The sequence below is a fragment of the Arachis hypogaea genome, chromosome 7 (assembly GCF_003086295.3).
Source record: "Arachis hypogaea cultivar Tifrunner chromosome 7, arahy.Tifrunner.gnm2.J5K5, whole genome shotgun sequence".
In the NCBI taxonomy this organism is placed as follows: Eukaryota; Viridiplantae; Streptophyta; class Magnoliopsida; order Fabales; family Fabaceae; genus Arachis; species Arachis hypogaea.
Window position 1 is genome coordinate 80,892,253 of NC_092042.1, and position 120,015 is coordinate 81,012,267.

A 120,015-nucleotide genomic window follows, 5' to 3' on the forward strand; every position below is an offset into this window, starting at 1 on the left:
TTAAATTTTGAAAATCATAAATCCTAATTCTATGATTGTATAAAGAAAAGAGAAGGATTAAAATTTAGAATTTTTAAAATTTATATTATAATAATAATAATAATAATAATAATAATAATAATAATAATATTTTAGTTAGTTTTTTATAATAAGAATATTATAGTTATTTTTTATAAAAAAATATTAGTTTAGATCAATTCAAGATATAATTTATTAATTTTTTAGTCAAATTAATTAATTTATCTGATATAATTTTGATAAAAATAATATAATTTAATTAATTATATATATTAAATTTTAATTATTAAAAAATATTTTTTATTTAAAGACGTTTTGAGTGTCTTTATTTGAGTGACTCCCATAATTTATTAGACCAATAAAAATCAATTGAAATAAAAAAAGACTTATAAAAAATAATTTATCCACTTAATATTTCTCATATCTTACAATGATCGAAACAACTAGCCTATATTATAAAAGGTAAATTACTAAATTGATCATTATGTTTGGACGTAATCCTGTTTTAGTCTTTAAGGTTTAAAGTGTCCTATTTGAATCCAAAAAAGTTTCATTTAGCTTCAATCGTGAGGTCAAAGATAAATAATAATTAACGAAATGTCCTACATGATAGTAGTACAAAAATAAGATCAATAATCTGGAGAATAAATACAAGCTCTAAAGGCATAAAATCAACTGTGGATACATCAATACATTTATTTATCATTCTCTTTAGTTCTATGAAAAATATTCCATTTAAATTATAAAAAATTGATAAATAAAATGTATTAATGCGTCCAGGGGCGAAGCTACATACATAGAAAGGGGGGCAATCCCCCCCTAATTTTAATTTTTTACATATAAATTATATGTAAATTTCAGTTTAGTCCTCCCTTAAAATTTTATTTTAGTCTTTTTTTAGTGTGTAAATATTTTTTGCCCCCTCTAATATTTCTTCTAGCTCCGCCCCTAAATGCGTCCATAGTTAATTTTGTGCCATTGAAGCTTGTACTTATTTTTCAAATTATCGACTTTATTCTTATACTGCTATCATGTAAGACATTTCGTTAATTATTTAATTTTGACTTCACAATAAAACTATATTAAAACTAAATAAAACCTTTTTAAATTTAAATAAGACATTTTAAACTTTAAAAACTAAATTAAAATTACATTAAGTGGGCTAATTTAATACTTTACCCTATTATAAAACAACGGCACCAACGTTTCCTGATTCATTAAGAAAGATCAATCATAGGTTGGTGGTTGTTCCATGTGGATTAAGGGGAAAGTCTAAGATTGTTTTAATTTGTACGCTTGATGTCGAAGTGCATTCTCTCTCGCATGTAGCTCACATTTGAATTAGAAATCAAATTTGGTATTTAGAAAACATTCCTAAACCTAAGTTACAGTAAGTATTAAATACAGTGTATTATAAAATTTTGATAAGAGTAATCGCTTTAGAAAAAAAAAAAATCAAATAGTAGAGTATGGCATCTTTTGATGAGAACATATATAGTTAGGGAAAAATCATTAGTTAATTTTCTATGTTCGAATGACTTTAGAAGAATGATGTGGTTGCACCACGTGTGGGGCTATGGTTTGAATCTCATGCCCCCTTCTCCAGAGACATATGCTCCGTTGGAAAGGGACATTTCCTTTAATAATATCATTCTATAATTTAACAATATACATATAAAAGATTTCAAATACATTTATACATGTGTTAGTTTTGAGCAGTTGCATGGTTGTCTATCTAATTCTACATCTTATTATTAAGTTTCAATTAGGTACAAGATATATAGATACTATATGTTCTTTGAGAAGAGTGATAGAGAAGACAAGCATTTAATGATTTTCTTCGTACTAAGAAGACAATGATGAAAAGTAGATATGATAAATAAATTAATTAGTAATTAATTAATATCTTGCTATATATATACTTAATTAAGACTTTGAAATCTGGAAGGTCGTCTTAGAATTGAAGCACATTATTGTATCTGGGGGCAATGGATCTTGCCTTGTGATTTCCAATCATAAATTAAATGAAATAATCAGTGACTTAGTCATCAGTTAAACATGTGATTTAGTGAGAAAGGATGAGGAACCAATAGAATATTTGTACAATATGTACAATGGAGGTTTAGGAAGTATTAGAGATATAACTATTAGTGTTACTTTCTTCCATCAGCTGAAGCGTTTGAGATGAGTAGTATCATAACATGGTATTAAATAGGGGTATTATCGGTTCGGTTTGGTTCGGTTTTGGACTAAAAATTAACCGAATCGATATGTTCAGTTCCTACTGATACATAACCGTTCGGTTTGTTGTTTTTACAACAACCGAACCGAACCAACAGTGGTTTGGTTCGGTCGGTTTTTCAATTTTTAATTTCTAATGGGAAGAATATGAATCACAATAATTAAAGGTTTAAAATAGTCAATAAGTTGAAATAATAAGAGTAAAACATTGAAATGGTTAGGGGTTGGGGATTTTTGTTGTTAGGTTAAAGGTTAAAATGGTTAGAACATTGGAATGCATGCATATATTCGGTTCGGTTCGGTTTCTATCGAGCCAATCGAAAACCGAACCGAACCGATCGGTTTTGTCAGAAAAAAATCGATTTTTTCGGTTTTCAAATCAATTGTTGTAATTTTCGATTCGGTTTTGCGGTAATTTTTGGTCCAGTTCGATAACTTACATCCCTAGTATTAGAGCTCTAGATTCGAAAGGTCAAGAATTTGATTCTTGGTGGATGGTTATTCTAGATAGTATATAGGATGTTCATTTTGTAACTCATATAACCCATTGTATGTACAAATAAGTCATTGTCTTCCTAGCGGGGACTCATGATTTAGTGGTATATATCTTACTACTTATTAGAGTTATGAAGTGTGACAATTTGTAATTGAAATTAAGTGGCTCTAATTCAACTTGAAAAATTAGTTTAAGTGGTTATGTTTTTATGTACACAAACAAATTAATTAATGAATGATGCCAAATTGAAGTGTTCCTATATATAGTATATTTATTTATTTTATTCTAAAGAAGGTACAGTGCTATAATAATAAGGGTAATTAAGCAATGGTCCTCATTAAATGTTAATAAACTTTAATTATTCATTCCTTGCTACCTCGCTGCTTTTGCTTAGACAAATCTTCATCAAATTCGCATGCGTTTACACAAAATTTCACTTTTGGTCCGAGACAAACCTGATTGATGGCTACCTTTTTTGTAGTAATAAGAATGCGACGTTAATTATAAAAGTAAGCATGGAAAAAATTGCCGGTGACAAAAGATATTAAAGTTGACAATACAATTATGTGAAGGTGCTTAATTAAATTAGCTTTATCATCAACCTTACCAAACTTTATTTTATTGAACACAAGGTTTACAAGAGTACTATGAGCATGTTTAAGCATTTTTTCTTTTTTTTGCAAAAAGGTCTTTTGTCAGAAAAAAAATTACTTTAAAAATAGATTATAAACACATGTTATTATTCGTATCAAATTTGCATGGTGCACAAATCAACCCACGATGTGAATAACAGGAGTTATATGATGGAAGAGAATAATAAGTAGTAATGCATAATATTGATAAAAAAATCAAATAAAATAAAAGGCGCACTACCCACTATATGTCTTGACCTACCATGTGGTATCAAATGTTCAAAACAAGAAACCACTTTAATAAAAACATTAAAAATATTTTTTTTAAAAATGTTCACATATGTTATGTTATTATTAGACATTTTTTTTAAATCAATTGATAATTTATTTTTTAATAAATCAGAATAAAATTGATTTGTTATAGCAACAATAATAAACTTAATTGTCTATATTATAATTATTAAATCCGATTTGATCCGATCGAATTATACAATATAAATCGAATATCTTTAAATTTTTTGATAAAAAAATAAATATATTCCTGACTTTTGTTTTGTCAACATTTAAATCTCTAAAAATTTAAAAATACAATTAAATCCTTAAAAAAATTTGAGTTTATTGTTATTATTATAAAAAAAACAGTTCTATTCTAATTTGTTAAGAAATTCAAAAATAACCGGTTTATTAATACGTCCAATAATAATACGACATGTAAATATCTTTACAAAAAAACATTTTACACGTCTTTATAAGAGCATCCCTTAAAACAAATATAATATAAATGAAACTTTAATTTATTTCTTTGGTAATAACAATAATAATGTATTAATACTTCAAATTTTGAAAAGATTTTTAAGTATACCGTCATATTAATATATTAGTAATTTTTAACCGTTAATTTTAATTATAAATATTATATATATTTTTTATAATTAAAATAAATTGTTAAAAATCACTCAAACACCGGTACGACCGTAGATTTGAAAATTTTTCCAAACTTTGATAAACTTTAGTTAGCTACTAGGTTTGGTGGAAGTTAAAGTAGCTAGCTATCTAGTTACGTTTTTGTTACATACAACCATTCAATTTCATAGCGTGTTGGCAACAAACTAAAGCAAAAACCCTAATAAGTCGTAATATTGATGAAAATTGAAGGTTTTGCTAGCTAGGTAGGTAGGTACTATATGTATGTGAAGGAGTGGGAATGTGTAACGTTGTTGGTTTGGATGATATGTTTGGGCAAATTCTATACCTGGCGTACGCGTTTGTAACTTTGATGAGTCCCAATGTGTTCCCTCATAGACCTAGGGATCGTCGACTTTGACTCATCATTTGCTGTGATCTTTCACATTCCACATAGAAATTTGTTTGTTGCCTTTGGGTCCTACCTTCTTACACCATTTCATTATTTTGCTCCCTATATGTATCTCTATCCCATCACATTCGCTTACATTAATATATGCCATGCCATTGTTATATATATACATATGCTAACTAATTAACAATAATAATTAGGTGAAACACAATCTAATCATATATATTCTCAAAACTATGAAGCGTGGATATTTTTCTGATTTTTTTGTGTTTGTGTCAGACACATTTTAAATATGATATTTATCGATATTTATTTAATACGTGTATTTTTTGTGTCTAATTGTGTCTTAACGAAAAAAAATTCTTTTCTAAACATACTTAAACTAACCTAAATACTATCATGTGTCAGCGTATCCAACTTTATTTTTATCATATATTCTTGAAATAAATTTAGAAATTAAATAATATATATTATTAATTATTAGAAAAAAATATTTTAAATATTTTATATAATTAAAAAAATATTAAAAAATTAATTTATATTTTAATATCAATAAAATATCAAAATATCATTATAATTTATCTAAAAATACTTATATATATATATGTTGTGTTTTTGTATCTTATAAAAATTTTAAATTTGTGTGTTGTGTCGTATACTCAGTGTCCGCGTATCATAGTCTGAAACAATATTTAAATAAAATTACTAAAAATTTGCACACTAAACATTCTTTACTAAATATTCGTGTATAATTATTAAAAAATGCTAATATCAAAATGATATTTATTATAAAAGGTATAGGTATATAGGCCGCGAGATTATTTTGAATTTCCATCAATTATATTGTATGTAGTTGAATGAATTTGATTAAAGCATAACCTAATACAAGGGCATGCATTTGATAGAACTAAAGATGGCGGTGCACATATATAATTAGATGGAAACTCAAGTACAGTCGACTTTATGTGAAGTTGATAGTCGAGAGTCATTAGATGAAAAATCATCTAACGGCTCTCAATTATCAACTTCACGTAAAGTCAACTCCATCTAAGTTTTCATCATATAATTAATGAAAGTATTGTTCGAAAAAATGAGAGCAGCTTAGCTTGAATGAAGGGAATCACATGGTGTGCCCCTGAGTCAGCAAATGAAACGGCCAAGATCAAATGTGAGGAAATGAGAAGAGAAGAAATAACGGTAGGATGTTGTCCAATGTATCAAAGTTGGTGTGCGGCGACTTTAAGAGGGAACAAACTATGTCCCTACCCTACACTCATTTGTTCCTCATGTGACCGACCACTTCACCTGTCATAAAAAACAACCTAATTAATTAATACCCTCTTTCTTTCATATATATACTCTCAGTTCACCAAAAAGCCTCAAAAAAGATATGGCCAAAGAAGGTCTTGGACTTGAAATCACAGAGCTAAGATTGGGTCTTCCCGGTGGGGATTCATCAGCATCGAAGAAGAGGGTGTTTTCGGAGATTGATGGTGGGGAAAATGGATCCTCGACGGAGAGGAATAATAAGAACGCGGTGGTGGGGTGGCCACCGGTGTGCTCTTACCGGAAGAAGAAGACGTCGTCGAAAATGTACGTGAAGGTTAGCATGGACGGTGCTCCATTCTTGCGTAAAATTGATCTTGCCATGCACAAGGATTACTCCCACCTAGCCTTTGCCTTGGACAACCTCTTTGCTTCCTATGGAATCGGTCAGTACTCTTTTACGAGCTGAAAATTCATATACAGTTATTTTTGTGTAAATTGATATTTGAGAATCTTAAATGATTTAATAAGTTTAATTAAAATTTTAACTGGAAACTTCATACGAAAACAACTGCACGCAAGTTTTTATTTAGTTACGAGCAACACATACAAGATGTTAATGTTTGGTGAAAAATATAACGGTATGACAGATGCGGAGAATTGTGAACAAGTTCCGATTTACGAGGACAAAGATGGTGACTGGATGCTCGTCGGAGATGTTCCTTGGGAGTAAGTCTTTCTACTAATTTCTTCTTATTTTCAACTTTGTCCACTCTGCTGCATAAAATTATGAATAATATTAGGAAAAGTATAGGGTACCAATATATTATCTGCTAATTTATTGTCAATAATGATTAGTTATTATATTTTAAACACATATATAAAGAGATACATCTAAAAATATATCTGTAAAGACACTTCTATTGAATACAACTATAAAAAAGATATTTTTATTAGACACATCCACAAAAACACTTCCATTAAACATAATTATAAATAAGAGTTGGCAGATGGCTATATATAAAGTTATGTTACGTGTATAATAAAATCAGCTACTAAGATCAGTCACTAATATAAAATGCATGTTAGAATATAAATATACATTAAAAATAAATTAAATTATACATATATTTATATATAAATACATTAATAACTGATTTTAGTAACTAATTTTAATGTACAAATAATATTTTCGATTTATTACTTTTTAATAGGATACACAGTTACACACAACAGCCAGCCAATTAAAAAACATATATATTACTTCTTAGTTTATAATGATATTTATAACTATTTATTTAGCTATTTTATTCACTTAATTTTTTGCGATAGATAATTTTATGATAAACCATCAAATCTTTTATAATCTGTTAAATCACTCAATTTGAAATTTTAGGAAAAAAGGACACTCTGAAAAAGAGTTTAGGCACTACTGATGATCCATTAGTTATGGTAATTGCATTGTCACCCATCATCTGCTATGATAATTCCAGTAATATATATATATATATATCTTTTTCAACCAACAAAATAAAACCGCTTTAGGAATTTATGTGCATACATATTTTCTTTTGGTAGGTGTTGATTCATAATTTAGTGGGAGCATCTATTGATTTTTTTTTTTTTCTGAGAGACAAAAAGTCACTAGCGTGTCATGTAAGACTGGATATAATTGGTAAATTATATATATAGGGAATTTTTCGGTGAAGCATACTGTCCACTTTACCATTAACCCTAGTTTCATGCCTAAATTAAAAGTTATAATATTAATGGTGATTATTTTTTAAATATTCTAAATTTTAAATATTAAATTATAATCTAAACTTTAAACTTTCTAAAAATAAGGGCCAAAAAATATTTTCTTATACTTATTCTTAAATATATTTTACATTACATGATATATGAGAGAATAGAGATACTTGGATAGCTAGTTATCACATATTATTATTTAGAATGATTACTTACATATAAGTGATATATATAACTAAATTTCTTAATATACTTTTATTTAACTCTTATTTTCACCAAAAAAAAAAATTAGGAGTTGCGATTTTTATCTAATTCTATGAAAGTGAGCTCTATGGTGCATTTAATTATTATGGTGCTTAAATTGTCTAACTTCTCTTTTAAAATAAAAAATAAATCATATAAAATTTATTAAATATTATTTATTTATTTTTTTTTAGTAACTTAGGTACAAAGTAATAGATACCGTAGTATTCACCTTCCATGAAATTGAATTGAAGAATAAGTTTGGCAAAATCATTTTGATGTCTGCCAGTACGAAATTATTTGAATAGACGTGTTGATTAAGTTGTCCATAGATCTAATCAATTCCAAAGTTCTACTTTATATATCATTATTATCATGTTAATATCAAACATAAACAAAAGATTCTCATGAACCACACTTACATGGCCGACATGCGTGAATTCTTCATTATAATGTTCGTAACATCAAAATGAGACTGAAAATATAGCATCACTTTTATTGTCTCTTCCTTGAAAAAGGAAAAAGCAATTATTATTGTTAAGAAATATTTTACTATAATTATTAATTAACGTCATAAGAAATATTTTACTATAATTATTTGTTATGTTTTATTTTTGTCAATTAATAATATGTTAGATTTTCACTATATATTATTCATGCAGGATGTTTATTGAATCATGCAAGCGTCTGAGGATTATGAAGAGATCAGATGCAAAGGGCTTTGGTCTGCAACCAAAAGGATCATTAAAGGGATTTATAGAAGGCGTGAAAAATTGAAACAAATTAAATAAGTTAGGGTTTTCTACTTTATATATATTATTATTATGTGGTACACGTTTTAATGATCATAGATCACAATTTTATGTTTCATTTTGTTTATATTTGAGGAAGCAACTTTTTTATATAGTTTGATGCATGAATTGTAAAACCTAAGAATGAATTATATATATAATGTTTTGGTAAATGTTTTGCCGGAACCAATTTTTTTATAGGGTAAAGTATTATTTTGGTCTTTATGTTTAGATTATATTTTAAGGAAAAGTCTAGGGGGCTAGTAATTTTATTGATTTTTGGCCAGCATGTAACCAGCAGAGAAAGGTGAGCCATTAGATGAAATCTCACACCAATCTACACCATTAAATCATCATTGATAGCTATTTGATGGCTATCAATCACAAAAATTGTTGGCCCCCTAACATTACTCATATTTTAATTTTTATTTTATTTTCAAAAAATTTATATAAATTTAATGTTGTTCTACAATTAAATTTGACACGAATAGTTAGCATATTTACAAGTTAATATAACATTCAATTTTAGTATGTAAATAAATTTTACTTATCAATGGTTACGTTATTAATGTAAAAGTTTTTCATTAATTATTCAAGTCATATTTAACTATAGAATAGCATTGAATTCATTTAAAATTTTTTAGAATTAAAATAAGACATTTAAAATATTAAAAATTAAATTAAAATTTGACTTAGACGAACCAAAATAATATTTTACTTTTATTTTAAATTTCCTAATCGTTTTGGTAAAAGTTTTGCCTCATATTTGTTAATAATGTGCTAGTTTTAGTAAAAGTGATTAATAGTCTTGATTTTGTATTTGCACACAATTTTCAGCTTATTCAGTTAATTATTTAAATTTAAATGAGAAGAATAAAAAATATTAGAGTTTTTAAATTTAAAATATTAAACTAATTAAACTAAAAAATAGTTCGTGATATTATTGTGTTAAATATCAGTATATCACTCGTCTGTTTAAGCAAGTGTCAGAAGTTCGAATCTCATTTTGTGCATGTAGTAATTTATCGCCAACGACAGACTCTTAAATAAAGATCAGATTCACGATGAATTAGTTCTTGATCTGTCGGGTTGAGAAATACCGTGAAAAACCAAAAAAATAATTATATTTATATTGTACTGCATGATTTATTCTACAGACGGATGGGTCATTCATCTACAAGAGGGGGGAATGGAAAACAAAAACGGATTAGTTTTAGGAAACTAATCTCCTGCCAAAACTTTTTGTTACAAAATACTTGCTCAATATGATAGGAGTAAGTAAAATTACACCTTCAAATTTTCAACCACCCATCATTTTCATCATATTACTCATAATTAATGTGCCAACCCCCTAAAATGATTATTATTTTGGTATATATAAATTTGGTTAATACAAAATTTTATAAATTAAAAAAGAGGATGATTCTGAGAGTGTAACTGAATTTGCCAATTCAATTGGGTTAATTGATAATTGGTTACTAATGGATTCAATTTAAGGTAAAACTATTTTTAGCAAATCAATAATAATAGTATAGTCTTTTAGTGATTAATTAATTTAAAATAATAAATTATAAAAATTATTTTTTTTAAATTATATCTTTTATATATAAATATTTTTTTATTAAACTTCGATTGAATATTTAAATTATTGAATCTCTAATAATATTAGTTTGATGACTACTTCACCTTTTCAGAACCTTGAAGAGGAATAAGAGATCGTTTGGGAAGTAGCAGAAGCTACTTTTTTTATTTTTGGATTATGAAAAGTCATAATCTGCGTGTTTGGCATTATTTTAGAAAAAGCTTTTAACTTTCTCAAAAGTTAATTTGCAGCTTTTTGAAGAAGTAGAGATATATGACTTATCTACTTTTCGATAAGTCATTCTACTACTTACTTAAAAAAAATTAATTTCAAAACAAAAAAAATCTACTTTACTGATCCTTCACCACCATTTTCACGCAAAGTCTACGCGAAGCACTGGCCTTCCACCATAATTCCACCATCATTCTCATGTAATATTCCAAACCTTACTATTTTTACGTAATGATTTATCTGATGGAAGTATTAATCCTCCACCACAATTTTCAGACAATATTGCATTTGAACAACCTGCTGTATTTATTTTTGCTAAGTATTTTTTTATCATTTTATCACTCTATTTTTTATTATTAAATTTGTATTTAATTGTGGTATGAAATTTCAGTTTTAATTTTATTTTTTTTATATGTGATTTTATAGCAAGTTCTTGACCTCAATAAAGGAGAAGAGAGTTCTAATAAGAGTAAAAAAAAATAAAAAAACAACAATAAAATATACATTGACATATATTTTATATTTATTTTTTATTTACCCAAATTGGACCTAAATAAACAATGCAAAGCTAGATAATTAACTTAATATACAATCAGGAATCCACGTAGGAAAGAATTAAATAAGTTTGTTATATCATTCTAAGTTTCTTAAATAATTTTGCCATCGGTTAATAAAAAAGATTGAATAAAAGTGTAATAGAATCATTATATTTTTTTGTCAAATTATAGTTTTTGATGCGTACATATTTTATACAAATAATAATAATCTTCAAATTAAAGAAATAATACAAGTTGACCTACATGTTTGTTTCTTGCCAGGGGAACACTTGATGATTAAGATTGCAAAAAACGATAGCTCTAAGTTAATCATATAACTATTTGATTCAGATAATTTGTAAGTTCACCCAAAAACAGAAAAAAAAAAGAAAAAAAATTAAGAAAATACATAGACAAATTAAACACAAGTAACTAACTCTAATAGATTGTAGAGTAGCTAGTATAGTACATAAGTTTTAATTAAACATAAACACATGCACGAACAATGGCGATCGTTAAGGTGCACGCATGGCTCTCAATGTCTCCCTCCAACGAATTTAGTTTATCGATAATTAAGAATTAAGAATAACAATACAATGAAAGGAACTGTTTTTTTTTTTTATGTATTATTGTAGCATTATTCATTGCATGAGGTCACTTCCGTAATCGGATTTTAGAACATATGGTTCATTAATTTTTCGGGTAAGTTTTTATAATCGGTCCGCTACGTTACTAACAGATTATCTGCCAACTTCTGCCAACTCTTATTTATAATTGTGTTTTATAGAAGTGTGTTCGTAGATGTGTCTAATAAAAATGTCTTTTTTATAACTGTGTTTAGTAGACGTGTCTTTATAGATATATTTTCTAGATGTGTCTCTTTATATATATATTTAAAATATATTAATTATTAGACACATCTACGAACACACTTCCAAGAAACACAAATATAAATAAGAGTTGGCAAAAGTTGACGAATAATATGTTGGTATCTATACTTTTCCTTTTATAATATGTCTACACACGCATAACAAAGCTACAAAAGGATGCACATAGTCGTTTCAGAATTATCTTGATAAAAGTTATTATTATTATTTTAGTAGAATATTTTTTTAGGATAATTATTCTTAAAAGAATATTTATTATGAGGATGAAATATATTATAAGAATACTTTTAACCAATATATAATTAAGAACTCTATTTTGGTTATGTAACTTTAATATAAGGGATCCACTCACGTAAAGACGCTTAAAACGTCTTTTTTTAAAAACACTTTTTAATAATTAAAATTTAACCTATATAATTGATTAAATTGTATTAATTTTTGTCAAAATTAGACCAAATAAACTGATTTGACCGAAAAATCGATAAACCAAATCTTGAACCAATTTAAATTAATATTTTTTATAAAAATGATTATAATACCCCTATTATAGAAAATGACTTAAAATATTTCTATTATATATTTTAAAAATTTTAAATCCTAATCTTTCTCTTCTCTCTATGCCATCATTAAATTAGAATTTAGAATTTAGAATTTTCAAAATTAATATATATAATAAAAATATTTTAGTCATTTTTTATAATAAAAATATTAAGCCATTTTCTATAAAAAAAGAATATCAATTTAGATCGATTCAAGATTTGATTTATCAAATTTTTTGTCAACTCAGTTTGTTTGGTTTAATTTTAATAAAAATAATATAATTTAATCAATTATATAAGTTAAATTTTAATTATTAAAAAGCGTCTTTAAAAAAAGATATTTTAAGCATCTTTATTTGAGTGACTCCCTTAATATATAAAGAAGAAATGGCATACTTAATTAATTAGTTCATCATTTTTGTTTATACTCGCTACAAACTAATCCATAATATAATGCATATTTAAATGAAGGAATAAGAAAACATGTGCTTTAATATATTTGCCATATAAAAAAATAATCAATTCATTAATACGTCTAATAATAATGCAACACATAAGACTTCTTGGGTAAATGCATGCATATGGTAATTTCGTTGTTTCATACTATATTCTTTTTCATCTCATATTTTCTCCACTTTTTTTTTTTGTATATGATAAATCAATAGAGAGCATATATAAGGCCATAGCTAGCCATGCTTCTTCAACAATAGAAGTAATCAATACAGAACATATCTTACTAATAGTAGAAGAAAGACTAATCACAAAAACTAGTACAATTACACTTTTACTGTTTTGTAATAAGAAAAACTAATCAATGAATTGAGTCTTCTATGCCATCAATTATATCCTTTTTAGGGTTGAACAGGGAATTAGATTTTTGATTTTGTGTTGGCCCTAATTAGAATAGTCCTCTTTTTCTCTCTCTCTTTCTCTCTGCTTGGAATTTTTTCTTTTTAAGAATAGAAAAGAATAATGTGTGATTATATATAGGTATAGTTAGTTTCTCCAAACCCAAAAGAAAAGAAGAGAAGAAAAAAAGTACTTGACTTACTTACACAAAGCGCCAATGGCCATGTTGGACGTTGACTTTAAGCTCAGCCTCTCTCTTCCCGGTACTCAAACCGGAGCCACCAAACGCTGCCGCCGCTTTTCGGAGGAGGACACCGTTGATCTTCTTCATCCCAAGTAAGCTTGTTTTAAGTTAGGATACTGTGATAAGAGCTGCATGCGATGATTATTGTTAGAGATATAATTATTTATGTTATTTTTTTATCAGTTTAAATTAAAAAAAATGATATTATGTCAAAGTATGAACAATTTTTAGTAATTCCTAAAAAAATAATAGGTAAATAAAGAAAAAATAAAATTATGTAAAAAAATAAGTAAATTTAAAAATTTTATTATTTAAATGTGTTAAAAATATAATTATTCATATTGTATGTTATTATTAATTTAAAATTTTAGGAGGATTAGTATCATGACATCACGTGCAGGGCACAGACGGTGGGGTGGCCGCCGGTGATGAGGGCAAACAGAAAGTGTGGCGTGAAGGTGGGTGTGGACGGAGCACCATATCTAAGAAAAGTGGATCTTGAAGTGTATGAAAGTTATGAACAGCTCTTCAAGGCATTGGAGACTATGTTTTGTTGCTCAACCATTATTTGTACGTTTTCATTTAATTTGATTCATTCATGATTATTGGTATTATTGATGAGAGTAATTAAATGGGTGTTTTTGTAAGTGTAGGTAATGAGAATAAGGTGATGGATAATTATATGCCAACTTATGAGGACAAAGACGGTGATTGGATGTTAGTTGGTGATGTACCTTGGGAGTAATTACTAATTACCACCTCTTATATTATATCCATATGTTTCATTATTTTCTTTCCTCATTAAATAACTCATTTCTCACCTGCTTTGATTTCTTGTATTTTCTTTTTAGGATGTTCGTTGAATCATGCAAGAGAATAAGACTCATGATAAAGTAGACCCCTTAGCTTGGCTCACTAAGGTTAATTATTTTTGCCAAACATGATGAGAGCTTGATTATTATTATTATTATTATTATTATTATTATTATTATTATTATTATTATTATATATGCCTCTAATTATATACCTGTGCACATAACATTGCAGGTATACCGTACTGCTCAACTTAGAAGAATATAATCTAGTTTAGTTAGCTAAATTAGCTATATATATAGTTATATGATAGTAAATATATAAGATCCAGAGTGTATATTATAGACAGACTACATACACTTTCCGCTTTGGATTGTTTGTGTATTTGTGTTCTGTTTTTTTTTTTTAAGTATATTTTAAGATTATTATTCTATTGGTATATATGATGTTTGTTAATTAAGGATATGGTTTATGTTATGAACAAATCATAAACTTAGTATTTGTATTCTATTATACATGTTATAGATTACCAACTTTGTTTAAAATTGGGATAAAAAAATTAATAGCCCCCCTTCCAACAAATTAAAGGTATCAGCATGTAGATGGATTGTCCTTCTATTTAAGCAGATTATTTCAGTCACCAAAAAAAAAAGGAATCGACGGATCTGAGCTCCATTTATGGGTGAGTGTCTCGCTGGATAATGGGTTGCTACATGTACAAGATGAGATTTAAACCTCCGACACTTGTTTAAGCAGAGAGTGAGCTGACACTCGACCAACCCTAGTTGATTTATACTTGAAGCCCAATTTAATAAATCGATCACGTTTTGCTGCTATTCTTTTTTTCTTTTTCTTTTTTTTGCATCTTTGTAGAACTTTGATATAGACCTAAAACGGACCATGAAACAGAGCATTTGGAAGTCTATTAATTATTGGTGCATTAAAAACAAACTTGTTTCTGACCCAAAAAACAAATATCTAGTTGGACCAAGGGAAATATATAATTTGCAGTGGGAAACATTTTTCCACTTCCATAAAAAATTGATCTTTTATAATGAATTTCTCACGGCACAAATATCCCTCGGGTTTGAAAGTTACTTCACATGATGAATTCTTGCTGATGAATGGTTTTGAACTTTGAATGAAGGAGTGTAAAAAACATGACAGTTGATAAATGACAACAATAAATATAAGCACGGAACAGTGTATACTTTGGTATCATATATATATGGATATAGTTATGATGGACGGTTATTGTCCAGCTGTACTTATATTAATATAAGTGACATGAATTTGAATGAAAGAATAGTGGATATTGGTTTATTTTGCATTTTGAATTTTGTATGGTTGAATGTTGAGGTTTCTTTTTAGGTAGGAATTAAGGGTTAGAATTGAATTGTACAAGAAAGCAACTACCTGATCATGATTTATCATTCATTAATACACAACTACTTTACATAAAGAACTGAATTTTTTAAATATATGTTACTTAATTGAGAGTGAATGAAGCTTCTAACTAACTAACAACCATAATAAGTGTTTATTATTTAGCTTGTGCAGTTGTGATTATAAATACATGACCAAAATGAATTGCATTATTCATCATCATCATCTTCTTATTCAACTGTGTTTGAGAACATGACAGGGGGATCTGCACCAGCACAGCAACAGATGTCGTATTATGATCATGTTCAGATGCGACACGAGGAGAAAGGAATCTTCTATGCTTGGTGTGTTACTTCATCCTTTGGTTTGTGTTACTTCTCAGTTCTTCAATTCCTTCTTTGACATGTGATTCAATTTTGATTGGTTCAGTTTGTTTACCCTGTGTTGCTGCTTCTGCTGCTATGAGAGTTGTGAATGCTGCTTGGAACGTACCTGTTGTTGCTGTCCCTAGCTACCTATCCTTATTACTTTATCACATAACCTTGTACTTCGGTTTTAGTTTACTAAACTTGGATGTTTCTGTTATCATAGTTTACCATTGTCTTATATATGATTCCAAGTTGCTTATTATATTTAATTAACCAAATAAGAGATAATTATTTTACAATAATTATATACTTACATTTACTCATCCACACTACATCCACAAATATATATATATATATATATATATATATATATATATATATATATATATATATATATATCACAAATGGTTTCTTTTTATGTTATCCATGAAAAAATCATGGTTTTAAAAGTTGAAATAAATAAGCCTTTGTTAGGATGACAAAGAGGAAGTGAATTAAAGGTTCTCTTAATCCTCTAGTCCAACCATGAGTCTAAAAGTTATTAGTCAAAGTCTTCTAAAATAGAGTCTACCACTGGAAAATGTAAATTGTGGGATGCCATTTGATTTAGTTATAATTTGTAATTTATAATACATATATATAATATAATCACCTTAAAAATGGTTTGAATTGAATCCACAGAAAATATTATTATCAAGTTAGGCTCTATACATTATCTTCTTTGAGTGCGATTCTTCTTTAGACCATACGTTAACGCAAAATGCTTGTGCACTGAACTTTTTTTTTTTTGCATTGACTTTTTCTACAAATTTTTAAATTTAATATCAAAATGCATATAACATAGTTACATAGTGCACGAAAAGAAATGCAATTTTCAGGGAAAATCTTATCCAACATAACAAAAACTTGAAAATTTTCAAACAGCTTTTTTTTTCAACCTTTAAAAAAAAAAGAATCATACATAACTAAAAAATGAAATTCTGTATTTAAGAACTCAATTAACCTGGGTATCTACTATCTACTAAACCTGCAAGAATATGCATTTCATCATTTGATTGCCTACACAGAAATGAACTGTAGCCATAAAATCCTCAACTATGACAAAAATTTCAGAGGACCTAATAACTAGGGCTTCAGAATCTCATTGTTACACTATAATAACAAGAACAATCCTTTTTTGGCTACAATACTTCAAAATATTCCCTTTTTTTTGCTACATTACTTCAAAACATTCCCCTTTTTTTTGCTACATTACTTCAAAACATGCCTATGCAACATGCTTGTGATTGTGACCTTGGTGTTCATTCAATGTCAGACAACTTAAGCAAGGATCCCAACAAAAGGTCACCAAATGTATATACAAAAAGATATTAAAGAATATAGACAGGAACACTTGAACTAAACTTGGAGGGAGAATTAGATTAGTCTTGATTGAGAAGGCTTTTGACTAACAAAATAAGGTGTTTTTCCTTCTGATGTGCACATATCTCTGTTACAGTTAAGGCCTTAAGGGTCCTTTGCTTTGATTTGTAAATTATCTATAGCTTCAGAACAGTGTGTCAAGCAATTCAGGTGATGACAAAGCCGCTACACATTTGAACTGCGAGAGAAATTTTCATAATGAAACACCATGCAAGTTACTTACTAGTACATATGATTCATATATATGATGTCCTGAAACAAGGAGATGAAATATAGCCTGTTGTTTCTATTTTCATTTTTAGCATTTTCTGTTTCTATCTATCTATAATGTGAAGGAAAAAAGTATAAATAAGAAATGAAAACGAAAGCCAAGAAGGTTCGGCTAGTTTCAATTCCTAATCTTTCATACCTTCTCTTGCTCATACTTGGTGCGGATGGCGGTTAAAGGGCAGTCATTGCTATTCAGCTGTAGATCCCGTAATGCAAGAACTGTGGTTTTCAAGTCTGATGGTTTATAAGAGGCATAGTGTTGAAGAGTTGGATTCTGAAAAGAAAAATGGTGGTCAGATTTTCTTTATGTGAGTAAATTCATAAGGGAAATGGCAGTGACAAACACATACCCATGGATAGCTTGACCGATCTAAAGTCCATCTAGCAAGAAATACAGCAGATGCCGCAATCATAGAAGGACGGAAATTTAAGAAACCATAGTTCATAAGTGTTAGTTCAGCAAGGTAATTTGCCAGGAACTCCAATTCGAAGCTCGGGCTCTGCAATTTTTTAGGCAGGCGATTAGTAATACACAAATCAAAACAATGTGGCATGTTCTAGACCAAGCAGCCATGTCAAAGTTGAATCTTTCACCTCGTAAGAAGCTTGTGCTGCCCGAAGAAACCTCCTACGAAACCAAGGATGAGTACGGACAATTGAATGAGGTTTCAACATAACATTTTATTTTATTTTAAAAAATATTTTTTAAATGAAAAATATGTTAACAAGTACCTGAGGAAAGTTTTTGTAGTGGGAGTAAATAGTTTATATGATGAGGACTTCAACACTTCAGTCTCCATTTTTCGTACCTGCCATTCAGATTATTTATCAATGCAATAACTCCAGTTATTTTGATAATAAGGCTCCACAACATACATTGAATTCAAGCCACAAAGGATATGGTAGATGGGCTTGATATTCTAAGTTCTCTTGTTGGGATAGGAATGAAATTGCAGTTTACTATTTGAGCGTATATTTTGTATTTTGCCATTAATCACACTAGTTCAAACTTGAAAAAGCAAGGCGTACCTCCTCTTTTGTGTATGTGTTGTCTGTGATGAAGCAGAATTCTTCAATGCGTGGGGCATTAATTTCTTCGTATTTCCTTTAATCATACAAAAACAAAAACATTTCATATGAAAGCCTAATCTTAATGTCAACAAAGTAACAGACACTAAATTTCCTTGAAAGACCAATAACCAACATAGAAACAACAATAATTTATGATACAAGTACACAACGAACATGAATGCATATGTTTGTAGAGGAATGCTAACAGAATCAGAAGGTAAAAGGTCAACTTCGCTGACCCGAATAACTTACGAGGCAATTAGCATGCAGGTTATGCCAAGCAACTGAAGTCGTCGTCTTTCAATGTAAGTTTGAGAGAGAAACCAGTCTATGAGATATACAGTGAGGTAAAGAGTATCCGGGACCAATTTATACTCCTCAGAGACCTGATAACAAAGTTAAATGTGAATTAAAAGCAGCATTCATATTGCATCGACTAGGAAAATTGAACCAAAAGAAAAACATGAAAGAATAAAAACAAAATAAGTTAATATCTACAAGCATGCAAGAAAGGAATCAGCATCAGTGACTTCACAGACTCTGCTAAGTTCCTATTTTCAGTGAACACTTGATAGTTTGAACTTCTTAAAGATATTAGAAAGTTATACAAACCTCTACAAGCCAATCAACCAGTATCCCACGCATGCTTTGTGTTATATCTTGCTGTACTGTTTCCATGTAGTTAGGATAAGGCCTTCTTGATAGCTGAAAAATAAATGTTTGACATATTTTATGAAACAGCTGACAAGAAGAATGTTATGGAAAGTTCAAAACTAACAAATTTTACTTCTCAAAAATGAGTTGGAAACCAAATATTAAAGCAATTCTTCAATTGACTAGATGTTGCAAAAATCAAACTATCAATTGCAAATTCAAAGCAAAGTTTTTACATTAGGAATGCAGAATAAATTCTAAAACCCTGAACAGGAAAAGGCTGGCAGTAAAAATAAACATGAAGATATTCTTGTAACTTCCAATGCAAGTCATTAGTAGAGACAACAAGATTTCTGTATTGGACAGAAGAAGATTGTTTTATTATAAGTGCAGGGCATTTATTTCACAAACCTCAGCAATACGCAAGTTTTTGTAGATATCAGTCGCATAGAAGCTGCACAATTGGGGATCTTCAAAATCCGCATCAATGTCAGTGATATCTGGTCCCTTTGATACATTTAGAAGTTCATAAACACCACTCTTCTCGGCTGCAGCCATTTGTACATCTGAGAACAACACACAAAAAGAGTGCATCAACTAACTAAAAAATGATTTCCTTTACGAAGCTCATGAAGAGATTCAATTATCCTTTTATGATTTAAGGTGGTGTATTTAAGCAATGGGCAGACATGTCCAACTCTAAAGTATATTATGATATGCCGGGATCCAACATATTACTATAGCAGTCTTGTTGCCAGAAAAAAGGGGGGGGGGGGGGGGGGAGTACCTTTCTTTTGAGAAATCAAAAGAAGAAGTGCATTGTTTGCGTTATTAACTGAGCACGTAGCATCTTCCGGCCTAAGCCCTGAGTGGGGCAAACTCTTCTCTTTAAGTACTTTGGAAACACCACTTGGACCAGCCTTATCCAGCTTGCCTTTCTTAGACTGAAAATAAGTTACAGGGGATATATTAGCATCATAAGTAAGGGAAATGTTAAATTCAAACAGTTGAGTTTTTAACAGGAAATGGTGGATGCATGGCAAGTTAGCAACCTGAATTTTAGGTGCATTCAAACAGCCCTTGCCTTTAGTTTCACAGAAAATGTTAGACACATCCTGAAGAGCAGCCCTCTTTTTACGTGGAAGGCATGCATTATCCGAAACTGCTCTTTTTGGATTGCCTTTTACAAGCTGCTTCTCTTTTTGTTGTGAAACCCCCTTTGAAGGAGGCAATTGCCCAGATGCAAGAAATGCAGCAGCTTGAGCTCGAGTCAATCGACGAGGGAGGTCTCCAACGTTCCTGGTTACATTGTTTTCTTTCTTCATGACGACAATATTCAGTAGAACAGAGGAAATTATGGACACAAAATCTTGATGTGTGAATCCTGTGACAGAAAAATGAAATTATGAAACAGGAAAGCCAAAAAAAAATCTATATGTATGTTTTAGTGATCAGATTTTTAAAGTTGACCAGCAAGCTAGCATCAAAGGAATACACTTAAATTCATCATAATTTTGCAGTCTCCTGGTCCATCTTTTCAAATGCAGAACAGAGTTAATTTTGAATTTGGTATGTTATAATAATGATTTAAAAAAACAGCATATCGATGCAATATGGTGAGACTAGTTAACAATTAAGATCAGTGCCTAATTTAAGCTTCCATCATGCTGTTGATTTTGTGTCAATAAAGTAATTAGTTAATATAAGAACTCTCTTGTATTTTGAAATACAAATCCTCTCATCAAACTTAGAATAATGTAAAAAATGAAAAAAATAAAATAAAATAAAAAATAAGAAAAAGGGGCAAAACTTTAAGTTAGATATAGAATGACTAATACAAATGCAGAAGAAGTGCACATTACAAAAATAGAATGAACTAGGTCAATATAGAGTGCAAATTACATTTATAAAGTGTTGGAGCAGAAGAAAAAGAAACCCCAAATCAATTTTAGAGTGACAACCAACTTTCCTCTGCAATTGCAAAAGCATACATTCCAGAAAAAATACACACATTGTAAGAAGAGAAATAACTATGTTTATATACAAATGTAATCTTATTTTTTCAGCATCACAGGTTCCACAGCTTCAGATTAGTAGTTTTCTTCACTTGATGGGAAAAATTGCAGTCAAAAAATGAGAAGAAAAGAAATGAAAAGAAAAGAAATCAAGACTCGGACTTTACTTTTTCCCTTCTCTTACTGAGGCATTTTATCATACACCCATCAGACATAAAGAACTAAACATCAAAACCCAAATCAGCATTGAAGCAACATTACCACCTTCCCAAACCCAGTCACCCAGAAACACAAACATGTTCAAGAACGTAACATTTCTTGAAAGACAAAGATTCTCAAGATGTTGCAAGAAAGACAATGGATTTGTATGCATGAAGAAGGACCTGATTGGGTGTCTATAGTGCAAGCTCCACCACCTCCATTGAAGAGAGAGAGAAAGCTCAGAAAAAGTCAGAAACCACAAACAAGAAGAGCGTCCTTGCAATGTTTGTTGGGGAACAAGCGTGAGAGCGGGATGTGGGTTGGGTTTAAAAATCTTTATGGAAGACATGGACGAGGATAAAAAAAATTAATATAGTTTTCTGAAATAAATAATAATTCTGTGGAGTATATAGTAGTATATGTTAATACCAATTATTTAATAAGACTTTAGTGGACTATTCAATTTTTGTTTGACCCAAAAAAGTTAAAAGCCAATTGAGTGATGGTGAAGAAAAACATCATATGACCATTTCCTTTTTGTCCATTTATGTATGCCATGTTATCTTTTATCTAAAGTTTTATTTAGTATTTTATTATTTAATCTATTTAAGAATATCTTTAGTAATAATTCTTAAAGCATTTGTTGGTAAGAATATATCTTTTTATAAAAATACTATTTATACACCAATATAACTATTAAAATCAGTCAGTAATATATTTATGTATAAATATATGTATAATTTAATTTATTTTTAATATTGATTTTGATATACTCCTAACGTAGTCGATCTTTTTAATTACATCTCTTCTTATATTTTTAACTCACCTCATCAATTGAAATAAACTAGTTAATTGATAAAATTAGTGACTAAATTAGTCTTTATATTTTTAACTCACATCATCAATTGAAATAAACTAGTTAATTGATAAGATTAATAACTAAATTAGTCCAAATACACTGTATTATATGTGTTAAACTGTACACCATGCAATATTTTTTTAAGTTAATGATTTCGAATATTTTGTTTCATATTTAAAAAACAAAAACTTATATAGTTTATAAGATTGTTATTATTATTATTATTAGTAGTAGTAGTATTATGTAATAGGTAAGTTAAGATTATGAAATTATTAGCATCTATTTTTAATATATAAAAGTAGATGTATAAATTTATTCATATTATTTTTAAGATATTTTTTTTCTTTTACTAATATCATGTCAGTAATATCGTTTATTTGGTAAAATTTTAGAATCAATCATTCAATTTTTGTCAAATCATTTATTATTTCTAAATCAGCAAAAAAATATATATATACAAAAAATAATACAATAATTACCAAAGACAATAATTAAAAATTAATAGTGTCTAACTAAATTTGTAACTTACAAAGACATTAAATCGATATCTTTATATTTATTATATCTTATCGTTGTAAACAATATAATAAATTTATAACTCCAATAATTAATTTATTAATTTTTATAAATAATTCATTCAATGTAATAAACATCCATATTACAAATGTCATAATAATATTATTAATCATAATAAATTTTACGTTACAAATATTCAAATTTCATACTATTTGAACTACTTATATAAGTCTCTTATCACTATTCTTTCAAATAACATCAAATTTAGCCCAAAAAAATTTATTTCCGGACTACACAACATCTTAAACTTACTCAATAGAGATAAGACAACTATGTTGAATGTGAAAAATGTAAGAAGAAAGCATATGAAAAAGGATATAACTGTATTTTGGCATATGTAATCATACGCTATAATATCCAACAAATAAAGTAACTCTATATACTTTTCATAATCCTATCTATTAAATTACTAACCCAATACTTATGTTAGGTTCAAAATTCAATTAAAGGTTTCAGATAAAAATGGTACAACAACTTTTGTACTATTTGATGGCGAATAAAAAAAAATGTTGGGTACAACTGCTCAAACCTAATGGCACTCCAAAAAAGTAATAACATTGAAGCACTACTTCAATTGAAAAATTTGTGCAGCCTCACTTATATTTAAAGTCAATGTAAATGATTTTAATCTTAAAGAAAGTTTTCAACAATACACTATTACCAAGACATTTATTCCAACCAAAAACAATGAACCTAACACCCATTACAACAAATAAAACAGGTAATACTAAAAAAAATTACTTATTTTAGACATTATTTTTATTTCTAATTTAAATTATTCATTGATTATAGGAACCAATTTCGCCAACACTAATATTATCAGACGAAGATCACATACTCATCAAAAGACTAAGGAGAAAGAAAATCATACAATTTCAAGACACATCTTCGAAAAAAGAACATAATTGCAAATATGAAACAAACAACATAATAGAAAGTGTATATAACTCAACAATTCATAAAAAACATGTATTTACAAGAATTTACACAAAAAAAAATAACAACTCTAACAACAACCAATAAAAAAAAAAAAGGACGAATACTATATAAGAAGACTAACTTCATCAACTAAAATAAATGCAAAAATTAAATCATCAAATAAAAATATCATTTTATACATATAACTTTAACATCTAAATTTTTTATATTATAAATTATTTTAAATATTTTTTTTTTTAAATTTAACTTTAATTTATATATTTAATTTAATTATATAAAATATAATAATTTTTAATATTTATAATATACTATCATTAATTTACTTCTCGTACCATGCACTGATCTAATTCTAGTTGATTAAAAGGGAAGAACGGTAAAATGCATAGTTGTTTATGTGATGTGTGGTGGATTCTCAAAAGTTGAAAATTTGAACCACGTGTTAGCTGGCACTTGCACTTTTTTAGTTTTTTAGGTTACTGGCCTTTGCTTTTTTCAATAGTTCTATTCTTCTCCCTTCTCTCTTGTCTTCTACACTTCTAACTTCTAAGCAATATTATTATTAATTTATTGTGCATTTTGAATTTGGGTTTTCTAGTAATTTTCTGAGCTATAATATGTACATTTTTCGATAATAGCTAGTTCAATACTGCGTTAATCAAAGTTGATTTTAAGTATTTTAACATTTATTGTTTTTAACGATTTTTTTAAGTTTATCCTTATGCTGAATAAATTAATACTAAAACATTGCAATTTAATATCTTTACGGTTATAATGGTCATTTTAACAACGTATATGTATGTATTGCTATAATTTAAATATAGTTTATAAAAAAATAATATTATTAGTTAGAAACTTAGAATCTATAGATTATTTTTTGTTAAGTGAATCTAGCTAAGAGGAAAATCAAAACGTACAATCTTTTTGATATACAACAAAACGTTAACACTAATATCTGACTTAACTCGAGTCTTAAGTCATAATAATTGCAACTAATTGTTTTTAAACGGATAAAAATTGACTTACTCAAGTTTTTTTTTTTTACAATTTTTAGGATAATTTCGATACTTATCCACTTATCTTTTTTCAAAAAAATAAATAAACAACTACAAAAAAGCTAAATATATTTCAATCTTATTGTAAAACAAGAGAGTTTTAGATTGACTGTGATGATTTCAATCTTTAAAACAGAATGATATTAAAACACTTTTTGATACATTGCCATCATTAATTCACTAAACACCTACCTACAATTGAATCTCATATTATATTTTATCAAAAATATTATTTATATATACTAAAATCAATCACTATATCTTTATATATAAATATATATAATTTAATTTATTTTTAATATATATTTTATATTATAATATATATTTTTTATTAGTGATTGATTTTAATATATACTAACTATGGTTGATATTTTATAAATACAACCAGGGAAAAATAAATAATATAATCGACTCATTATTTTTTTTTTGTTGGTAGATAATTGAGTCATTAATTGTATATTCATTATTGTATGAAATAATACTTGCTATAATTATTCAATAAAAACTAATTTTGGTGTCCTAGTATTTTATCCCAAAAGGTTGTATTATTCACATGGAAACGAAAAAAATGAGTATTCCATATAATCAATTTTAGCAGTATATTTAAGTTTTTTTCATAAATATTTTTTATATTACTAAGTTAGTAATTCAATCTATTAATAATATATAAATAACATTTGATATTATAAAATATAAAAGAATTAAATATTACTTTTGAGTGAAAATAAAACAAAAAAGTTTAAATCTTAATCTTACCTTTATCCTATCAATTGCTACTTCTATTTCTTTATGAAAATGCTTGACAATAATAATTATTTGTGGTGGACTGATATATATTTATGCAAAAGAGTCGTTAGGGATAATAAATATCTCATGTTATAAAATCACTCATCCTAAAAAATTTGAACTCTTGACTTTTTGGATCTAGAATTCTGATAATACCATTCATTCTAAAAGACTAATAGAAAAAAGTAACACTAATGGTTATATTTTTAATACTTCCTAAATTTTTATTGGCTTTCTATATTTTTTTTTATGCAAAATTCTTATTACAATAATTAATAAATTTTTCACTTGCTTAAGCGGACGAGGAAGCTGACCACTTGACCAACTTAAGTTGGTCATGTAAGATAAATTTTTGTATTAACTAAAAGAAGCTAAATTGTTAATATGAAATGCAAGTGAAATGTTTGTCTATCATCAAAATTCAAATTTTGTATTGAAGCTATTAACTCATTCTGCTCAAAGAAAGCGACTAGGCAGATGAATGATGTAGATATATATTAAAGAATAGAAAAACAAACATATGTGGTTCATATATTTGAAAAATTTTCAACTTATTAATTAGTATATATTACATTATTGAATACGATGAAGGTCGTTAATATTATTAGCACGTGAGTTACCAGCTTTACCAACCTGGAACCACACCCCACATGAAGGGCAACCACACCTTCCTCTTAAGTCATTGCCCTTAAATATTATATAGTGTGTAGACTTAGACTAACATAAATTTATCTATACTCAAAATTTAAAGTATGCCTTAGAGATCCAATAAACTTAAAAAATAAATGTCCTTAACCATAGAGTGCTTTAATTTTATGGATGAGAAAGTAAGTCATATCAAATCAAATCAAATTATCTAAAATGAGAGGGAGATTTGACAAGTGTGTATAAAAGTCATAGATCCATAATTCTCTCGGTAAATCGTTTTTGATAGGTGGCATTGCAAGTTAAATAAACCAAGAGCGGGCAACTCATTAATGCAGAGAAAGGTCAATGCTTCTAAGTTCTAACTAACATTATATTAGGGATGTTATCCGTTCGATTTGACTTGGTTTTGGACTAAAAACTAATTAAATTGATCTATTCGATTTTTATAGAGTACCAATTAATTGATTTGCTGTTTGTGCAACAATCGAATTAAACTGAATCGAACCAAAAACGGTTTGGTTCGGTCAATTTTTTTTATTTTTAAATTCTAACTAATAAAAAATTAATCTCAGTAAAATAAAATGATGTTCAAAACAATCAATAAACTGAAATAACATTATATTACATTCAAATTCAACACAATTTTAACTCATTCTAACAACTAAATATAAAACATTACATTACTAAGCTACATTTTTGGTTCGGTTTGGTTTTTACTGAACCAACCGAAAACCGAAATAAACCAATCAGTTTAATTCGAAAAAACTAAAAAAGCTAATTTTTTCGATTTTTTATTCGATTGTTGTAAATTTCAATTCAATTTTACGGTAAATTTCGGTTTGGTTCGATAACTTACACCCGTACATTATATGCTTGGAAAATTACTTTTTTAATTTTAAAATGTAAGTAAATTCTGTTTACTTTGGTTTGAAAAGTGTATATTATATGATGTTTATATATTTTAAGCAATCTCACTACTTTTCAAACAGTATTAAGTATTAAGTATCAACCATCAAGTTTCGGTGTATAACTAAGAATATCTGTGTTCTCTCAAACAAAAAATAAAACTAAAAAATATTTAGGTACTTTTTGCTATGATTATATTTTGATTGTATTGAATGATCAATGTGTACACAGTATTTTGTTTTAAAAGGACTTAGGTTAAATAATGTATTGAGTAGCAATACTATATCCATCATATTATAAACATTTTATATCAGATTCACCTCAAACTATAATTATTTTCTGTGACTGAATTATACAACATCAATGATGACATTATTGATTATAAAATTAAAGCAAAAAGAATGAGAATGAGCAACATAAAATTTAAAAAGTATTCGGTGAACATTGGATTATGGCAACGATTATTATTATTACTAGAATGAGACTCCCATGGAGCGATAAATTAACGATAATATAATAAATATTAAAATTTGTTATGTTTTGTAAAATTAAATTAAATATATATAAATTAAAATTAAATTTAAAAGATGTTTTATTTAAAATAATTTGTAATACAAAAAATTTAAATGTTAGAGTTATATAAAATAATATTTTTATTTAATGGTTTAATTTTATATTTATTTTAATTGATAGACTTAGTATTCTTATGTGGTGCTCAACTATTCATTCTCATTTTTTTTATTGGTTGTTGTTAGAGTTGTTTTTTTTTCTTCCCGTCGTAAGTTCTTGTAAAGACATATTCTTTATAAATTGTTGAGTTATATGCACTTTCTATTGTGTTGTTTATTCCATCTTTACATGTATATTCTTCTTTTGAAGATGTGTCTTAAATTTGTATGGTTTTCTTTCTCCTTAATCTCTTGATCGATATGTGATCTTCGTCTGATAATATTAGTGTTGGCAAAGTTGGTTCCTATAATTAATGAATAATTTAAATTAGAAATAAAAATGATGTCTTAAATAAGTAAATTTTTTTGGAGTATTATATGTTTTATTTGTTATAATGGGTGTTGAGGTTGTGTTTTTGGTTGGAACAAATGTCGTAGTAACAGTGTATTGTTGAAAACCTTCTTTGAGATTAAAATAATTTACTATAACTTCAAATATAAGTGTAAGGTTGCACAATTTTTTTAATTGGGGTGGTGCTTTAATATCATTACTTTTAGAATAAAATATGAGTGTCATTAGATTTAAAGCAGTTGTGCCTAATAATTTTTTTCTTTGCCATCAAATAATACAAAAGTTATTGTAGCACTTTAATCTAAAACCTTTAATTGATTTTTGAACCTAAAATAAGTATTGGATTAGTAACTAATAATTTGATAGATAAGATTATGAAAAGTATATAAAGTTACCTTATTGTTAGATATTGTGGTGTTTGATTACATGTGCCACAAATATAGTTGTCTTCTTTTTTATATGTTTTCTTCTGACACTTTTCACATTCAACATAGTTCCATCCAAATTTGTCATCAATTTCGTTTATAGTTGCTAAAATTGTGAATATCTTTTCTTATTCTAATATTCAATTTATGTTATCATTAGGTATATGATATTTGAGTAAGTATGAATGTATGATGCATGTTGTGAGTTTTTTTTTTTGTCATACCTAATCATTAGATTCTCATTGTATGATCATTAGATCTTGGATAGTTATTTGATTTCAAATCATTCTGCTTTGAAAATTTGTCTTGGCATTGTTTTGGTTTGGTATCTCTATTATTGTCTTCAAATTTTTTTATGACTTTTCCTTCTTGTAACAAATATTTGAATTTGTTCATCATATTTTTTTTTTTACAATTATATGAAAAGGTGTTCCATGTAATATTAATAAATCATAGTTAATAATTAATTAAAAAATTGATTACATTTATACTTCTTTCAATGAGTAGCATATTGAAAGAAGTTTAAGTTTAACGATATTAAAATATAATTATATATAAAGTATTATAAAATAATATTAAAAGTATAAAAAATAAAAATAATTAAAGTATTTTTTGTAAATCAATTTAAAAATATAATAAATATATTTATTTTGTATCTTTTCATCTAATATAATCATTTCTAAGTAAAGAGGCTCCTCTTTACTTGTGGGTGTTAATATTTTACATAAACGAACCATGCGAACTTTGATAAACTAATTGTCTATTTGTTTGGTGATATTGTCCAAAGAATAATTTCCATTGAGTAAGTTTGAGATGTTGTGTAGTTCGAAAATAAATTTTTTGTGCTAAATTTGATGTTATTTGAAGGAATAGTGACAAGAGATTTATATAAGTAGTTCAAATAATATGGAATTTAAATATTTGTAACATAAAATTTATTATGATTAATAATATTATTATGACATTTGTAATATAGATGTTTATTATATTTAATGAGTTATTTATAGAAATTAATAAATTAATTATTGGGGTTATAAATTTATTGTATTATTTATAACGGTGAAATATAATAAATATAAGAATATGAATTTAATATTTCTGTAGGTTACAAATTTTTATATATTTTATTTTTTGCTGATTTGAAAATAATTTGCTGATTTGAAAATGATAAATGATTCGGCAAAAATTGAATGGTTGATTCTAAAATTTTGCCAAGCAAACAATGTTGCTGACATGTTATTAGTAAAAAGAGAAAAATATTTTAAAAATAAGGTGGATAAACTCATGCATCTACTTTTATATTTTATGTTATTTAAAGGAATAATGATAAGAAATTTATATAAGTAGTTCAAATAGTATGAAATTTGAATATTTGTAACATAAAATTTATCATAATTAATAATATTATTATGAAATTTGTAATATAGATGTTTATTATATTTAATGAGTTATTTATAGAAATTAATAAATTAATTATTGGCCGTTATAAATTTATTGTATTAATTATAACGGTGAAATATAATAAATATAAGAATATGAATTCAATATCTCTGTAGGTTATAAATTTTTATATATCTTATTTTTTTGCTGATTTGAAAATAATAGATGATTTGATAAAAACTAAATAGTTGATTTTAAAATTTTGCCAAGTAAATAATATTGCTGACATGTTATTAGTAGAAAGAGAAAGATGTGTTAAAAATAATGTGGGTAAACTCATGCATCTACTTTTATATATTAAAAATAAAGAGGCCTGCTACACATAGAAGTTTTTTTGACTTAAAAGTCTTACAAGTTCCTAACGGGTCTTTTAATGCGTTATTCATCCGTTTCCTATTTTCAAAGCGCTACACTGTATTATGAACGGTTCTTTTTCTTCGTTTTTTTTCGATTTTCATGGTTTCTGAAATCAAGTTTTTCCTCTTCCTCTTATTCTTCTTCGTTTTTTTTTTCGATTTTTATGGTTTCTGAAATCAAGTTTTGAAATCGTTTTGAAGAAGAAGAAGCAGCAGAAGATGAGGAGGAGAAAGAGAAAGAGTTCTGAATTATGCAACGAATTTTGGGTGTATTTCTTAAATCCTTTGGGTGTATTTTCGTAATCCTTTGGGTGTATTTCTGTAATCCTTTTGAAGATAATGAAATTTCAGAAATACACCCAAACGATTACAGAAATATACCCAAATAATTACAGAAATACACCTAAAGGATTACAGAAATACACCCAAACGGTTACAGGAATTCACCAAAACGATTATAGGAATACACCAAAAGGATTACAGAAATACACCCAAAAGATTACAAAACTACACCGAAACGATTTAAGAAAATACACCCAAAATTCGTTGAAGTACATCTTATGCATAATTCCGAACTCTTTCTCTTTCTCCTCCTCATCTTCTGCTGCTTCTTCTTCTTCCATAAAGATTTTACCATGAAAAATCGAAAAAAACGAGAAAACAGAGAGAAGAGTATGTAAATGAAGAAGAAGAGGAAGAAGAACGTGCAGAAACGAAAGAAAAGGAGAAGAAGAAGAGTAAGAGGAAGAAGAACGTGCAGCAAAAAGAAGAAAGAGAAAGAGAAGGCAAGAAAAGAAAGAAAAGAAGAAGGAGAAGACGAAGAGGAAGAAGAACGGTTCAAAGCGCGTTTTGAGCGTTAGTTTTAAATGGACTTGTAAGGCTTACAAGCATTAATCGTTTGTATGCGAAGAATTTCTCAAAAATAAATTATCAATGAGTTATAGTTCAAATGACATAACTTTCTATTAAAAAAATGATTAATAATATTGGAAGACATTTTAATAGGAGTACATAAAGAGTACATAATATATAAAGTGTAATAACTAAACATATATTTTTAAGATAATTTTTCATTTTCTTCCATAATTAGAATAACTTATTTTTCTCCTTTTTTTAATTTTTTGGGTTCATCAAACCATCAACATTACAACTTAAACAGCTTAGCTTAGGATATAACATTTTCTTCACGAAGAAGATGACGATAACAAAGAGAAACACATTTGCCAATCATTTTCCTGCTTCCAAGAAGATGCTGCTGAATGAATATCTACAAAAAAAAATGATGAAATCAGCCTACCATTTGATTCGCGTGCTTTGCCAAGATCCGGATCAGAGCGGGTTTCGCAGGAATTCAGCTTTTCAAGTTGCTTGCTCTGTATATGTTCTCGTTGTCAGACATTGATGGTGAAGATACGATGGAAAAGTGCGTGACGAAGATGAAAAAATTGGCGGAAAACAATAAAATTGCTGAAAAGTTTATCGTTGCGATGGATTTAACAATCGTATCATATTTGATTTGTTCGTTGGCTATAATTTGACTCAAATAAAATTATAAATCGAAATCTATTTAAAATTAAATACACACATATTATATAAAGAGTACGTAGAGAGTACATGTTTTGCTCTCTCTCCATAAATTTTTATAAACAAACTTATTAAAAAACAGTTATCACATAATTAGATTTATTAAATAATAACTCTATAATATTAAATTCACTAAATAATCGTCTATAATACAATAATTCTATAAATATATTTACCGGTGGGGTGGGAGTAAAGTGACAATTGGAAGACTCTGTTTAATAAAATTGTGAGTGATACGTGTCCGAATGAGTAATTTGTGTTAATTTATATGTGAGAAATTTTTGTATGACTTGTTTGGTGAGAGTCTGAGATGTATTTGGTGAGGATGAAAATTTTTTTAATTAGTAGTTAATAGTTGGAGATTGAATACAATTCAAAGACACTTAGTTCTCTGTTTGGAGAAAATTTGTAGGAAAGATTTGAACAAAATTGATTAAATTTTTTGTGGTGGTAATTACATTATTTTTATATTGTGAACTAAAATGTCTATATTTTTATTTTGTTAAACATATGTAGAGAAAGATAAAAAAAAAAAAGACAAAAAAAAGATGAGATTACAATAATAATGATAATGATAATAAGGAGGACAAAAGATAAGAAGAAGAAAGAAAAAGAAAAAAAAAAGATCGTATAAATATAATAGAATTTTATTAGACTGGTTATAAAATTATTTGGTCATTTAACATTTTTAAAAATAATGTTAAGAAGACAATAATATAAAATTATTATATTTAATTTGATATTCATAATTTTATATATATAACATCTATAATTATATATTTATTACATATAAATTTACTTATTTATTTTAGCAATAATTATAAAAATACAAAATAGAAAACAAATGCATTAAAAAAACTAAAAATGTTAAAAAAAAGTTTATATCTCCCTATGGTTTCAAACTATGACCCCAAACATTATACTTAAATAAAGGATAAATTGTTAAAATAATAAATTCTTAACAAAAATAATTTTAAAAAATACGAATGTTAAAAATATTATTTTTTATAGACAAAAAAATCGTTTTGTTAATTATTAAATGATTTATTTATTTGATTCGAATTTTTGTTGTAACATTTAGATAATTATTTAGAATGTGCTTACACAGAAAAAAGCAAAATTTGATCTTCAAATTTTGTATTTTTCTAAAAAATGGTCATTTACCAAAAAATAAAAAATTCATTGTTTAAAAGTAATAAATTTTAAAGATAAAATGACCTTATTTTTCTAATAATATTTATAAAAAAAATTACATCAAAATTTAATTTAAAAAACACATTTTGATAAGATATATATTTTTATCGTATAGAATTATTTGTCATTAGATCATGATTAACATTTTCAGCAACAAAAATTTTCAATACCAATATAAATAAATAAAAGAATTAAATGAATAATTGAGTGGTTGTAAGTTGTAACCAGAGATCCAAAATTTTGAGATGAAAAGTTATTGCGGGTCCAGTCCGTTACCACACCACTTACCAGCAGCCAACGACTCTCTCCAAACACGAAAAAGCCCACTAAAACCCCAAACCAACCTTTGCCTAAATCTCAAACCAGAAACTCCCAGGGTCTGTCCGGTCATTTTACACCCCCCTTCACTGAATTCCTTCCCCGCCGCTTAAACGCCACCGTCGCGAGGCCCATTCCCGCAGCTGCACTTCAAACTCGAAAGAAGAGAAGAATGAGTGGAGCTTCGTTAACAGGCTTGCAAGACCACCTCAAACTGGCAAGAGAGTACGCTCTCGAAGGACTCTACGACACTTCCATTATCTTCTTCGACGGCGCCGTTGCTCAGATCAACAAGTAATTCATACAATCCTCGTTAATCACTCAACTAATTTAGTTAGTAATTAGCTCTCCTAATCGGGTTTAATTTTGGAAATTTAGGCATCTAAACACTGTTGAGGATCCGTTAATCCGAGCGAAATGGATGAACGTGAAGAAAGCTCTGTCGGAGGAAACCGAAGTGGTGAAGCAGCTGGATGCGGAGAGAAGGGCATTTAAGGAAACTCCTGTTGGGAATGGGAGGAGGCGTCCTGCTTCACCTCCGATCTCTACCAAATCTAACTTCGTTTTTCAGCCGTTGGATGAGTATCCAACTTCTTCATCCAGCGGTCCAGGTGGTCCCTTGGACGATCCCGATGTGTGGAGACCGCCCAGTCGAGATGATTCTAGGTCTGGTAGCGGGAGAAGGCCCGTTGTTTCTGCCCGCGGGCCTACTCGCAAGTCCCAGCAGGATGGAGCTTGGGCCCGTGGCGGCCCTACCAGGCCCGCTGCACGCGGTGCTAAGGCTGCTGGTGGTGCTGCTTCTGGTAGGGTTAACTCCGGAGCCCGGGGCGCAACCGCTGCCAAGAAAGGCACTGCTTCTGGAAAATCCAGCAAATCCGATTCAGTTGTAAGTGTAGCTCAATTTCCTCTACAAACTTGGAATTAAATGCAACATGTTGATCTGGATGAAATGCAATCTTTGTTGAACTAGTTAATTGGTTTAGTGTATAATGTATTATGTATATAGTATTATAGTTCAGTGTTTTGATGAAGCAGTGCACATTTTTATTTGAATGGATAGAATGGTGATGGTGATGATGGGAAGACAAAGAAGGGGCAATATGAAGGTCCTGATCCGGACTTAGCTGAGATGCTTGAAAGGGACGTGTTGGAGACGTCTCCCGGAGTGAGATGGGATGATGTTGCAGGCCTCACTGAAGCCAAGAGGCTTCTTGAAGAAGCTGTTGTCCTTCCATTATGGATGCCTGAGTATTTCCAGGTATTGATGGTTTATCTATACATACTATTCTAGTATTCTGATGTGTATATAAATGTTATACTTTATGATTGTTGTGATGTCTGGTGCTTTTTAGTCCCTTGGTAGTTGTTTTGCTATATGTTGAAATTTGAATTAATCTTGCATGCTACTGTTTCTTGTTTTTCCTTGGAACTCTCTCATGCTTGTGTAGTCATGCACACAAATTCTCTTGTTATGCTGAGCTCCGATGGCCTTAAGCAGGATGTTGTTGTATTTCTATCCCATTGTTGTTGTCATGGAAAGACCTTTTCTGTGGAATTCATTATATGTGATTCTTACAGGGGATTAGGAGACCGTGGAAAGGTGTTCTCATGTTTGGTCCTCCCGGAACTGGGAAGACACTTCTTGCTAAAGCAGTTGCTACTGAATGCGGTACCACTTTCTTTAATGTTTCTTCCGCAACTTTAGCTTCTAAATGGCGTGGAGAGAGTGAACGCATGGTGCGGTGTTTGTTTGATCTTGCAAGAGCATATGCACCAAGTACAATTTTCATTGATGAAATTGATTCTCTGTGCAATGCTAGGGGGTAAGTCTTTGCTGTTCTTTTCCCTACATAACAATCTTTAGTTGTGCGTCATGTATGCCATGTTTTTATTTGCGTTGGGAGATAATGGTTGTCAACTACCCCTTGGGTTCAGCCTGAGTTTGTAGTATCAGTTGAGATTATTTGATTTCTGATCGAGTTGCCTTTCAATTCATCAGGGCTTCTGGGGAACATGAATCATCCAGAAGGGTGAAGTCTGAACTTCTAGTTCAGGTTGATGGTGTAAACAATAGTTCCACAAATGAAGATGGTACCCGTAAAATAGTAATGGTTTTGGCAGCCACAAACTTCCCTTGGGACATAGATGAGGCACTGAGGTTTGTATTTGCTTTTCTACATCCTTTTCTTATACTTCTTAATTTGCATTGCAAGTGATAGAAGCATGCAATGAATTAGTTATATCTGTCAGAAACCTCTTTTAATGTGCATGTACTGATACAATTTGATGTTGATGCAAATCAAATCAGGCGAAGGCTGGAAAAGCGTATATACATTCCTCTTCCGAATTTTGAGAGTCGTAAAGAGTTGATCCGTATCAATTTGAAGACTGTGGAGGCAAGTTAGGACGTTGTGATTTACCTATGACACTGTCTTAAAGATATTATTATTATGTATTGCCTTTAATTGATTTCTTCAATGAATTCAAATAAAAGACATTGAGCATCTAACAAATACAAGATTTTCATGTTTTGCCTTTGCACCAGGTGGCCCCTGATGTCAATATAGATGACGTGGCTCGCCGTACAGAAGGCTATAGTGGAGATGATTTGACAAATGTATGTCGTGATGCTTCCCTGAATGGTATGAGGCGTAAGATAGCGGGAAAAACACGCGATGAGATCAAGAACATGCCCAAGGATGAGATTTCAAAGGATCCTGTTGCTATGTGTGATTTTGAGGAAGCTTTGAAGAAAGTCCAGCGAAGTGTTTCTCAGGCTGACATCGAACGTCATGAGAAGTGGTTTACTGAATTTGGATCAGCATAAGGAACACTAATACAGTGACATTTCATATTAACCACCACTATTGTGCACTGGCTGCATGATTTGCTCCTACTCTGCTGTCAATATTTTATTTGATTTCTGATGAGTGTTCATTGTAATTTGCAGGTGCTGGAGGGTTCTTTAATTGTTTATTTGTATGTGTTATCAATGATTTTATGTAACCTAATACTGTTTTTAAAGGAAATTGACTTCAACAACTACATCTGAACTCTTTTGATGGCCAAGGATCATGTTGAACCATAGCATTCTAGGTTGTGAATTTAAAACACACACACACACACACACACACACGGATATATATTACCATGTTTTATTTTCTTTCCTTGTAAGTTGTAACCAATGACCATCTAAAAAGTTCAGGATCTTAAAGTTCTTAATTCATGTATATAACCATATTGCTGTCGTAAATCATAATCCAAAACGGTTAACATCTAGCCAAATTTTTGTCATCAAAATTCAAAAGAATGATGATCAATTGATCATGAAGTTGCCTTACATACAGGCTACGGCTAGTAATAGAACGGCCCCATGATGACAATAGAACTATAGAAGTAGGGCTTCGGCCCGTTTTAAAAACAATAAAAAAATAGAACTATAGAAACCAACATCGTATTCTTTTGACCCAGGAAAAATTCCTTGATTTCGTTATTGGAGTCAAAATTGTTTACTTACGAAAAAAAAACTGTTTTTGTTGGACCGAAATTGTTTATTCACAAATGATCTTCATGATCTATGTCTGCCAAATTTTTGCGATCGTTACGTTAAGTCGTTAACAATTTAACATACATTAATTAAAACTTTTAGTTTATATATAAATCTGATATAAATAAGTAGACATATAAAATTTGGTGAAAACTCAGGTACAGTCGACTTTACATGAAGTTGATAGTTAAGAGTCGTTAGATGAAAAATTAGTCAAATTAGTCAAATCATCTAACGGTTCTCAGTTATCAATTTCACGTGAAATCGACTGCACCTGAGTTTTCACCATAAAATTTACCTATAGCTAATGGCAGTTATTTTTTGGTGGAAATTCACGTTCAGTCTTCATGTGAAGTTGTTATTGCTAGTTGAGAAATAATAGATAATAATGTAGTTAGGTGAAAATTTAAGAGCAGTTAACTTCACGTGAGGGTTGTCAAACGGGCTAGTCTGGCCCATTTAGGCCCGACTCGTTAAGCCCGTGGGTTAAATAGGTTGGCCCGTTTAAACCCGCTTTATTCGCGAACCATAATTTTTTAGTCCGGATTGTTTATGGTCAGTCCGATGGGTTAAACGGGTTAGTCCATTTATTCTTTTAATTTATTTTTCGAAAAATATTTGACAAAAAATACTACTTTTAGGTAAAAAAAGCTTTTTAAAATTAATATTTTTTTTTAGTTCATGGGTCGAATTTTTGGGTCGAATCAGGAAAAATATTACTTAAAAAGTATTTTTTTGAAAAAATGCAAAAAAAAAAAAATAAACGGACCACCCATTTAACCCGTCATTTTTTTCGGGTTAATTGGGCTCAGCCCATTTAGCCCGAAATTTAAACGGGCTTAATTTTAGAGACAAAGCTTGTCCATTTAAATGGGTAAACGGGTTGAACTGATGGATTTAGCTCATTTTGATGGCCCTATGTGAAGTTGATAGTTGAGACTAATTTGATTAAATTTTTATCTAGTTATTAATTTTACATGAAGTTGATTGTATCCAAATTTTTACTATTAGTTAAACATATCAAATCATTTAACAATTTTTAACTAGTAACTTCACATAAAGACAACTGTATATAAGTATTTGCTTTTTTTTTTTTCATGTGCATCAAAATTACTTATGTTTATATTAAATTATAACACAGTGGAGGGAGAGAGGGGGAGAAGGGGGGAGGGGGGCAGAGACAGACGACAGGTATTTATTTAAGTGTATTCTGCTGAAAATATGGATACTGGATATGGAATATCGATGTCGAGGTAGACATCACCTTTGTAAGCGGGGACATATGCATTGGATAACTTATACAATTTATAATTTATATTGTTTTTCCTTCCTTTTTTATTCGATTAATTTGGAGATTATTTGTTATTTTGTACATAAATACATGCATGCATTGTCTGCATAACGTGACAAACTTCATTAAATTTTGTTAGTGTATGTTTGTTTTTCGGCTCATAAATCTATACGAGAAAAATAGTTCCTCCAATTTAACAAAGCAAAAATTAATTTAATATCACACTGCTTAACTTCATTGGAGTACGTGATGATTTTTTTATCAAGTTAAATTTGTTATATATACACATGCTCTTTGTATAATTTGAATAGTAATAGTGACCTCTGAGCTCTGTAGAGTTTACTGTATTTTTTTTTTTTTTTTTTTTTTTTTTTTTTTTTTTTTTTTTTTTTTTTTTTTTTTTTTTTTTTTTTTTTTTTTTTTTTTTTTTTTTTTTTTTTTTTTTTTTTTTTTTTTTTTTTTTTTTTTTCTTGTAGAGGTATTACCGTATTACATAGTATTTGGTAACGGTGTTAGACTATTGGTTTGCTATAATATGTATGTGCCTCTTCATGTGTCATTGAAATTAAAGTTTCAGAAATACTCACATGGACCAATAGACAAAGATTATAACTTATCCCTTATATTATAAAATTAAACATAATAATAAAGTAAGTCATAGAAGATTTGAGTTTTGATTTCACTTAATTATGATAAAAAGAAACAAACAAACTAAAAAACAGGTTTAATTAGGACGGTCCAATTGAAGGAAAACGCGTACATTATATTGCTGTGTCTTCGGGTTCTCTCCATATATGATGCTTCTCGATTTGTATATAACCTATGTGTGTATGCTATTATTATTATATTGTCACATGATCAAATAATTAAAGATGCATAATTATTTGTCTTTGCCGTGATAATTTAAGCCATGGCACGTGCATGTTGGGGAAGTTAGCAACATCAATCATCGAACTCTATCTCTTGGATGCTTAATTACTTTAAGTATGGTACGGATATTTCTCTATAAGTCAGGACATGTATATCTTTTAACCATTGTAATCAAAATCTTGGATTAGTTAGAAGGAAATTTAACCCCACCATGGTATAATATATATATATATATATATATATATATATATATATATACCCAAAATAAAAGCCAGACTAAAAAAAATAAAAGGTTCGTCTAAAAGGTGGTCTCTATCGCATATCCGTCTTTTTTAAAGAGGTCGGACACATTAAAAAAGGGTAGTTTATGTTTATTATCTAAGTAAGTAACTGCTTTTCTGAAAATTTTCAACTATTTTTATCTTCACTAAAAGATAGATTTTAACAAATTCTCAAGATAAAGAAAACGGTTATCCATCAATAAAAATAGAACTACTCTAACAAAGGTGATTATCTACTCTATTATAAATACACTGACACTTCTTAAGTATATTCACTTTCTAATCTACTAAAAACCTTAAAGCCATTGCTAACTTAAGTATCGGAGTCTCTTACAGGTACCACCCCCACCACCTCACGAGAAACTCGGACAGGTTGCACCTCGACATATCAAGTTGGACGCTGCCACACAAAGGGATCTGAACCTCACGTTTAGGTCCAAATCAATGTTTCAGGTAACTCTCGGAACATTGGCACCGTTGTCGGGGATCTGGAGCTCAACCCTTGATAATGGCAGATGATCAACAAAATGGTCAGACAGCCACCCGACATAAATAGGATGCAAATATATTGAAAAGAGACTGAAATACAGTTTCTATGGATACCAAAAATTCTGTAAAAACTTCTCCCAATAGACAGAGGATATCAAATAGGGATGATAATTTTACTTCTATAGTTAAATGGGATTAAATATACCAAATGGCAGATACGAGGATAATGCACTCATAGGCACCAACCATGGTAGATGGGAAGTCGCATATTCATCACTATCTTAAAAAAAAGAAAAGAAAAAGGAAACGTGACTAATCTTAATCTCCTCGTGAAATAGGATGGATAATAAAATCTGTGCTGACTTACAACCACGGAAAGAATCATGATACCCACTCATGATAATAAAGCAATTGTATGTTTCAAATATATAGATTTTATGAAAAAAATAAATAAATAAAATGTCCCATATTAGTCAATAATGGAAGAAAAAATGAAAAACATTGTTGGTAAAAATAATGAAACCATTCTTTTTAATTTATGCCAAAAAATATAGCATTAGTCAATTTAAATGCTATCCAATCTGACGATGAATTGATGAATCCAGTTTTTTTTATTGGATTCACAAATCAACTACAACAAATCAGTAAATAACACCGAAAATTCTCATGGCACATCTTTTATTGGTTGCTCACAAATTGCATAACTGCCAATGAATTTAATGTTGTTTGTACACCAATAAAAATAGATGGTTTCTAGAAAGATGAGCTCGACCTCCTCCCCAAAGTTCGAGAAAGAACTCGAATAGAGAAGAAGCTCCAAAACAAAGGATGACTCTAAGATACAATCAAAAGGTGATCAAAAAGAGTTTCGCCACTAACAACTTCATCTGATCCAAAATGACATCGGAATACATACATTAGGAGAAGGATATATGGCCCCTAATTGGAAGGGATCTTACGACCTCCAAAGATGAACTCTCGAGGTCTTGACACGCTTGTAATTTAAAGAAGTGCTATAGCTAAGTAGCAAATTTTGTGTATTAGTATACTCTTTTTTTTAACGATAAGAATTTTTTAACGAGGCACCAGCACAAAAACTAGGGACATACACCCAAACCCCTAGTGTGCAGATTTGTAAAGGAATTTCTTAATAAAAATATTCTATCTCTTTCTTCAGAAACTTTATATTTAGAACGCATTAATTTAAGCTCGACAAATCGCAAAAATTATTGTCTGGCCTCGAATGGTAGGCAAGATGAAACGATGAGGTATAAATTAACATAAGAAGTTATATAAACAACTCGTACAAACCGACCTCAACAAGATCGGATAAAAAAACGAATTGTAAAAGTAACTTAATAAAGACCGACTACTTGAAGTCGAAACTAGGAAAGAAAACTAATAACCTAACAAAGTTGCTAAGACTTAAAGTCAAGAGAACTCTGTTCAAACAGAAGTCATAAAATGTTCGAGTCAGACCTATAAAAAGATCAGGATTCAAGCAGGGACACTGTTCATACACTGATTCAAAATAAAAGTCAAGCCCAGTACAAATGAAAGGCCCACCTAAAAAGGTGGTCTCTACCGAATACCTAACTTCTTTAAAGAGATCGGACACGTTAAAAGGGCAGCTTATGCTTATCTAAGTAAGTAACTGCCTCCTTAAATCTCTCCAACTATCTCTATTTTTCCTGAAAGATAGATCCTAACAAACTCTCAAGATAAAAGAAACGGTTATCTATCAATAAAAATAGAATTACTCTAATAAATGTGGTTATCTACTCTACTATAAATACATTGATACCCCTCAAGTATATTCACATTCTAATATACTAAAAACCTATTTAAAACCCTTGCTAATTTAAGTATCAGAGTCTTTTGTAAGTACCAATCTCCACCTTCTCATGAGAAACTTGGACAGGCGATACCCTGACATATCAAATTAGACACTGCTACACAAAAAGATTTAAATCTCAAATTTAGACCCAAATCAGATAACCCTCAAAACAATATCCATGCATTCGCTCAATAACATAGGGCGTTTTATAAAACAACTATTACTATTTACTAAGATCTTAACTACTAGATCTATATCATCCATTTTATGTTGAAAAAATATATATCAAGTACTCTGAGTGTAATTTATAATATACATTTATATTTATAACAATATAATTTTAACATATATGACATAAATTGATTGGAGAGGATTAAACGACAAATAAGTTTCTAATTTTTTATTTTAAAAATAAATAAATTTTTGTTGATTAATTAAAATATAAAAATATCTTTTATTTTTTAAAATGTAAGATATCAAAATTTTTTTAAAGAACTTATTTGTTTTTATATATTTTGGACGGAATAATTTAGATGTCTCGTTTTTAGAATTATGTGTCTTCAAATTAAAAGGTTAAGAATTTATTTATTTTTTTAATATTTTTATTTTATAATACTCTCAGAGTATTAATTAATAATGAATCAGTAAAAAATATTGCTATTATTAATTTTTTTTCATTAACAACAACATTCAATGAAATTCTAGCTAATTAATTATTAGGACAATAAATAAATAAATAATACTGTACGAGAATAATTTCAATTCAATAGTATAGTTTAATTAATTAACTCATCATCTTTCTTGACCGTTCAAAATATCTCTTTGTATCAGATGGTGCAAATATCTGAACGTATGTATAATATTATAAGGAAAAGTAATGCATGTGCCTATGTGGTAATAATCTTTGAGACCTAGGTAGAGTAGTAGTAGTAGAAGAGTATAGTCTTCAAATTAGAATTGGTATGGTCAAAATTATTACAGACTCCAGAAGAAATTTTGCCTTACCAGTTTAGGAAGACACCAAACCATGCATGTTCTTTGACTGCAAATAAAAACTATCTTATTTTAATTATTAGTACTTAAAGAATGTTATTTCATCCTCGAAATTAAATAATGTTCAAGCTTAGCTTAATTATATATGAATCTCACGCACTAAACATGTGCATTATAAGTTTAAATATACATAAAAAAAATGACTCACGTTGCATGATGATGACTGAAGTTCTATATTCATAAGGGACCCCATAATAAGTTACTATTTGAATTCTCGTATACTTAAAACTGTTTTGCCTTTACTTTTCTTTTTATTTTACCAGAAGTAGTATAATATATAACACAGCATAATAAGTTACTAGTAATGGTAAACAAATTTGAAGTAAATGAAATGGTGGACCTTAGGTTATATCGTTATATATCCAAAATTCCAAATCAATGGGGGAAGCCATGGCCCGTGGGTTGAGTAGGAGACCCAAATCGGTCCCCGGGCCACGTGAAGAGCATGTGCATCATAGGAAGAGTAATGTAATGTGTGATATCTGATCTGTGATATTGTGAACACACACGAGCCTGTGTCCCATGAATGCATGTCATGTCATGAGCAATTTCAAGTTTTCAACCACAGGGTGGGCCACAACCTTTATCCCTCCAAATCATCATCTTATTCATCATCAATTAATCAATGACATCAACATACACTATATATAGTATTTCTTAATGAGTATCTTCAAAGTACATTTCAGAAATAAATAAAAAAAATACTAATTTTTTTAAATTATTTTAACATGATATTTGAAACAATAATGCTAAAGAATTAAGATGGTTTAGCAAAAAATTAGCCAAATACTCCTGAGTGAATCTAAAATTTTTACGTAGATGGTGCTTATGTTAGGCATTAAGATGTTTCTTTTCTTTGTAAATTGGATGGTTCTGTTTTCTGATTTATCATGTTTTAGTCATTTGGAAAGGGAATGAGGGTGAAGAGACGAAAGTTTATTGAATCAGTTTTCGTGATTCATGTTGCAATATGATACTGTATCTCTTCCTAATTTAAATGTGGTGAAACATTTGATAACCAATATTTTAAATCATAAATAAATAAAACTAATTACTATATTTATAATTAACTAAGTTGTTCATTCTTTTAAACTTATTAAATTAACTATTATGTATTTCTGTATATTTACACACATTGATTTATATATATTTTTAACTAAATAATTAAATCTGTAATAGATTAAAATTAAATTTATTTATAATTGTATAATAAAAATTTATAAGATGTCAAACAAGTATTTTTATATATAATGATTAATTAGTGGCTAATTTTACTTTTTTTTTCCACTTTTAACATATCGATTTTGTCAAGATTACAACAAATCAGGTTTCTTGAACAAGAAGAATGCAGAACTAGAGCAGAGAAAGAGAAAGTGAATGATGAAACTAAAAAGGTGCATCCTTAGCGGCCAGCGGGTAGCAATAGCCAATAAGATGCGGATCATAATAAGTGGTGATAGCATTCGAATGTTTTGGGATCGACTTGAATGGTGTGACATGCCAAATCAAAACATACATTATTATAATTATTATCATTTATATATATATATATATATATATATATATATATATATATATATATATATATATATATATATATATATATATATGTATATACGCATACATTTGGTAAGGATGGGATGAGAGCGATAACCCAAATGAGAGGGGTATTGTGGGTGTTGTCATATAGCGAATTGAATGAGATAAATCATAAATCATAACACAACTTGGAAGCCTTTCATTTAAATTTCTTTATACTTGAGGACAAGACAAAGGCACATGTTAACGTAGGGGCCCTTACTCTTTTCTTGGAATTTCAATTATTTACAACATTAGTATATATATTTAGTACAATCTAATAACAATATACATGTCTTAATTATAAGATTAGAGGATTGGATTTCACTTTCTTTTATTAGTGTGTGCAATATGTCTTGAGGACAAGATAGTCCTTTCCCATTGTATTGTTCATACCTACTAATCTACATGTATAATTTGGTTTGGGGTAAGGGGAAAGTTTGTCGCCTTGTGGCCTATGATCTCTATATATGCTATCTTGGCACAATCATGTTGTGCTCACCTCATCATCCTTTTTATTTTTTTCTTTTGGTACTATGTTTTCTAATTGCAATAAGTGTTAGGATTTGGTTGAATTAGTCCCACATTGCTTAGGATAGCAAATGGAGTGGGTGGCCTAGGCTATAAATATGAGGCTAAGTTCTCCATTTGTTTTTGCACCAGTCAGAAACACTTTAAGCTTGTATCTGATTTTTCTTTTCCTCTGTACTCTTTGATTAGAGAGTGTTGTGAGGTGTAGTTAGATATTTGCTTTGAAAGAGTGTGGGTGTACTGGGGTGCCGGTGAGAGAAAGAAGTCTATGTGTTGTAACAATTTTCACATAGTGATATTCTCTGGTTGTCATTTGACAACGGCCGTGGTTTTTTCTCCGGTAATTGGAGTTTCCACGTTAAATTCTTGTGTTGTGATTGTGTCTATTTTATTTCTCTGTCAAAGGTGTTTTCTCAAGGGGGAATTGTGTCTTATTCCCAACAAGTGGTATCAGAGCTTCGGTTCGGTGGGATTTATTCTTAGTATGCTCTGTGGTTGCAGCCTAGTCTAATCTCTTTGGTTGCTGTTGTTGTTGCTGGAAGGCAGTGTGACTCTGTGAGAGTGCAGTTTGGAAAAGGTTCTGGCTAAGGAAAGACTTGGTATTTAAGTGTGTCCATTGTGACCCACCTCTCTTTCCTGGGGACCCTTCCTAGTGCACGGTCTACAGTTGAGTTATAATATTCCAGTATACGGTTGCAACAATGTCTGGATATTCAAGTGCTGTGAAGCTTGAAATAGAGAAATTTGATGGAAGAATCAATTTTGGCTTGTGGCAAGTACAAGTCAAGGATGTGTTGATACAATCAGGTTTGCACAAGGCGTTGAAGGAGAAGATCTCTGGTTGCTCTCTCTATGAGAGAAGATGATGTTCTCTAGAAGACAAGAAGTATCCTCATGGTATTACCGCACTGCCATGGATAAGGATGAGTTGTGGCAATCAGGTCCACAATTGCACACGGGCATTGGTTGGCGTTGAGATGCAAGGTGTGTGGCGGAGTTAGGTCGATGGCTGAAGAACTTCCAGGAAAAGCCAATTTGGAAGTTGCACCATGAATTTTCAGCAAGGTTTCGATCTGTACCAAGGCGAAATTCTTGGAGTGGTCTAATTCCAAGTGAGTATACTTTCATGGTGGAGTATGATAGTTCTCTGAACTATGATTGTCGGTATAGACAATGGCAGCAAAGAATTGTCGGTGTTGACAATGGAAGCTGAAGATGTGTGACTATTTCAATCAAGGTGGAGATTGTTAGGATTTGGTTGAATTAGTCCCACATTGCTTAGGATAGCAAATGGAGTGGGTGGCCTAGGCTATAAATATGAGGCTAAGTTCTCCATTTGTTTTTGCACCAGTCAGAAACACTTTAAGCTTGTATCTGATTTTTCTTTTCCTCTGTACTCTTTGATTAGAGAGTGTTGTGAGGTGTAGTTAGATATTTGCTTTGAAAGAGTGTGGGTGTACTGGGGTGCCGGTGAGAGAAAGAAGTCTATGTGTTGTAACAATTTTCACATAGTGATATTCTCTGGTTGTCATTTGACAACGGCCGTGGTTTTTTCTCCGGTAATTGGAGTTTCCACGTTAAATTCTTGTGTTGTGATTGTGTCTATTTTATTTCTCTGTCAAAGGTGTTTTCTCAAGGGGGAATTGTGTCTTATTCCCAACAATAAGTACTAGCAAACCATCAATTGCCATAATATTTATAACACTCTAGTCTCTTGTTCCTACCCTAACAACATATACATATAATACTAAAGAATTAAATATGCCTTCACTCTCCGAAGCCTACCATTCCCACCCTGTGGAGGTTCACCACCACAAGCACCCTGATTTCAAGTCCCTTCAAGAATTACCGGATTCGTACGCTTGGACACACCCAGAAGATCATGCTCTCGCCATCAATACTACTTCTTCCAACTTTGGTAGCGTTCCGGTCATTGACCTATCTGACCGGAACGCAACCAGGCTTATAGGGCATGCATGCAGGACCTGGGGTGCTTTCCAGGTCGTGAATCATGGGGTGCCCTTAAGCCTCCTTGACCACATTCAGTGGGTCGGTCAGACTCTCTTCTCACTCTCGACTCACCAAAAGCTCAAAGCCACTCGCTCTCCAGATGGAGTGACCGGCTATGGCCTCGCACGCATCTCCTCCTTCTTCCCCAAGCTCATGTGGTCCGAGGGCTTCACCATCCTTGGATCCCCTCTTGAACATTTCCAAAAACTCTGGCCCCAGGATTACGCTAAATACTGGTACCATTACCATTACCAACAAACACACATCCTCACCCACGTGCTTTTTCAATTATCATATTATTTATATGCATTAAAACTATAGAGTATAGATACATAAAGATATGCAAAATAAAACACATTATGCTAATTAATTTTTGGTATTTGTTTTTTTTTTATAATGAATTCATCATAATGAGAGTATTATTGAACCCACACTATAGAAGATTAGGCATGTGATGAGGATCTATTGCAGCGAATCCGCCACTTGTTTCTGCTTGTTATTTTGCTTCTGAGCCTATTTTTAATTGGTCAACAGTGCTGTGATTTTTTCTTAACACTTGGCTTTCTTTGTCGTTTCAGTGATATTGTCGTGGAATATGATGAAACCATGAAAAAGCTAGCGGGAAAGTTAATGGGCCTCATGTTGGACTCTCTCGGCATTTCAAAGGAGGAACTCAAATGGGCCTGCCCCAATAAGGGCCCATTATTCAAAGACACATGCGGTGCCTTGCAATTAAACTCCTACCCGACTTGTCCGGATCCGGATCGGGCATGGGGCTTGCCCCGCATACCGATTCCACCCTCCTCACAATCCTTTACCAAAACAACATCAGCGGGTTGCAGGTTCACCGGGAGAGCACCGGGTGGGTGACGGTGCCGCCGATCCCTGGTGCTCTCGTGGTAAACGTCGGCGACCTCTTCCACATTTTGTCAAACGGGTTATACCCGAGTGTGCTCCATCGGGTTCTGGTGAATCGGAGCAAGCAGCGGTTTTCGGTTGCCTACCTATATGGGCCCCCATCGAATGTAGAGATATGTCCACATGCGAAGCTAGTGGGCCCAACTAGGCCTGCTCTCTATAGGGCAGTGACTTGGAATGAGTACCTTGGCACCAAAGCAAAGCACTTCAATAAAGCACTCTCTTCCTTTCAACTATGTGCACCTAAAAACGGTTTGTTTGATGTAAACGAGTCTCACAAAAATAGTGTCCAAGTGGGTTAACATAGCTTTTCACCTTTTAGAACCTTCCCTCTTGCATGGTCTATTTTTGTACCAAGCATACACTAAAACCGAGATATATATATATATATATTGCTTCTTAACTTGAACTACTATTTGGATGTTGTGGCCAAACAACCAAAAGGTGGAAGAACTTATTATAGATAGGAAAATCTTATAGTTTTCTATAACAACTATTATAAAAAGTTATATTTTAATTTAGTGTTGGAAGAATATAATGTAAGTCCATTATTAATTTTTATTTATTTATTTGCTTTATGATGATTGGAGAGTGGAGACACTTCTAAGTTCTAAACAAGTATAAGAGAATTGTGCAAAATATTATTGATTGCTTATTGTAGATAATAATGTTTGGCCCTAAATGGGAGAGAGAAAATTTATAGAAAAAGGCCATGCAGAAGATAAGATACATCAAATCAATAAAGTAATATGCAAACACAAAAGTTTCATACTTTCGTTGGTGTTTCGTTTGTCTTTGTAGTGAAAGGGACGTTGCAAGATTGTAGAGTTTATTTGAATATTCAGTTTCCAGTACAGCACGCACAAGATAACATTATTATTTTCTTTGGAACTTGATATTTAGCTTTATCTATATAAAATTCTATGGCCATGAATAATGAATGATGCAAAGGGTTAATTATTATTATATAATATATATACCAAACCTGCCCAAAATTTTATTTGTAAACTAATAATGTGCATGAGTTTGATCGGTCCAACAGAAGAGGTATATATAGCTAAATGGCTAATAATCACTTAATCATATAGATATCTCAAACCTATGTTTTTATATTTTAATTTTTCAATATCTTGTTTTCTTGTTATTGTTGTTATATTAATCAATTCATTGATGAAATAGATGATCAAATTGATGGTCGCCACATATTAAGAGAAGGACATGCAATTAAGAGATTAAATGAACAATGGATTCTACATTTCTACTACATACATTTCAGTGAAGTGACTTCGATGGACAGTTTAAGATGGTTATTTTGGTAGTAATGTAAATGGTTATTTTAATTTTTTATGTGAATGATTATTTTGATTAGATTATGTTTAGTTATATATAATTAAAATATGTTGGATGCTCAATTTATTAGATGGTTGTTTTTAAGTGGATGATTATTTTCACTATGGGTGAGCGACGCCAGTGGAAGCATGTGGCAAGCCAAGCAACGACAGTAGAGTGAGATGATTATTGATAAAGGTGAAATTGACAACCAGTTGAAAAAGAAGAGGATATTGGAGTAAAATGTTTTGATAAATTAAAATTTGTGATGATTATTTTTTTAGAATAATTGAGTAAATTCTTTTATTTAAGTAATTTGTAAAATATTTTTTATTTTTTATATGTATTTAATTAAATCTGTAGTTTATATTCACATTATTTAAAATTTTCATTGTCTTCTTAACAGAATTAATACAAAAATACTTAGTTACTTGCCGTACCAAGTTGCTTATGTTTGCTTATTTACTTTCACATAAAATATAATTGGTCTATAAACTGTTAGAGAAATTGGGTTGTGCAGAGAGGTGTATATGTGGAGAAGGTTTTGCTAGGGTTACTGAAGAGGGACAAACTTGACACTTGAAAAGGATAACACCAAGGGTAGAAGTGGAAAAAGTTCGTTGAATGGTGTCCTGGTGAAATTGCAATTTTGCGTCTCAAATTAAGATTTTTATTCATCTCTGCATCTAAGCAAATATAGTAGTTACTCGCACAAAAGTATTCTTATGTGAAAATGAAAATTTAAATTTTTTAAATAATTTAACATATTTAATTAAATAATTATTTAATAATTTGTAATTATCATAATAATATAAAAGACATCATCATACATGTGAGTATTTATCTATTAATTATATTAAATATATATTAAAATTAATTACTAAATTTAATTATTAAAGTAAAATATATATTAAAATATAAATAAAAATATTATTTATATATTAAAATTAATTACTAATGTATTTATATATAAATACATATATAATTTAATTTATTTTTAATATATATTTATATTATAACATATATTTTATATTCGTAACTAATTTTAATAACTAATTTTATTATACATAAATAACATAATTAAAATATAAAATATATATTAAAAATAAATTAAATTATATATATTTATATATAAATATATAATAATTAATTTTAATATATAAATAATATTTTATAACTCACATTTATACTGTACTCAGAATTCACCTTTGATTTAAAGCACTCTTAGATGGTGATGGCACCTTTGTCATGGTTGATATTATAAAATCTAGGCCATAGGACTTTTTTATGTGTGCTGATCACCATAAAATTTAATGCAATAATAACGAAAAAAAAAGACGAGATCTGAACAATTTTTTGGGATCTTAATTGTGGTTGATGAAGTCTTTCGTACTATTGATTAGGTAGTAGTAGTGAGTTATAAACTTATAATAATAAGGAGAACTCACATAATAAATGGATGAACTCGTTGCAAACTCATTTAATTAGAGCATTTCCTAACCAATCATTAGATTCTATCGTTATAATAATCTGAATCGTGTCAGTATTGGTTGTATGAGATTTTTTGGTAGTTGGTATGTATGTTGCCTTGTGCTTTGAGTTGGGTCATTAGGTGTTCATTGTTTTTTACTTTTTTGTTTTAGTTATTGATTGACTTTAAGTTTTTTTTATCCGGCTAGAGAATTAATTTTTTAGTTAATATTATATTTTTATAATAATACAAATATTGTTTTGTACTCTTTAATTGAAAGGTATAAAATAAATAGATGACCCAATTAAGCCCAAGATATTAAGGTTAGCATTGAAATCACATAAAATCGTATTAAAAATGTTACAAGATAATAAAAAAACTAAGTAAACGAACTATAATTTAAATCACATAATTTTTTATTTTCATTTAGAGTTTCTGAATTCTAATAATCTCACTCTAAAAATAAATAGAGAAGTATGTGGCTCTCCTAGTAGTATTTGTTTCTCTTTTCATAAAGAAGGATCATAGAAGTACAATAAACGATATGTAATTATATGTATGTAAGTATGTATGTGATGAGTAGCAAATTGAAAGGAATGGTAAGTTGATCCGATTTGAGAGCAATGATTTGGGGAATGAAACAATAATGTTCTGAACACAAAGTTGGTGTTGTCTCTCTGCAACAACCACGTGTTGGTGGCTGTCCAACTTGTTCATCATCAGAATCACAGCCTTATCGTTCATATCATGGAGCAATGCTAAGTGCTGTTCTTCTTATTTTACCTTCAAAACTCATTTTCAATTCAACTTTGCAGTGTTTTCAGTTTTCACTTGTTTGATTTATTCATCGTTTGTCCAATTTGCATATGCATGATGTCCCTACCTCTGTGACACCATTATTCATTATTCATTATTCATGGTCCTAAACTTTTACTTCTTTTTAATCATTTTCTTTGTGGAATAAAATTGGAAAAACCTGATCTATGTTTCACCATCACCATATATAAACAGAAATAATTAATATGTTATTAATTTTCAGTTCAATATCGACAAAATAAATAATGATGGGTGTTGGAAACTTTTAAAATTGTATTTTAACATCAAATAATAAAATAAGTATTTATTGATACACTCTGTCCATATTTAATTTTTGTCATTCAATTTTTGGATAGACAATATTAACTAAATTTTTTTATTATAAAATAATTTAAAAAATTTAAAATTTAGAATTAAAATTTAAAAATTTTAATTTAAAAAATTTGGCTGATATTAAGAAAAAAAAATTTGATCGTAATTAAATGTTAATACATTTAATAAAAACTTAAAAAGTTAACTAGTATTGCTTTGTGTATAAAAAAATAGTAATACTATGCAATTAATTTTTTTCCGTTAATATCAACTATAAATTTTAAAATTATTTTATTCATCTTAAAATTTAGATATTAAATTATATATTATAAATTCTAAATTTTAAATTACAAATTTAACTATTAAAATTGGCTAATAATATTAATTAACTAAAAAAAATTTTTTTTTTTATAAATTTTAAAATAAAAATAAAAGATCAAATTGACTACTTAGGATTTTTCTAAGAAGACATTAGACAACATATATTTTTTAAAAGAAAAATGAGAGATTATGTCGCATAAAAAATTATGCGTGACATGTGTAGAGGGTATGTACTAATGCTCAATTAAGATTTTTTCATCTTTCAATAAAAAACACGTTCAGCAAACTGCTACTGTATAAAAAAGACAGCATTTCATATTTAAATCAGTTTTATGCTTAAATATTTAATTTATTATAAACTGTTTTGATAAAACTTTATTCAAAATCTGCAAAGAGAAAAATTTTAAAAGACAGTTAAAGAATGAAATTATACCCTTTTGTTATTAACATTATCTATATAAATTTTTACATAAAATACTAAATACCTAAATTTTAATAAAATTATTCTAACAAACTATATACATTAGAATACCTAAAGAGTACCTAAAAAATATTTTAAAAGAGTATATATATATATTGAAGTCCTAGTTAAAGAAAGAAAAATTTATGATAACAAAGAAAACAATTCATGATTATTAGTTGTACATAATAAGCTATTATTGAAGTCATGATTAGCATGCATATTATTGTGATTGTATCAAATGAAATCACTCAATATAAAAATAAAAAATTATGTTGGCCATTTAGGATTTAAAAAGACATTGGACAACATATATTTTCTTGAAAAGAAAAAATAAGAGAATCTGGTACATAAAAAATTATGTGTGAGATATGTGAAAAGTATGTACTAATATTCGGTTAAGATTTTTTTATCTTTCAATACATGAAAAATAGAAAATACGTTCAACGTTTAGTAGACTATTGCTGTATAGAAAAAATATTATTTTATGTTTAAATTAGTTTTGTATTTAAACATTTAATTTATTGTAAATTGTTCTGATAAAACTTTATTCAAAATCTGCAAAGAAAAAAAAAATTAAAAAACAGTTAAAAGGATGAAATTACACACTTTTGTTTTTAACATTATCTATATAAATTTTTACATAAAATACTAAATACCTAAATTTTAATATATATATATATATATATATATATATATATATATATATTTTGAAGTCCTAGCTAAAAAAAAAAAAATTAATGATAACAAAGAAAATAATTCATGATTATTAGTTGTACATGTTAAGTCATTATTGAAAGGATAATTAACATGCATATTATTGTGATTGTATCAAATAAAATCACTGAATATAAAAATAAAAAATCATATTGGCCACTTTGGATTTTTCTGAGAAAAAGACATTGGATAACATACATTTTTTTGAAAAGAAAAATGAGAGAATCTGTTGCATAAAAAATTATGCGTGAGATGTGTGGAAGGTAAGTACTTATGCTCGATTAAGATTTTTTTATTTTTTAATACATGAAAAATAAAAAACACGTTCAGCAGGCTGCTGCTGTGTAGAAAAGACATTATTTCTTGTTTAAATTAATTTTGTACTTAAACATTTAATTTATTGTAAGCTGTTTTGATAAAACTCTATTCAAAATTTGAAAAAAAAAATTAAAAGATAGTTAAAGGATGAAATTACACGCTTTTGTTATTAACATTATCTATATAAATTTTTACATAAAATACTAAATACCCAAAATTTTAATATATATATATATATATATATATATATATATATATATATATATATATTTGAAGTCCTAGCTAAAGAAAGAAAAATTAATAATAACAAAGAAAATAATTCATGATTATTAGTTGTACATGTTAAGTCATTATTGAAAGGATAATTAACATGCATATTATTGTGATTGTATCAAATGAAATCACTGAATATAAAAATAAAAAATTATGTTGGCCACTTAGAATTTTTTAAGAAAAAGACATTAGACAACATATATTTTCATGAAAAAAAATGAGAGAATCTGTTGCATAAAAAATTATGCTTGAGATGTGTGGAGGATATGTAATAATGTTTAAGATTTTTTCGTATTTCAATACATAGAAAATAGAAAATACGTTCGGGAGACTGCTACTAAATAAAAAAGACATTATTTCATCTTTAAATTAATTTTGCATTTAAACATTTAATTTATTATAAACTGTTTTGACAAAACTCTATTCAAAACATGTAAAAAAAATAAAAAACAGTTAAAGGATGAAATTAGACGCTTTTATTTTTAACATTATCTATATAAATTTTTACATAAAATACTAAATACCTAAATTTTAATAAATTTATTCTAACTATATACATTAGAATACCTAAAGAGTAGTTAAAAAGTATTTAAAAAGAATATATATATATTGAAGTCCTAGCTAAAGAAAGAAAAATTTATGATAACAAAGAAAACAATTCATGATTATTAGTTGTACATCATAAGTCATTATTGAAGTGATAATTCACATACATATTATTATGATTGTATCAAATGAAATCACTGAATATAAAAATAAAAAATCATGTTGGTCACTTAGGATTTAAAAAGACATTGGATAATATATATTTTCTAGAAAAAAATGAGAGAATCTGGTGCATAATGCGTGAGATATGTGAAAAATATGTAGTAATGTTCGGTTAAATTTTTTTTATTTTTCAATACATGAAAAATAAAAAATACGTTCAGTAGATTGCTACTGTATAGAAAAGATATTATTTTATGTTTAAATTAGTTTTGTACTTAAACATTTAATTTATTGTAAACTGTTCTGATAAAACTCTATTCAAAATTTGCAAAGAAAAAAATTTAAAAAACAGTTAAAAGATGAAATTACACACTTTTATTTTTAACATTATCTATATAAATTTTTACATAAAATACTAAATACCTATATATATATTTTGAAGTCCTAGCTAAAGAAAGAAAAATTTATGATAACAAAGAAAATAATTCATGATTATTAGTTGTACATCATAAGCCATTATTGAAGTGATGATTAGCATGCATATTATTATGATTGTATCAAATGAAATTACTGAATATAAAAATAAAAAATCATGTTGGCCATTTAGGATTTAGAAAGTCATTGGACAGCATATATTTTCTTGAAAAGAAAAAATGAGAGAATCTGTTGCATAAAAAATTATGCGTGAAATGTGTGGAGGGTATACACTAATGTTCGATTAAGATTTTTTTATCTTTCAATATATGAAAAATAAAAAACACTTTCAGCAGACTGCTACTGTATAGAAAAGACATTATTTCATGTTTAAATTAATTTTGCACTTAAACATTTAATTTATTATAAGCTGTTCTGATAAAATCCTATTCAAAATCTGCAAAGAGAAAAAATTTAAAAGATGGTTAAAGAATGAAATTACACGCTTTGTTATTAACATTATCTATATAAATTTTTACATAAAATACTAAATACCTATATTTTAAAATATATATATATATATATATATATATATATATATATATATATATATATATATATATATATTGAAGTTCTAGCTAAAGAAAGAAAAATTAATGATAAAGGAAACAATTCATGATTATTAGTTGTACATGTTAAGCCATTATTGAAGTGATGATTAACATGTATAATATTGTGAGTGTATCAAATAAAATTACTGAATATAAAAATAAAAATTCATGTTGACCATTTAGAATTTTTTTAAGAAAAAGACATCGGACAACATATATTTTCTTGAAAAGAAAAATGAGAGAATTTGTTGCATAAAAAATTATGCGTGACATGTGTGGAGAGTATGTACTTGTGCTCAGTTAAGATTTTTTTATTTTCTAATACATGAAAAATAAAAAATACGTTCAACATACTGCTGCGGTATAGAAAAGACATTATTTTATGTTTAAATCAATTTTGCATTTAAACATTTAATTTATTATAAATTGTTCTGATAAATTTCTATTCAAAACCTGCAAAGAAAAAAATTTTAAGAGACAGTTAAACGATGAAATTATACACTTTTGTTATTAGTATTATCTATATAAATTTTTACATAAAATACTAAATACCCAAAATTTTAATATATATATATATATATATATATATATATATATATATATATATATATATATATATATATATATATATATATATATATTGAAGTCCTAGCTAAAGAAAGAAAAATTAATGATAACAAAGAAAACATGATTATTAGTTGTACATGTTATGTTAAGTCATTATTAAAGTGATGATTAACATGCAATCATGCATATTATTGTGATTGTATCAAATAAAATCATTGAATATAAAAATAAAAAATTATGTTGGCCACTTAAGATTTTTCTAAGAAAAAGACATTGAATAACATATATTTTCTTGAAAAAAAAATGAGAGAATCTGTTGTATAAAAAATTATGCGTGAGATGTGTGGAGAGTATGTACTAATCTTTAAGATTTTTCCATCTTTCAATACATGGAAAATAGAAAACACGTTCAAGAGACTGCTACAAAATAAAAAAAAATATTATTTCATCTTTAAATCAATTTTGCATTTAAACATTTAATTTATTATAAACTGTTTTGACAAAATTGTATTCAAAACCTGCAAAAAAAATTTTTAAAAACAGTTAAAGAATGAAATTACATGCTTTTATTTTTAACATTATCTATATAAATTTTTACATAAAATATTAAATACCTAAATTTTAATAAATTTATTCTAACTATATACATTAGAATACCTAAAAAGTAGTTAAAAAATATTTAAAAAGAGACATATATATATATATTGAAGTCCTAGCTAAAGGAATAAAATTTATGATAACAAAGGGAACAATTCATGATTATTAATTGTACATACTAAACCATTATTAAAGTGATGATTAGCATATATATTATTGTGATTGGATCAAATAAAATCACTGAAAAATCACTTATTAGTGAGTCTTATCATTATAATTAAGTTCTCTTTTGACCGACATTGAATTTTAAATAGCACATATATACATACAAGAGTGATTTGATCAATGAATACTTTATTACTTCCTGAAAATGACATGCACGAAGGAGAGCTTAGTTAATAAGATAGATACACCACTCACTTTAATTTAATTAGATTTCCACCACTCTCTAGCTAGTTGATAGAAAAGTACACGTTGCATGATTGATTAGCCCAAGATGATGATAGTTATTGGCTTACCTTGCAAAAAAAAGTTCTTCCATGAATGCATTGATTACAAATTTTTAATCTCTTCTATTGCTTTGTTATATTTTTGTATATGGAACAATATTATTGAAGTATTAATTAATAACTTGGAGTTTGGATTATTGCAGACATAGATTGATATGAACAATATTAATTGTTTATTATATATTTTCAAATTGGAGTTAGAAACAATAATACTACATGACAACTAAACTACAAATACAACAGACATAAGGACGTGGAACACGATATTTATATACATAAGCAGATATGCTTAAGACAATATAATATAAAATGTAAGATATATATGTTTGGTAAAAACTGCCAAATACTACTGATTTTTTTTCTTATATATAATTGAAGAGCGAGTGGGTATAATTAACACATGTAGAGATCAAACACAAAAAGCATATTAATTAGTATAGTATTTTCTTTCTTAAAGTGAAGGTGTTTTGTTAATTGACTAAGAGACTAAGGCAAGACTAGGTTCTAGATCTTGAAAGTAAATTATATTATTATTTATATATATTTTTTATTAATTTAAAATTTTGAGAGAAGTGATTAGGATATAATATCAGAGTTTTTATAATAAAAAGATTGAGAATTTAATTTTTGTTAGACAAAAAATAGCATAAAATAGATAAAAAAAATTATGTAAAAGTTCAAGCAAAATTAAAAAAAAAATTATTTAAAAAGACATATTAAAAATATTTCTATCAATTTAAATTTTTTAAAAAAAATAATTTCATGATGATTCAGAATTTGTGACACAAGATATGGCTTGATACTTGATTAGTTTAGTGAGTGAATCCTAGGGCAGATTTGGAATAGAGTATGACCGACCATCATGGGAATTAATGATTGAATTAAGACAGCTAAATCCCAACTTGGAACAAATATATAGTTGGTGACTACTCCGTGAAAAAAATTAGATCAGATGAACGTACCCGTCTCAGTGTGTGGTGAAGTTTTCTTCTTATGTTTTAATATTAAGATATATAATCATCAATATATTATAAGAAAAGTACGAGGAGTCAATGGAATATTTGTATAATATATTTTAGGGAGTACTAGAGATATAATTATTAGTGTTATTTTTTTCCATCAACTGAAACTTTTGGGATGAGTGGTATCATGACGCTAAATTCGAAAGGTCAAGAGTTTGATCCTATATTACACAAAATGAGTTGATAACTACTATGGGTGTGTTTGGATTTGCGTTGGAGAAGAGAAAAGCGCGTTTGAGCTTCTTGAACGCTTCATCTTTGTGTTTGGCAACATTTTTGTACTCTAAACACAGAAGTGATTTCTATGTTCAACCCAGGTTTACCAAAAGCTATAAATTCTAGCTTTTCCGTTTAGCTTTTCACGTTGGATTAAAAAATATGTTCTATGTACCAATTATGTCCTTCATTATTTATATGTTTATTTTTTTATAATATTTTTTCTAATACTCTCTTATGCATATTATTGTTTTTTATAAAACTTCTGTTTTTTTTTTGTTTATATGAGTTTTTTTACTGTTATTATTATTTCTTTTATACATGAAATATTTTTTTACTTTGTATTATGATTCTATTAATCCTACTAGAGTACTAAAAAATACTGAGAGTACTAAAAAAATATTAAAATTTATTTAAATATTTAAAATAAAATTATAAGATAATATAAAATAATTATTTAAATTTATGTCATTTTCTGTAATTTTTTACCTAAAAGTGATTTTGAATAATGTAATCCAAACAATATTTAGTTTACTATAATCCATTTTGAATAAAAATTGCCAGACATAAATAGCGTTAATACTAACTCACTTTTAATCAAAATCAATTTTACAAAATCAATTTTATACAAAGACTAATCTGTCGTTGATTTGAGCTCCATTTAAGAGTCTGCCGCTGGCCAATAAATTATTGCATACACAAAGCGAGATTCGAACTCCCGACACTTGCTTAAGCTGACGAGTGAGTTAACCACTCGATGAACCCAACTTAGTTAACTAACCCGTTTTAATTGAACTGTGTATGTATGTTTATAAGCTAATTAAGGCCTTTTCCGTTGAAGTGTTTCTGTCAAAAAAAATCAGTCGTAGACCAGGATATCATTATCCGAATCAAAATCTTAGTCACATCAACTATATATATATATAGATTAATTATTGGTGGATTTTTATTATTGTGCCTAAATTGCCTAACTTTTTTTATAAATAAAAAATAAAATATATAAAATTTATTAAATATTATTTCTTTACCTTTATTAATAAGTTAGACACCATATTTTAAGCACTATAGCATTTCCCTTAATTATTATCAATTTATCATGCATATACGATACTAGTTACTAGTAGCTAGCTAGATTTGTATTAAGATTTTGTGAATGAGACGTTTTACTTGCACCAAAATGTGTAATAATAAGACGAATGCTTTTATATATATCAGACTTTTCAATACACGCATTTCATTTTTATTTCACCTTTTCAAATCATGTTGACGTGTGGATTAAAAGTCCAAATTAAAGTTATCACTTTCTGATCCCACCACACGAGCAACAATTCATAGCAACAAAAATAATAATAAATTATTAAATATAACAAATTGAACCTATGGACCTAGGCCATCTTAATTAATCTTCATATTAGGTCAATGTCTTTTCCCGGATTGTGAATGACCACAGTATACAATTCAGATCTAATTAAGATCAGCATTAATTGTTATCTTAATTAATCTTATCAATGTGTGATTGAGAGGTACGTTCCATCGTGGGTCTATGCATGATTTCAAAGAAAATGGTTACTAATTCCAAAATCATATCGTTTTCAATGTTTAGTACCGCACGGACTGGCTCCTAATTGGAAGCAATGGACGCTGTGACTTGTGACCCCTACATAGTAGATTCGGAATTTCTATATGCTAATAATTATTAGGGTTTTAGTTAATAAGAACACTTGCTAAGGTTACTAATGAACAATTTTATATAAAAAGATTACGACGTTTTTAATACATATAATATGTTATGTATTTATTAACAAATTTTTAAAATTACTACTAATAATTTTTAAAATTACTACTAATAATTTTAATATCATATATGTTATATATAATTACTATAGATTTTTTTTTAGCAAAACCTTTATTATATTCCTTCTATTATAATAAGATAATAAGTCATAACTAAATATTATCATTTTTATATATTAATAATGATATAAAGTAGTCTACTTAAAACAAACATGATATTGAGTTTCAGTCTCTCAATTTCTATTTCATTATCTCAAAATAAACACTACCTTATGTCACAGAAGTGGTTAATTAATTATACGGTCCATCCGTGTGATTGATAAAAACAAACACAATGAATGGTGCAACTGATGAAGGTGATTATCAATGCCTGGCAGATTCCCTCATAAAGATTCGACCATAGCTAAAAGATATCACTATGCATTCTATATATGAAGAAAGGCTTGGATACATACGAGAGCAAGAGACAGAGCAACATGGCCTAGCCAATTTCCCTACATACTATAACATAAATGGTGTGGCATATAGTACTTAACTAAAGGTAACCAAATTAATGTACCTAGGTACCAGAATAGGCCCTATGCTGCCTAGGATATCTTCAATCAAAGCTTATAGCAAAAGCCAAAATAATGTTTGATATGGTCAATCAAACAGCACAAACCCCCTCAAATGAAAAACAGGGGAGCAAAATATATATTTTATAGCTGTATTTTTTGCCAATTGTGTAACGGACCATGCAATAAGACTGGAACCTCATATCTTCAATGGATCCGAATAGGGAACTACAACATGAAAGTGATTGGAATCCTGGGTATCCTATGAAGTTTTTGTTTTTGTTTGTTTTCTAAAAAAATGAAATATTAAGCTTTCGATACGCTACTCTATCAACGAAGTCGTTGTAGTATAGTGGTGAGTATTCCCGCCTGTCACGCGGGTGACCCGGGTTCGATCCCCGGCAACGGCGCTTTTTTACTGTTACATTCATTTCTCTGCTTCTTTTTTGTGCCACAGGGTTTTTGGTCAATTTATGGGCTATAAATAGCCCATTTAGAATAACAAAACCCAATGGAATCTACCCAAAATAGATATTTTTGCATGTTAGGCCTTGATAAGTCTGTTAGCAAAATAAAAAAAAAGAAGAGAGAGATTAGTTCTGACCATATCAAAATGAAATAACCCATAGGATTAATGTAGTCTAGTTTCTCAAGTCCAAAAGAATAATGCAGTGTAATATTTCTTTTGGGCTTTACGCAAAGTTGATTAATGGGAAAAAAAAAACTATAAAAATGAAAAGAATTATTTACCAAAAAAAAAAATGAAAAGAATTGGTAGACAGAATTTACCAAGAAAGAAAGAAATAAGAGAAATTATTAATGGATGATATTCATTATTGAACAAGATGAACGTGTGTTTCAGGGAAAAGAAATGGATGCAAGTGTGTTAGAATAGGAAATTTTCTTCCCTTGGTTCTCACTTGAGTCATGACATTAAAAAATTCCTAAAATTTTTTGCATTTGCATGATCTTTATATGCCTAAACACACGTAGCTGAATTATTATTATTTGGTAGAATATATTCTGTCTTAGCACCGTTTGCGTCTCAGCTATATCTATTATTAAATGGTTAATTAGTTTGTGAAATGTATTACTGCCAACTGAGCTTGCACTTGCATAGTTGCATGTAGTTTTATGTTATTAACAAAAACATTGTGGATTCAGAATTAACAGGAAAATCAAGCCTCTTCTTATATGGAAGATTGAAATGATTATTCATCAGAACACACTATATCTTTCATTTATAAAGTTAAACTGATAATACAGAACCAAAATCTTATTCATATGCTTGTACATTTATGAAAACATCTCCGAATTTGCACAAGAAGGTGGAAAATAATAATTGCTCCTAAAAGCAAAGTTGGATGAACTACCATAGATACAAATATAACAAGTGTCAACTGAAATTGAAAGGGAAAAAAAAAAAGAAAAGGGAAAAGAAAAAATAATAAAGAATTCTTCAAGTGTCTCTATCTCTTTTGGAAGTTAAAGGCCTTGATTGCAGAAGCAAAGATAAATGCAAAAAGCACAGCAATTCCAGCAACCACAACAGCAGCATATCCTATGAAGTCATGCTTGATTCCAAAATAACTGTGTATGAACTGCCCAACATTCTTGCCGCCTTCATCATCCATAAGAGTAGTTATATCTCCAAACTGTGATCCAATCAATCCATAAAGGGACCATGCAACTGGGCAACCCCAATAGTACCACCTCCACCATATAGGTATGCTCTGTCATAACATAACAAAAACGAGTTAAGAAAAATGTTCATAAGTATAATTTTTTAGTTTTGTTCACCAGTTCAAAGTTGTTAATACTTACAGGTCTTGGGACGACAAATCCTGAAAAGAGGTTCCAAATTGCATAGAATGCGGCAGCCACAATGGCAGCAACATGGTGGTTTGGTGTGACAGCAACAGCCATCATTCCATAGAAAGTGAAGTAGCACAATGTGAAGAACATGAAGTATAGATACCAGAAGAACTTCGCAGCTGTCCAGTCAAATTGGAGCATGGCGTAAATTATGAGGCCATAGGTCACGGATTGCGTGAAGAGGTAAGGTATTTCAACTAGTATCTGTGCAAATGCATAGGGTAAGGCAGAGTACATTCCAGCAGCTTTTTCTCTATAGAACACTGTTCTTTCAACGGCTACCACTGGCTGCACCGATGAAGCATTCTGTATTCCAAGGAACAGAACCGCACTATACATTGAACCAACTGCGTTGAACAAGTCTTGCCGTTTCTTGCTGTCAGCAATCACAAGGATTATTAGCTCAAGTGTTCAACAGGGCAGCGAAGAAAATGAGTAAAATTAAAATGGAATGTGTGTTAGTATTGCTTACGTTTTGTCTCCAAGGCCCCAGAACATTGATCCAATCATCAAAGCTATGAAAGTAGTGAAGAAGAACCTCACGGCAGTATATGGTGGATTGCGCCAATAAGACAAACGCTGTTTCCATAAGCAAGCTTGGCATTGGACCAAGAATGACTGAGAGAATTGAGTTGGGAAATGAAGATCCTTTGAACCAGGAGCAGGCTGTCCCAGCTCTTGTATAAGTTGCTTGTTTCTCCTGAGAAAGCCATGTAAAATAGTCTAAGCATTTTGGAGCTCAAGAATATTATAAGCATAGATAGACCTCAGCCATATGCATTATTAGCTTACCTATATAGATCAGAGTTTTTGTATAAATCTGTAAAATCAACACCCAAATTGAGTTCTTGTGCTGTTGTTGTAACTTCCAACATCCAAGTTGCTGGGTTATATCCGTCCGTGATTTTACTCACTCCTTCAATGCTCTGGAGAATGGAAAATATTGGAAAATAAGTAATTGCTATTGTGAATCATAGCAGTGAAGTTTAATGTGGAACTTAGGCAGGAACCTACCTCAAAATACTTGATCAAATGACTAGAATGATGACCAAGTGGCCCAACATAGATTTCTTGTCCACCACGCTTCATTAGGAATAACTAGAATCACATGTAAGCAAGATATGTCAGATTCAAGTCCAATGGAGAGGGGAAAAAATTTATGAAATGCAGATACTTTTATCTTATCACCCTTTACCTCATCAAAAGCTTCAAATATGTCAATGCTAGGTTGATGAATGGTGCACACAACAGTTCTTCCTGTGTCCACTGTGTTCCTGACAGTTCTCATAACAATTGCAGCAGCTCTTGCATCTAACCCAGAAGTCGGCTCATCCATGAAAATTATGGAGGGATTAGCCACCAATTCGACTGCAATAGTTAGCCTCTTGCGCTGTTCGGTTGAGAGACCACTCACACCAGGCAAACCAACTAGTGAGTTCCTCAATGGGGTTAGCTCCACAAGATCCATGACTTCCTCAATGAACATCTGTAACCATTTGCCAAAAAGTTTTAAGCAATTAGTATCTAAAACGTGATGAGTAGTTTGTCATAATAAACATCTTAGATTTTAGCCATAGTGGTGTGTAATGCAGCAGTTACAAACCTTTCTAGTTTTGGAATCAACACTTGAAGATAAACGGAGCCATGCAGAGTAGAGCAAGGACTCATAGACTGTAACATGAGGTGAATGGATATCATTCTGTTCACAGTAACCCGAGACTCGAGCAAATGTTTCTTGCTTCTTAGGGTATCCAGAAACTTTTATGCTTCCTTCAATATATCCACCAGTTTTTCTACCAGCAAGAACATCCATCAAGGTAGTTTTACCGGCTCCACTTACACCCATAAGAGCAGTGAGAACACCAGGCCTGAATGCACCACTAACACCCTTCAGAAGCACCAACTTGTCCTCTTGTACACCTTGTTCTTTCATTTCCTGAAAGTTGAAATCAAGAGTAATGATTTCATTTGCTTTCTGATAAAGAAAAGTAGCTAAATATAGAAACAATGTTAGTGAATGTGACTTACCTGTGGCATGTCAACAGAGTATACGACTTCATCAAAGGTGATAGCATATGGTTCAAAGGGAAGAACCATTCCCTTTTTCTTTCCATGGCTTGACTCCACAACAGCATCTTCTGCTGATCTTGAATTTTCTGCATGAAAAAATATACATAAAAAATGAGCATCTAAAGGTGGTATGTTGTGATTAAGAGAGTTCATGAGTGATACGAACAAGATTACTGACCTATGCGTGGCAATTCAACCTCTTGTGCATCATCTTCAGATTCTTCAGTTATTGTAGGCTGTGGCTTATCAAATGCTGCATATTGAAGAAATAGTTATCAGTAACGAATTTGTTGCATATATAAGAGTCTTGAATTGAATCACAATCACTAATGAATGATCTGATAAAAAATACTCACGGCCAAGGATACTAAGAGCAGCCGCAAACACTCCATTGAAAAGGAACACATATCCAACGCAGGCTCCAAGGCTTAACCAATACCAATATGAGTCTGTGAAGAATCCACGACTCTCGAGAAAAGTAACTCCAAAGTTGGGGTTGGAGCTTTTCTGAAAATTGGAAAGAGCAAAATAAGTTAGTTAGGATTAGGCCTGCATGTTGTGGATATAATAAATAATAATTATATAGATTCCAAAAGTTGCAAGTTTCATGAAATTACATTCCAATTGTGGCCAAGAAATTCATTGACCATTAGACCAGTTTGTCCATACATCAAAGGTGAACACCAGTAACCCCAAATCCACCAATCCTTGATATTCTCTGTTTCAATCACAAAGAAATGAAAATGCAACAAAAATGAGATCATAAGGTTGAATCAATGCAGCATGTTTTGCTTTTGTGTTACACATCAAACATGTGGGTGTGCATTGTAAAACTAAATTCTACGTACTTCTTGACAGAAGGAAGCCACCCAATGAAAGAAACGCAAGAATTGCAAAGGAACCAAATGTGTTGGCAACAATCATGTTTCTACCGAGTGCTGCAATAGCACGGAATAATCCAGAAGCCAATTGGTGGACGAATAACAGCAAAAGATACTGCTTGAAAAGCCTGCAAAAAAAAATTAAAAAAAAAATTCAAGACCTCGCATCAGATTTTACTTCTCTCAACTCTCAAGAGTTTAAGCTGTTTGGTAAAAACATTTATATGATTTTATATCTTACCTGCCGACATTAGGATCAAATCCAATGACATAATAGGTAAGGAAAACCCAAACTGCAACTTCCACAATTGTGACAGGAATCTTGAGAATCCATGAAGGAATAGCATATGCCCATGAGGGATAAAACAGAAGATCCCTTTGCTTGTAGAAAACAGGAAGCTTAGCAATGGACATGGAAATTTCAGCCATTCCATTGAACATGATTGTGATCAATGTGAAAAATAGGGCACCGGCATAAACACCAGCATCATCCTGGTTTCGGTGATGCATCTTAGTTCTAAAAAACAGTGTCATTGCTATCAATGCCATGATGGTTAGCTGCAAAGAAACAAAAAAGTTTTTGAGTATCAGAAAAGAATGAAAATGGAAACGTAAATGCGGAATTTGGCCATGTAGAAGAAAAACAAACCTGAACAAGCTTGAAGACATAAACAAAAGAGTTCCTCTTCATAAGAAGATACTCTCTTGCGAAGTTAGCCTTCAAGAGTTCCTTCTTGTTGAGACCATACTTCTTAGTGGTTAATGCAGCTGGATGGCTCTTAGACTTGTCAAATGGAACTGCAATCTCTTCATTAAGTTTCCTTCCAACGTGGAATGACTGAAAGGCTTCAGCAAACTGAGTAACCGTCACGAATCGATAAGGCTCGTCCCTGCGAGACCAATACTGTGCTTGATCCTTCTTTGAAGTCACTTCTTGAAGGAAGTCAGCAACACCTTTCCTCTCTGGACACCTGAATCCCATGGACTCAAAGAAGTCCAGCACGTATTCGCGGGCTCCATGGTACACAACTTGCCCATCGGAGATCAAGATGATGTCATCAAACAGTTCATAAGTCTCTGGTGCTGGCTGCAGCAAAGATATAACCGCCGTTCCATTCATAATGTGAACATACTGCCTCAGAGAGCTCACAATCTGGAAAGTTGTGGAACTGTCCAACCCTGTTGATATTTCATCCATGAACAGAGCATTTGTTGGTCCAACCAACATTTCTCCGGTGGTAACACGCTTCCTTTGTCCACCGGAGATTCCACGCAGCATTTCATCCCCTACCATAGTATCAGCACATATATCCAGTCCCAAGATCTGCAAAATTCAACAACATATAACTAAATTTCTATCTATAACAAGGATGATAGACATCGAGAGACACATGAATAGTTATATATCGAACACTACTAATTAGTAATAACTAACTAGTAACTACCTTGAGTGTGTAATCAGTTGCTATGCTTGATTCCTGGCCTGCAGTGGAAACCGCCTTCATGTAAACATCAATATCAGGGTCAGGCTTGATGTTTGCTGCTTTCTCTCTTCTGGCCAACTCGGATAACATATCTGTGGATTCAGAAAGAAAAATTAGGGTTAGGTTATACTACAATTATGATTTTGAGGAACAAATATGAGAAGAAGCTAAGGAGTAAGGAGTAAGGACTAACCATAACGAGATCCAACTCCTTGAACCCTTGCAGAGAAAGCCAAGGTTTCCCTGACAGTCATCTCTCCAATATGAACATCATGCTGGCTGATGTAAGCAGCAGTTCTTTGAGGCACAAACTCATTCATTTCATGTCCATTGTAAGTCACTTTTCCAGATACCTGAAGACCCTTATCAAGCTTGCCAGACAAGGCTAGAAGCAGTGTGGTCTTTCCAGAACCTGGAGGACCTAGAAGCAGTGTCATCCTTTGAGGCTTCACAATTCCGCTAACATTCTTGAGAATAGTAACGTGTTTCTTTTTGCTTGGGAGAACATGAATCATGTTCAAGAATCCCTGCAAATAAAACCAGAGAAGAAGTGAGATCAGACTAGCTGCAAAAGAGAGTAATGATGAGTAACATTTTTTGTTAATGGATTAATTAATTTAATTACCTCAACAACGTTGAAAACAGAGTTGATGAAAGAAGGCAAAGCTCTGCTTCCAACGAAGGCCTCAGCATCGATGTTGAGATGTTCATAACGAACTTCAACGGTGGGAATCTCAAGGCCAACCCTATCGATACGCTGCTTGAGTTTCCTGAGGAACTTCTCGTTGTCCTCTTCGGCAACCTTGACCAGCCTCTCTAGAAGCTTCTGCCTCTCTTGGTAACCGAGATCGGTGACGTCAACCTCGCTGGCGGGGCCTTGTGAGGCCGTTAACAAACCTTTCCTGAGACGGTTGTAGGTTGGAAGTTTTTCAAGCGCAGCCCACTTGAGAGCTTCTTCATCGTTCTCTTCACGAGAGGACCGCGAGAACACTTCAACTCCGCTGTTCCTCCACACCGATGAGCTTCTTCTTAAACTATTACTCGCTCTGTATATATCAGTTCCCTCCATTATTGTTTCTGTTAAAGAAACAACAACAACAAATTCAACTTCAACTTCTCGTTCCTCTTCTTCAAACTTATTATATTGTTCTGTGATTGAGTGATAAATGTTAAACGGTTCTTCTTCTATTTGCACGTAGATTATTGTTTGAAAAAGAAGAAGCTAAAGAATGAAAAAATATTGAGAGAATGGTTTTGAGATGAAAAAGATCTCGGTGTATTTATACGTTAGAAGAAGAGTGTTGTTAAGACATAAAAAACTGGCGGCGACTGAAAAGTCAGACGTTGAATTGGTAATAACTTAAAAATTAGTTGTCATTGGCAATACAAAATAGTAGAATTTAATTAACTCGAGTATGAAAGAAAAAAGGTAGGAATAAAATAACTTGCGTTGCGTGGGAACGTTAGGGAGAAAGTTCCATTATTGTGGCATATGGTCAATTGTCAAAGATATATGAAATGGGAACTTTCGTGGTTACTTAGTTCATCAATTCATTCATCTAGAAATAGTATTTACTATTATTATTCATTACTTATACTTACTAGCCGTAGAATGAATGGCTCATGTAAATGTAAACTGTATTTTCATTTCTACTGTAACCAGTCAGGGACGGACTTAGGTTGAGGAGAGAGGGGGCACTTGCTCCCACTGGGTGATAAAAAATTAATAATAATTATATATAAATAAATATATTTGATTTTATTATTATATTATTTTTGTTCCTATATTTAATTATAAATTATTTTTTTGAGAATTACGTTAAAAATATATTTTGTTAAATTTAATATGCAAAATTATATATATTACATTAAATTTAATTTAGTATCAAAATTAAAAATAAAAAAAATTAATAAATAGTGATAATGTTCTTTTTAAAATAGTCAATCAATTAATTACTAAACCGATGCTTAATTTTTTAAATATAAATAAAGTTTTTATTTTTTTTAAAAATTGGTTGAAATAAAAAAATATTATTTATATATTAAATAATAAAAAAATATAAAAAGCTGACCTTTAGTTATTCAACATTAATTATTTTTTAATTATAAAAATTTTTAATTTTTTAGAGACTTGAGGGTTTAAATTTTAAGATAAATAACATAATTTAAAAAAATTGATTGAAATTAGTTGAAAAAAATTAACTTTTTTGATTGAATTCTAATTTATATTTTTTATTTTAACTCTTATACATAATTATTATAAATATAAGTAAAATTATTAGTTATATATATATATATATTTTAGTTTCAAACATTATAAATATTTTTTTGCCTTTCAAATTATAAATATATTGATGTTTGACAAAATTTATTTCAGTATTTTTATCTTCATTATAAAAATTTTTTGGGTTCGGTAACCACCGAAACAGATACAGTGAATTAATGAAAAAGACAGGATAAATATTAATCAAACTCTAGATTAATATAATCAACTTAAAATTTTTAAAAAATAAATTTAATTAAAATTTTTTAAATTAATTTAAAAAATAAATAATTTTTCATGAACAAAATCAACTATGTATTTTTACTATAAATATTTTAAAGGTGGGAGAAAAGAGAGGGGGAATGTTGATTATTATATTATAATATTATATTATATCATATTATATTATAATTGAATTAAAACGAGGCGGCTAAGGAAGTCACTCATGTATGATGTATGGATGAAGATTGGAGTAGTAGTCACAAAAAATAAAAGACCATTCAAATGAGAAAACGTTAGGAGGTTGAAAAATATCAAATTATCAACATTTCTTTTTTCACTTTAGATTTTTGGTGACTATATTCACTTTAGATTTAAATTAATATTAACTAATTATTTGTTTTTTCTATTAAAAATATTGGTGTTAGCATTCAGATTCTTTGATGCAAAGTTCCATGTAATGATTTAATAACCGGTTGAATATGAATTAGAGTGGGTGTCCATATAAAAAGTCACAACTCACAGGAATCCTGGGATATGGCATATGATGTAAATGAGTAATAATCGTTAAATTAGTTATTAAATAATATAAAAAAGTAACACATGTGTAAAGATGTTAATTAGTTATTAGATACTATCTTATCTTGGAAGTCATATATGATCAGCAAGGACGCCATCCTTCGTTTAATGGAGCTTCAACTGACCCCATCAACACGCATCTTTCATCTTTGGCTTCTAGATGCCTAGATTTACATAATTTATTCTTTACAACGTTTTTTTTGTTTATTCAAACAGTATCCTCCAACTCGACAGGTTAAAAATTAATCTGTTATGGATCTGAGCTCCATTTAAAGATAAGCAATACTTACTTAAACAGACGAGTAAGCTGACTACTCGACCAACCCTGCTTTATTTTTTACGCTTTAATCTCCCCAAACACATACTGTTAAGAAATGTGTGATTTACTATGCAACTCTAGTTTCAATTATTAGAGTATAATTTGCAAAAGCTAGCAACTTGCCCAACTTGATTAAAACAGACTCAAAGCCTTTAATTATTTTTTGAGAGTTTAGTACAATAATAATCGTAATGAAATTAATTAATCAAGATAAGCGGTAATTATGGGAGAAAAAAGGGATCTAAATTGACGTGCCTTTTGTTGTTTACGAATGAGGCCAATATTGGTTGGCTTTCAATTCCAACTACATTAATAAGGATAGGGTGTGTCGTTGAATCTATTAAATATTGACCCAATGGAATATTACATATATAGCCAATAATTAATATTTATATTTCATATGGTCTTGGGCTTCTAGATAAGACCAAAGCAAAGCAATGCAGCCCTCAGTACCGTATTATTAGATATTAACATGTAGCCTATCAATTTTGATGCTTTGGCTTATTTTATTAGATATTATTATGATTGTTAATTAAATTATTATAGTCTAAGGTCTGGACGTTGAGAGTGTGTACGTAAAAAACAATAAACAAATTCAATCAATGTTAGTCTGCTTTCTCATGCCATGACTCGCTGGCCCTACCATCCCTAATATTTTTCATAAATATCCTTCTAGATGGTTGATTTTCTATCTTTCTTTTCTTTTTTTAATATACAAATATAAATTCATTTTATTATTCTTTCTTCATGTGTTTGATTTTGTCACATCTCAACAAAGTAATATTCTAAATAAGTTTTTTAAAGAAAATTTTAGTTTTTAATTAACTTAATTTTAAATTTTTTATTTTATTAAATAAATTAATTTTCACATCAAATTAACTTTTTACGTGATTATTTGTCCCAAATTTTTAGGAATGAATGACTGATTTGTAATAAAACAAAAAATAAAAAATGAACTTGATGATAAAAAAATTATTAAGAATTATGATTTACAACTAAATATTTGTAAAAAAATAAGTTTCTTTTCTATAAAATATTTTTATAAAATAACAACACAGAATTATTTGTCCCAAATTTTTAGGGATGAATGACTGATTTGTAATAAAACAAAAAATTAAAAATTAATTTGATGATAAAAAAAGGTGAAAACTCAGGTACAGTTCACTTCACGTGAAGTTGATAACTGAGAACCGTTAGATGATTTGACTGATTTGACTAAATTTTTATCTAACAGCTCTCAATTATCAAATTCACGTGAAGTCGACTGCACCTGATTTCACCTAAAAAAATTATTAAGAATTACGATTTACAACTAAATATTTGTAAAGAATAAGTTTCTTTTCTATAAAATATTTTAGTCTTCGGTTTCCATTTTCCAAATTAAAGTACAGAGGGAAAGTACTAAGAGTTAAAACTGTACCTCCTTGAATATAAAACTAAACAAGTCTTTTATTTATACAATGTTTGACTTGAAACTTGAAAGCATGTATTCTAATTTCTATTCTATCTCTTTTGGAAATTGAAGAGTTTCACAGAAAGAGCAAAGATAATAGCAAAGAGCACAGCAAAAGCAACAACCAGAATTGCAGCAACTCCTACAAAATCATTTCTATAACCAAAGTATCTCTTCAGAAACTCTTCCACTGTCTCATTTGACTCAATTTTACTTGTTATGTCTCCAAATTGAGATGCAACCAATCCATATAAGGTCCAAGCCACTGGACATGCCCAATAGTACCATCTCCACCACACAGCAATGTTCTGCCATAAAAAACAGAACACCATTAGTATGTACATAATTTTCTAACATGGAATTGTTTATTGCATTTTGTACTTACTGGTCTTGGGACAACAAATCCTGAGAAGAGATTCCAAATTGCATAGAATGCACTAGCCACAATTGAAGCAACATGTTGGTTTGGTGTTATGGCCACAGCCATCATGCCATAGAAGGTGAAGTATAGAAATGTGAAGAACATGAAGAAGAGATACCAAAAGAATTTGGATGCAACCCAATCAAATCCAATCATTGCATAAACTATGAGGCCATATGTTACAGCTTGTGCAAGAATATATGGTAGCTCTATTAGAACCTGGAGTGAAACAAAATGGATCAGGTTACATTAATTAGTACTCTCAACTCTTTAACTATAACTTCCCAAAAGATTAATCAAGTTACCTGTGCAAATGCATAGGGGAAGGCCGAATACATTCCGGCCGCCCTTTCTCTATAAAAGACGGTTCTTTCTATGGCAACCACTGGCTGAACAGAAGAAGCATTCTGGACTCCAAGGAAGATAACAGCATTGTACATTGAACCTATAGCATTAAACAGATCCTGTTTTCTTGTCCTACAAGTTAACTCAAAGGGGGTCAAATTTCTTGTCCTACAAATTTCTTGACCTTAATTCAGACTATTTAATCAATATAATAACTCACTTTTTGGATCCAAGATCCCAGAACATGGTTCCAAACATCAAAGCTACAAATGTAGTGAACAGATATCTCACTGCTGTATATGGCGGATTGCGCCAATACGACCAATGTTGTTTCCACAAACAAGCCATACATTGGATGAAAAATGGTTGTGCATATTGAGTAGGAAATTGAAGCTCCTTGGAACCAGGAGCAGGCTTGCTCAATTCTGCCACAAGATCTTTATTTCTCCTAAGGTATATATAGGCAAAATTTTTCAGCATAAGAAGTTAAGAACACAGGTTTTATCATAACATTAAGGAATATCAAAGTTGTTTAGTAGAAAAATGAGTAAGATTACAAAGTAGCTTACCTATAAAGTTCTGAATTTTTATATATATCAGCAAAGTCAACATTTAAATCCATTTCTCGTGCTGGAGTTGTGATTTCCAACATCCAAGTTGCAGGGTTACATCCATCTCTGATCTTATTGACCCCTTTAACAGACTAATTAAAAGTAAAATTTATAAGCAGTTAAATAATTGTCTTTTTTTATGATCTTTGAGCTTTTCGAGACAAATCATACCTCAAAGTAGTTGATGAGTTGGTATGAATGACGGCCTAATGGGCCGACATAAATTTCTTGCCCTCCACGCTTTAATAGGAAAAGCTGCAAGAAAATTTGAAAAAATGTAGCATCTTGTTTTGTTGAACATGATTATATCTCAAATTTCAAGTCTCACCTCATCAAAAGATTCAAATATGTCAATGCTTGGTTGATGGATTGTACAAACAACAGTCCTTCCTGTGTCAACAGTGTTTCTAACTGTTCTCATAACAATAGCAGCAGCTCTAGCATCTAAACCAGAAGTAGGTTCATCCATGAAAATTATGGAGGGATTAGCCACCAATTCAACTGCTATAGTTAACCTCTTTCGTTGTTCGGTAGAGAGGCCACTCACACCAGGCAAACCAACCAAAGATTCCCTAAGAAAGTTCAACTCTACAAGCTCCATGACTTCCTCAATGAACATCTATAACAACTCATTAGTAAATATAATTATATAACTATTAACCAACTCTTAGGCTTGTGTGATACAAGTGCTAACCTTTCTTGTTTCATGATTGATTTCGGGCGATAAGCGCAGCCATGCTGAGTAAAGTAAGGATTCATAGACAGTAACATGAGGAGAATGAATATCATTCTGTTCACAGTAACCGGATATTCGAGCAAATGTTTCTTGCTTCTTAAGGTAGCCTGAGATTGTAATAGTCCCCTCAATATAACCCCCGGTCTTCCTTCCGGCCAGCACATCCATCAAAGTTGTTTTTCCAGCTCCACTTACACCCATCAAAGCTGTGAGAACACCTGGCCTGAATGCGCCGCTAACGCCTTTCAGAAGGACCAATTTCTCTTCAATCACACCCTGACTCTTCATTTCCTGCATTGTAGAACAAACCAGACTTTAAGACAACATGTATTTTGAGATCTTTAGTCCAATATTTACACTGAAAATTTAGTGACCTGTGGCATGTCCACTGAATATGTGATTTCATCAAAGATGAGAGAATGTGGTTCAAATGGAAGAACCATTCCTCTTTTTCTCTTGTCAACTGCAGCCTCTGGCCTAATTGATGCAGACCTTGAAGTTGAAGATATAGTTTCTGTTCTGTTGTCACCTGCACAATAATTGAAAGCTTTTTACAGATTCCAAAAGACTTGATAAGAATTATGATGAAATCCACATACATATGCATGTATACTCACCTATCTTGATCTTGCTACTAGGTGCAGTGCTTCCTCTGAGTGGCAATTCAAGGCCTTCTTGATCATACTTGTTTCCAAGAGATCCTTCTGAGATGATAGCTTGCGGCTTCTTCAAGGCTGCAGAATCATTAGAATAGAATATATATAAGAAAGTTATAGTAATCATTTTGTGCAACAAGATTAAAGCATTGAGGAGGAAGATACTGACGGTTGAGATAAGTGAGAGCGAGAGTGAAAGTGATGTTCAACAGAATAATGAATCCAAACAATGCCACAACCCCAATCCAATACCAGTATGCATGCTTGAAGAATCCACGTGACTTCAGAATCTCAACTCCAAGTGGATCAGTTGAGTTTGGAAGAGCCTGCTTAAGATATATTTTCAAAATATGTGAAAAGCTATTTTGAAGAGTTACATCTCTTCGTAGAGTTGTGACTTAATCAAAAGTTATGCCTGTTAAAAGGTTGTAACTATTTGAATAGTTATGTTTATTGAAAGGTTGTAACTATTTGAAGTTGTGTGTTGAGTACATAGCTGCATGTACTCTGTCTCTATAAATTTCCCTCATTTTCATTATTGCTAGACAAATCATCTCAACACTGTCTTTATGCGAATAGAGAATATTATTTTATAAATTATCATTTAGTATAAGGCTTGACTGTGTGAATGCATAAACAAGTCAAGTGTTCTTCACTGTATCCTACAGGAAATTCGTCAGTAACCTACTTCTCTCATAACTCACAATCTTTAGGCTTAATTATTCACCAATAAAACAAGAATGGCCGCTGCATCAATTAAGGAGATGACGTCGAATTTAGTAGCTATTCTATAGTCACATAGACATCATTTGTAGTTCAATAATTCAGGAACTTACATGGTTCCAACTCTTGCCAAGGAACTCATTCACCATTATAGCATTCTGCTCATACATTATAGGTGAGATCCAGTAACCCCATATCCACCATTTCTTGATATCCTCTGTGTAATTAAGGGACAAAACAAAAAGCAAACCATTTTGAGTGAAATCAACTCTTTATATGATAATGAATAGTTTGCACTTTGCATATTGATGTACCTCTTGACAAGATGAATCCACCCAAAGTTAGAAGAGTGACTATTGCAAATGATCCAAATGTGTTGGCAACAATCATGTTCCTACCAATTGCTGCAATGGAACGAAATAGAGCAGAAGCCATTTGGCCAAGTAGGAACAACAGAAGATACTGCTTCAAGAATCTGCATATATTTGGGTCAAATCCAATAACATAGTAGGTGAGTGATACCCAAACAACAACTTCAACCAATGTGACAGGGATTTTAAGGATCCAACTGGGAATAGCATAGGCCCATGCAGGGTAAAATAGATGATCACGTTGCTTGTAAAAAATTGGAAGCTTCCCAATAGTCATGGAGATATCAGCCATCCCATTAAACATGATCATTACTACAGTGAAGAAAAGTGCTCCGGTGTAAACTCCACCATGATCCACTGAATCGTGATGCATCTCAGTTCTAAGGAATACTGTCATTGTAATCACAGCCATTGCTGAGAGCTAATGGCAAGAAGAAGAAAAACAAGAGGTGAAACTCAATGAATGAATGGATGAATCAATCAAACACAGCAACATTTTAAGGCTTTGTAAGACCAACCAGAGATATCTTGAAGATGTAAACAAATGAGTTCCTCTTCATAAGAAGATACTCTCTTGAGAAGTTAGCTTTCAGAAGCTCCTTTTTGCTAACTCCATACTTGTCAGTTGTTAATGCAGCAGGGTGGTTCTTTGTCTTATCAAATGGAACTGCTAACTCATCTTCAATTTTCCTTCCTACATGGAAGCTTTTAAATGCCTCAGAAAATTCATTAGCCGTTACAAAACTATATGTCTTCTCCTTGTGCATCCAATACTGTTCCTGATCCTTTCTAGAAGTTACCTGCAGGAATAGATAGATACATATATATATTTCCACATATCTTATTCAAAATTTCATAATTAAGTATGGAAGGAATGTAAAGATTGGCCTACTTCTTGAAGGAAGTCTGCTATGCCTTTCCTCTCAGGGCATTTGAATCCCATGGACTCGAAAAATTCGAGGACAAGCTCTCGGGGTCCATGGTAGACTATTTGGCCATCTGAGAGGAGGATAATGTCATCAAAAAGCTCATATGTCTCTGGCTCTGGTTGCAATAAGGCTATAACTGCAGTTCCCTTTAGAATATGAACAATTTGTCTAAGACATTTCATAATTTGAACAGTTGTGGAGCTGTCTAGCCCAGTAGATATGCCATCCATGAACAAAGCTTTCGCCGGCCCAACCAACATCTCCCCTACAAATGATTCACATAAAAGTTGAAACAGAATTACACACAAAATTGATGGACTAAGAGTTTGATCACTACCTGTGGTAACACGCTTTCTTTGTCCCCCGGATATACCACGCAACATTTCATCCCCTACTAGAGTATCAGCACATATTTCTAAATCCAAGATCTGTAAATCACAAATTAGATCAATAGTAGAAACCATAAAGACAGTATTTGTGTTTTTGATGATGCAATATTGTGAGAAATCAGAACTCAGAACTACTTGAAGTAGTTGAAGATGTCACCTTTAGTATATATTCTGTTATCATCTGGTTTGCTTCCTGGCCTTCAGATGCTGTTGCCTAGTATTATTAGAAAGCCAATAAGATCAAAAGGTTGTGTATCAATCAAAATGAATGGTTTAACTGAACTTAGGAGGGAAGAGTATAATAGAATCAATTGCTGAAGTTCATTTCTAGAGAAATAGTAATGCTTGCTAAGTTGCTATGCAGATTTTCTAGTGGATCATGGAGTTAGTTTCTTTCACCTTCATGTATATATCAATATCTCGGTCGGGTTTAATTTTTGCTGCTATCTCTCTTCTTGATAGTTCAGAAAGCAAGTCTGCACATGGCAAAATGTAATTATAAGTCATGCTTAGACTACAGTTTACAGATTTGGAAGCTATCTTCTTCAACAAGAACAATTTAAGGTAAAATTTGACTAACCGAATCTTGAACCAACCCCTTGACACCTTGCTGAGAAAGCCAAGGTTTCCCTCACAGTCATTTCTCCAATATGAACATCATTCTGGCTAATGTATGCTGCAGTTCTTTGAGGTACAAACTCATTCATCTCATGACCATTATAGGTAACTCTGCCACTAACCTACAGCATATTTATCAGTAAAAATTGGATATAAGTGATTTGATTTGATTAGATTATATGATTGATGCATACATGAAAGAAGCACTTTAACCTTAAGATCTTGACCAAGCTTTCCTGCCAGAGCCAAAAGGAGTGTGGTTTTTCCAGAACTTGGAGGGCCTAAAAGCAATGTCATCCTGAAAATGAAAACAAAATGTAATGGTGAATAGGAAGATGAATAAAGTTTGAGCTTCAGGATTTCAATTAGTCATATCTTCTTACCTACAAGGTCTTACAATTCCACTAACATCTTTAAGAATGGTCACTTGCTTCTTTTTGCTTGAAAGGATATGAAGATAATTCAAATAACTCTGGAAGATTAAAAATTTCAGAATAAGTACAAATCTTACACAAACTAAAACCAACAACAATCTTGATTGAAGCATCAAAGGAAAGAGAGATTTAGAAATCACACATGGTTTACCTCAACTATATTAACAATGAAGTTAAAAAAGGTGGGTAAGGCTCTGCTGCCAACATGAGCTTCTGCCTCAACATTTAGATGCTCAAACCTGGCTTCAATTGTTGGAATATGGATTCCAACTCTAGAAAATATTCAAAGGAAAGTTATGCAATTTAAAACTGTTAAAGAAAATAAAAGAGAAGACAATCTTTAACAATGGATATTATATATACCTATCAATTCTTTCCCTCAGCTTCAACAGAAACTTCTCATTATCCTCTTCAGCAGCACCTACCAACCTTTGCAACACTTTCTTTCTTTCAAGTGTTCCAATATCAGTGACATCAATCTCACTCACCTCACCATTGGATGCAGTTAACAAGCCTCTCTTTAAACGATTGTAAGTAGGGAGTTTCTCAAGTGCAGCCCATTTGAGAGCTTCATCATCATCCATTACTTCATGTGAAGACTTAGAGAAAATAGTGTCCTTTGCACTGTTTCTCCAAAATGAAGAACTGCTTGCTCTTAAGCTGCTTGCAGCTTTATACAGATCACCACTTTCCATTCTCTAAGAAATAAAATTGCTCAGACTCACTTAATTAATCTACTTATCTTTTAATAATGGTCTAGTTTATCCATGCTACTATTATTTCAAACTTTGATCTAAACCAAAGAATGGTATTATCACTTAAAGAGCAAGGAGTGGGAAATTCAGAACTGAAATTTATAGAATAAATGGAGGGTGATTTCTGTAGCATGATAGTGTTAAAAGTGTTTACCTGCAGTATCTAATATCTACAAGTAGTTGACTTTAAGTTCATCACAGTATTTAATTTACTTGGATGAAGCACTGTTTTCTTGTTGTTTTAGTGAAAGCAAGATTAGTAGATTAGTGAATACAAAATGCATGTTTGTCAGCATGTAATCGATTATATGTAGTAGTAGTCTATGTCTTGCAAGTCAAGTTATTACAACTTTGTTTCAATGTTTCGTATTTCATATTACTTGTTCTTACACATAGATTTTGATACATTGTGTTGTCACCTGTTTTATTCGCTATAAGGAAAACCAGAAGAGTTAATGGACTTGAAAATTTTGATAATCAACCATAATAAGAAAAGATTTGGTGGTAGGTAAGTAAATATTATTATCCACCAAGTAATATAGATGCATTTTGAAGTGGTGAAACTCGCACGTGCCTCGTTAGATGCATGATGCACACATGCACATTTGTCACACTCACGTAAGATCCTCGTTTTATTTTACTAAAGAAATCAGGTTTAAATTTCTGTCCATTTTTTTGTTTATTAAAAATTAAGATGTTAACATTTTTCAACAGACTTCAAGCATGTTCAACAATTATTAATAGAGTAAATACCCATTCGGCCTTGACAATTATTTCGAAAGGACAACGAGACTCTTAAAAATAAAACATCTAATCTGGCTTTTGTTTTTTTTACTGATTAATAAAACATAAACTTTTTTTGACACATGGACTAATCAATCTCATAAAAATAAAGTTCAAGAGTTGGATTGAGTATTTTCTTTTGTCAAAAACCTCGTTATCTTTGAGATAATTATCAGGGGCGGTTTTGGATTTTTCTCCAATTATTATTTTGTGTGTGGGACCTGACACCAATTTGTTTTCTGAAGCATACCTTTAAATGGGGACTTTTATTAAATTGTTTCACCACTTGTTTTGGGTAAGGTTAATTTGGTATTTTTAAAAAGTTTGCATGAAGAGTATAAATAATTAAATACTATAATAAATTAATTCTTACTTACTCCAATCCCATGTAACCGTTACAGTGCACAAGGGTGACATTCCCAAATTAAATTAAAATTTTGAGTTTGAAACCCTGAAAAAGTTGAAAAACAGAATCGACCGTTGGTTCCATCAAACAGAACACGCTCTCCCCTCTGTTTTCTCACTCCCCTGCTTCTGAAGCTACTGCAACTTCTTCCAACCAAACGATAATGGCAGAAGATTATGGATTCACACAAGAGGAAATGGCTGTGACTGAGAACCTTGGGTACCCAAAAGCGTATGCTAAACTCTGCAGGGATCGTGGTTTCACTCCCTACCGCCATGGCCCTCCCTTCACTTTCATTCCTCATGCTTTGCATGAAGACGACGTAAGCAGAAAAATTCGATTTTTATCTTTATTATTGTAAAGGTGGGAACTTTAAGGGGAAAATGAATAATGGGTTTATGGTTTGTTGAATGATTTCGTGGTATTGGGCAGATTAAATTGAGCTTCAATTATGTGGTTTTTCTTTTCTTAGGCTGAAAGAGCAAGTAAATTAGATCAAATGTTTCCGATTATGGATCTGAAAGCTAAGCCAACCACGAAGCCAAAAATCTTCGTCAGCATATTGTGGAAGCAGCTTAGCCATCTTGGGTAAGCACTTCAATTTTTTGGTTTCTGAACTTTGCAAATTTTCAATTTTTAAATTGAAGTGAAAATTCGGAAACTTTTTTTAGATCAATTTGATAAATCTTCAGGAATGCTGGTTTTGACCCTGCCGTAATTCGAGTAGATGGTTATGGCAATGTGCTGTATTATCATGCTGACTCAGCCTCTCCTCTTGCCTGGGACATTGATCACTGGTTTCCTTGTTCAAGTACTCTCTCTCTCTCTCTCTCTCTCTCTCTCTCTCTCTCTCTCTCACACACACACACACACACACACACACACACTCTAATAAGAATGTGTATGAAACTATAATGTTGCTTCTTTTGTGGATGAACTATGAAGGGGGAGGTTTGACAGTGTTGAGCAATCTAAGGATATTGCAGAGGCAAGTCTGTAAGAGGAAGAAGAATAAGCTGGAATTCTTAGTCCCATGGTGGGATTTCCAATTGGGTATCTCTGTAAACCAATTCCTCTCCATTTTTGCCTCTTCAAATTCAGACTTTAGGTAGGTACATTAATTTAATTTTTTGTTTTTCCAAGTATTCCTTACTTTGTTCTTTTGGCATTGTGATATGTAACTAATGAACAAATAATATTTGTTGCTGCAATCCACAGGCACAGGGCATTTTCATTTTTGTTCTCTGAAGGAGAAAACCATGAACTGAATGCTTCACAAATAGTGGATTCCCATTCTTTTCCACAGCACTTCATTGGGCTCAAAGAAAAAGTTGGCCTTGCTCCAGCTGCAATTGTAGAATCTCGAAGGGAACCTTTCGATGTATTGGCTTTAAGAAATCTAGATTATAATAACAAGAAGGCAAGGCCTATGTCTCAAGCAATAGGTTAGTATATGATCATTGAGTGTTGGAACAAGTTTGAGTTAATTAGTACTTTCCAAGTATTAATTAGTAAGATCTAGATTGGTTTTATTATGCCTCACTGTTATCTGATTTTAGAATTTTGATTTCTCTTCAGTATCTTCGAGAAAAGTAAATGCCAATCTACTGAAAGAAAATGAAGACCCGGAATTTGTTAAGAACCCCTACCAAGCCATTGTCATGGCAAGAGATTCTCTGAAGCAAAGAGAAGAAGCTACTAAAATGCAGACAGAGATACAGAAACTAGATAATGAAGTGGATGAACTGAAGCTCAAAAATGAGGAAGAGAAGCTTGTTATTGAAGACCTGGAAATGACACTCATAAAACGAAGGAGGAAGGCAGAAAAATGCAGACGGTTAGCGGAAGCTCAATCTTCTTATAGGAGCATGTTAGAGAAGATGATTAGAGATACCATGCACCAGTAAGACACACTAACCAAAATTTATTTTTCCATAGACATACTTTATCATTATTCTATGGATGATCATGATTTATATGGAGTTCTTATAAGCAAAATTTATGATATGGTTGTATGCCATGATAATGACAATTAAAATTACTACTCATGTAGGAGTGTCTTGTACAAGGAACAAGTAAGACTGAACCAGGCTGCAACTAATGCACTAATGGCTAGACTTGAAGCTCAGAGGGGGATTTGTGATGCTGCAGAGAGAGAGCTTCATAAGAAGTTTAGACAAAAAGAAGAGATAGAGAATCAGATAAGATCTACATGGGATCAAGGAAGGAAGAGGTCCAGAATAGACGATACCAACTTTGAAGGAAGAAGAGATAGTAATCAAGCTCTCTATTTGCCTGGGATCAGGCCAAGAACACCATTGCACAAGGAGCTCAGACTGTTCTTGGAAGAGGAACAAAGGACATCTGAAGCTGGCTTATCCGCAAATGAAGAACAAAAGCAAGAAGTAAAAGAAGAGGAAGCAAGAATCGGAAAAGAGAAGCTGGAGGAGCATGCCGGATCAGTTGCTGAATTGGATGGAGAAGACTCAATTGAGAATGGAGTTAAGAATCTCGAAATCAATGAATGCAAGAGCAGAGTCTATGAAATTGAAACTGAGGAAGAAGATGAGGAAATCAGGAGGCAGCGTGGGAAAGGAAACGTTGAGAAGTGGCTTCAAATGCTTTTAGAGAAGAGTCCAGAAGCACCGGATCCGGAACCATACGAGACAAATGAAGATGCTCATGGTGGAACTCAAGATATAATAATCCAAAAGTTGAACCAGGTTTTCCCACAACTGGACTTGAAGATCTCCAAGGTTTCAGATTCTGATGACAATGAGAAGCAGCTTCAACTTCCTCAGGATAGAACAGAATGGGAAGCTGGAAGATCTATGGCAACGGGAAACAAAAATTACTCTGAAGAAACTTGCATAGGTAGTGAAGGAAATAGAACTCCCAACTTTGATAAGGTGATGGAAAGTAAGGAACAGAAGAAGGGAAAAAGGCTCGTTAGATCAGAGAGTGCTGGCACCTTGAGGCGAATCCCATCATCACCATTGCTTCTTGGGATGAAAAAAGGTGTCGAATGCATTCGGAAGAAGTCCTTTAAGTGGTGATGATGATGAGGATCTTGCTGCAAAAAACATATTGTTTAGATCATGTTTGACTGTTAGTCTATGCATAATGCATCCTTTATGTTTACTTGATTTTTCTTTTTTTCCTTCTGAATTTGTGTGATGCTGCCTGAATAAGTGAGTGGCCCAAAAAAGAAATTAAAGGAGAGAAAAACTTGTAAAAATGTAAGCATTATATTGTTTGATACTTTGATTTGTGTATAAGATTCTTTTATTCATAGTTGTCAAATATATGTGAGAATGTATAAACGGCTTCTTGTTTTTGCCGCAAGATTCATATTTCTCTTTCTTACAAACCTGATAGAAAGTTGAAACACACATCTGCTATAGTAACTTGATTACTTGATTCACCTTTCTCTTTATCAGACAGAGAGAAATGACCTTGATTGTTCTTGTATACATTGTTTATCAAATCTAACTTAGCACATATAATAATCTTGATGGAGCTGGTTGAAAACATATGATTCTCGAAATTTATGTGTAACCTGGATATATATCTAGAGAACTTTGATATGCTCACATCTTTTATCTTTATTGAATATACTTCAGAGTCGATATTATATTATTTATTTCTGATGCCTAAGTAAAAAAAAAAGAACATGGACATTAAACTATACTAGTTAATCAGATTAATTAATATATAACAAACACAAATGTATGTTTATCAGATTCATTATTAACATTTTCAGGAGGTAGATTTCCTCCACTTGTGAGGAGTCATAACACCTAACACACCACTTTTTAAGTCCATTGGCGTTTCCCTTCCAAACCTGCCACTCTCTTGTTCCATAATCTTCTCTACCTCTCCCACAATGCTGCTGCTTCTATTACCAATACCAAACTTCTTCAACTTGAAGAACAAACCTTTCTTCTTCTCCACCATTCTCTCCAGCTGCACTTGCATTGCATTGCACTGGTTTTGCAGCCTATAAACCTCTTCTTTCAGCTTCCTTATCTCCATCTGCTGAGCACTCATTTCGCGCTTTGACAGGCACCGTAAAGGCGTGTCTAAGCTGCCATTGCAGGGGCTCCTGAGGCCACTGAAGGAGCCACTACTCCAGTCCAAATGGCGGTTTAGCTTAGTTTGTTCAGAGAAGAGAACTTGAATAACAGCTCTCACAGGTAACCGTTCATTTTGAGCTGCATGAAGTGAGGCCTCTGGTGTGAGTTTTCTGCTATCAATAAGCCTACACAGACCCTTCCTTTCTTGCTTTGACACACTTGGATGTGCCTATAACACACAACACAAGTTCATTATTTCAACATTGGAACATCAACATGACACAAGCAGCAAAAAAAAAGAGAGAGATCAAAGCAAGAAAAAACCACAATGTCCATATTATTACATATAATGTACTTTAAAAAACAGTTCATATTTTCTTCACTTTTCTATCCTTTTTTCCTTTTTTATTCTCCTGACTTTTCACCTATGAAAGTCTTTGGATTTTATCTAATTTGGCAATGTTTGTCACATATATATCACCATGTACAACTAACTACTACAAGTCAATAAAAGTCAACCTCCCATGTAATAACATAATTTTGAGCAATACCTGTAATTATGTAAGTATCATGCAGTACAATTTAAGCAAAAGTGCAGGTAGGTACTGATAATAAAGTGGAAAGGATTGTTTTATTCAAATAACATAGAAGAAGAGACTAATGAATGGAGTAACACTATTATAAATATATATACAAGTTTCATATAGCACAGAAAAAAGAAGGGGGAATAAGACAAGATTCTAATAATCCACCTATTTCCATGCATTACTATTTAGTACTATCTGGACAACAGAAAAGACAAATGGAGATAAACGTTGATTAAACCATGTATAACTATAGCCCCACATAAGTCATTCACTAAGAATAATGTTTGTCACACACACATTCACTCACATCTGATCTCTTTACACACATCTTAGATTTCTAGCCCTACCAAAAAAATTTTACTCCCCTGGCCTGCATTATGATGTTGCCAATTCATACATTAGTTTTTAGTTTACTCTTCTTACATTTTCCTAGTTATGACATTCATCCAGATTCCATAATGAGCATACAAATCCCGGAACAAAACAAGAACAATGCATAACACTGCATTTTGGTACATTTGAGAGATAAATCTGTTTGAAAAAAGAGATTAAGACAAACAAAATTTCTGTGAACTTTTTCTTTTTAATATTGTATTACTAGAGGTGAAATTCTTCATTATGAACCAAACTGTGTGTTAAACACAACTATGGCCATTTACAAAACGTCAGTGACGTTTTGTATTTTTTTAATCAAAATAATATTTTTTTAACAAAACGTCAGCGACGTTTTGTTCTTTCATGATCAAAATTTTTTTATTACAAAACGTCAGTGACTTTTTTTTTTTTTAATAATATTTTTTAACAAAAGTCAGCGGATCAAAAATTTTTTTTAATACAAAACGTCAGTGACGTTTTGTACTACTACCACAACTGTGTAAAACACCAAAATGATCAAATACTTTTGTATTTCACATTAAAATTATTCATATATAAAAATTTTAGCCAATTTCTGTCCACTCAAATATATGAACAAGTTTTCTTTATTTTCTTTATCTCTTCTGTCTAAGTATCAACCAATTAATTTGTGTCCCACCAATTCAGCCACTCATAACAACACATTAATTTGTGCTTAATTAAAAAAAAGTGAGAGAATGAGAAGTTACTTTGAGATAAGTATCAATGGCTCTGTACAAGCCATCATCAGTGGCTCTTGCATGAGTTGGAAGAGCTCCAGCGAGTGAAACAAACTCAGACAAGGTGAGATTAGCATCTAAAGCAACCTCAGCAAGGTAGGAATCAATCAGCTTAGCCACCTTAATCAAAGCAGCACCACTCTTAACACCTTCATGGTCCAAGCACACGAACCTCTTCACCAACCTTATCACAATTTCAACATCAAGCAGTGTCCCACAAGTGTGGCTAAACGAAGGTATCATAAGCTCCTTCAATGAAGCCTGGTCTAGCTGCCATGAAATCCGCTTCTCAAGCTCTAACCTGTAACTTCCCTCAACCCCAACCATGTTAGCTGTTCTTAGGAGCCTAAGGAGGAAGTTGCATGGAATGGAATCTTTCTCTGGTGGAAGAACACCAACCTGTGTTGCATGTACAAATATGAATAAGTATTGAATACAATACAATACAGTAGTATTTGATGTATATGGTATTAGAGACTAACCAAGGTTTCAACAAAGAACCTCTTCTTTAGCCATGAAGCTGTGACACTCTCTGGTGATGTAAGACGATCCTTGTTATCAGAAAAGATGTCAGTTGAAGAAGAAAGGTCAGGGAGCCATTTGGAAGCATAATGAGTTATGATTGATCCTATCAAATCAGAACGAACACCCTTTTGCTTGATTCCTGAGAGGGTCTTCACGAAGTAGTCCATGTCCAGAATGCATGCACCATCAAACCAGCAATGCGTTTCTTCTTCTTCTTCTTCTTCTTCATGATGTTGGTGGCAGGAATGGTTGTCATTGTTCATCATTACTGCAGTGTTAAGGAACTTGTTGGCTCTGGTTTTTGTCTCAGTGGTTGAAGAAACCTTATAGTTATTATAGTCCATGAAATGAAAGTGATATGAGCAAGGTTGAAACAAATGATGTGGACAAATTAACCATGCATTAAAGTTATTAAAATATACTCTTCTAGTATAGCTCTCTTTGGTAGTAATAAACAAAATCAAGGTTTGTTGTTTAGTGTAGAACCATTATTTGATTAGTAATGGAGATAGAATAGTTAAGGAGTGTGACAGACACACAAAAATAATGATGTATAATTTAAGATGAAAACTCAGGTGCAGTCGATTTCACGTGAAGTTGATATTTGAGAGTCGCTAGATGAAAATTTAGTGAAATCAGTCAAATCATCTAACGGCTCTCAAGTATCAACTTTACGTAAAAGTGACAGAGTTTCCACCATAATTTAATCTCCCTTAAAGAAGTGTTGTTATGTTAAAGTTAAGTGCAAATAGAAAGTCAGCGTGCAAAACAGTGAGATGAGTAAGTGTACGGTTTGTCAAAATTAGAAGTAAGAATCTGATTGCATTATTATATATAAAAATATGAAATCCTTGCTTTGGCAATTGGCATTGATCTACATAATTGAGAAAGAGCTGTTGGAGGAAGGAGAATTAGGACCACCGGTATCATATTTTATTCTATCCTTATGACAGACACACACACCAAATTGCTTATATATATATATATATATATATATACTGCATGGAAGAGAGAACAACAAAAATAATAATAATAATGCAGCCTCTAAGTTGAAAAGGACTTGAAAGAGACACAAATTTTGTTGCGTGTATAATATATTTATTTACATACCATATAACCATATTGTAGAGGAAAAGAGTGAGAGCACTGAATGATGGAAGCTAAAAGGAAGGAACAGAAATCTGAGAGGGTCCCATTTCCCAATCAAAAAGGTGCATGTTACTGTTTTGTTTTGCATCCCAACGAGGCTCGTGAACCTTCACTATTTGTTCTTTTCAATCAAGACAACTCTACCCTCTCACTGCCATTGCCAATTTGCCATGGACCCCACTCAATTTCTGATTACACACTGATACATACCTTGCAAATATTTTAGAATAAAACTGTCAGGATATTTGCCTAAAGACAAGAATTTGAATGGAACATGTTGTCAATTGGAATTATATATTAATTCTATGTTACTTAAGATAAACCACCAAGTTGGAAATGTGAGTGAATTGTTACAATTAGCATTTTATGTTAATAGTGTGGTCCTGATTCCTGAAGAAGAAAAGCCTCTGTCTGGGCCTGTCATGTTACAAAGTGGACACACTTTATAACTTTATGGGCTTTATGTTCTTCATAGACTAAGAGACAAAAACTGAACATACAGCCCAACATTGGATCCATAACTGTAAGATGAAATTCCATCCAAAATTGACAAAAATTATTGTATAAAAAACAAAAGAAGAAAAATCCAACAGCTAGATGCTAGACTTGCAAACAAATTCATTCTTTCATTTTTTCTTTTTAACACAAAAATAAAGTCGGATTCTATAAAGTAGAAAGACTTGGTAAAACTAAAATCATAAAAGAGAACAACCCCACTTGCCTATGGGAACCAAAAAATTTAATGGGACTTGAATAAAAGTGACAAGCTAACTTATTGTATAGGCAATTAAATAGCCTACAAGAAGTAGTTTTCCCCTTAACACTTTCTCAAGGGTTCTACTTCTTATTCTTTCTGCTTGCAATTCAACAGAAAGAAGCACTGTTGGTTTAAAGGCTGCGAGGGGTTGAAGGACTGCTTGAGGTGTCACCACCGCCAACCGGATTCAATGGCGAAATGCTTGGAAGAGAGCCATTCCCACCCTCATTGTCGGCCACCACTGGTATCTTAACTGCAGCTGCTCTTTCCATCTCTTTCTCGAGCTCTTCTTCTCGGCGAAGCGCAGTGAATTGGGTGTCCAAGGATTTGGCTGCTGCTAACCATGCAAGAACAATCACCAGAAGCACTCCTCCAAGGTATGGGGTTGAATTCGCCAACGAGCCAAAACTCAATATCATAAACTGCTGAATAAGAGCGCCTCCGGACTTCCCCAAGGGGTTGCATACAACATCAATGGCTGCCTTTCCTTTGACCTGCAACAAGAAATTCAACAATGGTTAATCAAATGCGGGCAGATACTTTACAAAATGAAAACATATCTGAGTGTAGAAGTCCAAACCTTGGTATCCTCATCCAATGGAATGTAGGCCATTTCTTTGCATGGATCGAATAAACTGTACTTAGCACTCTTGCTGAATATGTTTTGCAATGCACCGACGTATACAGCAGCTAGCAGTGGAGTCATTCCAAACTTCGCAATAACAGGTGCAACCGGGCCTCCGAATAAAATAAGAGAGAAGAAAGCAACTCCTGTCAAAAGCAGGACAGTAGGGGTGATCTTGGCGGCAACTCCCCATCCGTACCTGTCAAATATAAATTGGCTCACAAGCATCATTGTGAATGTGGCAATTCCAGTTGCGGTTGAGAAGTCACCCATAAATGATGAGTACTCGTTCGGGCTAGGAAACTGCACAATTTGCATAGTTGAGTGTGAGAGAGAAATAGCAGAGTAAAATGGCCGGTAATAAAACCAAAAGCAAGACAAATTTACATTACCTGAGCTTTGAGCTTTGATTTCCATGTAACCTCAACAAGGTTAATGCTAATTCCGTATGCAACCACCAAAGTGGCCAGATCTCTTATGTATTTTGAAGACACCAAGAATTTTATGCTCTCCATTGTTCCCATTTTTGGCTTTTCCTGGAAAATAAAATGCATAACAAGGTTTAATATCATGTTATACGAACAAAAGATTCAGAATTTCTTATATTCAGACATATATAAGATAAAAGAACAAAAAGTTATGTTTAATACTATATCTAGACAGAAAATACAAAACGAGGCAATGAAGACACAAACTTAATAGAAAAAAAATTTGGGACTTTGTCTCTGTTCATTGTCCATAGTTTTTGGGTGGAGGTAAAATGGGGCAAATTTTGCTTTTAAACAGAGACATTTTATCTTCTGTATTTCCATCCTGAAACTGAAACAGATACCAGACAAAGCCAAAGGGATAACACAAGATTGTTAGGTATTGTGGCCTTTCAAAGAATTACCTTCTTCTTCTTGCTCCGTTCAGGAAGAGGAACATAGTTATTCACCCACCAATACAAGAAGCAGATAGCAAATCCCATACCAACAACTATGCTCATCATTGCTTTTAGAGAGATGGCCCAACCATCAACTCCAGGACCTAAATTTTGCCTCAGATTAGAGAAGTATTTCACTGTCCGGCCAGAGAACACGAGGGCTACATTGGCCCCTAGCCCAAATAGTGGATAGAATCGTTTCGCTTCGTCAACTGTAGTTATCTGCAGGGCAGAAGAAAAGCAAAAGCTTCTCATTAGCACATAGCATTCTAACCAGAAAAGAGTTTTATGCATATGAAACAACCACCTATCAATCATTATTAGATGAAAATGAATCAAAACCAGCGTACATATGCCAAACATGAAGATGAAAAAAAAAATTAAAATAAGACAATCAATCCAACAACCAAACCTAACTAAAATATGCAATACCAGAATCACAAAACATTATTGCATGATAACGATATTAAGTACCAACAAGCACACTGTAACAGGATACAGAATCAAGCTAAAGACCAATTAACATCTAACAAAAACAGGTAAGAATTCAAGCAATGGAATTATATCTATACCTGATTGGCAAAACCCCAAAAGAGCACGGAAATGACCACACTCCCCCACAATTCAGCCATGACATAGAACAAACAGAAACTCCATATTCTCATAATTGCAAGGGGGCCAAGAAACCTTGGTCCAAGGATGTTGAGAAGCTTGTCCGCAAATGCCTCAGGGTGGATGTAGTTGCTGAGAGGGTACAGGACAAAACCAAAGGCACCAAAGAATGCAATAAATGGAAGAATAACAGAATAAAAGAGTGCTTGTTTTGACAAAACATTAGCCAACTTAGTATACAGCAACATGAATCCAACGGCCATGGGAAGGTTCACCCATGTCTTCAGAAAGGGTATAATCTCTGCACTGCTACCTCTAGCAGTGACAACAAGAACATCCTTCGTGTCCCTGAGGATTGTGTAATTGAAAAGGATGCAAAAGAACATCATCCCCAATGGTATAATCTTCTTCAAGGTGGCAACTTCAACACCCAAAATCTTTGGCTTGTTCTCTGATTCAGTACTTTCAGCAAACAGTGGCTGCCCATCAGCTGAAGCTGCAGCTTCCGCCCTGCATACGAACAAATTCTTGCCCTTTTGGCCAAAGGTGTTGGCTTTTAAGGCAAATCCATTGAGTTGTTTTGGGATTGGTGTAGCTGTGAGGGGAGAAAACCCACCAACGATTTTGGGCTTGGGAGTGAAAAATCGATGCTTTATGTTCTGGGGTGTTTGTAGGAGCCTGTTCCTGGGGTTTGTAGGAAGGGAGAGAAGCCCTCTGGTCTGAAGAACAGCCTCCATGTCTCTCTCTCTCTCTTCTCTCTCTCTCTAGAGAGACAAAGATAAGAACGTAAGCGCAGAGATAAGGTGGCTCTGGAGAAGAGAAGAGGAGATTGGAGAAGAAGATTATGTTCTCAATAAAAAGAGAAGGCACAGAAACAAATATCTTCCCTTTTATATATTATACGCTCATAAGAATCTACCAAACCCTTAAGCTCTGCCTCTGAGGGTTCAGTCAATAAATAAAATTAAATTAAATTAATAAAATATATAGAATATTTACATGCGGAAAAAAGGATCAATTCAATCTTAATTTAATATTATTATTATTATATGGTAAAGTACTAAATTGGTTCATTATGTTTGGACTTAATTTTATTTATATTTTTAAGATTTAAAATATTTTATTTGAATTTAAAAAATTTCATTTAGCGTTAACGTAGACATGTAGTCTTATTATAAAATTAAAGTTAAATAATTAATGAAATTCAGTTTTTAAATCTGAAAAACTCATAACCAATCTCTTAGTTGCTAAAGAGAGTTTCTGCGGTGCAGGTGATGATAGCCTTGTCTTCGTTGCTGCAATTGAATTTTTCGCTAAAAACGAGTGTTCCTTATGTGCTTGAACTAAGATTAGGCTCGCAGAGATGCATTCGTTAATTATGTATCTCTCGAATTTATACATATTCTTTAAATTATTGATTTGTTCTTACACTATTGTTATGTAATTTTTTAATTGTTTAATTTTAAATTCACGGTAGGACACTAAAATTATATTAAAACTAAATGAAACTTTTTAGATTTAAATAAAACTCTTTAAATTTTAGAGACTAATACATAATTAAATTTAAATATAGAGGATTAATTTAATATTTTACTTTATTATTATATTATACAATTATTTGAATGCTCATTACAATTTGAATTAGATCAATTTTTCAAGTTCATACAAACTAATATAACTTCTAAATGGAACAAATTAAGATTTGAGTTGTTTCAATTTGATTAATTTATATTAAAAATTCAAAAATAAATAAATAAATGGAACAAAAGTTCAATATTTTCAATTTTTCATATTTTAAAAAATTAATCATTTGATATTTGTAAAGTGGTAGTGTTTAAGAAATATTAATTCATAAACAAGATAAATTTATAATTTATACCATAAAAATAATTTATTACAAGTCAAAGTATATTATATATACAATATTTTGGACTCTCTGATCGAATTAAACAAATTTTTAAAAGTAAGGTTGAAACATGTGATATAATCCACATGGTTTGTAAAGGAATCGAACTTAGGTCTTAAACAAAAATACTATAATAGCCATCATAGTAGACTATTTTACTTAATATTTGAATAGTATAATAAAATTAAATTTTAATAAGAATATATTAAACATATAAGACTAGTTGATTTTGATAATTGATATTCAACAAATTTACCAAGATACAGATTATACGGTCACAACTCACAAGTGAATCCCACCAGCTATGAATGCGAGTGAACTGGAAAATGACGTGCATGAAAAAGCGTAGGAAATGGTCAATTAAAAGAAGAAAATAAAAAGTTTATAAAGGACGTTGCTTTGCTACGATATTTCTGTACAAGTGGACAACCTAATTTACCAAAATATCTTAATATTTATGAACTCTACTGCATAGTAATAATAATAAATATGGTATATTCTTCTTATTATTATATGCCTATGAATGATTCAGTTCCCATGATAAGCAACATTATTTCTACAGTTTTTTTTGAAAGAAACTCATTCAATTCACATGAAGGCGTTTAAAATATTTTTAAAAAAATATTTTATAGTAATTAAAATTTAGTATATATAATCGATTAAACCGTGTTATTTTTTTAAAAATTGGATCACATAAATTAATTTAATTGAAAATATGATAAATCAAATTTTTGAACCGATTTAAATTTATTATTTTTTATAGAAAATAACTAAAATACTTCTATATATATATATATATATATATATATATATATATATATATATATATATATATATATATATATGTTAATTTCGAAAACTCTAAATCCTAATCCTATGACGACAAGAAATAAATGATTAGAATTTAAGATTCTCAAAATTAATATATATATATATATATATATAAGTATTTTAGTTATTTTTTATAATAAAAATATTGTAATAATTTTTTATAAAAATAGTATTAATTTAGACTAATTTAAAATTTAATTCACTATTTTTTTATTAAATTAATTTATTTGACTTAATTTTGATAAAAATAATACAATTTAATCGATTATATATATATATATAAAAAACCTTGGGAAACAATTTTGGTTTCCAGCAACAATAAGATATTATATTATAAGGCTTTTGTTCTGTTGGAGGATGGGATTGACCTTGAAACTTGAAAGTAACATTTGCGGTTCAAAAACCTTGGAATGTGAACTCGTTCATTGAACCAACGGCTCACATAAAATCACGGACTCACCCAACTAAAAGTGAAATTGCAAATTGCACCTCTACCAACCTCATTCATTTGCCTCAATTTCTATCCATCGTTCATTGATTCTCCAATTTTATTATTGTTTTAGATACTTTATCATCAATTGTTATTTTGACTTTCTAGTTTCTACACAATATTTGATAGTAGTAAAATTATACTACATATTTAATTATTTATTATGTGTGTTAAAACCTAATATATTTTGAAGGTAAAATTCCTTTGTATAAAAAATGATTTTTTTTCCCTTAACATCCCCTGCCTTAGTCATCTAATTCAAGGTCAAATCATGCTCAAAATTAAACACGTGCGCCTTATTTGATGGAACTAAAAAACTGTGTGAATCATACATCTATTAAGTAGTTGACTATTATTTTATCAACAACTTCCGTTTAATTCTTTTTCAAGTTAAAAGTATGATTATTTTCTAAAATGTGTTATAATAATTTTTATGATACTAAATAAAGAAAAAAAAATGAAAACCTAATGGGGGGTTGGTTAAAAAATGTGAATTGATTCTGAATTAACTTTGCTTATGAATTTGGGGCTTGAAAAAACTCTCTTGGGAGAAATTGTTTAACATTTTAGGTTGTAGGGTTCAGATACTTGTTACTAATCTTTGTTTATACAAAAAATTGAATATATTTTTATGTTCAAAAAATGAAGACCAACAACAAAAAAAATAAAATACATAGAGTAAAGTATCGTTTTTATCCTCAAACGTTTAGGGTAAGTTTTAAAGTTGTCCCTAACATTTCAATTATCCTATTTAAATCCCTAACGTTTCAAAATTGTCTCAATGTTATCCTGCCATTAGGAGTCCGTTAATAGAATTGACGGCGGGATAAAATTGAGACGATTTTGAAACGTTAGGAACTTAAATAGAACAAAAACGATATATAGAAAAAAATTTTAATTTTATCATTCAATAATATCAATTTTTTACTGTATATAATATTGAATTCTTTTTTAATCACATCTAAATAAATTATACTTAATCACACTATTTTTATTCTAAATAATTTTTTTATATTTTTATATTAACTTATAATTTTAAGTGTAAAATTATAAAAATAATAAATTTATTTATAATGAATGTAATATAAAAATAATATATTTACTTATAATTTTAAGTGTAATTTATAATTAAAAACAAATATTAATAATTCTCAAAAGGATATATTAAATACTTTTTTTTTGAAACTCCGGGAAGTCAAATGTGTATTTGTGATGTTTAAAGTCAATAAGTAACTCCAATGTGCATTTGTGTTAATTGAGTATACTCAATTAGGAAAAAAACCGTTATTGTCGTTTTTTAGGAGAATTAATATTATCACATTTATGTGATATCATTATTGTCATTTTTTTGTTCTCATGCATGCCTTTCACGGAACGTGAGGGAAATGACTACGAAGCCGTGATTGCTTCAAACTTTGTTGCTTCAATTCTTCCATTTTTAATTCCCTTCTTCAAACGTGTCCAGTCAACATTTTTAGTTGACTCACCGGTGGAGCCGTCGTCAAATTTCTAAGCTAGCAACTCCTTTCAATGTGCGATACAATAAACTAAAAATACTAGTTAACAAAATCCTTGTTATATTAGTAGTCTTTAAATTGTAATTTTTGTTAGCACTAAATTAGTACAAATTCTATAATGATGACAGAATAAGAAGTTTACAGCCAATAAAGAACAATGGATAACAAACAAAATTTCGAGTATTAATGCTGGAGGTTTAGGTGCAATTTTTTTTAAAGGAGTGAGATTTGAACTCGTAACTTTTAAGAATGTATGAGAAAATTATGTCTTTCGAATTATAACTCGTTGGTAAGTTTAGGTGCACATTACATAACTATTATAGGTATATTATTATAGAATTATAGTAGAGTAAAGTATACTTTTTGTTCCTGAAATTTGTTAAAAGTTTTAAAAATATCGCTAAGTTTTATTTTATTTTAATTTTGTCTCAATTTTTTATTTGTATCAAATATACTCTCAACGGCTAAATTTTCAAAAAATTTAAGACCAATATAACAATAATGTATAAAAATTATATTTGATTTGTTTGTGTTGAGAGATTATTTTTATGAAATTATTGTTGAATTGATCTTAAATATTTTTAAAATTAACAAGCATATTTGATGAAAATTAAAAATTTCTAAAATAAAATTAAACTTAAAAATATTTTTTAAATTTTTATTAAACTTCAAAGACAAAAATATATACTTTACCTGTTATATAGTATTTCTCCAACCTTTATTACTTGTCATCAACTAATTTAGTTTATTAGTAGTGAATAACATGAGGGAGACAAAAGGATCCATTTAAGCACGTTTGAGACCGTCAACCATGCGGTTCTTCCAGTAATATATATGCATATCTGCTAAAATACAATACTATACTAATTATTTGGAATTGAAAGAAAGCAAGCACCCATGGGTCCTAAACCCAAAAGATTTCCTCAGATTATGATAACAATATTACTATTAATTTATTTAATCAAACAGTGCCGTAGGGTGACATATAGTTAGGATAATATTATATATTGACAAAGGCAAAGTGGCAAATTATGAAGAGATATACAAGGGGTACTCTTTTTTTTTCTCTCGTTTTTGGTCGGAAGTGAGCCCAGCTACTCTATCTAAAAGGATCAACTATTTGGGCATCTGTTCAATTCCGATGTAAGCCCATTATCTCCCTCAACCGAAATCCATTTCACAAAAACAAAAAGGGAGCACAAGAGCTGACCAAAATACCTAAAAAAATTTGGATACTATGAATTCTGATTTTTAAATTTTTATTTTAGAGAATAAATTGTGATCTCTTATTTTTGAATGTTCTTTTTTTTTTATATTTTCTCTTGACTCCACTTATAAAATAAATAGTAAGAGATCACACTTTACCTTTTCGAGTGAAATTCAAAATTTAGATGATCTAAATTCTACTGAGTATTGAACCATGAGAATTTATTAAGGAGTGTTTTGCAAATTGCAACACTTTTACTGAGTTGATATTTTATTATACATACATTCAAACAATATTAACTCTTTATTTCCTGTCATTTAATTTTAATATTTATATTTTAATTTTATTTAACAAAAATATAATTTGTTTGTACTTATCGAAATAATTGATAATATATAACTATATGAAACTTTAATTTTTAAAATAGAAATTAATAAAGATATAATTATACTATGTGTACACACAAAAAATAATTACTGATATAAAATATATATATTAAAATACAAAATATCCATAAAAAATGACATAATATTAGTATTTATATATATGTAAATACATAAAATATATGAAAAAATATAAAATATATATATTAAAAATAAATTAAACAAAAATTATATATTTATACATAAATATATGATAATTTTTTATTTGTATAATATTTATGTTGAATTTTCACGGACATTCTTTCTTTTGGATTTTTTACTAAATAAATTTTAGATATCTTCATGCTATAATCCATTAATTAGTTGTAATAGTCAGTTCCAAAAAAAATATTAGATTTTCAATATTTTTATTTCTTTTTCATTTAAGTAGATATTAATCAATTTTTTTTCTTATTACCAGAGCAGCATGAAGATAATAAGCTTGCTTTGGAAAAAAGATCTATGCTCTTTGTGCTGAGAACGGTGACTTTTATTATTACAAAACAAAATTCAATCTATGCAAAATTGCAAACCACATAAATTATTGTGCCCTCTTGCACCCCACACACCATGAATCTCCTTGAGTTCTTGAATAATTTATAATTTTGCAATGAGTTTATGTTTTTGTATAATTTTTGGAGAACCGAAACTTTGTAACTTTCAAGAAGTGCTAACTTGCTTCTGCAATGTTGATTTCTTTTTTTGTTTGGACAGCTGACCTTCACTGCTTATGTTGGCGACATTTCTATTTTTTAAAATATATACTCTCTTTTGTTCTTCAAGAAATAAGCATGATTTTTTTATGTGTTATCTATGTATTTAAGTTATTCATTATATATGTGAATTAGTTTTTTTTCGTTCATGGAGTTCAGTTTCTTTTTCTTTTTAATATTCAATATTTAAAGATTTTGAGTTTTTGATGATTATTTTTTGTTCCTTTACTAAGAAATCAGTAATATGTTAACTAGCTATTATTGTACAATTCAATTAATATGAGAAGAAGCCTAAATTCATATAAGTATATGTAATTTTTCAATCAGCAGCATAAGTTACTTATTATTTGTGATGAACTTTCAATTTATATTTTGAATTGATGATTTTGGAATTGGACTTGAAGAATTACTTCTCTACAATATACTTTTTTTTTTTGTCTAATTAAGACATTTCCTTTACAATCATTAGTTTTTTTCTATAATTTGAGTTTCAGTTTAAATATTTAATATTTCTGTTACAAATGGAAGATTGTAATAATAAAGCAATGTAAAAACTATTACAAGAAGCATGTTGAAATCTAATATTATTTTTACTATATAAAATATTTAATTTTATCAAATAAGTCTAATTATTAATAAGTATAAAAAAATTAAGAAGTCTACTTTCACTCCAAAGTTGTTAGAAAAGGTCAATGAATCACTGTAAAATTAAACTGACATTTGAAAGAAAAAGTATTAAGACAGTTTCAAAATTATCATTATTAATTATTAACACCAGATTTCATTTATTTTCCCACACATATTTTTCGTCATTATATTACTATTGAAATACTCATATATTTCTAATTTCTCAACCTAACCTTCACAAATTCTAACACAATTTTCATATATTTTTTATTTTCAACCTAATTTTCACAATTTCAACACAAATACATCTTTATCATGTATTAGGTATGAATCTCTATCTATTTATATTATTTTTTGTGCGTTGTTTTTGTATTTTTTAGTAGATGTTTGTCTTTCTCTGTTCTTTAAAACATAAAAAAGGAGACCTGATTTATGGAAACCAATCATAAAATTTTTCTATACCAACTTCATGAACATTAGTCAAAATTATAATAACATATATATACATATATAAATATAGATATATAATTTTACTTGAGATATGTGTCCCATTTTCTGTTATTTATAAAAGTGAGTCAATATATATAAATGGGTAATGGACGTATCAGTACTACAAGTTTTATTATTGACTAATGATAACTTTAGTTATATTAATATAGAGAGTAAATCAAATAAATATTTAAATTATTGGTCTCTAAAATTTAAAAAAAAATTATTCTTTGTTATAAATATGTTATTATAATTTTTTTAATTTTTAAAAATTGTTTTACCAAACACAATTATAGTGCTTGTGCTTATTAAAAGTTATTTTTAATGTGATTTTTTTTTTTGGTTTCCCACGGTATCCCCCAACCCGACAGGTCAAGGACTAATCCGTCGCGGTACTGAGCTCCATTTAAGGGTTTGCCGCTGGCCAATGGGTTGCTGCATGCATAAGGCGGGATTCGAACCCCCGACACTTGTTTAAGCGGACTAGTGACCCAACTTGGTTTTAATGTGATTTTACCAAATGCAAGTGTTGCCGCTTTTTAAAAGCTGTCTTTTAAAAGTAAAAGTTTTACCAAACCAAACCTAAATAATACCCACATATATACAATGAAAGAAAAGAAGAAAAATAAAGAAAGAAAAGTGATATTCAACTACCACTTCGTCCCTAACAACAACAACTAAATACATGGCAGTCAATCCGGAAGACTTCGAAAGAAATCTCAACCTAACGAGAACTCCTAGTGGTGGACAAGAACTACACTCTTTATGCTGAAGGAATAGAAGAAGATGATGAGGAAGAAAGAGAAAGAGAAAGAAAAGGGAAAAAGAAGATTGATGAACGACCAGAGGAACCGCCCGAAATGCGCCAGAAGAGACAAAGCTTAATTTGGAACTTTGAGGAGTGGAAGGACAAAGCAAGGACATTCAATATAGATAAGCTCACACCGTACTTCTGCACTTCCCTCCGACAATCTCATAAAACCCTCTCTCTCTTCAAGAAATTTACTGACTTAGATCTTGTCTCAAGATCCAAATATCTGTCCAAATTTTTCGTTCCTCTGCATCAACTACACACGGAAGAAGGTGATTATATGAATGAAAAAAGCACTGCCGCTCGAGGGATTGTTGAGCGGGATTCAACAAGCATTACAAGATGAACAGCTTCGACATAAAGATGAATATCTGGCAAAATTGGATGAAACATTCCTCGCATTTGAGTTTTCTTGTATCCAGCTGAGAGCCATTTTAGCCGGAATTAAGCTCTGTAAAATTGTTGCACACTATATTTTTCTTTTATCTAACAGCGATCAAGATGAGATGCTAGAGATATTAGTGGCTAAGATTATAAGGTCACTTTTAATGATATTAACAGTTACAAATTTAAAATATTATAAGAAACGATTCAACAATGAAAAAGTTGGTTATGCTATTTGTTTAAGATAAAGTATACATCCCATTTTTATAAATTATGGGATTAATAATTAAATTGGTCCCTAAAAGATGGATTGTTCTTCAAATTTGCTTTTAAAAAATTTTATCAATCAAATTAGTTTTTAAAGATTATAAATCTATTGTTTTTGTCTTTCTATTACTTCTTTCTATTTCTGAAACATGATCATTAATAAACTTCAATACATGGAATTCATGTAAGTTGTTTATGCTATTGGTTATTAACAGTCTATATATTTTGCATAACTCATGACATTTGCTTATGTTTTTTTGTGGGAATTAACTTAATATTCTATAGTTTGTGGAAGCTTTCTTCTCCTTTTAGTTTTTTTTTTTTTCAATGGAAACAATATTTAACAACAAAAATTCAACAATAAAAATTCCATCATTCATTTTAATAAGTTCAAAACTAGAAGACAAAGGCAAAATGTACATAGCCTTGAGTGCATCCCTTTTCCAGGGCCCCCTGCTGAGAAGGATCCACCACCTCCCATAAGCATCTGCAATACTCAAGAGTTATTTTGTTCCCCTTCTTGTGCAGGGGAACGCAGAAAAAAGAAATTACGCAAATCTACAGACGTGCTATCTCTTGAAATCAGAAAGACTCAAATGAAAAACAAGTACCTGTAAAACAGTCAAAATAATAGCGTCTTTCTCTTGTTGCCAACCACCAGGAACTTCAAAAGCAATAGCTACATGTGCACCCTGCCCTTGCAACAGTTCTTAGTAGATAAGTAACAATTTGAAAGGAGACAAATGAATAATAAGGATATGCCATGCATAAGTGGATACGAAATCAATACATACCCCTGAATCACCTTGACAACGAAAATCGCCACCAACATAGACAGATTTTGGTTCTCCAAGGTGGGCAACACTAGGTAGATCAGAGAGAAGTGGCTCAGCAACAGATAATAGTTCTTCATGTTCAATCCCGGATGCTGCAAGTACCATCCTCGACGCAGTATAGTTCTCCTGAATTTGCAAATACAATAACATTCAAATTATCAAATATTTTGCAAGAAAAATTAGTTTTGGACTACAAATAAATCATGATGTATCAAAAAGGATAATAGCTCTTACAGAAACAAATTCTTCCAAAATCGACCCATCTAATCTGTTTAGTGCTGATTCAGGAGCCAAAAGTGGATTAGCCAGTGCACCTGAATGACCAGCCGAGTGTATTGCCTCCAAAAGTAAGCCCTGGGGATTGTTTGAAAGTTCTCCAAGCTCTGCACTAATGGAAGGTTTAACAAGATCAGAGAGAACTGCTATAAAATTATGCACGAGCTATCTTAAAAGTTAAAAGACACTAGAAGAGAGAATCATAAAAAACAACATACCTCTTCATTGACTTCCCAATCCAAGAAGGCTGGGTTTCTTACACAATCAACTAGCAATTCAATCATTTGTGGAACATAGGTTTTTAAAGCATCGAATGTGTAGCCCATTTGCTCTCGAGAGGCCGAAGCTCCTACAGTACCACCAATTGCTTCCACTTCCCTCACGATACGGAAATGACTCCGGTTTGCTGTGCTCTTGAAAGCCATTCGCTCCAGCAAGTGTGATGCCCCACTTGACATTGGAGTCTCATATAGCGAATCACAGTCGAGATACAACCCTATTGAGGCCGCAGGGTTCTAATTGACAACCAAAATGTAAAAACAACATAATAAACAGACTAATACACATGCTCAAATGTTTTACCAATATATTAACATAGATTGCCATTAACTATAAAGGATGCACATACTGATGATGTCTCTGATGCTATCTTGAGACCATTGGGGAGAGTAGTGATCTTGGTCTTGCTTGGTTCAACACGATCAGGCAGTGGATCAGGGAGGGCAACACCAGCAAGTGGTGTGTCCAGAGGTGGAAGAGAACTAAAACTCCCACCAAGCCAACTAAACAAACCTCCTGATGCAGGTTTTGTAGCTGCTGCGCTTGATGCTGCAAGCCTAGTGGCTCCCAAGGTTCTGCCATGCCCCTGTTCACAAGTTCCAATCACACAACATCACCACATGCAAACATGAGATACAATATAACATCCATTTTCTACAACCAATTAATACATCGTGTCAAAACAAAACAATATAGGTGTTATCAGAACAATGTTGTTTGTGATATTCGTGTAATGAAATGACAAAATAACAAAACAAGTAGTCCGTCAGCTATAAACACAACAAAAATGGAACCACCCACAAATCTGTCATCAATCAAAATTGGAACTTTTTTATATCGGTGTGTAGAAAAATTGAAAAGTAAAAAGAAAGGGAAGATTTTAACCTTGAGATGGGAGAGACGTGAAGCTGCAAGTCTATACATGATTGAGAAATGAGAGTAGTAATGAACGGAATGAATCAGAATCGAATTTGGTTGGATTGAAGAAGAGAATTAAAAAAGGAAGAAAGTGTCGAAGAGAACGAAAAAAGGAAGCTTTTGATTCTCCCAGGTTTGTGGGCAGTTGGGTCTGGTAAGTGATCCCTCACTATGGTTATTGGTGAAAATTAAATAATATAACTCTTAAAATTTAATTTCTAATTAACCTCTGTAGTTTTAACACATTATGAATTTTTATAAAATTAGTGATCTGATCTGACCATAGAAAAGTTTTTTTTTTCTTTTTTACTTTTTTTATATGGTTCCAAATGGTTGATTAGAAATTAATTTTACCACATTATAAACACTAACTTATTATATATTAACTTACTATTAGACCTAGTTGATTATCAGAATTATTATTTAAGAAACATGTTGCACAGTAAAACTAACAACTTCACCAAACTTTGGTCTAGAGTAAAATCAAATATTTTTTTAGAAAAAAATTATATATAGATGAGGGAAGACACTCACATATATAAGAACATAAATCTTATATTAGAGGATAACATAAAGAACAAAAATTTTGGCCATTGAAAAGAATAAAAAAAAATTCTTCTTTCTTTTTCTCTTTTGGGCCTTTAAGCCTTTTTACTTTCTATTTTGATTCGGCCATACAAATAAAAAAAATCTCTTATATACCCTGGTTTTTTATAGCATTTTAGGAAAGCTTACTACAATACGCAGAATATGTATTATACTGACAATATAAAATCTGTGTATTTATAATACGTAATTTGTATATTATAATTTTAATATTAAAATAGTATAATATGTAGTCTATATATTGTCTTTATAAATAAAAAAAATTTATTCTGAGAATTTGTCTACTGTAAATTCTACCACCTCTAGAATTTTACAAAACATCATAACTTCTAATATTGAAAAATTATACCAATCCTTATCTAATATCTAAAAAAATGAATAGTAATAAAAGGTCTAAATTCATGATATTAAACTTACTATATTTTGTGATCCAAAATACTCAAAATGATATACAAAAAATTAGTAGATAAGTATTTATAAAATTAATTAATAATTTTTTTATATAATTTAGTTGTATCAAATAATAACACAACTTCACAAATAATATTATTTTTAATTCTGTTCTTCTTCCAAAAATTTTAATATGGTATAGAACTTTTAAAATTCTAAGGATATTCATCAATAGTAAAAACTTCGAATTTCAATAACCAACTCCCTCTCGGCCTCTCCCTCTCCCTCGTCCTCTTCTATGGATGATGCAAATTAAAACCCTTTTCAAAATTCATCCGGTCCTTATTATATACATCCTTCAAAAAACTTAACATCAGTTCTTGTCTTACCTGTCCTTAATAGCAACAATTACCATTCTTGATCTCGATCATTTTCCATAGCTATTATTTCTAAGAACAAACATGATTTTTCATCGGCACTATTGTACCTCTATCTTCTGACAATCATTTTTTTCAACCTGAAAAAGATGCAACAACTTATTCCTTTCTTGACTCTTCCATTATTTGTCACCCTTGGTAACTCAAAGTGTGATTTATTCTCACTGCTTCATATGTTTGGAAAGATCTTTGTGACTGTTTTTCTTAGTCTGATCTTTGCACATTGTCGAACTGCAAGAAGAAGTTTACTCCTTGAAACAGGGATCTCTTTTTGTCACTGACTTCTTTACTGCTCTAAAACGTTATGGGAGGAACTAGAAAACTCGAGACTACTTCCTGCTTGTGCTTGCTCAAATTTTTTAAAGGGCTTGACGAGCGAATTTTGGTGGTTCGATATCAACTTCTCTTGCTCGTTCCCCTTCCTGGACGCAGCGACAGCAACTTTAAAATGTACAACCATTGTGGATGTACTGGCTGATGCGTGAGCATCTTTTCTATCTTTTCCTATTGAATTTGCACTTAAATTGTTGAATTTAATAAAGAATTAATTATCTTTTAGCTAATATGGATGCTACTTTTAGTCTTTTGCAATTTTGTTTATTTTAGGTGGCATTCGGCGAAATTTGATGGAGTTTCTGCAGCACAAGAATCAAAAGAGATGGCAGCGAGGAGTGACGCACACGCGTGCCTGATGCGTGCGCGTGATTTGGAGATATCCATGGTGACGCGTGCGCGTGACTGACGCATACGCGTGAATTGAAGATTTGCTCAGCAACGCGTCCGCGTGACCGACGCGTCCGCGTGACTTGCGAAAAAGACCATCAACGCGTACGCGTGACATGCGCCACATGCAGAAAACGCAGAAAAATGTTGGGGGTGATTTCTGGGTTGTTTTAACTCAGTTTTCAGCCCAGAAAACACATATTAGAAGCTACAAAATGGACAAAACATGTGGTCCCCACCCATCAACTGAAGACTTGTCAATTAAATTCAAATATAAATTCAAATCTTATTTTTAGAAAAATATATTATTTTTAATTTTAGATAATTATATTTTAAATTTATTATGATTAGTTATAAATAGGAATCTAGATGCCATCAGATGAAAAACACAGTACATTTTACCAGAATCCTAGTTTTCTTCTCTGAACCATGAGCAACTAATCCTTCATTGTTAAGGTTAGGAGATCTGTCTATTTGTATGGATTGATTCGTTTGATCTTTCTAATTTAATCCATGTTTTGATTTATATTTCAATAATTTGTTTTCGTTCTTTATTTTATGAATTTGGGTGGAACGGAAGTATGACCCGTGTTCTAATTGAGTTCTTGTATAACTTGGAAAAGCTCTATATTTGAACAACAGCTTGAAAACATGTTATCCTGAATTTCTAATTGTTTGTATTTAACGGGATACGTGACATATAATCCCTTTATTTTTAGATAATTAGGATTCTTGTGACATATAAACTGGAATTTGATCATCACCTTCTAATTGGAATTAATTGACCAAGGAATTGGCAGTTAATGAATTTTAGAGGAGACTAAGAAGGTCTACGGAATTAGGGTCTAGTCACATATAGTTTGCCATGAATTAAATCTTGCATGATTAAAATAGTTAGTAAGAAAAATTAATCCAAGAAATAGATAACTCTGAAGCCTTAACTGTTTTCTCCATATTTTATTCCCAACTCATTGTTGCTTGCTTTCTGAAATTCTTAATTTACTGTTTAATGCTCTTTGAATACCAAAACACTCTTTTCTTGTTTTTTGTTTGTTTATGCACAGGAACAGAGACAAAGAACATCTCTTAGACTTTGATCCTGAATCTGAAAGGACTTTCAGGCGATGTTTACAACAAGCAAGACTTTACAAAGCTGCAGAATCCACTATGGATCCAAATAATACTGATAATGTCAATGTGGCAAACCCGAATGGAAATGAACAACAAAGGAGAGTACTTGGCTCTTTCTCCGCTCCTACAGCAGATCTGTATGGAAAAAGCATCGTGGTGCCTCCTATTGCTGCGAACAACTTTAAGTTGAAGCCTCAACTGGTCACCCTGGTGCAACAAAACTGCCAGTATCACGGTCTTCCCCACGAAGACCCAAATCAATTTATTTCTAGTTTTCTGTAAATTTGTGATACTGTGAAGACAAATGGAGTAAACCCAGATGTGTACAAACTCATGCTCTTCCCGTTTGCTCTGAGGGATAGAGCAAAGCTATGGCTAGATTTTCAACTCAATGAGAGTTTGGATACTTGGAACAAGGTGGTTACTGAGTTTCTCACTAAATTTTTCCCACCATAGAAGCTGACTAAGCTTAGGGTGGAGGTTCAGACCTTTAGGCAAAAGGATGGTGAGACTCTGTATGAAGTTTGGGAGAGATACAAGCTACTGATTAGGCAATGCCCTCCAGACATGTTCTCCAAATGGACTCAACTAGATATCTTTTATGAGGCTTGGGTGAAATGTCCAAGATGTGCTTAGACAATTCTGCAGGAGGTTCATTGCACAAGAAGAAGACACCGGAGGAGACTATTGAGCTTATTGAATTGGTTGCTAGCAATCAATATTTATACTCATCTAACAGGAATCCTATGAACTCTAAGGCTCCTCAGAAGAAGGGTGTCATGGAAGTGGAAGCTCTTAATGCTATTCTTGCTCAGAACAAGCTTATGTCTCAGCAAATAAATATACTTACTCAACACATGGGTGGCATGCAAGTCTCAGCTATCAACACCCAAAATCCACCTCAAGAGATCTCCTATGACATGGGAGGAAATTTAGTACAAAATGATAATTATGATTATGCTCAATCCTCTTCTGAACAGGTCAATTACATGGGGAGTGGTTCTAGAAATTCCAATAATGACCCCTATTCTCAGACATACAATCAAGGATGGAGAAATCACTCAAATTTTGGGTGGAGAGACCAACCTCAGAGACCTCAGAATTTCAACAATAATTCTCAGGGCAGCTTCCAATAGAATAGTTACAATAATCACCAATCTCAGCCTCAGCAGGCTAACTCTAAATCTAAGGAAAATTCTAATTGGGAGATGATGAGGAGTTTTATGCAGGAAATCAAAGCCTCCATTAGAAACTTGGAAGTGCAAATGGGCCAGCTGAGCAAGCAAATACCTGAGAGGTCTGCGAATACATTTCCAGGTGATACAGTGGTGAACCCAAGAGAGGACTGCAAGGTTATTCACTTAAGAAGTGGTAAAACAGCTGGCTCTGAGACAAGGGCCAGTGAAGAGCTAGTTGAAAAGAAAGCTCCAGAGGAGAAAAAGGAAGAAGTGGAGCACGCCCCTCTAAAGTGTGCAGACAACCCATTCCCTGACTCTCTAGACATACATCCTACATTGTCAAAGGCTCCTGAATACAAGCCAAAAATGCCATATCCTCAGAGACTTCAGAAGGCTTCCAAAGAAAAGCAGTTCTCTAAATTTTTAGATTTCTTCAAGAAGCTACAGATCAACATTCCCTTTGCAGAGGCTCTGGAGCAAATGCCTCTCTATGCTAAATTTATGAAAGAATTGTTGACCCACAAGAGGAACTGGAAGGAACAAGAAACAGTGGTGTTAACCAAGGAATGCAATGCCATTATTCAACACAACCTTCCCAAGAAGATGCCAAACCCAGGGAGCTTTGTCATTCCTTGCACCATTGGAGATGTCACCATTCAGAGAGCTTTATGTGACCTTGGAGCTAGCATCAATCTAATGCCACTTTTAGTAATGAATAAGCTTCAAATTGAGGAGGTAAAACACACTTGTATTTCTCTTCAACTTGCTGATCTTTCTATTAAATTACGTGTGGGTGTTATTGAGGATTTACTTGTTAAAGTAGGACCATTCATCTTTCCTGTTGATTTCGTTATATTAGACATGAAAGAGGAGGTAAAATTCTCTATTATACTTGGTAGACCCTTTTTAGCTACAGATAGAGCTCTGATTGATGTACAAAATGGTGAATTAACCCTGAGGGTCAATGAAGAACAGGTGGTCCTTCATGTTTTTAAAGTTCTCAAGCACCCTAATGATTCTAAAGGGTGTATGAAAATAGATGTTATTGAACCACTTGTTCAAGAGGTACTGAAAGCTGAGGTGCTTGATGACATTCTGAATCCTATCTCTGAGTATGAATTAGTTGAAGTTGATAATTCACCACCCCAGAAGACTATGGTTTACAGGCCTAGAGCAGAGGAGGAAACCCCCAAGCTTGAGCTCAAATCCTTACCTCCTTCTCTGAAATATGTGTTCTTGGGTGAGAATGACTCATATCCAGTGATTATTAGCTCCTCCCTGAAGCCTGAAGAGGAAGAGGCGCTTATTTCAGTGCTCAAGAGCCATAAAATAGCTCTTGGGTGGACCATTAGTGACTTGAAGGGGATTAGTCCAACTAAGTGTATGCACAAGATCCTCCTTGAAGATGATGCTAAACCAGTTGTGCAACCACAAAGGAGACTCAATCCAACTATAAAAGGGGTGGTCCAAAAAGAGGTAATGAAACTATGGGAAGCAGGAATTATTTATCCTATTTCTGACAGTCCTTGGGTAAGTCATGTGCAGGTAGTTCCCAAGAAAGGAGGGATGACAATGATCAATAATGAAAAGAATGAGCTTATCCCCACAAGAACAGTCACAGGATGGATAATGTGTATAGACTACAGGAGGCTCAACACTGCTACAAGGAAGGATCATTTCCCCCTGCCTTTCATTGATCAGATGCTTGAGAGGTTAGCTGGTCATGCATTTTATTATTTTCTAGATGGATATTCTGGATATAATCAAATTGCAGTGGACCTCAAGATCAAGAGAAGACAGCATTCACATGCCCCTTTGGAGTATTTGCCTACAGAAGAATGTCTTTTGGACTTTGCAATGCTCCAGCAACTTTTCAGAGGTGCATGCTTTCAATTTTTTCTGATATGGTTGAAAGGTTTATTGAAGTATTTATGGATGACTTTTCTGTTTTTGGTAATTCTTTTGAATCCTGCCTTAAGCATTTATCTCTTGTTTTGAAACGGTGTCAAGAATCAAACCTTGTTTTAAATTGGGAAAAATGTCATTTTATGGTTACAGAAGGTATTATTTTTGGACACCGGATTTCAAGTAAGGGAATTGAGGTTGATAGAGCAAAGGTGGAGGTAATTGAAAAATTACCACCACCAACTAGTGTTAAGGCAGTCAGGAGTTTCTTGGGTCATGTAGGATTTTATAGAAGATTTATAAAGGATTTTTCTAAAATTTCTAAACCTCTAAGCAACATCTTGGTTGCTGATGTTCCTTTTGTCTTTGATTCTGATTGTTTGCATGCTTTTAAAACTCTAAAAGCAAACCTTACCTCTGCTCCCATTATAGCTCCTCTTGACTGGGATCTACCATTTGAATTAATGTGTGATGCTAGTAACTTTGCTATAGGAGCTGTTTTAGGACAGAGGCATGGTAAGCTTGTACATGTCATTTACTATGCCATTCGTGTGTTAAATGATGCCCAAAAGAATTACACAACTACAGAAAAGAAATTATTAGCTGTTGTGTATGCTGTTGATAAGTTTAGGTCCTATTTACTTGGTTCAAAGGTTATTATTTACACTGATCATGCTACTTTGGAGTACCTTCTAACCAAACAGGATTCTAAACCAAGATTAATCAGATGGGTGTTGCTCCTTCAGGAGTTTGATATTGAGATAAAAGACAGGAAAGGGTCAGAGAATCAAGTAGCTGACCATCTTTCCAGAATTGAGCCTAAAGCAGGAGTACAACCACCCACAGCTGTGACTGAGACGTTTTTGGATGAACAATTGTTCCTCATTCAGCAGGCTCCATGGTTTGCAGACATTGCAAATTATAAGGCCATGAATTTTATCCCAAGGGAGTACAGTAGGCAACAAGTGAAGAAGCTATTGACTGATGCAAAGTACTATATTTAGGAAGAACCATACCTTTTTAAAAGGTGTTCAGATGGAATCATCCGGAGGTGTGTCCCAAATGAAGAAAAACAGCAGATTCTTTGGTACTGTCATGATTCTAAGTATGGAGGCCACTTTGGTGGTGAAAGGACAGCTACAAAGGTCCTTCAGAGCGGGTTTTACTGGCCGACTCTCTTCAGGGACTCAAGGGCATTTGTAAAGCACTGTGACAGATGTGAAAAAGCCACGAATCTCCCTGCCAACCATAAAATGCCACAGCAGGGAATTCTTGAGGTTGAGTTATTTTGATGTGTAGGGTATTGATTTCATGGGACCTTTCCCCCCTCACATTCAAACAACTATATTCTAGTGGCAGTTGACTATGTGTCCAAGTGGATGGAAGTTGTGGCTTTGCCCACCAATGATGCCAAAGTGGTAATGAGCTTTCTTCAGAGATATATTTTTAGCCGGTTTGGTGTTCCAAGGACACTCATTAGTGATGGAGGAAGCCATTTCTGCAACAGACAGTTGGACTCTCTTCTGCAGAGATATGGAGTCCGTCATAAAGTGGCAACCCCCTATCACCCTCAGAAAAGAGGACATGTTGAAGTTTTCAACAGGGAACTTAAGAGGATTCTAGAGAAGACCGTCAATGTTTCAAGAAAGAACTGGTCTAGGAAGCTTGATGATGCTCTCTGGGCATACCGGACAGCATACAAGACTCCCATTGGCATGTCCCCTTATCAGTTGGTCTATGGCAAAGCCTGTCACTTGCCAGTTGAGCTGGAGCATAAAGCTTACTGGGCAATCAGGTATCTGAATCTTGATTCAAAAGCTGCAGGAATCAAGCGAATGCTTCAGTTGAATGAGCTTGATGAATTCAAATATTCAGCCTATGAGAATGCCAAGCTCTATAAGGAGAGAACCAAGCTACTGCATGACAAAAAGATTGCCATCAGAGTCTTTGAGCTAGGACAAAGAGTGCTTCTATATTATTCAAGACTCAAATTCATTTCCGGGAAGTTGAAGTCCCGATGGTCAGGACCGTTTGTGGTTATCAAAACTTTACCATATGGTCATGTGGAAATACAGGAAGAGAATTCTGATAGGAAATTTACAGTGAATGGACAGAGGTTGAAGCACTATCTTGGAGGCGAGATTGATCGCCAGATGTCCACTCATCTGATGGACTAGCAGAGCTGACCGTCAAGCTAGTGACGTTAAAGAAGCACTTGTCGGGAGGCAACCCGATAAATTCGTATCCTTAGCTATTTTTCTTAGTAGTAGTTTTTCTTTTTTAGTTTTTACTGTTTCTCTGATCATGCAGCTATGTTATTCCAGGGACCGAACACCTCAAGCTAAAAAAAACGCACACAACGCGCAAGCGTCCGTGACGCGAACGCGTCAATCATGTGTGCGTGAAAAAACAAAATTAGCAGAGAGTCACGCGGGAGTGGCGCTGGACCCATGCTTGACGCACAAACATGACCGCGCGTACGCGTACCCCACGCGTGCGCGTAGTTTGCAATTATCGCCATCCACGCGTGTGCGTCATTGATGCGTACGCGTGACCTGAAAAATCGACGTAAAAGAGTGATTAGGCAGAGAGTTATGCTGGTTTGGGGCTGGAAGTGTGCTAGACGCACAAAGTTACTCATGCGTATGCATCCCTGATGGGTGCGCGTCATTTGCAAAAATGGTTCTCCACGTGTGCGCGTGCATGACGCGAACGCTTCGTATGAAATTATTGGTTCCCAAGCCACGCGAACAGAGAGTTATGCGTACACACGGTTGGCTTCGAATCACACAAAATCCATGGCACGTGAACGCGTGCCTGATGCTAACGCGTCATTTAGAAAATTTGCGACTCACGCGTACGCGTGCTGCACGCGTACGTGTCGCCTTCGCCGCACAACTACACTTGTTTGCCGCACAGTTTTCACTTTTCTTTCTCTCTCTCCCAATCCTAATTCTCTCTTGTTCTTTTATCTTCATATTCTTCTTTCCTCTTGTTAAGTGTATAAACAATAGTAATACTGAGATAACTTGACTAAGCAAGAAAATCAAGATTTATTGTGTTAAGACTCTGTTTTAGCTATCAACTCTGCTATCAATTAGTTATTGGGCCAGGATTGAGTTCTACGTATAGGATTTATGTGGCCCATTTCATGTACATATAAAACTTCTTCTATTTCATTGAATAATAATATACACAGTACCAATTTCATTGTTACTTGCGAAATCTCCTCTGCAACATTCATCTTCAATCTTCATCTTCTTCACTCTTGATCTCTGGTATCTAACATGGTATCAGAACAAGACTCCGATCCATAAGTAAATTCCCCAGAAATCACATCTTCCAAAACCCTAACCATGACTAACAATCTTCCTCTTCTCACAAATAATTCTCAGAAATTCATGCCGATTGGTGACAAGCTTGATGAAGCAAGCTTCTTTACTTGGGAACAACTTGCTTTATTCACAATAGGAGCCAATGATCTTGAAGATCACCTCCAGAAAGAATTGGTCCCCTCCATGTTTGATTCTGAAGCAGATCGTGCATCCAACACAGTTTCAAAGAGCTACAAGCAGTGGAAACAACGTGATAATCTTCTCACTGCATGGCTTCTTCAATCCATGGATGAATCTTTCAAAACAAAAATGATTGGTTGCAAATTTGCTTATCAGATGTGGGAAAGAATTCAAGAGCACTTTGCAAAATTTTCGAAAATCAAAATCAAGCAATTGAGGACAGAATTGAAAAGCATCAAGAAAGGAGGAAGCTCAGCTAGTGAGTATCTCAAGAAAATTCGAAAAACTGCTGATTCTTTAGCTGCCATGGGTCATCATTTAACACTTGATGAGCACTTTGAAGCCATTACTGAGGGTTTAAATGAAGAATAAAAAGTCTACATCTCGATGATGTCAAAATCAGACTCTATGAGTCTAATAGATGCTGAAGCATTACTGATCTCTCATAAAAGTATGTTGGAAAAATTCATGAAACCTGATCTTGGAATCATACAATCAAACTTCACTCAAACCAGCTATCAATTCAACAATAGAGGAAATGGTAGAGGTTTTGCAGCAAGAAGAGGACGAGGAAGAACCTTTAGAGGTGGCAGATCGAATTGGAATTCTACAAATCGTCCTCAATGTCAACTCTGTGAAAGATTTGGACACACTGTAGCTTCATGTTTTCATCGGTTCGACCAGAATTTTCACACAAATTCAAACAACAATTCCAATTCCTCATCCTCAGTAACACCACCACCAAACTCTTTTCACAACCCCAGAGCCTATTTTACAACACCTAAATCTGATGTTGAATCCTCCTGGTTTCTAGACACTGGAGCCTCACATCATATCACCAATGATCAGACCAATCTTTACTCCTCTTCGGATTTTCAAGGGGCAGAACAGGTAGTGCTAGGTAATGGTTCTCAAACTCCTATTGCACACATTGGTCATTCCTATCTCATCTCTTTAGATAATAATAATCAAAGATTTATTTTAAAACAATTACTTCATGCACCAGATATCTCTCATAATCTAATCAGTGTACATCAATTCACAGTTGACAACAATTGCTATTTTGAATTTCATCCTGATGCATGTTATGTAAAATCACAGGGCACCCACCAGATTCTACTCCAAGGATCTCCTAAGCAAGGAGTGTATGAATTTGAGAGGGTTGCTATAACTAAATCATCTAAAATTCAATCCAATCCTCTTACTTTTACTGCTGTTTGTATTGATTTTCAGGTCTGGCATCAAAGATTGGGTCATTGTGCCCCTAAAATTGTATCTTCAGTACTTAATTCTTGTAATCTTTCTTCGATTCGTATGAATAAAAATGATATTAACCATTCATCTCTATGCAAGTCTTGTTGTATGTCCAAAATGCATTCACTGCCTTTTACCATTGACAATTTTAAATTCAATCATCCATTAGAAATGGTCTACACTGATATTTGGGGACCCTCATCAGTCATTTCTCATCATGGTTTCTCATATTATGTTTCATTTCTAGATGCATGCACAAGATATCTTTGCATCTACTTAATATCCTCAAAGTCACAAGTGTTCGCTGCTTTTCAGCAATACAAAAATCAGATGGAAAATTTTACTGGTTTGAGAATTAAACAATTACAATCTGATCATGGTCAAGAGTATTTGTCTCATTCTTTTAAATCCTTTTTAGCAACAAATGGCATCATACATCGATTTTCATGTCCCTATACTCATCAACAAAATAGTAGAGTTAAGAGGAAACATAGACATTTAGTCGAAGTAGGCCTTTCATTATTAGCTACTGCATCCATGCCTCTTAAACACTGGGATGATGCATTTTTAGCTGCTGCATTCATTATAAATAGATTACCTTCCACTGTAACATCAAAAAAATCACCATTTGAACTTTTACATAAACAAGTGTCAGATTATAGTTTTTTTAAAGTGTTTGGATGTGGATGCTATCCTCTACTTACACCTTATAACTCTACTAAATTTCAATTTAAATCTGATTTGTGTGTCTTTATAGGATATGCCCCACATCACAAAGGCTATAAGTGTATGAATTCTCAAGGTAAGATATTTATTACTCGTCATGTGCTTTTTGATGAAACGATTTTTCCATATAGTTCTATGTTTTCAGCACAGTGCAACATGCCAGCCAGAAATCCTACTGTCACTTCTATATTGTCGGTTCCTATATTGACTACCACTACCGATTCTACACCTAATTTAGTTTCTCCTTCACTCATCACTCACACATCTACCACACCAATTCCTAGTACTAGCACTCCAGCCTCCTCCTCAGATACAATAGCTAATTCTCCAACCCCAAATCCTATCTCTATAGGGGACATTGAAATTCCACCTCCGTCCATTGCCAACTCCAACACCACCAATGTTCATTCTATGGTCACACGCTCAAAGACTGGGTCCCTAAAGCCTAAAGCTTTGCAATCCACAGTGAAAGCTCCTCCTGATCTTCTCAATGAAATACCCCCCAATACTAAACTTGCTCTTACAACAACACATTGGACCAAAGCCATGGAGGAGGAGTTGGCTGCTCTGCATCGAAATCAAACTTGGACAATGGTTGAACCACCAAAAAATAGCACAGTGATAGGTTGTCGTTGGGTCTTTGCTATCAAACGACATCCCGATGGAACAATTCTCAAATATAAAGCACGACTAGTGGCCAAAGGCTTTCATCAACGAGAAGGAATTGACTATGATCAAGTTTTCAGCCCTGTCATCAAGCCAGCAACTATTCGTATCATTTTAACACTTGCAATTTCTCAATCTTGGCCAATTCGACAATTCGATTTCAACAATGCTTTTCTCAATGGTGACCTTCAAGAAACTGTTTACATGCAACAACCTCCCTCCTTTCCCCAAGGCTCCCCAAATCAAGATTGCAAATTTCATAAATCAATTTATGGTTTGAAACAGGCCCCTCGAGCCTGGTTCACTAAATGGGCTGCCACTTTGTCTCGATTTGGCTTTCAGAATACCAGGTCAGATCCTTCTTTGTTCTTACGATTTACTAAATCTTCTACTATGTATGTTTTAGTGTATGTTGATGATATTCTTGTTACTTATAATAGTGATTCTGAGATTGTTCAACTTATATCACAACTTAATTCCATTTTTGCTTTGAAGGACTTGGGAGAATTCAATTTCTTTTTAGGCATAGAAGCAACAAAAACAACATCAGGATCTTACATATTATCACAATCAAAGTATATTAGAGACCTTTTAGTTAGATCTAAGATGCATAAATCTCATCCTATGCCTACTCCCATGATTACTAGTACTAAACTCTCAACTCATGGCAGTGATGTATTTGATAATCCAACTCATTACAGATCAATTGTTGGAGCCCTTCAGTATGCCACTCGAACCAGGCCTGACATTGCCTATGCTGTGAATAAGGTTTCTCAGTATATGCATAAACCTCTTCTCCCACACTGGAAGTGTGTTAAGAGAATTTTGAGATATTTAGTAGGTACCATTGATCAAGGACTTTTCTTTCAATCTTGTACTGATTTGACTTTGTTTGCCTTTGCAGATTCAGATTGGGGTTCGGACGTTGATGACCGTCGATCCACAACTGGCTTCTGTGTCTATCTTGGCACCAATATGGTCTCTTGGGCAAGTAGGAAGCAACATTCTGTCAGCAAGTCCAGTGCTGAGGCTGAGTTTAGGAGCATTGCTGCAGCCGAAACAGATCTTCGGTGGATATTGAACTTGTTCACTGAACTTCGACTCCAATGGTCAAACACTCCTGTGATTTACAGTGACAATATCAGTGCTGTCATGCTCACCGCCAATCCTATCCTCCATAACAAAACCAAACACTTTGACCTTGATCTCCATTCAGTACGGGAGCGAGTAAATCGCAATCAGCTTGTTGTAGTTCACATCCCAGCCATAGACCAAGTTGCCGATCTTTTGACCAAGCCTCTGTCCCTTCCCACCTTTGATCGTTTCAAGAACAAACTCAGAGTCTTGTCTAAAACGACCATGAGTTTGAGGGGGGGTGTTAAGTGTATAAACAATAGTAATACTGAGATAACTTGACTAAGCAAGAAAATCAAGATTTATTGTGTTAAGACTTTGTATTAGCTATCAACTCTGCTATCAATTAGTTATTGGGTCAGGATTGAGTTCTACATATAGGATTTATGTGGCCCATTTCATGTACATATAAAACTTCTTCTATTTCATTGAATAATAATATACACAGTACCAATTTCATTGTTACTTGCAAAATCTCCTCTGCAACATTCATCTTCAATCTTCATCTTCTTCACTCTTGATCTCTGGTATCTAACACCTCTCACTATTTGTTTTTATTTTCAGTTCTTCTTTGCTTGAGGACAAGCAAACCTTTAAGTTTGGTGTTGACGCTTCGCTTAAGGGTTTTCTGTTTATTCCCATGGCACCAAAAGGGAGGCGAATCATCTTTACTGAGGAGCACAACCTAAAGAATAAAGCGACCGCTAGGTTAACTAAGGTGGTTGAGTTCCTTTCATTTTTTTATTCCTCCCCTCTTTTTCTATGTTATGTTCCAGTTTTATGCTATTTTGCTTTGTTTGTTGCATGAGCCTTTATTAGTTAGAATCTTAGGACTAGTTTAGCTTTCTCTTAAATGCTTTAATTCTAAAAAGATGTCTCATGTATTGCCCCTTGAGCTTGAAATCAAATTTTTTTTAAATGATGTATTGCATGAGAAACTGAGTTTAATTTTAAGAATAGTCTTATTTACTTAAAGGTGGTGGTATTTTCTGTGATTTTTGAATGCATGATATGAATAGTGCATATTTGAATTTGAATCAAGGGATGTTGATGTATAAGGAACAGAAATCTAGAGAATTATTATGACTTCTCTGGAATAAACAAAAATTTAATCCTTGAAGCAAAAGAAACAGCAAAAGAAATAAATAAATAAATAAATATATAAATAATAAAAGCAAGGTCCAAGGCTTTGAGCATCAATGACTAGGGAGGTCAGACATGATTAAAAGTTCAAAGAGTTGTTTCCCTAGTCATATGCTTGTGGTGTGATTGTGTCAAGTAATCCTTGAGACAGAACACTTAGAGTCGAGATCAAGTGCGTTTAACAGAGTATGCCAAAGGCTTTGAGCACCACTGTATGGGAGTAACTGAAAGAAAAATCAGGACTCAAAGAGAGTCTCCCAATTAAGTGCTTATGGTGTTTCTGTGTCAAGTAATCCTTAAGACAAAACATTTAAAGTCACGGCTAGGCTCAAGGTGCAAAGCACCAAAGAAAAATAAATTAAAGTAAATTTTGTTGTGTTCAAGGATTAAACTGAAATATAAAAGATCAGAGAATTCATAATCTTATCCAGATTCTAATTCTGAATGACAATGGCATCCTCCTGATTCAAAGGAGAGTGAGATGCCAAACCTATTCAGGATTACAGTTATAAACCCCACTGCAAAAAGAGACATGAGCTTAATCGAACTATCATTCTCATGCAAATTCACATCCTAAGCCTATATTAGTTTTGGTTGCTTGAGGACAAGCAATAATTCAAGTTTGGTGTTGTGATGCGTGAGCATCTTTTCTATCTTTTTCTAGTGAATTTGTACTTAAATTGTTGAATTTAATAAAGAATTAATTTTCTTTTAGCCAATATGGATGCTACTTTGAGTCTTTTGCAATTTTTTTTATTTTAGGTAGCATTCAGCGGAATTTGATGGAGTTTCTGCAGCACAAGAATCAAAGGAGATGGCAGCGAGGAGTGACGCGCACGCATGCTTGACGCGTGCGCGTGATTTGGAGATATCCATGGCAACGCGTGCGCGTGACTGACGCGTACGCGTGAATTAAAGATTTGCTCAGCAACGCGTCCGCGTGACCGACGCATCCGCGTGACTTGCGAAAAAGACCATTGACACATACGCGTGACTGATGCGTACGCGTGACATGCGCCACGTGCAGAAAACGCAGAAAAACGTTGGGGGCAATTTTTGGGCTGTTTTAACTCAGTTTTCAGCCCAGAAAACACATATTAGAAGCTGCAGAATGGACAAAACATGAGGTCTCCACCCATCAACTGAAGACTTGTCAATTAAATTCAAATTTAAATTCAAATCTTATTTTTAGAAAAAGATATTATTTTTTATTTTAGATAATTAGATTTTAAATTTATTAGGATTAGTTATAAATAGGAATCTAGATGCCATCAGATGAAAAACATAGTACATTTTACCAGAATCCTAGTTTTCTTCTCTGAACCATGAGCAACTAATCCTTCATTGTTAAGGTTAGGAGCTCTGTCTATTTGTATGGATTGATTCATTTGATCTTTCTAATTTAATCCATGTTTTGATTTATATTTCAATAATTTGTTTTTGTTCTTTATTTTATGAATTTGGGTGGAACGGAAGTATGACCCATGTTCTAATTGAGTTCTTGTATAACTTGGAAAAGCTCTATACTTGAACAACAGCTTGAAAACATATTATCCTGAATTTCTAATTGTTTGTATTTAACAGGATACATGACATATAATCCCTTTATTTTTGGATAATTAGGATTCTTGTGGCATATAAACTGGAATTTGATCATCACCTTCTAATTGGAATTAATTGACCAAGAAATTGGTAGTTAATGAATTTTATAGGAGACTAGGAAGGTCTAAGGAATTAGGGTCTAGTCACATATAGTTTGTCATGAATTAAATCTTGCATGATTAAAATAGTTAGTAAGAAAAATCAATCCGAAAAATAGATAACTCTGAAACCTTAACTGTTTTCTCCATATTTTATTATCAACTCATTGCTGCTTGCTTTATGAAATTCTTAATTTACTGTTTAATGTTCTTTGAATACCAAAACACTCTTTTCTGTTTGTCTAACTAAGCCAATCACTTAACCATTGTTGCTTAGTCCATCAATCATCGTGGAATCGACCCTTACTCACGTAAGGTATTACTTGGTATGACCCAGTGCACTTGCCGGTTAGTTTGTGAGTTGTAAAATATCGCACTAAATTTTTGGCATCGTTATCGAAAATTGATAGTGATTAAAAACTATTAGTTATTTGATTGCTTAGATTAGGCTATTTATTTTTAAATATTATTAACAACTGCATATCATGC

General features: G+C 31.5%; 11 protein-coding genes, 1 long non-coding RNA gene and 1 other non-coding gene across 15 annotated transcripts; 7 read left to right on the plus strand and 6 right to left on the minus strand.

The window, feature by feature from the left end:
• Positions 1-5,971: 5,971 nt before the first annotated feature.
• LOC112703706 (auxin-induced protein 22C-like) lies at positions 5,972-8,947 on the plus strand. The gene is made up of 3 exons (XM_025755277.2): positions 5,972-6,414; positions 6,619-6,697; positions 8,623-8,947. The coding sequence occupies exons 1-3, from the start codon at positions 6,093-6,095 to the stop codon at positions 8,735-8,737; spliced, it is 516 nt and encodes a 171-aa protein (XP_025611062.1). The 5' UTR covers positions 5,972-6,092; the 3' UTR covers positions 8,738-8,947.
• Positions 8,948-13,405: 4,458 nt separating this feature from the next.
• Positions 13,406-14,897, plus strand: LOC112703708 (auxin-responsive protein IAA11). Its single transcript, XM_072199999.1, has 5 exons — positions 13,406-13,711; positions 14,020-14,189; positions 14,273-14,360; positions 14,471-14,539; positions 14,667-14,897. The coding sequence occupies exons 1-4, from the start codon at positions 13,593-13,595 to the stop codon at positions 14,514-14,516; spliced, it is 423 nt and encodes a 140-aa protein (XP_072056100.1). The 5' UTR covers positions 13,406-13,592; the 3' UTR covers positions 14,517-14,539; positions 14,667-14,897.
• A 933-nt stretch (positions 14,898-15,830) lies between these two features.
• Positions 15,831-16,488, plus strand: LOC140174554 (uncharacterized). Its single transcript, XR_011864279.1, has 2 exons — positions 15,831-16,162; positions 16,248-16,488. It is a non-coding gene; the product is annotated as an uncharacterized lncRNA (long non-coding RNA).
• A 660-nt stretch (positions 16,489-17,148) lies between these two features.
• LOC112703709 (cyclin-A2-4) lies at positions 17,149-22,201 on the minus strand. Its single transcript, XM_025755279.3, has 12 exons — positions 22,002-22,201; positions 20,656-20,987; positions 20,391-20,547; positions 20,015-20,169; positions 19,562-19,654; positions 19,202-19,335; positions 18,908-18,983; positions 18,611-18,687; positions 18,473-18,506; positions 18,229-18,378; positions 18,018-18,152; positions 17,149-17,786 (listed from the first exon to the last, which is right to left on the minus strand). The coding sequence occupies exons 2-12, from the start codon at positions 20,926-20,928 to the stop codon at positions 17,733-17,735; spliced, it is 1,338 nt and encodes a 445-aa protein (XP_025611064.1). The 5' UTR covers positions 20,929-20,987; positions 22,002-22,201; the 3' UTR covers positions 17,149-17,732.
• Positions 22,202-33,809: 11,608 nt separating this feature from the next.
• Positions 33,810-36,967, plus strand: LOC112703710 (katanin p60 ATPase-containing subunit A1). Its single transcript, XM_025755280.2, has 7 exons — positions 33,810-34,216; positions 34,301-34,808; positions 34,983-35,180; positions 35,501-35,745; positions 35,922-36,080; positions 36,231-36,318; positions 36,468-36,967. The coding sequence occupies exons 1-7, from the start codon at positions 34,095-34,097 to the stop codon at positions 36,747-36,749; spliced, it is 1,602 nt and encodes a 533-aa protein (XP_025611065.1). The 5' UTR covers positions 33,810-34,094; the 3' UTR covers positions 36,750-36,967.
• Positions 36,968-45,363: 8,396 nt separating this feature from the next.
• Positions 45,364-48,905, plus strand: LOC112703711 (gibberellin 3-beta-dioxygenase 1-like). The gene is given in 3 exon segments (XM_025755282.3): positions 45,364-47,645; positions 47,988-48,175; positions 48,178-48,905. Coding segments are annotated over 3 exon segments (1,125 nt in total). The 5' UTR covers positions 45,364-47,160; the 3' UTR covers positions 48,630-48,905.
• Positions 48,906-61,674: 12,769 nt separating this feature from the next.
• On the plus strand, positions 61,675-61,746 carry TRNAD-GUC (transfer RNA aspartic acid (anticodon GUC)). The gene has a single exon. It is a non-coding gene; the product is annotated as a tRNA-Asp (tRNA).
• Positions 61,747-62,550: 804 nt separating this feature from the next.
• On the minus strand, positions 62,551-69,213 carry LOC112703712 (pleiotropic drug resistance protein 1). Its single transcript, XM_025755283.3, has 17 exons — positions 68,272-69,213; positions 67,840-68,173; positions 67,608-67,738; positions 66,812-67,486; positions 66,404-66,720; positions 66,130-66,290; positions 65,899-65,999; positions 65,638-65,788; positions 65,460-65,534; positions 65,240-65,367; positions 64,815-65,147; positions 64,407-64,697; positions 64,226-64,309; positions 64,004-64,137; positions 63,684-63,911; positions 63,161-63,587; positions 62,551-63,069 (listed from the first exon to the last, which is right to left on the minus strand). Exons 1-17 carry the CDS (start codon positions 68,713-68,715, stop codon positions 62,806-62,808), a joined length of 4,278 nt encoding a protein of 1,425 aa, XP_025611068.1. The 5' UTR covers positions 68,716-69,213; the 3' UTR covers positions 62,551-62,805.
• Positions 69,214-72,428: 3,215 nt separating this feature from the next.
• On the minus strand, positions 72,429-79,641 carry LOC112703713 (pleiotropic drug resistance protein 1). 2 transcript variants are annotated; one of them, XM_025755284.3, is made up of 23 exons: positions 79,076-79,641; positions 78,864-78,984; positions 78,662-78,750; positions 78,492-78,576; positions 78,241-78,400; positions 78,060-78,136; positions 77,818-77,874; positions 77,609-77,699; positions 77,235-77,536; positions 76,861-77,142; positions 76,286-76,763; positions 76,085-76,188; positions 75,418-75,574; positions 75,210-75,326; positions 74,967-75,121; positions 74,551-74,883; positions 74,185-74,475; positions 74,028-74,111; positions 73,815-73,948; positions 73,466-73,693; positions 73,206-73,377; positions 72,865-73,119; positions 72,429-72,787 (listed from the first exon to the last, which is right to left on the minus strand). In XM_025755284.3, exons 1-23 carry the CDS (start codon positions 79,405-79,407, stop codon positions 72,530-72,532), a joined length of 4,362 nt encoding a protein of 1,453 aa, XP_025611069.1. In that variant the 5' UTR covers positions 79,408-79,641; the 3' UTR covers positions 72,429-72,529. The 2 variants fall into 2 exon arrangements, with proteins under 2 accessions (XP_025611069.1, XP_072056101.1); XM_072200000.1 differs by having other exon boundaries at positions 75,418-75,577.
• Positions 79,642-80,625: 984 nt separating this feature from the next.
• On the plus strand, positions 80,626-83,959 carry LOC112703714 (uncharacterized). The gene is made up of 7 exons (XM_025755285.3): positions 80,626-80,978; positions 81,129-81,244; positions 81,349-81,467; positions 81,602-81,764; positions 81,875-82,101; positions 82,235-82,559; positions 82,710-83,959. The coding sequence occupies exons 1-7, from the start codon at positions 80,820-80,822 to the stop codon at positions 83,710-83,712; spliced, it is 2,112 nt and encodes a 703-aa protein (XP_025611070.1). The 5' UTR covers positions 80,626-80,819; the 3' UTR covers positions 83,713-83,959.
• A 385-nt stretch (positions 83,960-84,344) lies between these two features.
• Positions 84,345-88,389, minus strand: LOC112703716 (root phototropism protein 3). 2 transcript variants are annotated; one of them, XM_025755288.3, is made up of 4 exons: positions 88,088-88,389; positions 86,935-87,300; positions 86,423-86,851; positions 84,345-84,961 (listed from the first exon to the last, which is right to left on the minus strand). In XM_025755288.3, exons 1-4 carry the CDS (start codon positions 88,088-88,090, stop codon positions 84,416-84,418), a joined length of 1,344 nt encoding a protein of 447 aa, XP_025611073.1. In that variant the 5' UTR covers positions 88,091-88,389; the 3' UTR covers positions 84,345-84,415. The 2 variants fall into 2 exon arrangements, with proteins under 2 accessions (XP_025611073.1, XP_025611072.1); XM_025755287.3 differs by lacking the exon at positions 88,088-88,389 and having other exon boundaries at positions 86,935-87,941.
• Positions 88,390-88,732: 343 nt separating this feature from the next.
• On the minus strand, positions 88,733-92,066 carry LOC112703715 (plastidic ATP/ADP-transporter). The gene is made up of 5 exons (XM_025755286.2): positions 91,006-92,066; positions 90,401-90,655; positions 89,901-90,044; positions 89,464-89,811; positions 88,733-89,377 (listed from the first exon to the last, which is right to left on the minus strand). Exons 1-5 carry the CDS (start codon positions 91,780-91,782, stop codon positions 89,015-89,017), a joined length of 1,887 nt encoding a protein of 628 aa, XP_025611071.1. The 5' UTR covers positions 91,783-92,066; the 3' UTR covers positions 88,733-89,014.
• Positions 92,067-101,048: 8,982 nt separating this feature from the next.
• On the minus strand, positions 101,049-103,170 carry LOC112703718 (mitochondrial-processing peptidase subunit alpha-like). Its single transcript, XM_029288082.2, has 7 exons — positions 102,986-103,170; positions 102,450-102,686; positions 102,036-102,336; positions 101,780-101,964; positions 101,504-101,671; positions 101,321-101,401; positions 101,049-101,196 (listed from the first exon to the last, which is right to left on the minus strand). The coding sequence occupies exons 1-7, from the start codon at positions 103,022-103,024 to the stop codon at positions 101,086-101,088; spliced, it is 1,122 nt and encodes a 373-aa protein (XP_029143915.1). The 5' UTR covers positions 103,025-103,170; the 3' UTR covers positions 101,049-101,085.
• Between the last annotated feature and the right edge of the window lie 16,845 nt (positions 103,171-120,015).

Coding starts and splice junctions, on each gene's coding strand:
- LOC112703706 (XM_025755277.2), top strand. CDS start 6,093: ATGGCCAAAGAAGGTCTTGGACTTGAAATCACAGAGCTAAGATTGGGT. Junction 6,415..6,618: donor CTTTGCTTCCTATGGAATCG/GTCAGTACTCTT, acceptor ACGGTATGACAG/ATGCGGAGAATTGTGAACAA. Junction 6,698..8,622: donor GTCGGAGATGTTCCTTGGGA/GTAAGTCTTTCT, acceptor TTATTCATGCAG/GATGTTTATTGAATCATGCA.
- LOC112703708 (XM_072199999.1), top strand. CDS start 13,593: ATGGCCATGTTGGACGTTGACTTTAAGCTCAGCCTCTCTCTTCCCGGT. Junction 14,190..14,272: donor TTGTTGCTCAACCATTATTT/GTACGTTTTCAT, acceptor TTGTAAGTGTAG/GTAATGAGAATAAGGTGATG. Junction 14,361..14,470: donor GTTGGTGATGTACCTTGGGA/GTAATTACTAAT, acceptor TTTTCTTTTTAG/GATGTTCGTTGAATCATGCA.
- LOC112703709 (XM_025755279.3), bottom strand. CDS start 20,928: ATGAAGAAAGAAAACAATGTAACCAGGAACGTTGGAGACCTCCCTCGT. Junction 18,379..18,472: donor CAGCACAAGCTTCTTACGAG/GTGAAAGATTCA, acceptor AAAAAATTGCAG/AGCCCGAGCTTCGAATTGGA. Junction 17,787..18,017: donor CCAAGTATGAGCAAGAGAAG/GTATGAAAGATT, acceptor TTTCTCTCGCAG/TTCAAATGTGTAGCGGCTTT.
- LOC112703710 (XM_025755280.2), top strand. CDS start 34,095: ATGAGTGGAGCTTCGTTAACAGGCTTGCAAGACCACCTCAAACTGGCA. Junction 34,217..34,300: donor GCCGTTGCTCAGATCAACAA/GTAATTCATACA, acceptor TTGGAAATTTAG/GCATCTAAACACTGTTGAGG. Junction 35,181..35,500: donor GGATGCCTGAGTATTTCCAG/GTATTGATGGTT, acceptor TGATTCTTACAG/GGGATTAGGAGACCGTGGAA.
- LOC112703712 (XM_025755283.3), bottom strand. CDS start 68,715: ATGGAGGGAACTGATATATACAGAGCGAGTAATAGTTTAAGAAGAAGC. Junction 67,487..67,607: donor CAACTGATTACACACTCAAG/GTAGTTACTAGT, acceptor TGAATTTTGCAG/ATCTTGGGACTGGATATATG. Junction 63,588..63,683: donor TGGGGCCTTGGAGACAAAAC/GTAAGCAATACT, acceptor GATTGCTGACAG/CAAGAAACGGCAAGACTTGT.
- LOC112703713 (XM_072200000.1), bottom strand. CDS start 79,407: ATGGAAAGTGGTGATCTGTATAAAGCTGCAAGCAGCTTAAGAGCAAGC. Junction 78,401..78,491: donor AGCTTGGTCAAGATCTTAAG/GTTAAAGTGCTT, acceptor AATATGCTGTAG/GTTAGTGGCAGAGTTACCTA. Junction 73,694..73,814: donor AAAAATTCAGAACTTTATAG/GTAAGCTACTTT, acceptor TATATACCTTAG/GAGAAATAAAGATCTTGTGG.
- LOC112703714 (XM_025755285.3), top strand. CDS start 80,820: ATGGCAGAAGATTATGGATTCACACAAGAGGAAATGGCTGTGACTGAG. Junction 81,765..81,874: donor TCTTCAAATTCAGACTTTAG/GTAGGTACATTA, acceptor TGCAATCCACAG/GCACAGGGCATTTTCATTTT. Junction 82,560..82,709: donor ATTAGAGATACCATGCACCA/GTAAGACACACT, acceptor CTACTCATGTAG/GAGTGTCTTGTACAAGGAAC.
- LOC112703716 (XM_025755287.3), bottom strand. CDS start 87,321: ATGGACTATAATAACTATAAGGTTTCTTCAACCACTGAGACAAAAACC. Junction 86,852..86,934: donor GGTTCTTTGTTGAAACCTTG/GTTAGTCTCTAA, acceptor CATGCAACACAG/GTTGGTGTTCTTCCACCAGA. Junction 84,962..86,422: donor CCATTGATACTTATCTCAAA/GTAACTTCTCAT, acceptor TGTGTGTTATAG/GCACATCCAAGTGTGTCAAA.
- LOC112703715 (XM_025755286.2), bottom strand. CDS start 91,782: ATGGAGGCTGTTCTTCAGACCAGAGGGCTTCTCTCCCTTCCTACAAAC. Junction 90,656..91,005: donor TTTGGGGTTTTGCCAATCAG/GTATAGATATAA, acceptor TCTGCCCTGCAG/ATAACTACAGTTGACGAAGC. Junction 90,045..90,400: donor AACGGAGCAAGAAGAAGAAG/GTAATTCTTTGA, acceptor TTTATTTTCCAG/GAAAAGCCAAAAATGGGAAC.
- LOC112703718 (XM_029288082.2), bottom strand. CDS start 103,024: ATGTATAGACTTGCAGCTTCACGTCTCTCCCATCTCAAG. Junction 102,687..102,985: donor CACGTCTCTCCCATCTCAAG/GTTAAAATCTTC, acceptor ACTTGTGAACAG/GGGCATGGCAGAACCTTGGG. Junction 101,402..101,503: donor GTTGTCAAGGTGATTCAGGG/GTATGTATTGAT, acceptor TTGCAAGGGCAG/GGTGCACATGTAGCTATTGC.